This window comes from Corvus hawaiiensis, chromosome 6, assembly GCF_020740725.1.
Source record: "Corvus hawaiiensis isolate bCorHaw1 chromosome 6, bCorHaw1.pri.cur, whole genome shotgun sequence".
NCBI lineage: Eukaryota > Metazoa > Chordata > Aves > Passeriformes > Corvidae > Corvus > Corvus hawaiiensis.
The window spans coordinates 37,041,398-37,158,587 of NC_063218.1; the positions used below are offsets into that span (position 1 = coordinate 37,041,398).

Below are 117,190 nucleotides of genomic sequence, written 5' to 3' on the forward strand. Positions count from 1 at the left end.
AAATCCTACCTATGTCCTTTGGACTGTCAGAACCCAGATGAAGGTTTTGAAATTATGACAAAGAGAGATGGGTCAAGACACTACCAAGCATGAAACATCAGAAAAACAAGTTACCATTAAAACTAGCAATTGTTTCTTATCTGTATACTTACCTGTACAGACAAAGCCCACTTTGTGATTTGGCAGTAATTAGCATCAGAAGACATTAGTCTCATATGATGGCTTAGTGTCACCTGCAAAACTTTCTCACAAATATCCCTGCCCCAAGCTAATGCTCAGTCCATAAGGGATACATTGTGGGGTTTGTTTCTTTTTACAAAAGAGGACCTGCATGAATAAAAATTGCAAAAGCAGAATCAACTCAGAAGTGGATGGCATAGCTTGAGTTGGATGATAACTTGCTTTCCACAGCTATCTACCCTTTCTAATGTCTTCAGCCAACAGGGAGCTGAGCTGCTCACAAATCACCTTTAAATTGGCTCCACAGCACGGAATGTCACTCTGACATGAGGTCAGCTGAATAGCTCAGTTCAACCTCAGCAGCTGTCTCAAGCTAAAATTTTTCTATTCGTATATTGCATTGCTTTTGCTGATTCAAAGAGTCACTGCCAACAGCTGTAATGACCTAAGGTGTTACTGTCCTCTGCTGAAGCTACTGCATCCACAGCTTAGCTGCCAGAACAAATCATCTGCAAACTCCTAAAGTATTTCATGCAAACGTACGTGGATTAGCTCAAATTACACTCAACAGCACTTCATGCTGTTGGCTGACATTGCATTGTATGAACAAGGGAGGTTTCTCATTGTCTGGCCTCCAAGCTCAGCAACAAGTGCAAGAAACTTAACTGAAGACTAGTAAACGAATACTTTAGAAAACCAGAAACATCAAATATACCAGAGATGACTTTGCAATCATTTTTCTTGCTGCAACCTGAAACAGTGCTTTAGAATTTGTAGGATAAGCAAACCCAAGAGGGTTTTGTTACCCAAGAACACAGGGTTCACCAAGTTCTTCCACAAGGGCTCTTTATCAGCAGGTATTCTCAAGATACCTCACTTCTCTGAAGAATAGATTAAAAATGTTTCTCTAACTTTCTGTACCCTTAGAAAAATGCTTCCCCACAGCAGATGACACTTTACTTTCCTATCATATGAGAGACATTCTGCATCAAAAATAAAGATTTAAATTGTGCTGGATTTGAGTAATCTAACTGAGCATTTCTCTTCACAGATTCCATGAAGGATGTTTCTTGAGAGACCTCATAGACCACTTTGCTCCCTACACATTCAGGCTAAAGAGTCTGCCGTCACTTCAAGCTCATGCATACCCAGGGAGTTTTTATCGCCAAAACACACCTGCACTTCACTTACACAAGCAACATCTGTATTATTCATCTAGACAGATTTAAAGACTACTTATGATAGTGACATTAATTAAAAATAATAAAGAAAAGGCACATATCTGCCAAGAGTGAGCTACCCATGAATGTGGCAATGTGTAAAAGGTGAATTATTATGGCATACACTCATAAATATGACCCATGAGCCCAGAAAATCTTCGAATTTGGATTACTTTGTACTATAAAAACATCTTAGCTTCACAGTGTAGGCAGAATATGTAAGTTTGTTGCTTCTATATTAAGAGCAGGTAAACAGGAACAATAAGGTAATTTGAAGTCAGTTAGTCAGTTAATTTTAGAGGAAGGGGGAAAAAAAGAAAGTCTCCAGACTTTGATTTTTGAATTTTATTATAACTATTGTTTTTGGCTTCTCTGAAATTGATGGCAATATGATTTTAACCACTCTTGACATGACAGCTGTTTCGCTTTTACACGTTGTCCAAGCTTACACATGATTTTGGGAGCTAATGACTTTTTATCCACAAGCCTCTTTTTTGCTCCCTCTTTGTTTTAAGAGGATCAAATGGGAATTTTTTATCCCATCATGTGGTCAAGAAATGTTTTTGCTTTCTCAAATTTGCCTGAAGTTGGTCAGAGGATACCTTGAATATCTGTTCAGTGAAGTAAGGCTCCACAGAGTGACATTCCCTATTTGGGTAGGCAGCAATGGTTTGTTGTCCATGACCACAACCATCTTCCAGCTCAAACACATCCTCCATTTCATCTCTGCCCCATCTCTGACTGACTTTAAAATGATGACATGGATGTTGATTTAGACTTGTCTGTAAGTGGTAGCATAATATCTGCTCTGTAACAATTATTCCACAATGGCCTGCTTGTGTAGACAGTTTTATTTCACATGTGGGGTGACTTTGCAGTTCAGTGTGAGGTGAATCAAGGTAAATCACAAAAAAGCATTTTTAGAGTAGTAAAAGTATCCACAAGGCAAGTCAGTGCAGAATAGCTACTGCACTTTAAATTCACACCTGAGTTTATTTTACAACAGCTTCACTTAAAAAATACTTAACATAGGAGACAAGGCAGGGTGGGGGGGTGTGCATGACTGTAGAGGTTAAACAGCAAAATACAGATGATTGCTGCAACTATCTCCCAGGATAACCTTGTTTGCAGAGGAAACACAATCACCCTGCACCAGGCAAGAGAAAGTGGGGCTGTACAGAGATTCTGAAATACTATTTAATGTGTTTGGGTTAAGGGTCTGGGAGGTTTTTTGTAACTTTATCAAACACCAGAAGTTGTATAGTCATTATATTATATAATACAGGGGTAAAAAATATGTGTACACTTGCCAAAATACAACATATGTTTTCTCTTTCCCCACTTCTCTTTCAATTATTACTAGTCATTGAGATATACAACTTCTAAATTAACAGGAAGCTCTCCAGTAATACATTTCATCATATTTTCCTATTTGCTCATGTAGTGACCTGTGACATTGTTTTCTGAAATAGCTGTTTTTGTAATTGTGCTGCTCTTTTCTTGCACAAGTAGGAGGCGAGTCAGTGCTCATTCATTTGAACGCAGGACTCCTACACACAAGATGTGCCCATTTGAAACTGTCAAGATGATTTCAACCCTCAAGACCTGCTTTCAGTGCATTACACTTGCAATAAGTGCACCTGTCATGAGATCAGCTGATACAAGTTGGGGAAAAAAAACCATACAAAGTATAAATCCCATTATTAACATACTTCGTTTTTCCCCCTCTAGACCATTCTGGTTCCAATGATGTTATTTCAAATAATGTGAACTGCAAAGTTTTGTATATTATGGTGGCACAAATATAAGTCATTCACTTAAACCTATATTACAGTGCTATGTGTCAAGCTACAATAGAAAGGCTTTGCCTGCCTTTATGTGAGAGACAGAGTACAAAATCATCAGAATCATTACTCTAGAAGAGTTTTTCCAGGCTGAAGCAGTCATTTCAAGTTCCACAGTAGCTGTCACCAACTCAGTGGCCACTTCACAGACCTGTTTGTCCTTACAGCACAGTGAGTCACTACAACACAGGGTGAGTACACAGAGTAATCCTGTCAGGCAGTACCAAGACCTGAGCCTCATCCCAGGAAAGCTCTGGCTCTTGCTACATGTTTTTTAAGGAAAGAAACACCTTCATCTGTATTCAAGCACAGAAACAACATATATATAGTAAATACATTATATTGCACACAACAGCAACTTTACTGGAATTTTAGGAATGGCTATAAAATAGCCCTATATTGCAGCAATGAACAAAATCTCGTCCACTGGAACAAGCGAGGAGCAAATGTCTCCCAGTGTTACACAAAGAAACTGTGCCCTCATAAACTGTAAATGCCTTCTGTCAGTGCCTCAGTTTAATAAGGCCAAGTGCTGAATCCTGCACTTGGGTTACAGCGACTCCATGCAGCACTACAGGCCTGGGGAAGAGTGGCTGGAAAGCTGCCTGGAGGAAAAGGACCTGGGGATGCTGGTTGATAGCAAAACGAACATCAGCCAATGTATCCCCGGGTGGCCAGGGAGGCCAATGGCATCCTGGCCTGTGTCAGCAATAGCGTGGACAGCAGGAGCAGGGCAGTGATTGTCCCCCCGTACTCAGCCCTCTTGAGGCCACACCTTGAGTGCTGTGCCCGGTTTTGGGCCCATCGCAACAAAAAAAACATTGAGGTGCTGGAGTAGATCTAGAGAAGGGCAATGTAGGTGGTGAAGGGTCTGGAGCACAAATGTGATGAGTAGCTGAGGGAGCTGGGGGTGTTTATCCTGGAGAAAAGAAGACTTGGGGGCAGGGGGTAACCTTATTGCTCTCTACAATTGCCTGGAAGGAGGTTGTAGCCAGGTGAGGTTTGGTCTCTTCTCCCAGGCAGCCAGCAATAGGACAAGAGGAAATGGCCTCAAGCTGTGCCAGCGGAGGTTCAGGTTGGACATTATGAATAATTTCTTCACTGAGTGAGTTATTAAGCATTAACCGGAATCCAGCTGCCTAGGGAAGGTGTGGAGTTGCCATTCCCTGGAGGTGTTCAAGAAACCGTATGCGGCACTTAGTGCCATGTCTAGTTGACAACGTGGTGTTCAGTGAAAGGTTGGCTCGATGCTCTTGGAGGCCTTTTCCAACCGTAATTCCAACTCTGTGTGATTATGCGATTCAGGGACTGCTCCGCCATCGCCCCACCCGCGCTTCGCCTCAGACCACCGCGGCCGGGCTCGGGGCATCGCCGCTTTAAGGGCGGGGCTCCCCAGCGTTTCCCTGTTTAAGATCCGCGCGCGTGCGCGCGGGGCCGGGGCGGGGCTGAGTGTTCTCTGGGGAGTGCGGGGCTGGCTCAAGGTGAGCGGGGGCTTCGCGGTCTGAGGGGACGCAGCGGTGCCGGGGGGCAGCCGGGGCTCGGCCTGGGCCGGGGGGTGCTTGGTAGAGCCGGTACTCTCCTTCCCAGGAGTCGTATCCTCAGGGATTAGCGCTTCCTCGCTGCAGGGCAGGCGGGGGCACAGGTGCGGAAGGGGTTGGAAGAGGCTGTTGCCATTGCCCGATCCCTGGAACGGGAGCTCGAATTGAGCTTTACTGAGCCCTCGATCGAAACGCGTCGCGGGGCGGTGGAGGCATCCCGGAGGAGAGGAGCGGAGCCCACTGCAGCCCCGGACTAGCCTGTAGCACTGAACGCCCTGCGCTGCCTCTGCCTCTCTGGGGTTCTCTCTCCTGGGCTGTTCTGTCTGCGGCTTCCGAAACTGCTAACGACCCGTCTGCAAGGCTCTCCCCAGAGGCTCTTCCACCTTTGGCAGCACTGCTTTCTAACTTGGTCTTTGGGCATACCTGGGAAAGTGGGTAGTCAGTAGGCTCTCTGAGATGGGTCTCACGTGGGAGCCTGCAAACTGCATCATAGGCTTCTCAAAAACCCCATCGGGTGATGCTCCTGCCCTCCTGGGAGCAATCTGTACTCCTTATGTGAAATTATGCTAAGAAGAAGTAGTCCTTAAAATACAAATACGGTATTTTAAACAATTTCCATCAATGCAACTATTTATTAAAAAAAGATAAAAAGTCCAAGATGTGGTACTTGAAAGTTTTTAGATAATTTTTTGGCACCTAAATCTGAAAAAGTAACATTTATACAGTTCTATTGTATGTAGATACGAATGTGTTTACCAACTGGAACTTTTGCTCCATAGGTCAGGAAAATCTGATAAAAAGCTGAAAGATACTAGGCTTCTTAGGAATATAAAGAAAGAGATGGCTGGATCAAGATCCTACAACTATTGTCACTGTCTTTTTCATCTGCTTCTGCTTTGGAGGAAAGACTGAAGCCTTCCTTCGACTCTTATAGTGTGTCAGAAAATCCACATGAAGAAAATGCTATGGGAGGAACTTCTCATCAGAGAATTCAGTGATGAGACATGGAACATTAAGAAATCTAAATTTATTGGTTCCGTTCATGAAAGTGCTTAGCTTTTTATGGCATGTGTTTTTCTCCATTCATGACAGTCAATATTGATTCTGGCTTGCCATTAACTAATATTAATCAAATGTAGAGCTCCTTAGTAGAGCTGGTGGAAACTTTGGTGCTTAATCCCTTACATTTGCTTTTCCATTTCCATCACCTTGCCAGTTACAGTTGTTTCTTCTTTCTTTTTTTCACCAGTTATTCCCATCTCAGTTTGCTTGTTTGTCTTATTCATTGTTCCCAGTTTCTTCAGTTCTCTTTCCCCATTTTGTTTCACTCTCCCCTGCTTTACTGGCCATTAAGTTGCTATTCTTGCCATGTTTCTCTGTTCTTACTGATTCCTAGTCCCAGTTCTTCCCATCTTTCTTTCCTGCATGTTCCTCGTTCAGAGTCAGTCTTGAAGTTTCTTTCCTTGAGTTTCCTTTGAGGATCCTTGCTCCAGCCATTTTGACATCACAGTTTCAGAAGGCTCCCAAATCTTGTTCTCTGTTTAGATTGCCTACTTCTTCCTCCTTGCTGCCTGGGCCTGATACAGTACTACCTGCTGTTCCTTTTTTTTTTTAACTAGACTGCATCTGGCATGGGCTTTAATGACTTGAAAGCAGGTGACTCATTTTGGCAAGAGTGTATGCAACTGAAAACCGCCTTACGGGCAGTCTCAGAAACAAGAAGTTCTGGGACCAAGCCCAGGGCAAACAAACTGGAGCATTTTAGCACTGAGGAATTTATTTAACGTTTTTAAAAAGAGTTGTCATGTGTCTCTGAAAAAATGGGGGAAGAAAGGCAAGGGGAGAAAGAGGTAAAACTGGGCTAAAACATACTTGAGACTCCCTAAGATGCTGCTGTTGTGCTGCCTAATCCTCCTGATGTACTCATAGGGTAGATAAGGTGATTGGCATAGAACAATGATGTTAAAACTTGGAATTTTTACTCTATTTGATTTAAAGAGTAAAACCAACTCAGATTATTTTTGTTTGGAAAAGCTAAAAAGTAACAATATGTGTTGCTTTGTGTTGTCTTTAAAAAAAAATAGTCCAAAACATCCTGCACACTGGCTCTATGCACGTATTGAAAGGAATTGCTTATATGATACAAATCCCCTTTCTTTCACTTAAAAAAAAAAAATCGCTTCTCTTTTCCCAAAAGCTTTCCTCGCTTTACAGTGCTAAAATATGGTGCCTCTACTTATTTTCTTTAGTCAGTTCTGTTTGTTTGTAATGTGAGGAAAGTTTGATTCTTAATGTTGGTATGGTGTTACTGTGACCCCATTTGCTTGTGTAATGGTGTTGCTGACTTCCACTGTAGGTGCAGTCCTATTTAGAAGTAAATGTCCATCTGCAGTGTTGTATTTGTTGTCGCAGCTGTCATAGAATGAGTGACAATTCAGTTGCCAGTTTCACTTTTTGTCCACCCACTGACAGTATTTGGAAGATCTTCAAATTGAATCAGTACACAGGCTCCTCAAACAAAAGCTGTGAAAGCAAACTGGGAAATAAACAGTGGTTTTGTTCCTTCAAAATGTCAGGCATTCAAAGAAGTAGTCTAAACTTACACTGGATAATTTTTCTACTCACATCTTTCCATGCTGCTCTGTGTTGCTTTGTCTTCCTTTTAGTATGTTAATAACTTTGATTTTTTTTTTCTTTATAAAACTGGGGGTTTTTTCCTCTGTACAATCATAGAAAGCAGATATTTCAGGAGTATGTTAGTCACAATAAAAATTATCTTCATCCTCTCTTGTTCAGATTGGGTTTTTGTGTTTGCATAATACACATATTTAGTTTCAGGCTAACAAAAATTGAGTCAGCAGTTTTGACTGTACAGCAATTCTGCCTGCTCTGTGTTGTTTGTAAACAGAGGATCAAACCCTCAGCCATGGATATGGATAGTACATATTGAGGAGTGATTTGCCCAGATTTCATGTGAGCTGCCAGATGCTGTTGGTTTATATTCACTGCATTCTTAACTCATTATTTCTGCACAGAGCAGTTTGATTCGTGGTTATAAATTTCGACCAAGTTGTGTGTGCAAATCATTTACTAGAGTAGGCTTGTCCTTTTAAACTGCACTGGACACATCTGACAGTTTATAAAATGCTCATTGTATTAGCAGAAATTCTCAGATGCTAAAACAATTGCTCTGGGGATAACAACTGTACTACTTGGATGTAATTTTATTGGGCAGATGTTATCAGGAAGAATTTGGAGTTTTGTTCTGAAAAATATTCTGTAAAACAAATACAGAGTGATGTGCCCATGATCACACAGGAAGTCTATAGCTGAGTACGGTGTTGAACCTAACATCTGCCAAAGTTTATTTTAGGCTATCCTTCCTGTTAGGATTTTACATTATTTATGTTCTAGAGATCGTATCAGCTGTGTGGGTATAAAGATGGATTCTTGTTTTGATTTTTAATTGTAAAGTCCTTAATTTTCAATGCTCATTTTTGTTTATAAACAGTAACTAGTAATTTCATCGAAGTGTGGGGTTTTTTTTTCCTTTTTCCAGTTTTAGACTGTTGTTCTTTTGTCCAAAGAACTCTACAGGTCACTTATTTTTCAATTATGTGATGCTGTAAAGACACATTTGAGATTCATTCCTTGTAGCTTATCTTGTAGCATCCTTAGGTGTTGAAATACTGGAAAGAAAATAACTTTTGAATAACTTTTTGCAAGTAAGTAGCTTTTCAAGTGCAAACATAATAAAATGTTAAACCTTGATGTGTTTCTTTAACAAGTGACTTGTGTTTTGAATCAGCTGTGTGTCTTAGAGGGGAGGGATGGCAAGGGATGTGCACCTTTTCTCCTAATAACTTTTAAATTATGTTTTTCAGCATTCCAGGCTATAGTTCTTGATGGTTTGTGAGTGCTGTTACGTAAGCACTGTAGCAGTACAGACAAGGTTCTGTATTTTGCAGTGTTCAAAGAATAAAGATGTTGGATAAGTGGTGATGATGTACTCTTTCTAGGCTCATCTTTTAGATTTGCTCCAATTTGCTGTTCTTGTCAAAGCTGTTTCTTATGGCAAAGATGTCAGCTATCATGTTTCATTCCTTAATGTCCTTTGTTCATGTGGAGGTTGGTTATTTATGGCTGTCCGCTGAAAACAGTAGTAACATCTTTATTTTGTATTAGATCTGAAAGCATGTAAGATCATGGGGCTTTTTTATCAGGTTAACTTCCTCTTAATAAGTTTGAGTCTCACAGGTGCAAAATCACAGTTTTACAATCCTCTTTTAAAATGTTGAAATTCAATGAGAAATTTTTATGTAGAAGAGATTAAGTGGTGATCTCATTCTTTCTCATCTCTAATAGAGAGGCTAATGGAAAGAATTGCTTTTTCTTACCAAACATCTTACACAGCAATGTCTTTTTTCATGTACCTGCACACTGCTATTCTGGTGTGCCTGGCTGCCTTTTATTGAGTGGCACCTGACTTCGTGTGGATAATTGCCTCTGTGTCTTTTAGGTGGGAACAGGGTGTTCTCAGCGCAGGAAAGCAAATCAAACACGTCTCCCGCTGCCTGGTAGCAGATGGTGATGGTCTTAGAGGGAGCATGGTACATTACAATTTTCCATCTTTCCAGTAGGTGCAGCTGTGACATTGTATAAAATCAGGGCTTCAATAAGATAAACAGGGAAACTCCTTGTTCACACATTTGTTTATTTTATGCTTGAGGTTGGTTTATATGATCCTTTATATCTTCCTTGGGCATGGACACTGAAGTTGGTGAGGTCCGTATTCCATCCCCAGTTTCCAGATTACTGAGTACTTTGCCCCATATTCTTTTTTCAAGAACATTTATGTTTCGGGCCTTCAAACAACATTTTCTTTTGTAGAAATCCAGTGTGAAATTGCTGCAAAAGCAGAGATGATTATACAAAGAGTAGTGCTGAATTCACGGCCTGGTATGTATTTCTCTCCACTAAAGAAACAAGGTGTTTGTTCTGATTGCCTAATGCTCCAAAATGCTGAGGGTAGAAACAGAAACTAACTTGAGATACTGACTTTTATGTATCTTAATATTGCATGCAGCAATAAAGTTTATTTAAAGTGCATTTATTTATATATATATATGTATTCATTTCCATTAACATAAATACATTTATATTAAATTTGTTTACGTTTATTAATATAAGTAAACTTTATTATTATAAATACCTTTCTATTATTAAATAACATATATTCAAACTGCATTTGTTTAGTCTGTATATACAGATTTCTAAACTGTTGGGTGAGAAAAAAGGATTAACACATAATATATGAGAAAACTCTAGGGGATGAAAGTGAAGAAAGATTATTGAACATGACTTTTTAGTTCTCACATTTATTCTTTTTGCATTATAAGAGATGTCTACAATATTTTGTTACTATTAATTTTTGTTTCTTTGTAGTAAATATTGAATCTTTTATTCCTCTCATGTTTCAAAGGGTTTGTTTTTTAAATTTACGCTGTTGAGCTTTTGTTTACTTTCTTGCTTACACATTTGCCTTGTTATGGATATCAGCACAGTATTTTGAGTAGTGAGTTCATAAATCTTCTGGTATAGAAGACTTTAAGTTTTGGAGGAAGTATTGTATGCTGCTTAATGCTAAAACAGTTTTAAGAGTTAAGAACTATTGTGTGACCTGCAATTAAGTCTTTCAAATGTTACAGCAGGAGCCTGCTGTAGTTGTGCAGTCACTCTGCAGTTAAAATATGCAAGGCTGTCTGGCTGTCTCAGTGTTAGTGGTTCCAGTTGTCTGATTGATCTGCTGCATGTGGTACCAACCTGAGGATGAAGCCTCCAGTTCTGGGGTTCTTACCACAGTTTTACGGGTCTTTTTGGGAAGCTTTAATGTTAGGAAGTCTCTGTGAAGGGATGCCCTTGCAGCAGGTGCATGTGCAGTGGCTCTGGTCTGTATTCCCTCAGTCTCACTTGAGTCAGAAGAGGCAGAAAAGTGAGAGTAGTTGGTTGGTAGTTTTATACCTGAGTAAACATATAACCTAATTTATTCTAAAAAGGACTACCTTAAAAAAAGGCCTTCCCTCACTGATTAAGGGAAGCTCTATATTGATTCATTTATTTGTTTAATTTTAAAATAACTCTAGGTAAGAATGGAGTGCCAGTGGCTGAAAACTTCCGACTGGAGCAAAGTACAATAGCAGATACAGTCCAAGCAGGACAAGTGCGTGTTAAAACTCTCTACCTCTCAGTGGACCCCTACATGGTAGGTGCTGAACTTAGAGCTAAGCCAGAATTTGTTTTTTAAAGTACCTTCAATTCTGTACCTGTCATGATGTTTAACACCAAAGCTACCAATTACAGAACAAATATGTCTAGTATAACTTAGTAATTGTATTCATTCTGATGGAGTTATACTGGGAAAGAATTTGGCATTAATATGCCTGGGATATATGTAGGAATATGACTTTATAGGACCAGGAAAAGACCATGAGCTCTGGTCTGCCATTACAGATTTGTTTGTATCAGCTTTTTCTGAACTTGGCCTTTTTTATATTTTTTTTTCCCCCAGTCATGCACAATTACAGAAATCATGTGGTTGGAAGAATTGTGGGTTGAAATGGAAGTGAAAGTAGAAGAACCAGACAGAGTCTGTAAAAGTTTGTTATAAAGAGAATTCCAATCATTTATTCCTTCCATAGATGGCGATAGCAGAAAAGAAACAGTCTACATTTCAGGAAAGTACATTTAGTTTGGTAATTAAGGAAAAGCTTAAGAATCCTGAAATACTAGCTGTAGCTACAGGAGAAGCTGCAAAGAAAATACATCACATTTCAAGATGTTTCATTAAACAGATGTCTGTCAGGGATGGTCTGCATATATTTGACTGCTCTTCAGTGCACAGGCATGGACTAAATGACTTTTGGGTGGTTTTTTTATCCTGCATTTCTAGGATTCCTTCAGTTAAGGAATGGCATTTGTAGGATTCTCATCAGACCCAAGCTTGCCATTATCAATTGCACTGGTGCCTTTGAGCCAACTTCTGTAGAATGTGTTGGCTTTGGTAACAGTGCTGGAGGAGATCAGAATGGTCCATTCTCCTTCTGTACTGAGCAAACAAGGGGAAAGAAGGATCTAAGAAAAGATTATGAACACTTGGGGCTTATTCAGAGATTTTTGAGTAGCCCTTTGTGTTTGCAGTTTTAAACACATCTCATCCCTCACTCAATTTGAATTGATAAACAAGTGGCGTTCCACCAGAGCCTTTCAATAAAGCCTTGTTTTTCAGCGCTGCCGAATGAACGAGGACACGGGCTCAGATTACCTGCAGCCCTGGCAGCTGTCTGAAGTTGCTGATGGTGGGGGCATCGGGGTTGTGGAGGAGAGCAAGCACGATAACCTTGCTAAAGGAGACTTTGTAACTTCCTTCACTTGGCCCTGGCAGACAGTGGCAATTCTGGATGGAAGCTTGCTACAAAAGGTAATACAAATGCAAATCCCAGGTTGTGACTGTTTTTTCCCCGAAACCTTTTTTCCCCCCCTAAATAGCTTGTTCCACAACTTGTAAATAGCAGCTAATGACAATATTTTTAGTGAAAAACAAGCATACCTATTGAAACAATCAGTTCTCAAAAAGCAGAGCAACCCATAGGTGCCAAAATTTATATCAATTTTTTTTTCCATAACAAAAATGTAAATGCTTTTGCTGGTTAACAGACAGGCCAGTATTATTTAAATTGTTGCTTTTATCAATAAATTGCCCTGAAGCTGCTTCAGTTAGTTAATTCTCTTAATTATTTTAATTCTAATAGAACTCCTTCTTCATGAGAGTGTAATTGTAAGATATAAAAGGTTTTAGGTATATTTATTTTACTAACTTATGTTAGTAAAAGCTTCTATGTGAGGTTTTACATCCACATAAGAAAGGGTATTCAATATTAAGTTGAAAGTGGAGAGGTTTCAGTGCATTGGGGATACGATGTTGATTGTTCTCTTGTAACAGAAATTTACTGTAGTTTGAGAATTTATACTTCCCAATAAACTCCTTCCTTTAGGACTCTCTGCTACTAATCTGCAATCACTATATTTGGTAAAATGATGCATTTATATCCTTTATGCTAGCATAGGAATAGTTCACCATTGCTGGAAACTTCTTATCTCCCAACTGCTTTTTAACGCTTCCATAATTTAAGTTTTTGTGAGTTACTTTGTTTGAAAACATTTTCTAAAACCACAGAGACTTAACATTTTTGTACAAACTTGTTATTAGACTGGAGCTAGAGATAGCCCATCCCTACCAATTGTACCTTACCTGGTAAATATCCTGAATTAGTCTTCTGCCTTCAGGCAATCAAAGAGCAAAATGTTAGAAACAAATGACCTCCACCACGCGTTTCTGTTCCGTAGCTTGTTCCACAACTTGTAAATGGACGCCTTTCCTACTTTCTGGGTGCAGCTGGCATCACGGGACTGACGGCCCTGTTGGGAATCAGGGAGAAAGGACATGTGACTGCAGGTGCAAATCAGACCATGGTGGTGAGTGGAGCAGCCGGTGCCTGTGGCTCTTTGGCCGGCCAGGTAGGTGTAGGCTTAGGACATACTGTGTTACCAAGTTTTGTCTTCTGAAACATGCTGGTTATTAAACATACAGATAAAATCATTGTAAACATGAGCAGGTATAACGCCATGGGAAGGGCTAGTTTCACAGGTTTGGCACACACTCTAACTGTGAAAGACTTTACATATGAAACTCAAGTTTCATGAGGTAGGGAGAGGAGAAAACTGATGGTGGTGATTACTTGTTGCTAGCACAAGTAAAATAGATGGTATATATGCATGTATTTATTATACATTTATATGGTAGCCTACCATTCCAACACTCTATTGACTGGAGACTTTCTTTTTCTTCTCTATTAGAAAATAGTAAAAAAATATGGTAAACCCTTTGTGCTGTGCTCCATGACATCCTTTGTGTTTTGAGATTTACAGTCCTTTTATCCTCCTCCGCTTTGTGGAACCTGTTTGCAGTGTGTATGTGCTTATCTACAAATATCTCTCTAGATGTATTCATACATATACACAAGCAAACTTTAGACCTAATAAAGAGAAGCTATGAAGAAACAATGCATGAGCAAATCTATGAAGATTGTATTTAAATAAGTTATTGTCTCATTTTCTATTTGCCTTTTATTAGTTATGTTATGGTACTTGTGATGCCATGAAGATTTTTGCCTTTTCTTTTATACCCTTGTTATACCTTTTAACAACTTCTGTATTCTTAGTGTTACATTCTTGGACTTCTTTGTTCAGCTAGAATACTAAACATTTTAGAAACTTTGTAGTTAGGGGTTAGTGTGCCAAGAGAGACCAAGGTCCTTGCCAGAACACATTCTGTAAACTAAGATAGAACCATCCAGGGGAAGGTTCCTTGGGGAGGGGGGCTTATTCAAGCCTCTCATTGGGGAATTTTGGATAGATATGCTAATTAGTAAGACCTATAGTGTTATACCAGATCTTTTGGGGGTGTGCATTGTGGTGTGCATTTCAGTGCATTTGACCTGGACGTGTGCACCTAAGGATCCTTAAAATAAATACCAAGGTAAAATCCCTTTTCCCCTTCTAACCGTGTTTGACTCTTGATTTTAAGACCAGGAAAAGGCATTACTTGGCAGATGGTAGTTTTCTACTATATTTGGTTCTCCAGTACTGGCAGTCATTTGTGACTCTGCAAACATAGTCTCCTGCAGTCAGTGAGTTTCAAAAGATGGCAAATTTTGATTGTACCTGCCCCGTATGTGTATGTAGTTGTGAGGAGGGAGTGACGAGAGGCAGCTGTGTCACATGAGATGGGAGTTTTTGCTGCCTGGGGTTTAGGGGGATGGGGAATAACTGTAACACCCCTTAAGACTCCCTTTCTTCCACTGGTACTTTTATGCAGATGAATGATCTCTAACTTGTTTTTATTGTTTGGGGGTTTTGGTTGGTTGGTTTGTTTTGGTTTTTTAACTGTGTGCCTGCAGATTGGCCGTCTGGAGGGCTGCTCTAGAGTGGTGGGGATTGCTGGCACAGATGAGAAGTGCTCCATTTTGGTCCAAGAAATGGGGTTTGATGCTGCTATCAATTACAAGAAGGAGGATGTGGCAAAACAGCTACGTGAACTCTGCCCAGGTGGTGTGGATGTTTACTTTGACAATGTTGGTGGAGACATCAGTGATACAGTTATAAGTCAGGTGATTATTCCAGCTGTCAGGTTTATTCTAGTCATTCTCCAATGTCTGTATGCCCGGCTTTCAGTTAATTCATACTGGAGTCCAGCCTGTAATACAGCAGAGCAGGCTTTCCACTTCAGTGATTGACTTCAGGTGCTGATCCTGGGGGCCCACAGTAAGATAACAATTTCCTATATTCCTTCTATTTTGTGTCTTTTTAAATTACACTAGGCTGTATAGCATTTATTTTTCCACTATTGCCTTGCATTTATGTATTTGAATGTTGTCATAGATTGAAGTGCATGCAATTCTCCCACTCTTTCATAGGAAATGTGGCTAGTGAAAATTTTGCAGTATCATCTATTGCATCTTTGAAAAATTTAGTTTCTGAGACCGAGGAATGTAATTTTTCTCACTTTGTGCTGTCCCAAACAGATGAATCAGAACAGCCATATCATCCTGTGTGGACAGATTTCTCAGTATAACAAAGATGTGCCTTATCCCCCTCCACTGCCTCCTGACATAGAAAAAATACAGAAAGAAAGGAACATCACAAGGTACATTTCTCCTCCGGAACTTGTGACCAGGTTCTGGGTAGATTATGCACATGATGTTTGGAAGGTAGTCTGTAATCTGCAGTAGCTACTGATAATCAGAAGAGAGTGTTGCCGTGCCTAAAAAGGAAATTTATAATCATGATATCAGTAGATCCTTTCTCTTACATTTGTCTTTATCAGTTAAAAAATGGGAAAGGATGTTGTATGTTGTTGTATCGAATTGTAGATGACAGTTGTTACATTTTGATTGAGGTTGCTTTATTTAATCCTGGAATCCCTGAAAATTCTTAGTACAAGGGAAGGTGTTGCTATAGTTCTGTTCCTCAGGTATTTTGCAAAGTGCCTTCTCTCAAAATGTTGTCATTCAGGCGGAGAGAAAATCAATTCTTTTTAAAGTAAGGATGCAGCTGATGGCAGTGATTTTATTGAAATTACATTTTTAGTATTTGGGGAGTTATGAGATAATGGAACTGTAGGTGTGACAGATATATATGGATAAAACATTTGTATTATGTTCTGACTCTGGGAATTTCTGAATCTCCTCTTAGAATTCAGATGGAGCTAAGGCAGAGATTAGGAGGAGATTCTTAGGAGACTTTTCAGTCGTTGTATTGCAGGACATTTTGGAGACTTGATTTCTGTGCAAATAAATCGATCTCTTCTAATTAAAATCTTTCCTTGTCCCTGTTACTGTTGTCTGCCCTCTTAAAAATGGATAAAAATAGTAAAATACACCATGCTTAGTAGAACACAGTAGAGAATTTAGTCAGCATGTTCCTACAAGTAGCTATCATTTTTGATAATCATTTCAGTTTCTCAATTGCTATAGAAAGTCATGACATCAGGATATGCACAATTGTGGGGAGCCTGAAAATTAAGTTATTCTCATCATCTAGTTCCAGGTCCACTAATTTTTCTCCCTACCAATTAAAAAAAAAAAAAAAACAACGAACCAAAGGAATTTGCTCACATCTTATGGATATTTGCTTGTTCTGGTGATACTACTTGATTTTTATTACTCTCCTCTTTCTGATAATTGAACAGAATTACCTGTCTAAGACTGATGTTACTGTCAAGCTCCCACTGCAGGAAGCTGTCACAACAAGCTGGCAAAACCCTGAGCTACATTTCGTTGTAATTCATGCTCATAACCTTTCCATTTCAACAAGGTTGTTTCCTGAAAAGATTTGTAAAGATTTTCAAGTACGTTGACCAAGGTTTCTAAACTCAAAGCTCATTCTTTTTTTTCACAGGGAAAGATTCTTAGTGTTGAACTACATGGACAAACAAGAAGCTAGTGTATTACAACTCTGCCAGTGGATCCAAGAGGGTAAACTGAAGGTGAGAACTTTTAGGTTTTATCTATGGCCTTTAGTATTATCTCCTACTACAAGAGGACTAATTTCTTTGTCTCTGGCTCTCTTCTTGTGCCTCAGGATTGAAGAGACTTTTTAAAAAATGTGTAAATATAATTGAAAGCTTATTAGATAGCACTGTTTTAAAAGGTACCTGCTGAGGATGGTCTGACTGCAGTATGACAGACTTCTCTGATTACATGCTGCTGATATCTGTATTCTTTATTTCAGCATAGGGTGCAAGTGCTTTTTTACTTAAAGATTCAGACTTTCAAAAATATGTTCTTTCAAATACCTGATTAGTTAAATGTCCTGAATGCTTTTGAGGATCTTGTCTGAAATTTTGCTCCAAGCTTTAAAATCACAGTTTATTGCTTTGTGATGGGTATATGCTTAAACGTGCCTTGCCTGTGAGGTCTGTCTGAATTAGTTTTTGTTTCTTCAAGTAATCAGTAAATCTTCCTGGGAAAATACCAAGATACTAAATTTTGGCAGGGGCAGAGATCTGACTGAAGAATTAAATCACATGCAAATTTATCAGAAAATATTCACACCTCTCTTGATGAAAGAACCTGGTCCAAATAGAGCGCTGTCTATTGGAGCGAGAAGTCTTTAGATTTTGGTAGTTTCTATGGCAGTTTCTTACCGTGTTGCTAAGAATTGTGAAATGCTACTTTTGCTTGAGGAAAACTGAAAGGGCTTGTTTGCATTGACAGGTCAGAGAGACCGTGGTAGAAGGCTTAGCAAACATCGGTGGTAAGATCTTTACATCATTTTCTAAGAATAATAACCTGATAAAATACAATGACATTAGAGGTTAACTTCCTTCTTTGTTTCATTTGGCAACTTAGATTTTTCTATTTTATCAAAAATATTGTTTTTATGTTATAATAAAATATTTTTTTACAAATTGTTAGAATGTTCTGTAAGAAAATTATTGCATATTAAAAAAAATCATTGAATATAAATTTAGATTGTTGTTGTTGTTTTAGTACTGAGGGGAGTTTATTCTTAGACTGTTACCTTAGCAGCCAGTGATAGTCATCCTGATCCTAGAGGTTTAAAGTGCTGCCTATTTCTTAGAACTTGTGTGTAAGGAAATGCTTTTTTTGAAATCCTTGAACTTATACTTTAAAAAACTAGTATCTAACAGAGGTTGTTATTGGATTTGCTAACAAAAAAAAGTGAAAAGTACACACAAGAAAGGGCAAAGCATATTGCTAAAGAAAGTAAAAACTGATTTTTTTTTAACAGAACAGAATATCCTGTAGCCTGTTCAAAATATCTGTAACAAAGGAAATATAAAAATGAAGGGGGTCTGGTGACATGAGCCATGTGATCCAAGACGTGTTGTAAGAATGGTTCCCTTTCAAGTAAGAGGGAAGAGTATGATTTAGTCTTTAGTCCCACAAGACTGAAAACTAGTAGAACTAAGTGATAACTAAATCTTACAGATTTCAGTTTATTCTAGTCATTGCTAATTTCTCCTTACTGGTATACATATGTATTTTGAAGTAACTTGGTCAAATATCTCAGTCGTATATCATACTTATCATACTTTGTTTACTCAAAGGTATATTCTTTTGCACCAGCTTTTCACACTATTGTACAATATTTATAAACTTTTTTTCTTGAAAAAGTTTGTGAAACCCACAGCATTTGTGGGCTGTCCAATCATGCCTTGTCTCTCTTTGCTATATGTATTACAGATCATTAGCAGTTTTACAGGCTAGCTTTTTTTAATCCCCTTCTTAATTTAGCACATCATTAAGGATAAATATGTTTAGGTCCAAAGTAGTATCTCTCCTTTTTGGGGAGCTGCTTAATACATTTGCTTCTACCATTTTTGGTTTCTTTTTTAGAAGCTACTTGGCTTGTTTTGCTTGGCACTAACTTATTTCATTATTTCCCTTGAAGCTGCTTTCCAGTCCATGATGAATGGAGGCAATATTGGAAAACAGATCATCTCAGTTTCGAAGTAAAAGTCGCTGGTTTGAGAAAATAATTGCATTCTGTCTCTAATAGTGGTGAAGTTTTTACTTAATACTAATTTCCATTTCTTAAATAAACCATTAAGTTGTTCTGTGTGCAGAGATTTTGGGATGCTAATAAACTAAATTGAGCTGGAAACAGGAATGCAATCATTTATGCTCGAAATGAGTGATACGTTCTTGACGTGATTTTGACAGTCACCACCTACAGCACTTGCAAATATTTAATGGGTGTTGTCCCAAGCACAGGCTCATCACCTGGCTGGTGTGTGACAGCCCTTCACACACCACGGTGAAGCATTCCTATTTCTTTATTGTATTCTGTGCAAAGGAGGAAATTAGGGGGCAACCCACAAACGTCTGTCTCACCATCATCAAAACATTACGCTATTTACACATTTTAGCAAACAAAGGCATCAGCATTCATTGGTTACAGTTGACATAGTTTTTTCATTAATTAGTACTCAGAACCTTATTTGCCAGTTCTATCTCTTGCTTCTCAAGCTAATTATTCCACATGTGCAATACTTCCAGTCCGTTTGGGGATCTGTTTTGACTTGGTAGTCAGGGGGTTGGTGGTTGCAGTCTCCCCTGACAGGATTACCTTTCCCCCAGTTACTGCTCAGTCCTGAATTCAGTGCTGAATTCACTCCAGGGGCTCTCATCCAGACAGCCCATTTATTTTGGGGTTGTGTTTCCTTTTCCTTAAAACAAAGGATTAGCCATGACTACAAGTTTCACACTGCAGTTGCTTAATCATAACTGCCTAGCTATAGCTACTGATTGACAACAAAAAAACTGCAAAGTTTGATTCAAATCTTGAGGGACTAGATATCACCAGGAACAATTTCCAATAAGTCATTTGTATGCAGCCACACAGTTTTGGTCATTACTAGTATAGATGTGTACCATTCCCATGCTCGATTGTCTCAGTGCCCAGGAACTTCTCTAGGAATTTTTAACTTACTAGTGTAAGTTTTCCCTGACAGTCCTATCTGGCTAATAATTTTAGAATATACCTATTCTTTTTTTTCACAGATAATTGCAATAAAAATTCCATTTCTAGAATTCAAAGTCTCTAATAACAAAGGTATTTCCATTTTGCCATATAGAACATATTTCCACAGATCTGTCTTGTCTACTTCTCTGTATTGTATCATTATATCCCTTGTTTTCAGAGGTCTTGAAACCTAATTCCTTTACAATTCCATCAGCATGCAACCTGAGACTTCAATCAAAGTTAGTTCAGGTGCAGGGTGATCCTTTTTTACTCTTCTCAATCTTTGCATTCCAGACTTAAGTTTTCTTATTAGAATTCCTGTTCTAAATTCAGGTCTATCTTTATAATAATCTCCCAGATTTCATTAGTTTTACTGGTGTTTACACCTCTCCAAGATGACAGACAGAAAATCTCAAAACATGCTGCCTGATGACAGAAGTAGCTTTGCAGACAGTTGACCTTCTGTTCCCTCAGTAACTTCTCTTGGCTCTGAAGTTTTTGGCCTAACAATGCTCTTTTACCATCTCAAGAGGGAACTTTGTAGAAATGAATCACCATTACCAAGTTTGACTAGCAGAACCCAAGCCAAATGGGAGTGATGTGATTAAGTATGTCTTCAAAAGCAAGGAACAGAAAAGGGAACAGATAATTATCCTAAATATTTTAGGATCCCACTACTGCATTTAGACATTAACACATATTTATTTAGAGAATAGGATTGTTCATTGTACTTCTTCTGATTAATAGATGATTGGTTTTGGTTTTACTTTGTTTGCCTTTGAGAGAAATGTTTCCAAAAGGCCAGCTCAGCTGAACTGTCCACAGAACGGGTTATGAGTGAGTCACTACCTAGGCCAAACTGAATGGAATCCAACCACTAGGAAAGAAACACTATGCAAGAAAATTTTGTGTGCTGTGAAAAGTAAGACAGGTATCAAAATTGCTTAAATTTTTTGTGAGCAATATGAAAACCAATCCTTTCATTTCCTAGTGCTGGAACTGGCCCTGACTGAAGGAAGCATGCAGTGACAGATACCATAAACTTTGAAGGAAAGACACTTGCAGTATAGCATTGGATTGTCTAAAATAATAGTAAATACCTGTATATTTCAAAAGAGAGTTCAGCTATGAACTGTGGTGAATTTGTGTTGTATGAACATGAGAAGGCAATCATAAAAATAACCATTGTTGTCCATTTTTCAGCTGCAAAACTGGGGACTGGTTCACTTTCAGCTAGATTGTGAATCCAGCTGTTGTCCCTAAAAGTGGGATTTGTCACCCAATGTGCAGTAGGCCAATCTCACACACAGAGCTGAGGTATTTGTTTATTTCATATTTATGCAAAGATAGGTTCTGGGTGGTAAATCCACAGTTAGCGCAGCAGTTCTCAAAACTTCACGTGACTTACACTTTTTAGCAAACAAGGAAATCAATGGTCTTTTGGCTGCAAGTTACCTAATTCTTTTATTAATTAGTGTTCTACCATCTGTGGGTTCAATGCAAGAAGCCAATTCACACACAGAGTAGAGATACTTATTTCATGTCTGTGCAGAGAGGAGTGATGAGTGGTGGATCCTCAAAGCCAGCACACCCTTGGTATGCCAGGTGCTTGTTTTTATACGCTTGGAACATTAAAAAGTTGTCATTTCCCATATGGGTAGCTACCTAAAGCTGTAGTCAATGGCTTTGCTTTTTTTAAGTTCTTTTGCCTGTCCTGTACAATACTTAGTGAATTTTTAACCTTTTCTTGGTACTTTATTTCAGCACCACTGCAATAGAAGCCAAAATTTTTATGCAGTAAAATAAATTTGGTCATAGTTGGCAAATGAAGACAGAAAGCATCAGGTGAGCTAAATTCTATGAATTCCTGCATATTGACGTATTAGATAAATAACTGTTGTGAAAGTTGAGCAATGCAGGCTTGTAAGGCTTATTAATTGGTGTGTATATTAGAATGAGAGGCAGCAGGAAACACAATGATCCTAGGCACTACTGAAAAGGTGTTGAAATGTTACTTTCCTTTCCAAAGTAATGGGCAAAAGCCTCAGTCTAATATATTTATGTTTCCGGAGATACATGTGTTTGTCCAAAGTCCAAAGTTTATTCTTTTCATTAATATTTGCTGAAAAGCTACTCCAGAGCAAGCTCATCCCTGGCACCATGAGTTGACACACCTTCCAGGAGTAATTGTCCTCTAGAAAGTTATTTTTCACAGCTGGAACAAAATATGATAAAATAATATTCCCAGCACTATTATTTTTACAGGAATTGCTTAGTAATCCACACAAGTCAGGAGTCTATTAAGAGCTGTGATGTGAGGGGTGATTCAGAGTGAGATCATGCTGAGATACTGATTCCTTACCATAATAAAGGCAGCTTGATTGCAGTAGCATTCCTGTAGTTAGGTAAGCTATGGAGGGCAATACAAGTTCTAGCAGCATTAGTCAAATGGCTTTAAGAAAAAAAGATAGGGACAAAGTATGCCTCTACCCCATACCCCTGTGTGTGTTTAGTATTGTCACAGAAGTATTTCTTTACTTGTGAATCCTGGTTCATGTTACCTCTTAAGAATAAACAAAAGCTAAAGGGAGAAGATTCCTTAAATCAAGTACCATCAGTTACAAAAAACATAGATTTTTTTTTTTTCATCTTGTCCTAATTTCTTAATATATATAATGGTGTGGCTCTTCAGCTGTCATATATTTTGTACTGTGAGAGGTGTCATTTAACAAAGGCTGACAAATAAGTGGTAACAAAAGTCCAGTGTGCTTTGGATGTTGCTTCTCATGATAATTAGTCCATATGCTCAGTCCTTCTCTTCTTTTGGGTCAGTGGGTTTCCTGAGTTGGTGGTCACAATCTCCCCATGTCAGAATTACCTTTAGCCAGTCAGAGCCAATTTCAGTACAGTTGTTGATTTGTCTTTATTAGTTTCTTCCTTATCTTGGGAGTTCTGCCAGATGTTCTTGTGGCCTGTAAACTCTTCATTCTTTGTGTCCACTATCAGTAGTACATTCTCCCCAAGCTTTGCTAACTTCCCACTATGTCTGAGTTCAAGCACGTCAAGTCCTAAACTTTAAGGAGGCCAATAAGTACTTTGTCTTTCTAACCACCTGGGCATCACTTAGAGCTTGCTTGTTAGCTGCTGTTTTATGGATTAAATCTTCTTTTGTGTTGATTAGGCTTGAAAATATACAAATATCAAATATCAAAGAACATCCTTTCATAGAAAATTTTTACATATTTCACACTTTACAACAATAAGGCAGGACCTTGTTTCATAACCCCCTTCTGATTCCCACTAACTCTCTGGGCAAATTGTTAATTATTTCTGTCTCTTGAGATGTCAGCATCATAATCAGTCTCTTCCCTTTTATCTCATTGTTTTAGTTTCCCTTTATTGCATTCCACGTTCTTTAGGTTAAGCTGTTCTCTTTTTCCCAAAAACAGCCCCATACATCTGTTTCTTATCTCCATCAACACAGCTGGTGGTGTTCCTTAAACAGGGTTCTGTACCTGGTGTACAAAGCCAGTGTCATGCCCAGAGCCAAGGTATTTGGTCTATTTGCACAAATATGGGTGCTAGGCAGTAATTCCACAAAGCCGGCTTGGAACACATGCATATTTATACATTTCAGATTTGCCCCTCTTTCTCTCTAATACATACTCATTTTTATTCATAATTGACTGTCATCATCTTTGCGAACTAGTTCTGCATGTGCATAACTGCTCATCTTTTGAGTCAGTGGGTTTCTTGAGTCAGTGGGCCTTGAGTCCATGGTCATGATCTCCCACTGCCAGAACTACTTTTCCTCGGAGGACATCATTTCTGAGTCAAGGCAGTTCATCATCTTGTTTACCTTCTTGATTTAAGATGGGCCCCTTAGGACCTATTGGCTGGGGTCCTTGTTTTTTGTTCCTTTACTGATCTTTTCAGGTCATCTTGACTTTCTGGCATAAACCAGCAATTTTTCCATGTACACTGGACAGCAACTCTTGTAACTCATACAGCACTGGCACAACTTCTGGGAAACAAGTACAGTCTTTTATACAGAAAGGTTTCAAGGAAAGAGTCATACAAACACTGACAAATAGTCACTTGTGCTTAATTACTGATGACTATGACAAAATTCCTAATGCACATGTGCAAATCTTGGTCCAGTTCATTATATTATCATTTACACAGACAAATTTTCTGGGGAGGGTGTCTTTGTGTATTACAGTAATCTAACATAATTCTAAGTTATATTTTCATTCTATCAACTATCAAGTTACTATTTAAACTTATATTCTATTACAGCTTCTGCTTGAGCCTCTTTGAAAAATTGGTTGTCAACTAAATAAAGATTTATAGTATTCTGTTCCTGGGGCCTCTTCACATAGCATCCCGTTCCTGAGGACTCTTCACTGCTCCATTACTCCAGCCCCCATTGTTATGGTTTCAAAACTGACCTATAGCTTCTGGGGGCTTTTTGTGAACTTTTATGCATTTCTAGCTTCATGTGACATCATGACCACAGTAAGGAAGTTCAGCTACAATCTTTAACAATAAACATTTGTAAAGGGTAATAAAATGTAAACAGTATTAGGCAGAGACACCTTTTTTCCTTATTTTTGGTTAAGCCAATCTTCTGCTTTATATTTATTAGTCTTGTGCATTCCCATTTCCATCCCATCTCCCTTTGTACCTTGAAGTATTGCTGTTGTCTGCCCTATATTTAATTTTCTTCCCTTCTGTTTTCTTACCCTCCATTTTCATCCCTTTCCTGTTTTTTTTTCCTGTGTTTTTGTTTGTTTGTTTTTAGTTCATTTTAATTTTTGTCCTCCTTCTTTTTGGCTTCTTCATTGACAATGAGAAAAACATGGTGTTTTCATAAGAGCACCTATTAGTGTTTGGTGCTAAGCTGTGTAGTTTAGTGTCAGGATTTCATGCAAAATGTCAGCAACACCATGAAAAGACCTTGCCAGCCCAGACATAAATGTTACTTACTGCAGTTTATAGTAGCTGTTGTTACAAAAGCTAAGAGACCTGAGGCAGATGCCTTTCAAATAGCTAATCTCTTTATTCAATATTTTAATGCATTGATTGTAGAAGAAGAAAATGCAGGATTACTTAGTCCTGTTTCTAACATTGCTGTTCTCTTCTGCTATACTACCTTTCTCTTTACTGGCTTCTCTTCACAGTTTTGTATCATCTCTAAATAGATTGCCAGGGAAGAAAAGAAGATCACAGACAGATGGCATTATCCTGCAATAAGAAATGGTAGCAGCAGCTGGAATGAGCTTCAAACTAAGAAAATACTTTGTGAGACAACTCAGAACTCTTTAGGAAAAGCACAGAAAGAAGCAGAAATAAGACAAGATGTTTTGGCCACACCAACACAGAATTTTACAACCAGAAGTATAGATTCAAAGTAGGAAGATAAAAAGTAGTGAAATTTAGTTTTGCTACAGCACTCTGGTCTGGGTAGTGTAAGAGTGGTGTATGTGGTAAGAGTGTTGTATGTGCAACAGACCCTATTCTCTGCAAGACAGCCAGCAGGAACCAAGAAACAAAGCTCCAGTGAGAAGTGAGAAAAAGATGACTCCATAAATCTGCAAAGTGAGAAAAAGATGACTCCATAAATCTGCAAAATGAGTGCAAAGCAGAGGAGCATAGGTCTATAAATCCATTAAACAAGGAGATAACACAAACACCTGATAAAGCCAAAGAAGAAATTTGCTTGACTTTTGTGCGAACCTTTAGTCCTTAGCCTAGTAAAATACGATCCCATAAGCCAGTTGCCCCTAGAGCATGGGTGGCAAAATAAATGGGTACTGTGCCTTTAAATGAAGGCAAGAAAATCTAGAGCCAATGAATGCAGGGGAATGCTGCTGTTCCAGGGTTTGGGGTGCATGAAAGCAGGTACTGGCACTGCAGGTATGCCAGCTCTGTGGATCCAGCACCCACTCTGCACACACAGGAAATACTCCTCTTGACTCTGTGTCAGTCAGCTTCCTGCACACCTGGTGAAAGAACCCATAGCTGGGACAGCAGGAGTTTTGGTGATCCAGATGGAACAGCCGAAGAGCCAGATCGTCCTGCTGGTCTCCAGCACGCACCGACCCTTTGATCAGGGACCCCACCAAATCCTCTCCAGCGTCGGGATGCTGCAACGCCTGAGAGAGGTATTTGAGTAAGGCAAACGGGGGTGCGGGGGAAGTGTATCAGCTTTCCTGGACCCCCGGAATTTTCTAGTTTGGTAAGTGCACTTTTGTTCCTTTTTCTTCTTAATTAAAGAAAAAAAAAAAAATCAGCCTTCACATAAGCCACGCATGAATGCTCAGCGTGGGGGCTTAATCAATCAGTGGGTTCCAGTGGTGTGCAGTGCAGAGACTACTGGAAATCCCAACCTAAGGGTAAAAGCATATATTTAACAATGGGAACAAGTCAATCCACAATCCCCCCCACCCTGCAGCCCTCTAGGATGCATCCTGAAAAACTGGAAGAAGTTTGGGGGCGACACAATGACAAAAGACAGAAATATATTGTAATCAGTTGTGGCCAAATTAAAAATTGGACAATGGTAAAAGATGGCCACAACTCAGAAGCTTGAAGTATGATACCATAGTGCGACTGATGCTGTTTTGCCAATGGGATGGGACACTGACCTCATCATGCTACAAGGAGTAGATCAGGAATGAAGGACACCAGAGGAACCACAGGCCAACAGAGGAGCAAATCTAGTTTTCTATGAAGGATGGCTCCCAGATTTATCATAGTATCTTCATAGTCAGAGGTTTGTCCAGCTATCAGTGGTTCATTTTAGTGAGTGGTGATGTGTTCTGTGAGATGGCCTGCATTTTATGAACCCCATTTATTTTGTTTGAATTTGAAGGGAAATATGCTGTGTTGTGGGTTTTGTTACTTATAGTTAACTAACACAGCCATTTGCCTGTGTGACAGGGACAGCTAAATTAGAAGCGCAGACTAGGGTCTACTCTCTCAGAACTACTAAGATATGAAGAATTAAGGCATTTCAAAGCAGGTATTGGTAAATAAAATTCTCTTGTGTTAAAGTATATAGCTCAAGCAGGAAAGTTAGGATTTTCCTACTAAGATTGTAGAATACTGAAGAACTGTTTAAGAAGGGGAAATCTGAATTAACAAGAGACAAAGTAAGTTGTACTTGTCTTTTAGGCAACAAAATACTGCAATAGCAAAGTCAGTAGAGCATGAGGTCAGAGATGCTTCCTATGCAGGTTAGAGTTCTAAGCTTCTACAGTATTACAGTGCTCTTCACTGTGACAGCAGGCCAGTAGGATAGTCCCTTTCACTTAAAATTTACTATGTTATTCCTACATACATATAGAATTCACACCTTAACCAGGTTAGGGGCATGTGGTTCTTATTTGGCCTGTTGGAGCCAGGGATAATGCATCGACAAGAAAACATCTTCGCTTGCCACAGTAAGAATGGAATTGAGAGATTTTTAGCAGAATTCCATCCGTCTACCAAATGCATCCCATGGAGCCAAACAGTAAGTATTTGATGGACTGTAAGATTTTTAAGCCCACAGACGTGTGATTACATTGAAATTTGATTATGGCAATCAACTGTTAACACAATAAAAAAAAGTCTCCTTTCAGAACAGTCTTGTCATGGCGTATAGATATGAAATATTTTATTGCCACTTCTTATGCTCTCTAATCACATAGAGGTAATTTAATTGTGAAATGTCATTTTATTATCAGTTTTCCAGTAGTGTTTCTCATAAATAAATTTTGCACCCTGCCTCTAATTTTCTAACAGCTTTGCAAAACAAACTTATGTAGCAACAAATGACATTCAATATTCTCTTAACAGTGTATTTAACTTACGTAAATAGGAGCTCTTTCTCTCTTTTTCCTATTACATTATTAATCATTCAAGAACAGAAATTAAGGAATAGGAGAACTGTCACTTTTCAGAAATAACAAAAAGTCAATATTTTCTTCCAATTCATTTTCCTGTGTTCTACTGCAGTCACTACTGGTTTTTTCCGAAGGTGCCGTAAATAAGTTACCTCTCTTTTTTCTTGAGGAGCCATAAATAAATTACTGTAAAATTACCTAAAGTATTTTAAATGTTCCACTCACAGCAGGTCTTTTGTGAAGCAATGCAGTGTTCTTTACAGATCAAGGCACCTCAGCTCTCCTGGCTCTGGATCATTGCATTCTTCATTAATGTAACTAACTGTTTATCATTTTTGGACTTAGAAAAAAATGAAAACAAAGAAATTAGTTCTCTTTGGTGCATTTGGCTGAGACCCAGAAACACAGCCCTGACCAGCTCAATTACAGACTTTATAGGCATCAGACCATATTATTCCTTCAGCCTCTCCCATCCTGAGGACATTGTCTCCATTCTTTGCTTTGAAGCTGAAAACCCACTGATAATTCACTGTCCTTTCACTAGTCATGTGTGGGAGAACTGGCAGCCTCAGTAGTGGAAAACGAAACTCCTTCCTTCCAGAGAGCGAGCTTGTTAGTTAGCCAACACTCCAGGGCAAGAGCAATAGGGCGCAGCTCAGGTAAACGTGAACACAAATACATATATACACACCTAACAGCCTGTAAGCTGCTCGTATACAGCATTATGAACTAAGAAAGTGTATGGGCATAGGACTCTGGCTGTGAAGGCCACTACAGCACCTTTGCAATCACTTGTACTTCATAAAGACATCTGGTCTAGTCTTGTAAAAACATGTGTCAACCCTGAAATAAAAGTTAAGCACAAATCTCATCAAGTTCTATGCTCATTTTTCCCAGCATTATAAAAATCAGGAATTTAATTAATTAAAAGTATTTTTCCATTCACAGTTGTAATAGGCAAACATTTCCATTTGTGAGCCATATGGACATAGCCATCTCTGTGTCACTAGAATAACCTCATTGAAGAGATTATGACACAGTTTGCTGTATTGATGTATAATGTATGACTGTATTATATAACATGTATTAAACAGTATGTTGTATAATACAAGGAAGGTATATATAACATATTGTTGTACATGTACTATTTAATACAGTTCTGTAGCAGTGAAGGTGCAGCTTTGGGTCTTACCACCTAATGGTTGGGGTGTGTGTAATTCCAGCATCACAAAACAATAAGGTTGTACCTCAACAGTTTTTAAGACAGAATTTGGAGTAGTAATATTGTACTTCAGGAGCTCTGACAGTTTTTCATTTCTGTTATGTAAGTTCTGAGCTCTGATGATTTCAGTGTCCAGGTTTTATAAATCAGAGCTGAGGTCAGTGCCACCAGCCATGTTCTCATTGGGGAGAGGAAGAACGCCAAGGTGCCGTATGTTCGCTGCAGGAAATAGCAGGAATAGACCTGCCAGGCCAGGAGCAGTGCCATTGCCAGGTGAACAAGCACAGCCACGAGGCGCCGGACGTGACGGAGGTGGGAACGGAAGCTGTGGCCCTGGCACCGCAGCAACAGGCACCAGCACAGATAGGCCATCAATGGCAGGTTGAAAAACATCATCTGAAAGGAAGAGCAGAGAAAAACAAGACAGTGAGTAAGCCAAGGGTTCTGGGTAACATCTATGAAGGCTTGGAAAGATATGTGCACATAAAGCTGTTGCATTCTAAGGGGCTGAGTACAATTCCCAGAGATGGAATCTCAGGATGCACCTTTGAAGCTCTGCAGCTGATAGAGCTGCAACTGCCTGTGCCTCAGTCCCAGGCCAAGCATTCCTGCCCATTCCCTTCCAGTAAGAGGCACTAACATGCACCTGACATTTCCTGGAGCTGATTCAGGGAGCCAGACTTAGTAAAAAATCAGCATGGCAAAAACAGAAGGTCTGTATGTCTGACCCAGCTCACCGTGGTGTCACACTGGTACAAGGGAGACACCATGAAGAAGGAGACAACATGGGTTTGGTGGTTTGGTCCTTTAGCTTAAATGCCAAGGAATGACAACTTCTCTTTCAGATTAATGGGGAAACTACTCCTGGGAAAACTGGACTTACGTGTGCTTGGAGAGTGACACCTACTGATCTGAAGGGTTAAGGGTGCAAGGGCTGCCCTGGCCACTCAGTTTCTTTTGCTTAATCACTGTGTGTGAGCTGAGGGCAAAAATTTGTAGAAAATTTAGAGTTGTAAATATGTAGAGATGACCTCTAATCCAGATATCCAAGGAGTCCAAAGCAACATCATTTTATTAGAGAAAGAGAAGTTTGTGAAAATAATGCACAGCCTCCTTCCTTTCTGCCCTTTAAATCTGCAGAAAGGTAAGAAAGACCTCTTGTAGTCAGGCATGGTCACTAATCTCTCTACTTCCAAGACTCCTTTCTTTATAAAACTATTTTTAAAAATTGGAAAAAAGTCCCAGAGAAAAAAAAGCAGTTTTTCAGCCTTTATTTTATAAATACATACCTGTAAAATCCCAACCACAAATGTCATACTGCCCTGTAAGAAGGAGCCACCAACAAACACCCCGAAGGAAAAACAGGCCCCCATCTGGCCATCTATCAGTTCACCTACAAACCATGGTCCTGCAAGAGAGCAAACCAAACACCACTATCAGGAAACACAACAGAGACACAGCCCGTTCCCACATGGCCCTTTGTACCCTGAGACTTCTCTTTTGCTTGTCCCTAGTAATCAGCGTCGTGTTTTCATATTCAGCAAACAGCAGTCTGGTGTAAAAATACCACAGGTATGACAGGGGGTTGTGGCATGTAATGAAAATACTTTTAAGTTAGTTTCATCTCTCTGACAATTTTCAACATCATATATAACGTCTTCCTTATGAGAGAGGTGAAAAGGTGGATCCTTTCAAAGGGTAGCTTTTTCCCAGAATTACAGTAAGATATATGAAAAATGTGGCCACAAACAATTCCAGCCAGGCTCAGCACAGAAATTAAAATAGGCTGCTCTATGTTATGCATACTACACTGACTAACAAGAAAATAGCTATTTCAGTAACACGTTATCAGAGGAGAAGAAGCTCAGATTGTTAGCTCTGATGCTAACCATCAAAAAATAAGTGAAAACCAAACTAAAGTTAAAAATACTCATTTTGCTTTCAGAGTACATTACTTCAGGGGTTCTAAGTTAGGCTCTTACAAAGAAACCTTTAGTCTCTTTGTACATTAACTTTTAAAGTTCCACATAGATTTTATAATTTAAGTAGATTTTCCCCACTCTCCAAGATGTTAGAATTCTTAATTTTCATCGGGATCTGATGTGTAATTTCAAAACATTAATTTATGTCCTCCAGTACTCTAGGCTACTTACCCAGAATGGTGTATAAATTCAGAACCAGAACTGAGTAATAGAAGGTGTTTGTTTTACTGAAGACATGAAGGGAATATGAAGTCAGAGTAAGTAATCCTGGCTTTTCTAAACAGAGACAACATTTAAGAAAAATACACTTAATTTAGGTTGCAACACCTCCCCAGATATATATGTATGTAAAATACTGGTCTTTCTGAAACAAATCTGCACATTATTTACTCATTCTTTTATATAAGAAACATAAAAATATTATTTGGTATGTCTACAGAAAAATGCAAAAGAGTGCATTACTATTACTGTGATAACTGAAAGTAAAGAACCAATAAATATAACAATCTATATTAAAAACAGCAGAGGAACCTGCCATTCTAAAGGAATACACTTACTGTATGGACATAAAACTGAATGACCATTCTATACCCAGAAAATGAAGTTAGCTAGAATGAAAAGCATGGAGAAAGTATGTATTAAATGAAAACTAAGAGAATCAAAATAGTAACTCTGCAAACCCAGAAAGGCAGGTCACCATGGACTAGATTAATTGCATTTCTTTTGATTCAATCTACTTTAGTGAAATCTGATAGCAACTCAAAATTAAGGCTAGGCATTAAAATGACATTATTCTGACAAGTGTGTGGTGCTAACAGAAAAAAAGCAATATTAGCTCTCTAACTGAAGCAGACAATTCACATATCAAGAGAGCCTTCCTATCAAAGCTAGCTTGTAGAGTTACACCTGTTACGTGGCCTTCTCACAAAGAATTAACCTGCAGAGGGCAAGCTTCACCTCTGGAAATCAACAGCTGTAACAAACTTGTTCACTAATTTGTCAAACATTTGTCATGGTCCACATGGACCTAGCTGACCACAGAATCAGTTCTTTTAATATTTAGCTGCTGAGTTCCATAAAGGCAACTGAAAATCTGATCCTTTTCTATGTAAGCAGTTGCTGTAGTTACCTCAGGATGCTACACGGTTAGGAGTATAAAGGAAGGGACAAACGCTGACATGAATAGGAAGGGAGGTGGCTTCCAGAAAAATCTCATTAGTAAGGTGTGGTTCAAACAATTGTTTAAAGGATAAATGCCATGACCTTAATAGTAATAATTTTCATTTACTAAATCTATCACAAACAAAGTATCAAGTTATGACAGAAATGACCTTAATATTATTTTGAGAAAGACCCAATCCTGTTCATAATCTTTGCAAAAATTAACAAATATTATCTTTGCAGAAGGAAATCTGTTTCTTCACTCAGGCGAGAGAGAATTCTGTGACAACTGTAGTGAAGTAAACACACATACAGAACAAATACAAAACAAAACATTCCTTTCCCTATGCATTGGATTCTTCAATGAGAAAGTTAAAATAAAACCTTGGACTTCAGTCAACTGAATTTTTGTTTCAACAAAGATACCTGCTCAAGTTTCTAGTTTACTTTATTTGATATATTGGAGGTTTTCCAGGTTCCCTTAAAAGCACCACAGCAGCTTCTGAGAAACCAATCAAACCCCGCAGTAGCAGATGTGAAATGCATATGGTGATTAACAGCACAATTACTTACATGTTGTTAGCACACAGGTCAACAGTAAAAAGTTTAAGGGAAAACGGATCCACTAAAAACCACAGCAAACATTAGTTCATACCTTTGAGTACTGGCTTTTGGAGGTGTCTGAAAACAACAAGCAAGGTGATCTGAATCAGCACAATCAGTCCAAAGAGCACACGAGCCTGAAAAGACAGTTTTGACTGTAAGCCAGCCCTGGAGTAGTAGCAGCCTTGGAGCATGCCTCATGGACACTGATAGATTTCTATTTGAAACACATATTCAAAGCTTTTCGGTGTCATTGAAATGAAAAATAAAAAGGAAACCTAAGGGTTTCTAAGTTGTTGGATTTGTATTGTACTGACTTGAATTCTGCTGAATGGCTGAAATAATAGACCTGAATCTTTAAAAAACAGGGTCTGTAAACACATCTATTGAAAAAGTGTAATTACGCTTCCAAGGCAAAACACTGTCTGAGCACTGCACTGAGGAGAAATGCAGTTCATGACATTGTGTAGAAAGTGTGAGTGATTAACAAAGCTAAGATAATAATTTTGAGCCAATTACTACAATGAACCATAGCCATGTGGACTGTCTTATGTTGTTCTAGAAGTGCACCTAAACCATTATGATATGACATCCTTCTTTGCATGTACTGAGCTGTAACACATGTGGGTATGACCTGGAACTTCCTAAAGTTGATGGGGATTTTGCCCTCCACTTTGCTGGATCTAGTTATAATGTCAGCAGCTGACAGTGAGAATATTCGAGCATTCTTGCCAGAAAACATATTGCAACAGATCACAGTGAATTTCTCTTTGATTTAATATTTCCTTTTTCTACTATCTCCAGTAGCCCCTTTGCAATTTCTTGCTTGCACAAAATGTGCGTATACTTTTGGCCAAAAATGGATAATTGGGAAGTAGTCAACTGTTTGCATGGACCATTGCTGCACATTTGTGGTTGAAGTGGGAACTTGAGAAACTTCAAATGTTTTGGAATTCCAACAGAGTCATATCTGGAAAAGTAAAGTGCATTCAAGTCTACCAGGAATTAGGAAAATTCTTACTGCCACTTGGGAAACCAACATGGAATAACAGCTGTTTTGCTGAAAGTACTTACTAGAACATAGTGGTCACTGAGAAGAATAACAGACGGCCAAAAGTCAAATCTAAGAGAGAGATTTTCTTCCATACCAAATAAATGGCCCTGTGTGCCAATTCTTCCTGAAGCATCCTAGATTGATATAAAATGAGAGCAATTACATGCCAGTAATACAAAAAACTGTCTAGTTAAAGTTCCTAATTATCATTGCAGCTTTTCCTGTATTAAATTCTACCTTCAAAGGATTACTTACAGTCAATTCTGCAGTTTCAAGTAAATTGGTGATTATAAAATCAAAATCTGAAAGTTCTACATATGAAGAAGAGCTGGTCAGAGATTCAGCAACTTACAGAAGACTGTGACTGTTTACTGCCCCCCTGTCCAATTGTTTTCTGAAAGTTCAATTCTAGGTAATAGCCCATACTAAAATATTTTGAAGTTTTGTTGTGCTTCATTTCTGGTGTATTTGCCATAAACTCACATAGATATATGAGTATTTGTTTATTGTCATTTATTCAGCACTTTGAGCACAGTGTTCCAGGTGTGGCCTGACAAGCACTCAGTAGAGCAGGAAGCGACTTACCTTGGCTGGTGATGCCCTTGTGGATGCACCCCGGCATCCAGTTGGTTTTCTCTGCTGCACCATGCACTGCTCATTCACAGTGAGCTTGTGGGCCACCAAGACACTGAGGTCTCTTTTCACAGAGCTGCTCCCCAGCCAGACAGATCACAGCCTGTGCTGCACATTGGGATTATGTTTTCCTGGGTGCAAGTCCTTACACTTCTCCTTGATGAACTCCATAATGTTCTTCTTGGCCCACAATTTGCCCTCGGTCAATTTGTGTTGGCTCTTCCCAGTCATGTGCTTCATCTGACTTGCGATACAAGGATTTGTTTCCTAATTTTCCCCGGGACTGAACTAAGACTGATGGACCTGTAATTTCCTGGATCCTCCTTTAAGCCCTTCTTTGTAGACAGGAGTGTCATTAGCCTTCTGCTAGTTTTCTGGGATGCCCCCTGATCTCCACAACTTCTCCAAGACTATGGAGAGTTGCCTCACAATGATGTCAACCAGGTCTCCTAACACTCTGGGGTGGAAACTGTCAGGGGCCATTGATCTGTAGGATCAAGCTCCTGCGACAGGTCTCACACCAACTCTTCCTTCACTGACAGTGGGTCTCTGTATCAACCTTGATCCTTGTTCCCAAGGCCTGAGGCCCAACACTGCTGGTAAAGACAGAGGTGAAGAAAGTGTTGAGAACCTCTGCCTTTTCAGCATTGTTGGTGACTAATTCACCTCTGCTGTTTAACACCAGGCCAGTATTTTCCTTCTGTTTCTGCTTGTTGTTTATAAACTCTAAGAACCCTTTCTTGTAATTTTTGACATTTCTGGCCAATTTCAAGTCAAGTTTGCTCTTTTGTTATGTCTTATTTTATTTCTTATGAAAAATAATGTTTCTTTAGCCCAGCAGCTTTATGAATATTTTGGTGCTTAGCTGTCAGTGTTTAGTCCTTTATTAAATCCTTTGGTTTTGTAATCAGACAGATGTGAAACTAAGCCTGTTATCATGTATTTTGTTCCTAGTTATGTGAGGCAAGAGGGTGATGGAGAAGCCATGACAAGAAAATAAAATTCAATACAAAGAATGCCAACCAGTACCTTACCTGTACAGTGACATCTATGTGATGGAACCCTTCACTGTAGTTTTGTGGGCTCCACTTTAGCACATAGAGAGGGCCAGACACCTGATGTGCATTCCCCAGGTGAACTCCATCTATGAAGACTTTGACAGAAATAATGACAGAAGGAGAGAATGCCAGAATTCTAAGGAGTAAATAGAGAGCAAAATAAACAGATTTGTTACAGAACTTGCAGATATGTTATTACTTCCATAAAAGAAAGTCCCTAAAGGTTAAGCTACCTTGTAATAAAGAGTTCAAAAGATTTAGAAATTAAAACAGTGAAATATCTGTAGGCTAATGGTAACATGGTAGCTCTTTCCTACAGTTAAAAAAAAGTAGTTCTGTATAACACTACGCAAAAGAACAGGATAGAAAACTGGCTGTGGAACAGACAAAAAGATGGCAGAGATTTTAAGGTCCTGGCAGAAATAATTTTAGAACTCTTTCTTCAAAACATTTGCTAACACAAGTGGGATGCATCCTCCAGCACACATAGACACATAACCAAACACTTGTAGATGGCTTCATTAAAAATTGCCAGGGTCTCTCTCTCTAAAGTCCTTTGTTACTGGGAGTGGGTTTCTTTCGTTTTTTTTTTTTTTCTTTTTGCTAGTCAGAATATAACCTCTCCGAGTTTGTAACTGCATTTAGGAGAAACGGAGTAGAATGCAAGACTGATATTATAGATCTCAGATACCAACAAATGTACTGTCACTTGGCAGTGCTTATATTCATAGAAACAGTGATACTAATATACACTCAAAATACTGCACATATGATTCCTTTCATTTCTGGTAGTACAAAAGGCATTTCAGAGCATGTTTTAGTCAAATGAAGGAGTTTCATACAGCTATGGTGAACAATTCTACCAGTTCATATATGTAATATAATCATGAGAATGTTCAGGTAAGGTTCTGAATAGGAAACTGGAAAGTAATTAGGACACTTAGTAGGATACTGCTCCCTAACTGAAAAATTTGACAAACTTCTTTTGATTGTAACTCTATGTATGCAGTATTTCAAGCAGATTGGTCTAACAGCAAATATAAAATATTGAAAAGGGCCTAGAAATTTGAAATATAAATGTAAAAATTAAATGGATAAGGTAAAACTGGAAAGATAGATTTAAAACCAGTATGAAAATTGGCAGAGGCTTCTCTTTTTTTAATATATATAAAGCATGTAGAATTGACAAGACAAGAAGCTAAGAAGTCTAAAGTGAATAGAGAAAACATTTAGAAAAATAGACAAAATCCTGAAATCAGCAGAGTCGATGTGAACATGTGAGATGAATAACAGATTAATCTATGCATATTGATTAAATATTAATTCATTTTAATTATATATTAATCAATCAGCTTTGGTTACCTAAAGTTCAAACTGACTTAAGGGGAAATAGCTGAATAATTAAAACAAACATGAATTACTACTATACAATCTTTTTATCACAGGTATGATACAAAGAGAGCTCTCTGGAACAATTTTCCAGAGAAAAGTGAATTCTGAGAACAGTAGATGCATATTTAAAAAAAGGTTTTGTGTATATACATATAAATATAGTTAAATACTGTGAAATCGAGACATTACAGGGTACCTGATATGAGTGGAATAAAGAATTTTGACTAGTGGTTCATGAGTAGAACTGCTGTAAAGGAAGGATTTGGGATTGGTGATGAGAACCACAGGCCACTCTTCAAAGTTAAGATCTGCGAAGCTGAGGAGGTCGTGGTCAAACGCAAGGATCCGGTACCTATAATGAAAGGTAAAAGATTTTGTTAATACAAACTGATGTGTGAAGATTGATTCCCATGCTTCTCAAGTTCCCAAACAGAACCTGGCTTTATTTTCCATTTACTCTCTTCTGTAGTTGATCTTACATTTGCCAACTCTGCTGTATTAACTGTACAGTTGCTTACCTCTGATGAGGTTAATTTTTATAATAAATCATGGAAGCAGTACTCAAAGTTCCAAGTGTGAAGATCTATGGAATTTTGCACATGAATCAGATGGATGAACATTATATTAAAGAATTCAAATATAATGTACATTTCCACAGTGTCTGTGTGGGCACTCCAGTTAAGGACAAAGGCCCCAGTGTGCTCTTTCCCTGTATGCACACCAGTATCTTTCTTTGGATTACTGCAGAATAAAAGCTAAAATACTACTATACACTCCATATAGCATCAGACACTTTTTGATATGTTAGTAAAGTAACATTTCTCAGGTGGACTATTTCTGTGTCAAGAATTCTAACAGCTAGTGCAGAGCATGTGTATTTTGAAGTAGTGATGCTGAATTTTATTACAATTTCTTCGTCTGCATTTTAATACTAAACACATACTAAAGGCACATTTAGATGTCCCTATTTTAATTTCTACATATCAAGAATGAATAAAAAATTATTTAATTTATTATCACACTGTTGGTATGGGGGGAAAATCCCAAACATATACACAAAGCCTTTTTTAAAAAGCATTAATAGTAATAACCAGTCAGGCTGATCTCATGCTTCTTTCAAATTCACTGCACAGCATAAAAGGGAACCACAGTACAGCAAGGTAGGCTTCATATAATAATTTGCTCATATGGGCTTTACTTACCTCCTATTATCCATCCAGTCTCCCAATTCAAGTTCCAGAGTGCCACCACGGTGCCGACTGTGCAAGACTGGCATCAGCCCACCCATTGTATGGAGATGTCCACATAAATAGGCTGTGGCAGAACTAAAAAAAGAATGTAAGAATTGTGATTATTGGGGTGGGAAGGAAATATCACTGCAGAAAACCTGAAAGGTGATAGATAAGCATGTGAAGAGAGGCAGGAAATGTACTTCAGGCTGAAAACATACAGGATAAGAAGATCTTACCTCATTAATGTTCGTATTCCAGGGGATGGGGAGATGATTGTTGAGGTGGGATAATGGCCAAACCAGATAGTATGGTTGCTGTGTAGACTTTCTGTTCCCATCAAAGACAGCTCTGCCATTTGATTCTGAAACAGGCAGGTGACAAATCCATTTTGCTAAATAAATGTCTCATATGCATAATAACTGAAAAATGTAAACACTCTTTTAGATGAACACAAATCTTTCAAACAATTCTTCTACATAAAAAAACCCTCCAAACCTCCAAATAAACCACTACAGAAATAAAACAGCCAGCAAAATGGAATGCAAAGACTTATACAATACCATGTTTAAAATCCCAAAAAAATTATAGGGTCTCTTAGGGCCTGGGCTGAGTGTAGCATCCACGCAGATGAATGAATAGTTCCCAAAAGAGGTAGTGTGGATGTAATGGAAAGAGCCATCTTTACGCCAGGCAGAGTATTTCCTTACAAAATAAAATGGAAGTACTGACGTTAGGAAAGCTTGTAACCATGACAAACATACATTGCTTTCTCTCCTTCCATTAACAACAGGTAATTTCACTATTTCTGACTTATAAAATTGAAGTGCTTTTGATAGTTTATGCTAGATGGGAATTGTACATATCTTCCACTGGCAAAGACATAACATTTCAACTAACATTACCACCTAAATTGTTCTATTAAGGATTAAATTCTGTAACTAAAATGATTGTGAGTTAATCTGAGAATCACTAACATTCATTAAGTTTAATTTTTTTTTAAACTTTATTTTGGGGCTTTGGGTTGGGCTTTTGTGTGTGTATTTGGTTTTTTTGAGTTGTTCCAGTTTTGTTTCACTCCCTGCATGATATGTGGAAGCTGAAACATTCCTGAGTTCAGATGATGGGTATAGTTTGAACACAGTCATCCAGAAATCAGTTCATGTCCCTGTTCCTCCACCAATCAGAACAATAAAATTGCCAGAAAGGTTGACCTGAATAGAATACAAGCCAATATATTAAAAACAAGTTTCCAATACTTCTAATGCCATAAAAACCCTTTCACAATATTTTTTTTGAAGTTAACATTATCTGTATGAACATCATCAGCTTCAATGAAATTTCTTCCTTTAGTCCCACTTTGAGTATGTGTAACAGTTGACTAATCCTCTGCTAATGCTGTGAACATGTAAGAGGAACCTATGTTTTTGTGTAAAAATATTGCATTTCAATACAACCCACTCCATTCTTTAATTTTAATGCATGATGAAAAACAAAATGTGGTATTGAATAACTGTTTTCCCTAGCTTCTATTTTTATTTCTGCCAACAATTTTTATAATTTTAATATTTTTTATATTATTTATTTTTTTATATATTAAAAAATCAACTCCATTTCAGTCTTCCATCTTCTCTCTCCTAGAGTGTGACTAAAAAATTTGGAGACATGGACAGATTAACACACTCAATTACAAAACACAGAAGGATAAGAGATAAGAAAACTGCACAAAGAATTCTCTATTTTCTCAATTGATTCTGCTCCACTAACTGACAATGCAAAAGACAGAGGGAATAGTAGATATGATCCTGGGCTATAGGATAGTCAGTGAAAAAGTATATATGTGATAACTGAAAACAGAATATTGTTTAGTGAATTTGACCTTGAATATAGCAGCACCTGTATGGTAAATAAAAGTACCTGTAATAATTCTGAACACTATCCAGGCGTGGAATGTTGAATGAATCTGTAAGGGAGAAAAAAAGGAAATAAAGAAACTTTCAGATCAAATTGATCATTGGCCCTTGTATCTAACTAGGTAATGTTGAGATAAAGCAGTCTCAGCAGGTGCTCAAGAACTACTTTCTTTAAAATGTGTGATTGACAAGCAGACCGTCTAGCTGTGCAGAGGTGACATATACTCAATGAAGTTAAATGGCAATGATTTTCTCATTTAAGTTTCAATTCAAAGATAAAGGCATTGCAGGAATATAAATTGTTATTTAGTGGCTAAAAGCTAAATCTGTCTCCATTTTGACTACAGAGCTTTTCAGACGCTTTTTTGGACTGGGTGCATGCTCTGTAAGTAAGATTTAACTCATTTGCAGAAAATAAAGTTGCCATAGCATCAGAGAACAGTGTGTGTAGAACAGACATCAGCTGGGGGAGGTCTGTACTGCAACTCCATTAATGCTGGTAACAGAAGCCTAATAGGACATATGGTTATATATGACAAAGCATGCACTTTTTCCCCCCAGTGCTCGGCTTTCTAGTTCTGCCCTTCCTGTAACAGCCTGTTTATACAGCCTACAAGATTGTCAGCTTGTGTTTGAATGCTTAGAATGTGGCAACAACTGATGGATATAAACTCCCATGAGTCCCTTCTATTCAAAAGGGACCAAATTTCCTTTAGCTGCTGGACATTTGACACCTTTTAAACTTAAACCTGTGAGGGGGAAGTCTATGAAAAGTAAATGGAAACAATTTCTTCAGTATGGTAAGGTTACAGTTTGCCCCTCCATTAAATAATGTGGTATATAACATAATGATGTGGAAACTAACATCTGAAGTCATGTTCTACCACTTGCCAGGCAAGAGACTCTTAATTCTCTGGTACTAAAACTCCAGTAAGAGCTTGCAAACAAAGTGTGTCCTCAATAGACATGTGCATGGCAAGCCCTTCTCCTGATTCATGACTACTAACACACTAGTGAGTACTAACACTTTACTTCTATATTCTGTGATCTGCAATCACAGGAAAGACAGAAATGTTTCCTTTTCCTCTTACCATGATTCCCTTTGATGTCTATCCACTTGGTTTTTTCCATGACCCTTGATCTCTTCAGGATTGACTGGTAAGTTTTCCACTCATCTTCCACCTGCTCAGATCCCAGTTTATCTCTTGTCTTAGCATCTGTCAGATCACCTGAAAGTGTACAAAGGTGAGATATAACTAGAGGCCTACACAGCTTATACAAATACTGTAACTAGACAAGCATGCCATTCCTGCCTCCAAGTTTAAGTTGCCTGGGTGCATTCTGGATGTTCCTGTATCTGGTCCACAAGGTCAGGGTAAATGCCTTCTAATGCGGATGCAGCAGCCTCATCAGACATCCATCAACCACATCACTGCAGCACTTTTACTAATTAGATAAGTAACTCTCTGTAGAAACAAAACTTCAGGTCTAGCATTAAGATTCTAAAGCCTTGCATACAGTAATGGCTCAGTCTTTTTGATTTACTGGTCAAAACTTAATCCATTTCAATAGCAAGGTGTCAAATGAAGTGGCAAGGCTTATTTCACCTCTCTTGGTATGATATGTTCAAACGGAAACCAGCAATAAATCTTACATTACTTCAAAGGTGAATTGCATACAAATAAGCAGGGATTGTTCTGAGCGAGGGACTGTCTCCTAATGACTAACCACACACATTGCTCACTTCTGTAATTTCAAACACAAAGAACGTAGAATCATTACCAGGACAAGAGGGAAGGTAGCTGCTAGCAAGGACTAAGTTGCAGCAACACATATTGGGAAAAAAATAGCTATCTTACACAATTGCATCTGTTACATATAAAACACACTAAACTCACTGAAGAAACTGAATGCTGAAGAAAAAAGAATTCTCTTGTTGAGAAGTTATTCTTTTCAGCTTCTAGCAGTCTCACTTCAGCTGCAATTCCATTTCCATTGCTTAAAATACCTTAATGCTTTAAAATTTCTCTTGAGATCCTAGAATTTTGCCTATTTGCTGCTCCTTTGACAGTATACTCGTCAGGAAATTCACACCTTTCAATTGCTTACCTGTTGCTAGAACAAGTGCAGGCTGAATTACATCAATTGTTTCAGAACAGAACTTTTCAAAGTCAGGAGCTCGTTTGGGATCCCGAAATTTGCTGATATGAATATCTGACACCTGCAAAAGAGAAGAATGAAACACTGCCCCAAGTAGAGGGTTATTGCTACCCACATTGTTCTGCAAAGCCAATACACGTAAGAATGCAACGTAAGAGCAGTCACAGTGATTCATATCAGTATAAGGGATACAGGGAAAAACAAGAGTGGGTGACTGGGGAAAAACAAAAGCAGAACAAGAAAATGATATTGCAACTCTAACCCCTAAAATCACATTTACATCAAGAAAATTTCCTTACAGCTAAGGGCATACAATAATATGAGGAAAGACTTAGCTCTCCACAGTAAGTTGTGATGACTGCAAGTGGCCTGTTGCCTTTCAAATTCTTTGAGTTTCTGTGCAACACAGTGGTTTTGCTGCAAGTAAGAATACAAAGTAGTTCTGCAAAGCCATAGGTTAAAGCTACCTAGAACTTGAAATATACTGAAAATGTATTTTGTACCTGTGGTGACATTTCCAGTAGCTGAGTGAAAAGATTTTTAACATTCTATCCATGCACTTTAATGGAGCTAACGAGTGTTTTTAGATTCCATTGCACGTGCCTTCAAGAAGGTAAAGATTGCCCAAGAACTGATGATATGACTTGTATGTAACTGTAAAAGATGCTGTTCATTTCTGAATCAGTCAAAGCCCTCACATCAGAAGAGCCATTTGGGGAGAATAAGGAAAGTAAGATTTCTCTATTTTTTTACATTGCGGCTTTTCAGTACTGTACACAAAAAATCTTGGGTGAATGGTTTCAATTCCACTTCCCATTCCACTTCAGTCAATCAATTAATTAATTGTCCTCGTTGGTTTAAACAAATGGTATTTGATGCTCAAAAAACAGTAAGCACATGCTCATGGCCATCTGACAATATCACTTGGAAAGAAAAACACTGACTTTTACATTCAGTTTAATAAACCTGTTCTCGTAAAGCTTCTAGTTTTTTGGAAAATCCAGATAAAATATCTTGGAGAAAAATTATTTACTTCTACTTATTCAGTCATCTGTATAGAAAGAATTTATTACCTGAATACAGTATTTAATTCTGCTTAGGAAAATCCCCCATTTGGAATTACATGGAATTTTTGCCTGGATCAGAATTACATGCTAAAGAAGGCAAACACTTTTAGATACAACTTTATCTTCACTTTCATTGATGCATTCAAACTAGAGTGAAGCAAAGAACACAGCAAAACTACCTCAACACATCAAACCTCATTTAATCATTGACAAGGATACAACTTGTTTTGCTTCTTTTCAGCCTGTGGATTTCCAATTAATTTATCTCAGCAATCAGAGAAAATCAAAACTTCTACAATCTTCATTCTTGAGAAAAAACACTCTTACAAGAAAGCTTACTCCTGCTCTACCAATAACTACAGCAGATGTAAATTTCCAACCTTACAGCAGAAAGTGGTTGGGAAGCCTGATTTCCTACAATGACCTTCCCACTTTTCTTCCCCATATTATGATATGAGTTTAAGATTTCAAAAAGGTTTAACTTGTCATCTAAGAGTTACAGTGTCCAGGGACTTCTGAGAGCTGGGACTAAGTTTCTGTCATCATTAACAGCCATGACATATGAAGATCTCAGAAGTGGAGTTTTTTCCTTTTTTTTTTTTAAATTTTTAATTCACTTTAGATGATATCTCAATAAAAGGAAAGACATTGGGCAAGATGAGAAGCTTGTAATGCTCTTACTTAATTTCCAAAATATAGGTGAAAGCCAGCTTGCTGCTTTTTCCCCTCCCTCTGACTGATATGGATACTTGACCTCTCATTGCATCATCGGCAGTTACTTTCATTAAAATGGGTTGGAAGAGATTTAGGGGTGAGGAGAAATCCCCATTAACATTCTTTATCTAGCAAAGACGTGGTTCAGGACAGGCAGGCATTAACAAGGGAGAATTACAAGGTCTAGAGCAACAGTAGAATGCATCCAGCTGGCAGAAATGGGAGAAATAATTATAAGCTTGTGAAATATTGAACTAGAGTGTCTATTTGGCACTGGGTGAGAGAGGAAATTCTGCTACAATAAAGGTGAACGAGCCATTAATAGAAGATTGAAGTAAAAAGACTGTGATTTAGTTCAGTTTAAGGAGAGATAGTCCTGTGGATGGGAAGAAAAACAAGGCAGGAACTGTTGTGGGCAGAACTGACCATCTTGAGCTCTATCCAATGACCTAGGCTAGACCTATGGAGTCACCAGGGAGTCTGAAGCCTGTTTCCCACAACATCATCAGGCACAGGGCTGGATTTGGTGCTTGATTAGTTTCCAAGTTAGGTCAATGATAAAGCAGCTGTTAAAGAGCATGTCTGAAAGAGAACATAACCACTTGAAAGTAAAGCCAAGTCTCAAATTAGCTTTACTGTGACCTATCCTTGGGAGAACTCCACTTGAATTGACACAGCCAGAGAGAACACGGCAAGAGAAACACGGGCCTGTGCACGCTGCTTGTCAGTATAGCTCTGCAGCTGCAATATGCTGCTGTATCTGACTCTTCACAAGAGAGCTACTCAGGATGGGGGCTTTCCTTACATTAATTCACACATATCTCTCATCTTGAAATCTACTCTGCAGTAAAAATAAGCCTTAAGTCACTTAAGGAAAAAATACTGAAAAAAAACAACACCACAATTGGAGAGAACCACAGGACTAATATATGCCAGCTCATTCACTAAGAGCACTACCTGCAGCTAATAGTCAGGCAAAATGTTCTTGAGATTGAGAATGAAAACAAAACAGTAAAAGCAGCTGGTTTTTAGAAGGAAATGCACAGCAACCCCTGTGACATCTCAGCCACAGATGAACTACAAGTATGTAAACAGCTCTGTGGCTAGTTCTACAGTAAGTGCTTTCAGGAATGCTCTGGGGAGAAGAGTCAGAAGAGGCCACAGAAACACTAAGATGTCACAATTTGCTTCCAGGACTATGCCAGGTCAACCTGGATTTTATGTTTAACCTGAAAACAAAGCTGTGTACATTTAACTGTCTGAATACTGGCCCAGTACCTTCTGTTGCTATAAATCAGTAACGCTATTTTCTCAGCCACACAACTTTTCCGAGTTTTTGGATGGGGAAAGGGACAGGCAGAGCCTGCATTTCTCTCCAGGATATTAGATAATACCGCATCAGGTACTGATGCAATGTATAGGGTAGTGTAATAATTAGGTGATTTTTTAATTACCCACTTCCACTACACGCATCAGATCTGATAAGGAAACTTCTCTGTCCAACCATCCAGGAGCCACTCTGGCAGTCACACTCGCACCACCTGAGCTGGGACCGAGGTCCTTCGCAGCTACACCCCACACACTCACGGTCAGACCAGGTTTCCTTACCAGCTCAGCCCCAGGCTTCCCATAGCAGGGTCTAAGACTTCGGGATCCTTAAAATAATTTAATTTTGGTGCAATAACTAACAAAATAACAGTTCGAGTCGGGTACCTCTGAGAAGGGGTCCCAAAGAAAGGAATCCCCAGGCTTTTATACCCTCACAGGCTGAGAGGAGGAAAGTCTGGGGGCTGCGTGCTCCTGCTGTCTCTGAGTGTCCGGTCCCCTGGCTGGGCCACAGGTCCCCATGCCCCGTGCCCTTCACTGTGTAAAGGGTGACAGGTCACGGCCTTTCGCCTCCGGCTGCCGCCCCCCAGAGCTCAGCCTGCAGCTCGCACTGCAGCTGCACATCGAGCTGCCGGCACGGAACATACTCCCCAACGCGACCTTTCGGGCAGCCTGGCAAAACACCTGTAACCTGCGCTTGACTGCGCGCCCCCGCTGTGCCCGCGGCTCGGCCGCCCCTCGCCCGCCCGGCCCCGCTCACCTGCACGACCCACAGCAGGCTGGCGGCGGCCGCCCCGGGCGCGGGCTGCGGGGCCCAGCGGCGGCGCTGCCCCGGGCCCGGCGGCGCCCCCGGCGGCCCGTACCAGTCCAGCAGCAGCGCCACGGCGGCCGCCGCCAGCAGCCCCGCCGCCAGCCCCAGCATCCTGCGCCGCGCCGCCACCGCGCCCGCCCCGGGCGAGCCCTCCGCCGCCGGCCCCGGCACTTCCGCGTCCACCTCCCCGGCGGCCGGGCCGCCCCGCGCTCGGCCGCGGTTGGCTCGGAGGACGGATGCCAGCGGGGCCGGGGGTGGGCGCTCCCCTTCTGCTGGCGGATTTATCCGGCGAGGCCGGGGGATCCCGCCTCTCCCCCCGCTGCCTGGGCGCTGAGCGTTCCCGCTTTCCCCTCCAGCCGCAGGGGTACCTGGAAATGCCTAGGTTAGAACAAAACGAAATCCAGGCGTACGAAGAAATCAGTGTCTCATCCTGTTTCCTTACAGATACAGCATGTAAACTTTTGCTTTTTCTCCTGTCGGGATTGTAATTCTACCTGCTCGGAAATCTAGGCAATTGACCTTTTTTGCTCCCGACAGAAGTCTTTTTAATGGTATTTTGAATATTTTTTAATATATATGTACACACAGCATTTTAAACCTTGCTATAGCAACTGCACGGTTTCATAATTGCTAAGTTATTCTTTGCTATCCACTCAGTTTCCTAACTGCTGCCCATTTACTGCTGAGATTTCTTCTTACCATCTTAAGTATGAGTTTAGGTGAAAAAGCTTCTGTCACTTCGCATCACTGTATGATATTTAACATAGTATTCTCAAACAACTTCAGGTATCGGCAGTTACTAATTCAGTATTGTTCAATTTTTTCACATATAATTTGTCATAGGACAAAGATTTAGTTTTTAGCATTGATAATGACTAGCATTGATTGATCAAGAAAAAACATTTTTCAGATCAGTTAGACTGCATTAATATATTACACTTCTTTTCAGATAGTCTTCATAATTTATCTGCTCTTTTGCAGGACTTCATGTATGTTTGCTTTGGTTTTTTTCAGCTGCCTTCCATCTTGCTTGTCTACTCTTCCCCCCCGAAAAACACCCTGAAGAACTGTTTCTAAATCAACAACAGTCAGCAATCCTGGTAATCTTCAGGAGTAATCTTGAAAACCAGGGCTTGCTCACTTTCTTCCTGAAGCTCTACCATTTTATTTTAGCTCTAGCAAGGCTGCCACGCATTTTGTCTGTATTAAAATTGATCTGAATTCCTGTTTCATTCTTCTTCTTTCCTCTATTACTGTAGTATCCATGGAGATCTTGGTGGTTTGTGCCTTTTCTGCCTGGGCAGTGGTGCCAACTCGTTTTCTAAGAGGTTTGCTGACACTTTCTTTGCTGTCTCTCAGCACATGTGGGTTCCAAATTTTTTTAAAATTATAATTTTGTTAAATAAGTCTAACAGTAAGTCTTCAATTAAAGCAGTTGATTTACATTAGCATAACTTCTAAAAGTCCTACAGTAAAGCAAACCCACACTGATAGTTAGCTAAAAGACATGGCCACACAAGCTGCTTGTCTTGCAGCACGGGGTGCTGCAGGAAGCCCTCCTGCCACTTGTCTGGGTTTGTTGCTGTCCTGGAATTGTGCCTTGCTTCTCTTGCTCGACTACATTGGAAGCTGAATTATACAATTGCTAGTGTTGATGCCAAAACAGGTGGAGGACTCCAGTAATTATAGTCTAAACTTGGTTGTTGAGCAAACAAAACTTCTGGTTAGTGGTCAGCTGTGCTATCGAAAAGGATTGGGTACAGACCAGCAATATGGACAGACAGAACAAGATGAAATTGTTCAGTGTCTCATGGCAAAATTCACTTTGTATTTTTTACACCTCTTACCTAAACCTGTCTCACCCATGGTGATTTTAAGTGGCAGATTTCAATAATATAAACAAGTCTGCAGGACTTCTTAATATGAAGATGAGTGGTAGCTACGGCAGAGTAGCTACATTCAGGTGTTCTGAAGATGTAAGAGAAGACCTTTGAGAATACCTGTGGCTGGGTGCAGTACAAAAAATCATTGAATATACCTGAAAAGATGACCTGTAAACTTTATCCCATCCATACTGATAACCAAAGAACAAAGAAGCTGCTTGGAGGCTTGAAACAGGAAGGCTACAGTGGGAGGAGACAGTCTTCCCGATAAAGACATCAGGCATTTGATAATGAACACCAAGATCCAGTGCTATGGCTATTTGCCTATTTCCTCAGCTTAGGAAGGCACAAACACAGAGAATTGCGCACCTGGCCTGCAACAATCTGGAAAATTTCCAGCAATGCATAGGCCGTGTCTGTCGCCTATCAATCAAGTTCCTGAATGCCCTAATCTGCCACAGTAGCAAAGGCTAAGTACCCAGGACAGTTATGATATGCTGTTGGTTGGAGGTGTGGAGGAAAAAGTTCGATCTTGGAGACAGGCATTTGCCTAAAGCTACTATTGCCTCCTACACTAAGTTAATAAAATTTTGCCTTTGCTTAGCCCGCATGGGAGACGTGTGGGAGCCACACGGAAGTGGTGTAACTTTGCACCTGTGTATATGAAATTACTTATGCTATTAGCTTCCTAGCGACAGGATGAGGGGACATAGTCCCCTGCAGCAGGGGAGGTTTACGTTAGACATTGATTAAACATTGGAATGGGCTGCCCAGGGAGGTGGAGTCACTCTCCCTGGAAGTGGTTAAGGAAGACTGGACGTGACACCCAGTGCCGTTGTCTGGATGATATGGTGGTGCTCGGTAATAGCTTGGACTCGATGATTTCAGAGGTCTTTTCCAACCTAACTGATTCTGTGACTCTGTGATTCTGTAACGCAGGGCGCGAAGTGAACACCCACACGGTACAGTTTAAGTGCAGAGGAACTCCATCCACTCAGCAGACAGGATCATCACCAACTTCGCTTGCCGACCCGGCAGCTCCCGGGCCGGGCCTTGCTGCGGCCTGCGGCGGCGGCAGGAGGCGCTGCGGAGGTCCCGCGCGGCGGCGGCTGCGCGCGGAGCGGGGGCGGGCCCTGGGCTGCGGGCGCAGCGCCCGGTGACGGCGGCGGCTCCTTCCGGGCCGTGACGGCGCCGCCGGCCGCGTCCCTCGCTCTCAAAATGGCGGACGGAGCCGACCGAGGTCCCGGAGCGGGAGCGGCGGGCGGCCGGGCCGCCGCGCAGTCCCCGGAGCGAGCTATGGTGAGGCTGCAGCCCGGCGCGGCGCCGCGGTTCCCTTTGCCCGCCCTCGGGGGCAGCCTGTGCCCTGCCCGCGCTGCCGCCCCGCCGCTCGGCTGAGCAGGGCTGGCTCTCCGCGGCTGCCGAGCGGCGCCGTGGAGGGCCAGGACGCGCCGGTGTGCACCCGCTGTGGGCGGCGGCGGCACCTGCCGGGGCGCGGCCGGGGCGTTGGGGCCGGAGCGGGCGGCCCGGTGGCCCCGCGCCGGCGGGGCTTCGCACCCGCTCCCGGCGGCCTGCGCTGGCTGCGGCTCCAGGGCTCGCCGCCTCTGCCCCGGGAGCGGAGAGCTAGTCCTGCCCTGGGCCCGGCGAGCCTCTGTCAGGGGCGCATGGGGAAGCGGTTTGTCTCAGTTCCTCTCGCAGCATCTCTCAGCCCCTGTCCCCTGTCTTCAGTTGACGCTTAATGACGAAATTAAATGAGATCAAACTTAAGAAAGCTTCAGAGACTGTCCTTTAAACGTTGTAGTATATATGTGCATCTTTTATCCTAGTCCTTTACCGTTCTTTATTAAGGGTGACTTTACTTTGGACCAAAAAAGGCTGAGTAGCAAAATATTGTTCTGCAGGGTGTGTGGAGCAGCAAATAGTGTTATTTAGAAAGAACGTAGATGGAAACAGTTGTTTGTTGAACAGAAATACCATTCCTTTTTTCGTTCTGCAAAATAGTCGTCTATGGATTTAATATTCTGTCATTGAACACGATTTGGTGTTGACCCAGTCTAGTGGTAGCACATGTGTGCTTTCTGTGGTTTCCTTCACAACTTTGTGTAGTGATTTAACATGTTTGAAACACTTTAGAGGAGTTTAAAACCCAAAGGCTGAAAACTTAAGAAAGGAAGGCAGACGGATGTGTATCAGGAACCTACATTTTATGTTCTCTTTTCTGTAACAATCTGCACACATAGTATAGCTTTGAAACTGTTGACTATGGGTGTTTAAAAGTTGGGCGCTGGCAAGCCTCTATAATAGCTACATTTTAGGTGACGCTACACACCACTAATAAAAGTAGGAAGATGTTTACTTATGGCACTTGTCTTGTGCGTGGCAGCACTAAGCCGACAACCATTATTCCTTGTACCCGTCTTCCCAGAGTTGTAAGTATCTGCAAATCATTAGAAATGGCCCTTTAATTGCAGACTGTATTCTTAAGTGAAGTATACTTCTGTGATTGTAACAGGCCTATGTGTGGATTTTTTAAAATTAGAAACAATTTGTTTTTAAACTAGGAAAAATGTTACTTGATTGCATTATAGTGTCAAAAATTGCAGCCCAAGACAGGTGATTTCTTAAGCTTGTGAGCCATGCATATAGTTAGTGGTACTGAGGATAATAGTGACAGCAGCAAAACAAGGCAATCAATCTTTCATTAACTGGGGACGCAAGAGGCTGAGTTACCCCAAGCAATCAGTAAAACTGGTAATAGTGGTATTGTGGAAAACTAAGAGATGTTGAAGAAATCCTCAGCTGCTCAAAGGTGATGCTGCTCCACTCAGTTGTCTTATTTTTTATGTGATTTCAGCCAACTGAAAGTGTCTGGGCCAGAATTATCATTATTCCAAGGAAGGTGGTTGGCCATCCAGACTGTGTTGCCTGCCATACACCCAAGCAAACTGCAGGGATTTTGTCAGGGAGTAGGGGGTGAGGATATGTTACAATAAGGAGGAAGAGGAGCCTGGGATATGTACTTAGGTTGTGTCTGACAGCATTTGTGATGTTAGATAGCAAACCTGGCTATAGTGATGCCAGAGACAGCTGTAATCTGGAAGCAGTACACTGCATTTACTGCTGTCCTAAAGATGGTACTAGGTAGGTGGAACCAGTGTATGCTGCCTGACTTGTGCTTTCATGATGCACAGCTGTTCTGAAAGTCACTGTGGTGCTAGAATTGGAAAATTGAGTGGAGCAGAAAGAATGATTAAATAGGGTGAGCTTTGGCATCACTGAACTTGTCAAATCCATCTCAATATCAGTGCAGTCAGACAGACTCTTGCTCCCCTTGGTCAGACAGACTCTTGCTCCCCTGTTCATCTCTGGCTTTGAGTGCCATTGGTTGCAGTGCAGCACCACATTTGACTGCAAAACTTCCCAGAGCACGGGGTGCATGATGCAGGATTACCTGAAAGATTCTGCAGGTGCCAGCCTGATTCTGGAATGGATGGTGATGACTCAGGTAATAAACTCTTCTGCACCCAGCCCAAGTCAGTGGTGTCTTCTCTGCATTTATCTCCAGCTCTTTGGGTTGGATGGCTGTGGTTAGAAATACTTGACTTAGTGTTTCACTGCATTAGCTGAAGTCAGGTCCTGTCTCTGCCTCTGCTTCTCCGTAGTGGCTGTATTGCTTCTTGAGCTGCCCTGGAAGAGAGTGGGCTGAATTTGGGTGCTGATTGAGTAGTAAACCCTGTCTACCAGACTTGAGTTTACTTTCTTTGCTTTCCCAACAGCATCCACAGTTTACTTGGCTGACTCGTGGGCTGGACTTGGCTTGTGTAGTAGTTGGCTAGCAGGCACTGCTGGTGGCATGACAAAGGCTGTTTTGCAGGCTGGATCCAGCCCTTGGTTGTTTTGTCCATTTGTATTCTAATCAAATTCCAGTTTGACTCCTGCCTGCTTTTGTGTCTGCTACCTGGAATATATGAGCAGGGCTTAGATATTAAGCTATTTCAAGGATTTTAAATTTACACTAAATCTTCAAATTTTGATGTATGTGTACCTTCTCAGTAATATTTGTCAAGAAAAGGGATTTTTCTTTTTAAAGTTCTGTCTTTTGCCATCAGTACTCCTAAGAAAAGATGAGATGTAAGTGGAGTAGCGGTGTACAAGAATGGAAAAGCTTATATTATTAGGATATTTCCTTTAAAGACAGGAAAATTCTAAATTTTAGTTTCATAATGTAAAACACAATACAGGCACTTGTGCATTTTAAGGTATTTCAGATCTTTTGTGTCATTCAGTGCTGTTACATAGTTGAAAAAATGCATATGAGGAGTCCTGCTACCGTAGATGTGTTGTAATCAAGTAATAGTATGGAGAGGATATTCATACTCATGTGCAGGTTATTTCTTGAAATTAGTGAAATCTGAGTCAGGCATCTTATTTGGAGTTGCAGTGTCTTCTAAACTGAATTGACTTGCTTAGACCAGATAACATGTCCATATAATTTTACTTGTTAAGCTAAATTTGTTTAAAACTTCATTTTAGGTAAGCCCTCACATCCTTTAGTGTAACTAAGTCCTGAAATGTGTATGGTCAAAGCCACTCTATTTAGAACAGTGCAGCTTATTGGCAGAACTGTTTTCACTGTACACTTACGTCAGAGACCAAGAATGGAACTGTGAAAGTTGCAACAGGTAACTGGAGCATGGCCCAGGTCTTGTTTGCATCCGTATATATTTAGCAGTCTGTTGAAGAGCTTTCACTTTGTTATGGCATCGAGTAGTGCTGTGGTTTTTTCTTTCCTGTCAGCTTTAATGTTTACTCATACTTATTGGTAATTTTTGTGGCTTTTCTTAGTGCAGGGGTGAACTGATAGTAAAGGTATCTCTTATCTTTGCTCGAGTCCACATAAAGGGTACAATATATGGTTGCTGTAATCCTATTACAATATTACCATTATAAGAGTTATGTGGTTCCAGGAGAAAGTAGTGGATATTCCTGATAGCATGTAACTGTTCCAGTGTCTCCTAGATGCTACAGCAGTAGAGAAGTTAGGGATAAACAGGTTGGGTTTGGTGTATAAGGGAAAGTGTTTGAGCGATGCTGAATGAGTGCTAAATATGGATAGAGTCGCCTGAATTTTTTTGCACATTCATTTGCTGCAAAATTAGACTGTATACAGTGGATCTTAAAATTAATGATAATTAGAAAATTAGGTAAGAGTGAGTACACAGGAAATTTTAAAAAATAACGGTGGTGTTGTTTTCTCCCCCCCCGCACCCTGCACACTTCCATTAATGACTTACTTCTTTGTAAATACTCACTGTAGTTCTGTGTTTTGAAGTGCAACCTGGTGCTTGCTAAGACATTTCATAGATGTCCTGTTCCTTCAAATGTAGGAGACCACAGCATGGATGTTAAGGATCAAAGAAAGAATCAAAGTATTTCCTTTGTTTCTCTAGAAACAAAATAAAAATGATCTGTTAAATGAGTAGTCAGAACTTAAAATTCAATTTCAAAGTGTCAGAATATTAGAAGTAGCTCTGCAAAGATTATTTTGCTATTTTTATACGGAGAATAACTTTTCATCCCAAACTACATATTTGGACGTTGTTTTGCTTTACTATGTGATACTGAATTCCTGCTTCCTCTAGCGTTAGTTGTATGTTGCTATCTACTGAATGCAGGTTTCACAAAAAATTTGGAACATGAAAAGGTGATGAGATTGCATGCCTCAAAGACTTCAAAATCAGTTCTAGAATTCCTGACTGTTTTGCCCGTTGAACCTCCTTAGCAGTGGTATCCTGCTAATTTTGCAGCATATTTAGGCTGGAGTACCCACTTGGTAGGGAGGTACAATAGAGATACTGCCAGCATGGCAGAGAGAACTACAGGCCATGATTTAACTGCAGTTGTCTCCTTGGGCACTAGTTCACTTTCAGGTGCTTACTCCCATGAGCTGCGACTGTGCTCTTGTGGTTTTGGAGGTGCCTGTGATTTAAAAGTGACCTGCAGTTTCCAAGAGGTTGAGCAGCTTGGGTCTGTGCATTGTTTACCCTGAAAAAGACATTAGTTTTAGCTGTCCAGCAGCTGAAACTGTAACAGATGGTGCTGGTGGTTACTTGTCCTTCTCTGATGGTCACCGATTTGCTCTGGTTCAGCTAAACTGGTAGTCGTTGGCGACTGCTGGAATCGAGGTAGATTGTACTGTAGACAAAGCTTTAGTAGTCTGTGCTGTTTCTGAGTCTCGTTCCCAGTGGGCAAACACCTGCATCATTAAAGCATCTTTTGACATGAATTGGCACCCTGCTTTGGCTCAGGGGCCAAAGTTAAATGACTGTAGAGATCAAAAAGTTCTTTTATGTCTTCAGGTCAAAGTTGATGTTTTGTTAGGACAGTGTTAGAGTCTTGAATAATACCTATGTTGTGCCAAGAGAAAATAACTTTTGAAACCTAACTTGCTTGTTTTAGTGTAATTACCCATAATCAGAGCAGACTGGATACTAAAGTTCAGTACTGTGGTTTGGTTTTTTTAGCCATGTTATGTAAAGGAGCTGACTGATGCATCAAAAACCAAATATTTTGTATTTGAGTTCTAAACAGTCATTTTAAAGCTTAGAGTCTCTACTAAAACATTGGCTATGCTTTGTTTTGTCACATTCATAATTCCTGTTACGAATGTGACGAAAGAGCAAGTTTCCGTTTTAACTCTCTGAACTGTGCCCTTCTAGAGAAAGAATTTATGCTCCAAGGGAAATAAAAGTTCAGTTTGATTTAAAGCAGGGAAGAAGAAATATGTTAATTAATTTCTAGTGTTTATTTTTAAAGCCTCTTCTTTGTGGAATATATATATTTGAGGCTGAAATAGATTGCCTTGTCTCCTTGTTGTTTTTACTGAAAATAATGCCTAGGTGTTCTGTACTCTAATTGAATCTTACTTGCAGTGCATTAGAAAACCGATAATTTTAAACCAAAATAATAAGAAGTAAAAATGGAACTAAAATTTTGAAAGCAGAACTTTATATGAAAATGTTAGTTCAAGAATCTTTTGAACTTCCCTTTCCAAAGAAAATTTAAGTATTCTGCATACTTATGAAAGAACTTGTGCATATTTATCCTTTCAAAATGTCTTACGTTTCCTCAATTGGTTAGACAATGTCAGAATAAAAGTTTTCTGAGCTGTTGTCCTGCTAATCTCTGTTTAACTTGTAACAACTGTTCTGTGCGTTAAAGTAAAGCTGCCTTTTGCATTTGGTATTTATGTTGAATGGCATCTGCTTGAAATCAGTATGCCCCCAGCATTTTAATTATTTACTTTTAAAATCGTCCTTCTTCTAGCTGCTTTGACAGGCTGGTATTGTCGTCTCATGCCTGACAGGTCTTTGCTATGCATAACAAAGTATTTTACTGTTCCTTTTAGCTGGAATCTGGATCAGGTGCAGGTTTTAGTTCATGCTACTGGTAGTGTCTGTTCCTTCATAATTTGTTGTTTAATGTTCGTAAATATTAATATTCCTTCTTTTCACTGATTAGATTAATGTATAGATCTTAAAATAATCTTGAAATTTAGGCAATCACTTTTCCATTAAAAGACCAGCTTGTCAATCAGTGCAGTTCAAGTAGAGCTGCATTTTATAATACTGCCTCGTGCAAGCTGTTAGTTTGAAAAGACTTCAGAATTCCAAGAGAACTGTGCTTAGAAGGTAGATCAAAAATTGTCATGGAAGCAACAGCTACTGAATTAATGTACATAATAAACCTCTGCAATGATAAAGAAATTGTGTCATAGTGGCGAGAAATCTCATTTGCTATTTGGTCTGCATGTGAAAAGTGGATTGAGAGTGTTGTTAACTTTTTTCTCTTTTTTTCTTATATGCTTCCTTATCTCTCATTCCTGTTGTTATTTGTAGTATTCAGAAATCGAATATGTTTGTGAAAGACAAAATTGGAGATGGATATATTTGCTATATCAATGACAGATATTTTGCATATTTTGTAGCAGTATTTGTAGGCAAATATAATTTCTCAACCTCTGACCTTTGGCATGATGCTTATTTAAAAGGTTTAGAAAAAAGCTACAAACTGTCCTTTTACATGTATGATAGATCTGCGTGTTTGGTTGAAATTGACATTTGGGAAAATCTGTGTGGTTACACATGGGAAGTAGTCTGATCCCACAGAGAAGGATATGTTTCCCATGCAAGATAAGAAATCGTTTCTTAATGGTTTGCTCTCAAGTGGTATTGCCAGGTAGTGCTTCTGTCACAGTTTTCTTCTGAAGAGTCAGTAAAGATTACAAATTACTGCTTTTGTTATACAGCACAAATCAAGGGTGTTGGACAAAATGGTTTCTGTGTCTGCTCTTCTGACAAAACTGCTAACACTTGAGAAACACAGCTTTGCAACTCCTTCTGCCTCCCTTTTTCTTCCTCTTTCATGCAGTTTGGGAATTATCCTCATCTTAAAAAAGGTGAATGGGACAGGAATGTGTGATTGAAGTAGGAAAAGAGATGGGTCTGGAGAAGGTTAGAGATATGAAATCTAAAAGAAGAGATAGGCGACTGTGTATCTTTGACATACACTCTCCACTAGTGACAGGTTCTTGAGTGCCACCTTTGCCAGCTGTTTCCAATACCTGTGAATGCCCGCCAACACGGTGTGGATGTTATTCTCCCTCTGCAGGAAAAGCTGTGGTGTGCTGCTGCAATGAGAACTCCCTTAGCTCATTCTGGTCACTGTTTGTGGGGGTTTTATTTCAGGGCCACGTGTATGGCATGGCTGTTTCTTTGGCAAATTTTAATTAAAAGTGAGAAAATGACCAAGAAACCCATTGAAAGAACTCTACTAAGGTTACTAGTACAAATATTTAAAAGCTGAGCAATTTCAGAATTCAGATTTGAGATGAAGCTGTAATTTGCTCCAAATGTGAAGGCAGTTCTTTTTCCTAAATTCAGTAATTTTAGATTGCAGTCCAAAAATATTTTCCAGTGGGATAGTGTCAGTTGGAGTAGAGTGCATTCAAGCCTGCTTCCTCTGGGCTTTCCTCTGTTAGCTACAGCATGTGGGCCCCTGTGAGTAGGGTGTGAGTGCCTGGGGGGATGGGGAGAGCTGAGTGATAGTAGCATTTTGGTTACATGGTAATGTTCATTCCTTAGTTGTGTTATCTCGTGGCCTCTGCCTCTTTCAGTACTGTATTTCAAATTTACTTTTGAGTGGAATCAAATCTGGGAAATTACTTTTCTGTAGATCTTACTAGTAGCAGAAATTAGACGATAAATAGAGATTGACAAAGAAATAAGATTTCTCCTTATGAAGAATTTGAATCGCACAATGATTGAGGCACCTCTGCAGGTCATACTGTTCAAACTTTCTTCTCAAGCAGGGTCACCTAGAATAGATTCCTTGGGGCCGTGCCCAGCTGGCTTTGGAATATGTCAAAGGATGGCAACTCCACAGCCTCTCAGGGCTGCCTGTGCCAGGGCTGGGCAGAAAGCTGCAGTGTGAGCCCCATCTCGACTTGCAACTGTCTTGCACAGCTATTTGGCTTTTCTGGGCTTCCATCTCATCCTGTTAGTAAAAACAAAAAGCCTGTCAATTTATCCACTGATATGGGTTTTTTTTATCTGTAGCAACTGAGCACTTGACAGGTATGAGCTCAGGTAAGGGAGTGAGTGAACAGAGGGAAAGTGGGACTTCTCAAACTGTTGAGGTATTCAAACCTGAATTTCAATATGTGTGCACAAGGGGACCAAGCTAGCATTGGACAGTCAATTTTAACCTAGAGGGTGCTTTATTTGGCAGATTTTGTGTTGTTGATAGTTTTGTGTGTAATTTTATACTTTTGAACATAATCTATTAAAACAATTTTGATGAAAGGAATAAATTACTTCTCATAGGAGGCACAGAGGGCATGGGATAGGTCTGAAGTTTAGCCTGGTGCAGCTTTTAGAAATAAGAAAAATAATGTTCTTGTTTGTATTGTGAGTGTAATGGGTATTTCATGGGTGATATACAGGCTGAGGATATATTTTAGTGTGGTTACCAGAAGGCAGACAGCCTGCTTGAGAGAGTTCTCTCGCTCCCCTTGTTCCCTCTCTTTCCCTACTTCCTGTCCTCTCTTCTCAGAACAACATCTAAATAGAATTAAAAGCTTTGCACAAGAATACTTGAAATGCTTGTGAGTTTGACTGTGTGAGAACCCATTTTACACTTCTGGCAGATTTTCAGGGAAGCTTAGCCCTGTGTTTCTTGAAGCTATGACGTGCTCTGGACCAACAATGCAGAAGCTAAACTTGCACTGTCTCCTGGGAACGCGGGTTATTAAGATGGAAGGGTACAGACTGGGATTCTCTTGTGCTTTGCAGAGAGAGCCTGCCAAGGGGCCACATCCCACCCTCCTGCATTTAAAAAATACAGTAACCAAATTGGGAGGGGAATTTGATGAAGCCATAGTGCAGTATAGGTAAGATAAAACAAAAACAAGTTACAGGAGAAAACATGTTTAAGCAGAAACACTAAATTATGACGTTTAATTATGATAAGAATAATTCACTTCCCCTCATCTTAAATCAGATGCATAAAAAAATAAACACATGATCAAGCAATTCAGTTTCCAGCTACATTTTACAATTGAATATCTTTCTCAGAACCATCAGCTATGTGTGATATTTTTCTTTTTTCAGTGTTGATATGTAAGTATCTGATAAATTTGGATTTCATGTTCAGTTCTTTTTTATAATTTAGTGTCTTTATGCCCTGGGTAAGCATCACTTTTATTTAACAAAAATGGTGCTAGGTAGTTGAAAAATTTGAACAAGTTAATGAAAATTAAAAGGCAGCCATTTAATTAGTTTCCTTTTCTTTTTGTTTATTAGATCTGAATATGTGAAAATAAATATGTACCTATATATTTGAGTGCATCTATGTATATGTATAGAGATTGCATATATATTATGTATGTGTGTATGCTACAGCTTAGGACCAATACAGTAATTGCAGTGGTGCTTACTGCTCAAGTAAAATTCTGGAACAAAACCAGATCTTTTTGTTAGCTTTGGAATTTAAATAAGTGGTTCCTTTCACTTCATGGATGGGTCTTCATTTTCAGATAATCATGGATAGGTTTGAATGCTTTGTGATTCAAGTAATCTGATTAGACTGATCAAGCTGCTGCACTTACAAAATAAGAATATTCTAATATGATTGTGGACAAACCTGCTCTCCTGCTTGACCACATCATCCATGGCTTATCTTTTCCATCAGCTTCTGCCATGCATTTTCACCATGACAAACAAAGTAATGGACTACCTAAGGGTAATGCTGAAGAAGATTGATGGCCAAAATACCAGTAGAAGCCTCAGGCTAAAGCTAAATCTATTAGAAATGTAGTATGTTTATTAAAGCCATAAAGAAAGTGTTTTAAGTGACTACAATGTGAAAGCAGCCTCATTTAACAGATTAGTTTGCGGTGATGGATATTATTATTAATCTAGGCTTTTTCTAAATGGCATTTCATTTCTGTTCCTTCCCTTTAGATTTTCTTTGTAGACAGTTTTTGTACTTTTTTGTAAGGTAAACATACAGTTTTTCAGAAAACAAAGATGAAACTTATACATGATGTTTACAGATCTGGTTTTCGGAGTACTGGGGTTTCAGCAGTTCTGACTGCATGTGTGCTTGGATTCATTTCTTCTTTTGGAGAACTCTTCTAATGTAGGTTACTGTGGTGGAAAATAGCAGAGAAATTATTGGGAATCCATAGTTTCTTGGATTTTATTGCACAGAGAACTGACTTCTGATGTAGGAAAGATTTCTGAATTCACAGTAGAAGTGTGTAATCCTATTTTCTTTATATTTACTTACTTGTTTATCTGTGGGTGTACTTTTTGTTGCAGTGGTGTGATGAAAGATTCGACTTCCAAGCTATGTTTTTAGAGTGCTTGGCAAAACATGTGCCAAATATTTACTCAGCTGAAATGGACCCCTTGCTGGAGAAACAAGAAGAAATGGTCCAGGCAGCAATATTATACCCCCTGGAATGCTATTTGTTTGGGGAGGACCCAGATATATTCCTGGAGAAACTACAACAGAGTGGAACCTCCCAGCTCTGTGGAAAGGTGTTCAAAGGAGGTGAGACAACATACTCTTGCAGGTAAGAATGCAGGTGTGTTCTCATCAATGTTCCCATCTATAGTAACTGAGCAAAGTGTTTTAATAAAATCAGTTGTGCTGCTAACTAGTCATTGCTTGTGTCATGGTACTTCTTTGCTTAACTGATGCTGGCATTTGTTTCCAATTTCAAACCACTTTAGAGTGAGGAAGATTGCATATGAAAAGAAGGCTCTGGCAGAGAAATGGGGAAAGAAATGGAAAGGATACTAAAAGTGCCAAAAGCCATTGGTTAAAAATGTTGGATGATAGGGTATGAATATGGGGTCTGTACCTGAACTGAGGAATACAGTACTCACCCTTTCAAAGTCTGAAACAGAAACCAGCGTTTTTGAGCATCATCAGTCCTTTGCTTAGGCAACAGCTGTGTGACCAATGGTAATTTTTTCACCTTTTTTTTCTCATCCTGGAGTATATTAAAAGTGACAGCTCATTGATTTGATAAAATTAATTTTACTAATTCCTCTTAATACAAATACATTAGTGAGTATCATGAATAAAAATATATTCATTTAAAAAAGCCAGCAGTCTTTGTGGTGAATGTAAAGATTGCAACTGTTCCGGCAATTCATGAGCATTAATATGATGCTATTGCCATAGTTTATTCTATTTTTCAGTTTATTTCAAAAGCCTAGAAAATTTAATTAGAAATACTGAAAGAATATTATTAAGGATGAAAAGCACTATGAGTAAAAAATCCATCCCTTAGAATTTAGGAAATGTCAAAATGAAAGCTCTCTATAAACTTCCTTTATGAATTACACTGTAAAGTTTTAATCAATCACATACTCTTCAGCCTTTTCTAGGAATCAGTTAGTGTTGTGTATGAAAGGAGAATGGTCTTTGAAGAAGTCTTGCTGGGTGTACTTGAAAGTATATACTGTGGGACAATTGTACGAAGGAAAAAGGTGGACAAGACAGTTTAGTGCTACTGGAATGGGAATAATTCTCTTCCTACCTCTACAGAGTTCATGGACAGTAGCAGGCAAAAAGACAAAGCTAAATATCTCAGAGTTGGTCTCTTTCTTATTTTTTTGAGTTCCAGTCTTGCAAAAATGTGGTAGTATTTATATGAGATACTGTACATACTACTGCAACTGAAGCTAGATGTCTGTTTGCTTTAGGCTTCTAAAATGCTAAAAATGAAAGATACTCTGAAGTTTTAAAATCTGAATGTCTTGAATTGGGTAATCAAATCTAGCAGCCACTTCTGGCTTCATTTTTCTTTAATTCCCCTTTTAGTAGACTTATGATAATAAATGAATGTTACTGAAGTATTAAATTATTGTAATGATTATTACAATCTGAAGGTTTGAAAGGAAGTTATTTCTGTAATCAGAATTACCATGGTATTTTAGTTGTAAAAGAGGCTTGAACTAAATGTTGAACAATGGTATAAAGTAAAAAATTCGATATGTTGTCATTTAGCACCTGTCATTCACATTTTGCATAGAATAAAACATCATTTAAAGAAAAAGTGACCATGTTTTAAGAAAAAAGGCTATATAGGAAAGTATGTATGTGGAACATAGGAAGAAATGAAATTAGATTGCCCATGAGTATAATTCCATATTTTCAGGTATTTAAGTGCATGAGTGAAACTGTAGAAGTTAAATTTCAAAGTATGTATTCCTAGCTCATCTAGAAAGGAATTCTTTTCAGATTTTAACTTCTAACTGTTTTAAAAGTTAGAAACATAACCTAGTAGAAGTGTAGCAAAAGTTGAATTGGTAAACTGACTGCAGATGTTGGAAACAATAATAAAAGTTAATTCAGAGTCCTCACTGGTTTTAATATCTGCTTATTCTTAGCAAAACCAGAAAAAGTTAGCAGCAAGTTTTGAAACTGGAAATTGAGCGTGTTTTTGACAGAATTTGTATAACAGGTTTGAGTACATGCTTCAAACCTTACAAGACTGGCTACTCCATGTCACAGAAAGATGATAAAAGTCAATGTTTTTATACTTTGACTCTGTTGTTAATCTCAGTTGGTTTTTTTTTCAGAGCAACACTTTCTTTTGTGCATGAAAATTTCAGGTGTTTGTTTTAGAAAGTTTTCCACTTACCATTTTTGTTGCAGAGACTGTGCAGTTGATCCAACTTGTGTGCTCTGTATTGACTGCTTCCAGAATAGCATTCACAAGAACCACCGGTACAAGGTAAGAAAATCTTATTTTAAGAAATGGTATTTGCAGCTTTAGAGAAGTTCTTTTGAGGCTATAATAAACTGCATCTAAACCATTAGTAATTTTATTATTAAAAAAAAAATTCTGGGATTTATGAATTAATCTCTCATCTTGTGTTTCTAACTATGTAAAGCTGCTTCTAAGAACAGCAACTTGCTAATTGAGGAACCAAAAGATAAAGGAGTGTTTATGAATGCATATAGTGTATTCTCTTTGACAATCTCATGGGAGTGCAGGTCTGAGCAAAGAGCTGTGACTGAAAATGACAGTTGCATCCTAAGTCCCAGTCAGATCTGTTGGCAAGTAAGTAAGGTGAAAACCCAGGGAAAACAGACAGTAATGATTACAGAGCAGTTTGGAGCCACAGCTGGGCTGAGAAGCTGTTGTCATTTCCCCTTTTTTCAGTAAATTCTTCAGGCAAAGCATCAGCTATGGAAATAGGTAATCAGATGGGAGCAGATTTGCAGCATTTTCATCTCAAGAATACAGAGATTCGTAGAATAATTTATGTTGGAAGGGACCTAAGGAGGTCACCTAGTCCAGCCTCCTGCTCAAAGCACGTCTAATTAGATCAGGTTATTTTAAAATGTTTCAGGTAAATAACAGATTTTTTAATGTCTTTTTATTGGGTCATTGAGTTTTTTTAGAAATATTTCAAGATTGGAGATTTGGAGGAAGCTAAGGATAATTGGTTTTGCCTGAGTTTTGTCTGAACTTTTTGCCAAAATGGAGGGTCAGAATTTGTACTCTTCTGAAAGTACAATGCAAAGTTAAAGTTATAAAAATTTATTTAGATGCTGATCATGTAATCTTTTCTTTGGTTAGAAGTGCTGTTTAATATGCACATATTTTTAATCTAATTTTCTAACTTTATGAAGTAATTTTAAAGAAGGCATTCAACAGCTTTGCTATAATTTTGTGAATAAACCCAGAAATATATATTTTGCCATTTATGAAACACTCATCAGTCATAGGCTTTTTCACTTACTTTCAAGTTAAATTTATTTAGGACTTGCATACCTTTCTGTAGTGGCAACTCTATTTCCTCCTTTATTTTCTGCTCAAAAAGTTTACCTTTTACTTCCCTTCTCCACTGGTAAGTCTCCTTTTGTCTAAATAAAGAAAAGAAAGTTGTGGTAAGTCCATTGGTTATGCAGTGACTCTTCTATTTTTAAGTAGGTGTTTATACTTGTGTTTGATTTTGAATAATGGACATTGTTATTTTCCTCTTGCTTTTTATATGCATATTTCATGACTGAAATACATGGTTTTTCCAGATGCATAGCTCCACTGGAGGTGGATTTTGTGACTGTGGGGATACAGAGGCATGGAAGGCTGGACCGCTGTGTACTAAACATGAGCCTGGAGCATCAGGTTCTCCAAAAGAAGTAAGAATATTGCTTAAAGTGAAATTAGTAACTATTGTAAATGTTACCTTCTTATTTTAAAAAGTGCTTATTCCTGTACATGAATGTATTGTATAACTCATGTAACAGGTTCAGTCAACTTGAATCAGGATTTCCTTGGTCAATGTGTTTGGGATCAAACGTATATTGGACATCCTTTGGTTTTTTTGCTTTTTGTTTGGAGACAGTTTCATCCGCCTGTCTTATGCACTTGAGTCTTTCATTTGGAATTAAAATTGCAGTCTCTTGTTCTTTTCTTAGCTAAGTGTGTTACTCAGTTCTTATTTACAAATAATTAGTTTCCCAGTGGTTAGCAAATGTTTAGAAGTAGTACTTGATTTTAATATTTTTTCTACATTACTGAACATTTGCTTTTGCCAGTTACTTCTGGTATGTGAACTGTCACTATGACTAAAAAAAATTCTCTGTGGCTTGGAACTAACCTCTTAAGCTAGGATGTCTTATGGTCATTGTATCTTGTAAATGAGCATAATAACAAGAAATACACCATCTTACAAGAAATTCTTGAGGAGAATGCAGGCAAATCAGTTGCTTCAGGTAAAATTTGGGTTTTTTTCAGAGTCCTGCATTCTGAGATAATCTGAAAAACCTTAGCATTTGTCATTGCAAATAGACCCCTAATTACTGGTGTTTTTGTAGCAACTGGACTGTTATTTATGATCTGGCAAAAAAGTCAGATGGAAGAGGAATAAAGAGCACTGGTCTTACAGAAATAGGAGACAAAGTTTTCTTTCACGTTTTCATCCTTCAAAAAAAAAAAAAAAGAAGAAAGTTAATGGATTTCAGAGATAAAAATGTTTGAAGCTGCAATAAGGAGTAATCTGTTTACCACTTGGAGCTTGTTGCTTACCTACTTCTACTTCAGTAAAGTGTACTCTGCTGTGCAATGCCTATCCCTGAGTACTGAGCTATCTGGTGTCTGTGGCTGATACCTATGTATTACTCATGAAAACCTGTAATCAAAAGAGCTCAAATGGTTTCCTCAGTGTTTGACTGAGGAAAAAATAGCTATGGCATGGTTAATTTTGCTGCTGTCACCACGACTACATATGTGTTTAATACTTCTTCCAGCACATTCTGCAGGTGTTACCAGGATAAGAAACTTGCACGGTTCCTCTTCGGGAAGGATTAATTTTTGTCCTTGTGCTCTGAAGGAAAATAGGATTATTTTTTTTCAATGCTAGGTTGCTGGTAGTGTTGATAAAGGCATATGGAAAAGTAGAGAACTCACGTGTCTACCAGCATCAAAACCACTTTTGGAAGTACGGAAAATTTGTGCTACAAGATGCTCAGTATCAGATTTCTAGAGGCCCTTATCATATCACAAAGAGAATTTAGTAGTAGTCTTAAGACAAAATGTTCATGTTTCAGTTGAGAATTAACTGTTGTTCTGCTGGGATCTAAGTGTTTCCAGCTAAAGGATCTCCACTGCTCCTAGAGATAAGTGATACTGCTTATTCCTCAGGTGACCACTTTCTTACACACAGGAGCCAGCAAACATTGTGGACTTAACTGTGATGGCTCACCAAAAAAAATTGCACAGATACCTGGATGAACATGGACCTATGAGGCACATCAAGAAATACAACTAAGAGATTGTAAACAAAATGGATTGTATCACCTACCTTTAAAACTTAGGTCTGCATGAGATCTTCTAATAGTTGTTTCAACAGTTCAGTTGTTCTGAGAATAATAGTACTTTTTGCTTCCAAAACCCCTGATGAGTCCCTTTTACATCCTGCTGGGGAGCCTGTTTTTCTGCAAGGTACAGATTTTGATCTCACAGATCTGTGACAGCATATTCTGCTTTTTACCTCCCTTTCCTTTAGAACAGCTTTTTCATCATAATGAAATAAAACCAAATGTTAGGAAAAAACCACTGAAACCTTTATGAATTTTACCTAGAAGGCTGCTTCACTCTTGTTTAAAATCACATGGTCCAAATTTTGTGGATTTGTTTTCCAAACAACATTCAAGCAAAGCTTGAGGGGAAACTGCTTGCATTCAGGAGTCCTCAGCATTTTGTTTGTTTGTATGAAGATGAGCTGGTCAGAATATTCTTCAAGGCATTTGCATACAATGGAGATAACGGTTAGATCATATCAATAGTGACTGCACTTGGTTTTCAACTGGAGTGAAAACTATAGTTATGCCTGTGATCATAAGGAAACAGGGAGCTTCCCATGCTTCTTCAAGTAGTATTTCTCATCCAATCTCTGATAAGGTCTTTGGCTGGCTTGCAGTGAATTTGTTTGATCATCACTTCCGTCATGGAGCTGTTTAAGTCCAAAGCTGTGTTACAACTGCCTGTCAAATAAACTGGAGCATACTCCTACAATAGGTGCTACTGGAGAGTTGTGACTGATAGAAAACCTATAATTAGACAATTACTTGAATTTGAAGAAGTAGAAGGCTGCTTATTAGTTCTTTGTTGTCAATATGTGTAGCTATTATGCAGTCAGTATATGCAGACTCTCTAAGAGGGTAGAAGTACAGCCACATCAATAATGCAGTGCATCAGCATATTAATATAAACTATATGTAGCTGTTTGAAAGATTACATTGCATGTCCATCTTTCTTTTTTAATAAAGGACTTGTCTGTCATGGATTCTTTATGATGATGGTGAATGTTTGGATTACCTCATGGTTTGTTCTCTGTTTTGAGAATCAAGGGCATTCAAAATGTAGGAATTTTCTCAGCATACAGTGAGGAAAAGAAATGAGTGACAAAGCACCTTTGGTACAGATATCTTGTGTATTTCTTTTCCAGCATGTTTTCTGATAGGGCAGAAGTTTATCCTGTGCTTGTCAAACAGACAGAAAGCATTCTTGTCTGGATAATCCTGACCAGTATTCCTTTAATTACTCTACATGCAGAGAATATATAATTTTAGAATCCCCACTCAGGGCTTTCAGGAGTTATCCATTTTCTATTGATTCCAAAATAATGTCTTCCATGTGCCAGAAATACAAAACTCTTTTTGCCTAAATATATCCTTAAAACCAGTTAACTTTAAGAAGTCGTGTTTGAGGTAAGAAAGCAATACTTGCCAGGCCCTTTTTTTTTTTTTTTTTTTAAAGGTTGTTACTTATTTCCAGACTTCAGTACCTAAAGATACTTTGTTTGTTCTTCCACAATTTTGGATTTTTAAACTTTGCCTTGAAGCTTAAATAATTATGCACTTTTGGGCATAGTTCTGAGACAATTTTCTTTTTACCCTTTCACTTCACATTAGATGTATCTTAATTTCATTTTACTGTGACTTCTATTAAAATGGATATTATATATAAATATATATAAAACTAAAATTGGAGGTGGCATTGCATCATTTAACATTTCACTACTTGTATGAGTGCAATTGCCATTTTTAATAGTTTATAAATCCTTTGATGTGATTTCCTCTGATTTTTTTTTTTTTCCTACAGACTGAAGGGAAGCAGCATGTCTTATTACAGGATTATCTCTGCACACAATACTGAATTTTTCTCCAGCTCTATTGTTTTTTTTCTTAACATACATTAGTGCTTAAAAAGCCAAACTGTTAAGAAAAATGGGGAAAAAAATTAGTATGTTTACAGCTCAGGTCAATTAGATTATTCCTAGCACTGTATTTTTTTTCATTCTGCTCCAAACATTAAGATGATGAAAGTTTTGTCAGTCTGGGGAAAAGAATAATTACCCCAGATATGTACATTCTTAATTTTTGAGATATAAAAGCATATCCAGAATTTAGTATGTACACTTTGTGATGTTTATGGACCATGGTTTCACTGATACGCATTTTTAGATTGCATGTTTGACTCTAAATTACTGTTCTGATGCTTATCAGGTCAGAAAACTGTTGTTCATGTTAACATATTTTTACTTCTATTTTGCTACAGTTTTAGCTTTTCCATCTTACCTAATGCATTATTCAACAGAATTTTGCTTTTTTAAAAAAACCTTTCTGCTTCGTAAATCAACTACAGTCATATTTATCCATTTAAGAATTTCTGAAAATATGGTTCTTAGCTGTATTAAACACATCGCTCTGTTCTTTGATATTTAATGTGTGTCAGATTATGTATTGCAGAAGTGAGTGCCCTTAATACTTTGGGATTCAAAGTCACACATGAAAAGCTTTATCCCTGGAAAATACCTGTTTGTCATCTTTTTTTCATTCTAGCAAAAACATACCTATTCAGATTTTTTTTTTTGGCAGTTTGAGTGAACCTAAAGTTATAGGAAACTTTGTGCAAATACAGCTTCTGTTTCAGTGTCATGTTTATATATGAAACTACTGGATTTGGTTGTGTTACCATTAATAACGTTATATACATTTCTGTACGCATATGCTAAAAGGAAGGTGGGGTGTGGTAAAGGTCATCAGGGTCCTGGGATTAAAGCCCTCCTTCTATACAGCCTCATTGCAGTGTACCTGTGTCTTATACCTGAACATTGATTGCTTCATTTGTAGGTGCAGATTTGGTAATGATTTTCTTAACTTAAAAGCTTAATATATCTCCTGCTTAAATGCCTATAGAAATGATTAATCATGTTATATGGTGTAGACAATTCACTTGATATGGATGGGAAATATGTCAGTTCACAGGGATATTTTGAATGATTTCTGAAATGATCTCTGAAAAGAACAGAGTTAGGATTCCTTGAATGTTTGTTTGATTGTCATAATTTTTTGACAGAATACCCTCACGAAAAAAGAAAAGCAATGCAGGGGAAGAATCTTGGTCTGCACTGCAAACTTTTAATATCTATGGGTATGCAGAAAGCTGCTAAACAGCTTTTTTGAATGCAAGTTTTAAAAAAAAGTGAAGTTAACACATTTGATGAGGCCTTTCATAGTCTAGTCCTAGATAAAACATGGATGCATAAAGAAAGGTGGGTGAAACTGTTGTAATACTACTGAGAGACCTTGGGATGAAATGACTTTGAAAATAAGAAATTCCGTGAGGTTAATTTGCTTGAAAAAATCATGAAAAGGATAATTTCCTGATTATAGTATAAGTATGTATAGATATTATAATTTCCTGTTATAGTATAAGGTATTCTACCAACCCCCTTTTAATTTTCTTTTCAGGTTCTTTTCTGTAGTAATATTATCTCATGTTTTACAGAATTCTGAATGTCAGTTGAACGAAGAAATAATGGAGCATTCTAGGAGGGTGTTTCCCTCAGTGATAAAATACATTGTAGATATGCTTATCTGGGAGGAAGAGAAGGAACTGCCTCTGGAGCTCACTGTTAGGTAGGGAGTATTTCCAACTTTCTCTTCAAGGCATTAGCAACTTGGATTATAATTTTGCCTGGGATATTCTCATACTCATGCAGACATTAGTCCTGAAATCACTGTAAACAGCACTGTGGTATTTTTGACCTAGAGTTAGAGAAAAGCTTTTCATACTTTGTGGGGAAAGTAGTGTGTGACTGTCCTCCATCAATCACTGAAGGGAAGTGCTCCTGAGCCAGCCTGATCCATAGTGAAGCGGCAGATCTTAATGCACAGGGGAGGAAATGTCAGGAGAGTGGAGAGACCCATCAGGTGCCATTGGCTCTTGTGGGAGACACTGATGGGACACTAAGGTACAGGGGAGCAGGACAGAGCTGGCAGATTTTCAAGGATGCTTTCCACAGAGCTTGAGAGAAAGATGTGGACAAACCTTTTAGCGAGGTCTGTTGCAATAGGACAAGGGCTAATGGTTTTAAACTAGAGGAGGGTAGATTTAGAATAAGTACAAGAAGGAATCTTTTACAATGAAGGTGGTGAAAATGTTGGAACTGATTGCCCATAGGGTCGGTGGATGCACCATCCCTGGAAACATTCAAGGTCAGGTTGGATGGGGCTCTGAGCAACCTGATCTAGTTGAAGATGTCCCTGGTCATTGCAGGGGGGCTGGACTAGATGATCTTTAAAAGTCCCCTCTAACTCAAACCATTCCATGATTCTATGAAAATGGAAAATGCCTGTCTATCACATTACAAAACAAATGGGTTCATAAAACAGCAGAGAAAGGAAATAATAAGAGAATATCAAATAACTTCAAAACTTCTCTTTTGTATTTGATACATAGTTTCTGTGACTTTTTTCTGGCATAGGTGGTGGTAGGGGATGTCATTAGCATGAAGAATTAGCATTAGCATGCTTGATTTACTTGAATAACTTTTTTTTTGTATTTGACATTCTTCTCAAGCTATCAAATAAGCTGTTGCTTGTATTTGATAGGACACTATTTACAATTTTACTTTTATTTGTGCGAAATGTTATCTTTTTCCCAGCAGAGAGAAGGTAGACAGCTACTACTGTGTCCTTTTCAATGATGAGCACCATTCTTATGATCATGTAATCTATAGCCTGCAAAGGGCACTTGGCTGTGAACTTGGTGAAGCCCAGTTGCATACGACTGCCATAGATAAAGAGGTTAGTGCATTTGGGATATCTGAGAGAGTCACCTTTTAATCATTGAGTGTTACTACTACAGTCACTTGGTTATAGAATCTTTGTTTGCTGGAGCTTGAGGAGAGAAAGGCATATTGCTGAGCAACTCTTAGTCAACACTTGTGTCTCAGGTGTGGAGAACTTGTTTAGGAAGCACATACCTCTGGTTATACCCTGCTATTTCATGTACTGTGTGCTAGGAGAAAAGTTGATATGGTTTGTATTTGAAGTATTCTGCAGAAATCTTTCATCTATTTTAATGTGTGAATGAATTTTCCTTATTTAATAATAAGATACCCAGACTTTACTTAGTTGTTGTGTTGTTAATTTAGATAGCTTTTTATTCTACAGAAAATTATGTTAATTTTTATTTGCTTTTAGATGTCTATTGTGAGTGGTGTTGGGCCCTGTTTTTCTATTACATATGAAAAATATAGCAAGGATCAGACTTGTGACATTTTGGGTTTGCTTTATATTGGTCTCATGCTCAATATTTTCTTAAACAGGGTCGTAGAGCTGTTAAGGCAGGACATTATGCCTCTTGTCAGGAAGCAAAAGAAGAAATTAAGGTAACTTCCCAAAGTATTTTTCGCAAAAACCACCCCATACCAACCTAATTAGTATTACTACTGAGCACTTACTTGTCTGCTGTACAGTCTTTATCTTAGTACTTCCGTGGTTTTATAACTTGCCTGTGAACTTTTTGAAATTGAATTTACACCACCACATTTGAGATAGATAGATACCTTTATGTTGCTGTTGTACCAGGGATGGCAAGAAAAATGACATAGACCTCGGGTCCAGGAACAAATGGAATTATTTAATAATTTACAGACTCATTTATATAACTGGGTTCACTTGAATGGCATAAGGTTATTGGTCCCTTGACCATCCACCTCCCAGAATGATTGGTTAAACTCTACGACACCCATTTCAAAATATTTTCTCCAGTCAGTATCATAACAAGGTGCAAAACAAGCAACACCTGCAAGATAAAGGCTTGGTTTACAAAAACCTCAAACTGTTTTCAGCTAGCCTGTGTGTGAAAGCAGAACTTTCACAGGATGCTGACAGAAAGCTGGAAAATTTCTCTGCTTCAAGCTTTTCAGCATCCACACCTTTAGAAATAAAACATCGAACTGTTTTCTTTGTTTTGCTTGGGAGAGATGGTGGGTGGTGAAAATAAATAATGAAATTAATGTTATTTTATTTTATGTGTACTAATATTTACCTGACTCCTAGAGGCATTCTGAAAATGTTTCTCAACGACCCCTCCACGTGGAGGTTCTGCATGCTGATGTTATGGCACACCAGAAGTTTGCCTTGCGCCTTGGTTCTTGGCTAAACAAACTCATGAGCTATTCAAGTAAGCATTGCTGGGTTTTGTTACAATAATGCCATGTCAGTATTTCAATGAATTTAGCAGCATTATATATGATATTCCCTTAATTAAAATACTTTAATGTTCTTCCTAATTAGAAAATAAATAATGCAGTAGCATGGGTGCTGATATCCATTAGTGAGGTTATGAATAGCAGTACTTTTCTGTTCCTTCTTGTTGAAATAAATGTATTTGTTTCCCTGTTTGAGCACTGTCTCTAAGTTTTATTATTCTCGCTTTCAGCGTCGCTCACACATGGTGTGTGACTCCTTTACTTAAAAGCTGCCCTCCTCAGTGCTGGTGGAAGGCCACAGAGCATCTCTATCAGTGAAAACATACATTCTCTGCTTTTGTTAATTCCTGCTTCAGATTTGATAGCTGTGATTTATTAGAAAGTGTCAATAAAGCAAGCAAATTAAAACCTTCATTTAAAAAGAATTCCAGTGGTGGAAAGTCTATTTGAAGCTTTCAAACATTGTTCTGGTGTTTGATGATGCATATGGTTTTAAAGAAGATTTCTGAATCAATGTACTTTTGATTTGGTTTTTTTTTCCATACCTGTGTCTTGCCACACTAAAGCCATTATAAAATTTCTCCACACAGTAAAAGTATGCATAGATTAAGCTCTACTCACTCCTTATCATCCTTCTTGATAGGTAGATCTGGTGGTCTGCTTTAGCCCCTTTGTGTGCTTTGCTACTAGAGTGTATTTCTTCTAATTTTTTCTAAAGACTTGCTGATCTTTCACTTGAAATACATAGATCAAAATTGTACCTTTTTGTAATTCTTTACAGTGTTTTACAAATTTTAGTGTTCACTTCTTTTCAAGTTTGTATTTATTTTGCCAATGGTATTTTCCTGCTGTTCTGAATTCCTCAGACAGTTCTGATTGGTACAGATTTTTGAGTGTTGTTTATTTCAAAGTTTCTAGTGAAAGTTTGGTTTTTATCCAGGTAAGTTAACAGATATTTTTATATGTTTTAGAAGAGCCTTCAAATTCAAAAATTGAAGTCAAACATTCCTATCCTTCTTCTGGATTATATACATTGAGGCTTTATGAGCCTGATGTTCTGTACTCAGCTGGAACTTTTGTGTGGTCTTGTGGTTCCTGTTCTTTTCACGATTTTGTTTCAAGTGGTAGAACATGAATCAAGAAACATTTAATAATGTGTATTTCCAGGTTGTCAGGAATTTGATTCATGACTCTTCACTTTTTGTTTTCAAATTAGTAACGTAAGGCCTCATTTTTGAATGTTAAAAAGCCATGGGTGACTGCGATATGTTGATCTCCAAAACTGCTTCAATTACTGTGTTTACTGATAGGTGCAAGAAAATATAAAAGAATTTCTGAAATTCTCCAAAAGGCTGACTTTCAAGGCCTGAGGCAGTGACTTGCCTAGCCCTGTGCATTTCTGTGCTGATATGGTAAAGCCTTCTTATGGATCTGCTTTGCAAAGCTCTCTAAATTATTTTAATTTTAAAATACTCTTCTGCATCATGGGATTTATTAAATTAAGTAGGCAAGAATAATAGGAAGAAATTAGTAAGGCAAAGGGTATGTGGGAGTATGGTCATTGAGGAAAAAATGTTAAAAGTAATTCTTACTTAAGTGGCTCCTTTTTTTCTTCTTTTAAAAGGGAGCAGAATTCTGTAATTCTAATTTTCTTGTGTCATATAATTTAATTTAATATTTAATTTAATATAATTTAATTACTGAAGCATTCTTGTACAAATGAGTAGTTTCATCCCTACAGGTGACTTTCGCCAGATCTTTTGTCAAGTATGTCTCAAAGAAGAAGCTGGATCTGAAAAGCCCTGCTTTATAAGCAAGTTGATGCTATGGGATGCAAAACTTCATAAAGGTTTGTGTATCCATGTTGCTATAAACTGAAGAGGCAAATTAATTTTTCATGTGTGTAACATATAGATAAAAGTATGTGCTAAGTAGGTAGAATTACATTTCTTTGTGGTTTTTATATTATGGTTTTTATACAGCTGAGCTAATTTATGTTTGGGGTATGAATCTGCCACCTCAATTTCTCCTGCTTTATGTATCTTGAAGAATCTTTTTATAAAATGCAACCTGACAGTGAGTGACTTGATGCTTATCCTGTGTTTTAAATACATACCAATAAATGTCAAAACCAAAAGAAAAATTTATTAACTAAGTTCATATGCTTCATAACCATTTCAAGGCTTTTAATGAATTTTATTTATAGTTTAGTAATTGGTTCCTTTTTTTCACAAAAATCTGCATCTTAGTACAACAAAGTGACATGCATGGTATTGGCTCTTTGCAGGGGCAAGGAAGGTTCTTCATGAACTTATCTTCAGTAGTTTTTTCATGGAAATGGAATACAAAAAGCTTTTTGCTGTGGAATTTGTGAAGGTAAATGGTTTCGTTTTGATGCTATGAATTTGTACTGGCTTTATAAAATTTCCCCCGAAACTGAAAATTGTTTCAATATAAATAATAAATTTTAATCAAGCAGAGCTTCAATGACTAGCTCAGCCTTTATATAGTGCAGTTAATTAATTGCCATGTCACTCGTTTGTTCCTTAGAATCATGTAGGGATATTTGAATGCTATATCATTAGTATTCTGTGTATCTTTTGAAATGCTGGTTGAACTGCAACTGAAATTGGCCTTTCTTTTTGAAAATTAAATACAATAATTAAGAAATATACAAAACATAAGACAAAGTGCTTTTTGTTTTAGGGTGGGACTTTTTAATTCTGATCAAGATAATTGATACTTCATGATTTTCTGTGGACTCAAACAAAGCAATGACTTGCATTACTCATTGTACATGTCTTTTACAGACAGTTTTGAATAACTATCCATGCAGTTCACTGCAGAAGGAAGACTTGTTTTAAGAGAAGTTAATGTCTTTTTTTTTTTTTTTTCTCCATATATTCGATTAAATTTTTTTTTCAGATACTTAAAATTTTTTCAGGGAGTATTGGTTGTAGGAGAAAAAAATTTTAGTTCCAGCCTGGCAAGTCAGTTAAATTTGTGCTTATCTTCAGTGTTCAGGCAGTGGGGGCTGTATTGAATTGCTTTGGTACATTGAGGACATTGTGCTGTTTTTCTTGGAACTGCCTCTATTAGGTGGGAGAAACACATTGAGATGTAATTCTTGTAACTAAAAAAGTAAACATTTTTATTAACATTTGTTTAATGTCCCCAATATTCTCTTTTTCTAGTATTACAAGGCATTGCAAAAAGAATACATCAGTGATGATCATGACAGAGTTCTCTCTGTGACAGCACTCTCAGTTCAGATGTTCACTGTACCTACTCTGGTACGTACAGCCTGTCTCTGCTAGAGGTGTAAAATAAGTTTGAGAATTGCTAGCAGTGCCACCTTTGCAGATTGTTGTATTTGGCAGGGAGTCTTTATGCATTGCTGAGTTGAATATGAATGATTTTGAGATTTTTTAAGGCTGATATGAAAGCAGGAGCTTGAGTTGATGTGAAAATTCATTACAGACTGTAGAGGGAATGCAAATAAGTCTAAGTTCTTGGCATGTTGTACTCTGCATTAACTTTGTGTATTTATTTACTGCTCACATTTACCTTCCTATGTGACTTTGAAAACAGGGCAAGGGGTTAAAAAATGGTTAAATGTATTTTTGTGGGGGTGAAATATGTTACATCTTAAGGGGGGGAAATATATCTCTAAATTTTAAAGGTTATATGTTTCTTGGCTGAAGTACTAATGTAAAAATTCTTTTCTATGTGGTCTTTCTAGAAAAACCCCAGCATATCTATTATATAGATGCTGTCAGAATTGAACAAACATACAAAGTTGATACCAGTTGTGTTCCTATGCAATAAATACTGTGGGAGGTTTTTTATCTTGGGCTCTTTGCAAATGCTTAAAATAATTTTTAATCAGAAAGATTGGATTTGAAGGAAAAAATATTTTGACCAAAACATTTAACAAAAATAGGAAGAAAAAATTTTCACTTTGTTCTTGCAGGCCCGACATCTTATTGAGGAGCAAAATGTAATCACCACCATTACAGAGACACTCCTAGAAGTGCTTCCAGAGTACCTAGACAAAAATGACAAGTTCAACTTCCAAGGCTACAGTCAGGACAAGCTGAACCGGGTGTATGCAGTAATATATGACCTCAGGTAAGTGTAAGGCTGAGAAGCTAGAACAGCTCTAAAAATACTGGTAGTACGATGAGGTGTTTCAATTCAGAGTTGGATGATAAAATTGCTAAAACCAAACCCAAGCCCCTCAAAAAACTCACATGGAATCTTAATATTTTCTTTTTCAGTGGAAACGTAAAATTTTAAAATATCAAAGTTATATTCTATAAAAACATTTTTCAATTTTAAATTATCTAATTGCATATAATATTTAAATTAATAAATATATCTGCTGTAAGACAGTATGGGAAATTTGTCTCCTACTTGCTGTCATTCTGGGAAAGCTATAATCCTCACTTGCATAGGGTTTTCCACTGTTAATGGTACCAAATTGCTCTGATAAACTGAGTAATGTAAAACCAAACCATCCCACATACCTTGGAATTTGAAAAAAAGTCTGTTAATTTCCAATGATGGATTCCCACCAAGCTACTAGTAGTTCTAGTATTTGGGGAAATTTTGAGTACTTTGGGATGGGAAGGGTGATGTAATTTGATGATGTAATTGATGATATTAAAACAATTGGAAACAATTGTATTTCAAGAACACTTGAAATATAAGTGCAAAAGAAGTCTGAGCAAAGGGTGATAATATTTTCTTTGGGGACAGGTATGTCTTAGTCAGCAAGCCTACGGTGTGGACAGACCGTCTGAGGGAGCGCTTTTTAGAAGGATTTGTTTCTTTTCTAAGGATTCTAACTTGCATGCAGGTACAATACATTTAAATAATTTCTTTCTAATATTCTGTTGTAAAGAGATTACAGCTCCTCTTTTTTCCCCGTAATAATATTGTGGATGTAAACATGCAATTACAATGTTAAATTCTTCAGTCCCTGTTTTGGTGGGTGAAAAAGTCATGTTTATAGAAGTAATACTCATCAGATTTACCTGCATGTATTTTACATTTTGATTGTGGAATTTTGTGTTGTGTTAAGCCTGTGATCACTGATTTAGACAGAGTATTTTGTGGGATTTCCATTTCAGGGAATGGAGGAGATAAAAAGACAGGTTGGTCAGCACATTGAGGTGGACCCTGACTGGGAAGCAGCTATTGCCATACAGATGCAGCTCAAGAACATTCTTTTAATGTTCCAAGAGTGGTGTGCCTGTGATGTAAGTATATCAGTTGTTTGGGATTCTTGCATGCATGCCTTTTGTGAATCTTCCTGAAGGCTTTTGAAATAGCAGATTCTATAAAAGCTCACTATTGTTCAGTATAGTTCTCCACAAAAAAATTGTCTGAAATAATTATTCTGCAGCATGACGAAGAGAGAAAGGATGGACTGCATGATTTTTAAATATAACCTATGCATGTATTTTAAATCCTAGGAAGAGCTGCTGCTCAGGTCCTACAGAGAATGCCATAAAGCTGTGATGAGGTGCAGCACAAATGGCCGCTCTCGGGAGAAGACAGTATTTCACTTATGTGGCCATACCCTGGAGAGCAGACCTTACAGAGTGTCTGCAGATCCTGTCAGCATACATTTGCCACTGTCTAGGACTCTTGCTGGTAAGTGATGTGTTTTGATTGCTGTTTAAACCATGGTTATCATCCATCTCTATTTCTTTACTCCAGAAAACATTTGGATTAAGTGCTTCACAGATCAGTTGCTCTCTGCCTTTCTGACATTCTCATGGTCAGGAAGATATGCTCCCCATATGTTCCACTAAGGGAAAGTTTTTCACAAAACATTTTCCATGCAGGTTGGAGGATGTCTTTTTAAATGGGAGAGAGAGAAGTCAGTCAAGAAGGAAAAAATTTCCTTTTTAATGAGGTCCTCAGTTTTCTCTGAAGTATTTCTGGTTCTGTTTCTATCTGCTTTGTTTAAACGAATGTCAGTTATTACTGTATCTTGAATTTATTTTCCAGCCACAGTATCTTAGTACTGTTAAAATGCACCTCCTAAAAGACATGTTTGCACTATGCCAGGACAGGTTTCTAGTCAGAATACAAAGGACCACAGCAGTGGGGGATTGCTACTTTCTGTAGAACACAAATGAAATCATATGCTATTATTAAACTGTAGATTCTTTATCACATCATTCGATACCAGGATACCATCTGTTAAGCCTTGTAGTCTTGAAATTAATTTACTACTGATGTATGATTTAAATGCGAAATAAAAATTTTGCTAATATTATATAGCATCTCAATTTAGATGGTGTTAATTAATTCATTCTTTGTAAATTTATTCATAAAATAATGGATTGTAAGACTGGTAAGAACTGTTGTGATAATGTAATAGATCTTCTGCCTTAAAAAAAGGAAAGTATGAAGTCTTTCCTAAACAAACCTAGCCTTTTCTTCTGTAATTGTATGAATTGTGGATTGTTTAGGTGACATTTAGAAGGGGTTGGAGAGCCTTTACTGATTTTGATTTATTTTCTGATTTTTCTTCCTTGGTTTTGTAGGTCTTCATGTGCGATTAAGCAAGACTGGAGCCATCTCAAGATTGCATGAGTTTGTTTCGCCTGTAAGAGACTTTTATTTTTTTCCCAAATGCTTCTTGTGATTTATACTCTGGGAAGAAAAAAGCCTGAAGCTATATCCTCTAACCTTCATGGCACACATACAAGCTATTTTTCAGCTGTCAATATATTTTTGTTCGTTAGGACTTACACTTTTAAAACCACTGGCAGATTTATTCTTATGTGGGTTTTTTGTTTTTTGTTTTTTCCCTTTTTTAAATTCTAGGAAGAATTTCAAGTGGAGCTGCTTGTAGAATATCCTTTGCGATGTCTTGTCCTGGTTGCGCAGGTTGCTGCAGAGATGTGGAGAAGGAATGGGCTCTCCCTGATAAGCCAGGTACTCCCTTACAGTGTTCAGTGGTGAGCTGATCCTAATAGTGTTTGCCAGGGTTTTTCAGTAATGCTGCCAGGGGTTCATCCAGTGCGGAGAGAGGTCATGGGGTCACTCCCACAGTAAATAGAAAGGTTTCTAGGTGGAAATTTATGTTACTTGGTTTTATTTCTAACTTCAGCAATGGCTTACCTCCCTGTCTTAGGTGAGTGTTTTCATCTCCATTATGACTGTTTCTTACTCTGTGAAATAGTAATAATGTTACTGATGTCTACTTGTAAGCTGCTTTCAGATCTCATAATCACTGCATAAGTACTTGTTAGTATTCCTGCTTATAACATAAAATGTTAGAAGTTCTTCTTGTTGTATGGAAATTATTATAGGCAAAAGTTTAAACTATATTTGTCTCATACTAAACTTTTGAGAACCCTATAGCTAGGCATACAAACATTTTCTAATACTTGCGACTTCTGTTGCAAGAGTAAAGGTAAAGGGAAGAGTCTACCCTTGCATTTGCCTGCTTTGGCTTCACTTTGGGGTGTTTTTTTGTTTGGTTTTCTTTTTTCTTCCTTTAATGGCAGAAATTCTCTTCTAACCTTGCACAGGACCCTTTGGTGAAATCAAAGTAAATATTGGTAAACCCCTGTAGAATTGTCTTTCTGAAAACTAGGGTAGGAGAAGCAGGACGTTTGGACTTAATTCAGTAGCAGACATGGGAATTAAGCCCTCTTGGAAGGGCGTCTGAAGTATGGCATAGACTTTTTCTGGATAGGTAAAAAACCATTTTTCATTTCCATCAAAGTACTTTTTTTTTTTTTTGAAAGAAATCTGGACTTTCCTTTACTCAGTAAAGGTGTGGTACAGTTTAAAAAAGCCTCAGAGATTAACTGATGCACATTTGGTAGTATATTACTTTATATCTCTATTTTGTTTTCCTGTTTCCTAGGTATTCTATTATCAAGACGTTAAATGCAGAGAGGAGATGTACGATAAAGACATCATCATGCTCCAGGTATAATGTTCTGAGTCATTGTGTACTTGTCATTTTAAAAAAATTCAGTTAAATTTGCATGATTTTGAAATAGTAAGTGATGTTCATATTAATTTGGGTTTTTTGATAGATAGGTGCATCTCTTATGGATCCAAACCAGTTCCTCCTGCTGATACTGCAGAGATACGAGCTTGCCGATGCTTTCAAAAAGATCAAACCCACCAAAGATCAGGTAAGTAGCAAATCTTTCTGCTGTTTAATTTGTCAGCTTTGAGTATATGAAACAGCAATAAGAAAAACTCGCTACTGTTGATAACTGCATTTTCAAGGCTGCACTAGAAGTCAGTAAACACAGGAGCTGGTGGTTAGGTAAGTATTTTGTATTTGGAATTTGTAGAGGCTTCCTCAAAAATAGCAAGCAAGTTTTGCCCCTTTTGATCTTTATTTCATAGGGCATCTGCCAAAATCCATGTAAGTCAATTCACTACAGCACTTCACATGTCTTTTAGGCCATGTTACATGCTTTTATTTTGGTTGGAAGTTTCTTGGGTTGTTATGCTACTTCTTGTGGCTTGACCTTTGATAAAACCCTTCATTTGGGATACTTTTTTTAGCTGATGTTTCTTTTCTTGCATATGAATCTTGAACTTTAGTTGTTGTATATCTCCTCTACAGGAGCAGGCACTTTTTCCAGCTTGTTAGAATGGAATTTCTTCTTAGAGTCCAGTGCTTCAGCAAAGTAGTAGATAAGAGGGCTGAGCTCAGTGTCATTTAAAGGATGAATTTTTGTACACCTTTGTTTTTGGTATTTTTAACCTTATTTTGGTCATTCTTGCAGGATTTGATTAAGCAATATAATGTTTTAATAGAAGAGATGCTACAGATTCTCATCTATGTTGTGGGTAAGATTCATTTCTCTCTGTTGTTGTAGTACTGCATTATTGCTTAGAGCAGGCTTGATGATTTTCTTTAATACAGATAGTATAGAGAAGATACTGGAGAGTGCATCTTTTAAATAGATGATTCAGTAACACAAGTATTTCTCCGCTGGAAGCAATAGGAGTTGCACAGTGAAAAGAGCTGTTAGATAATTTCATAATTGACATTAAAATAGAATATAAAGAGAGTCCATCTTGACCCATTTTGTTAGGAAGCTAGGCTAAGAAACATTTTTACTCAGATACTTGGGAGGCTTCTGACAAATGCAAGCTTATACAATGAAACATCCCAACAGTACCATTATCATGGTGCAAAGTTCAAATATGCTTTATACTCATCATATTTGCCATTCTTCTTCTTTTGGTTCTCTCTGATAGGGGAAAGATATGTGCCTGGAATCAGTAATGTGACAAAAGAAGATGTTATAATGAGAGAAATCATCCATCTGTTATGTATTGAACCAATGGCTCACAGTGCAATTACCAAGTCCTTACCTGAAAACGTGAGTCCTGATTTATTTACCTCTTTCCTTCATTTACTTTTTCTTGTTTTATGTCTTTCTTCTTTAGCTTTCATATCTTTATATTGGAAGCATTCCTAATACAAAGCTTAACTGTTGGTGTGAGAATTACAAAATGGTGTGACAAAGGGGCTAACACACCTTACTGATGTAAAGGTAAATGTCATAGATTCAAGTATGGACTGATCTGAAAAGACTTGTATGGAAATTATGCTTTTTGATTAAGAGGTGCATTTTTTTTTTTTTAGAATATTCAGCTGTAGTTCTCTTAGATTGGAAAAGAAAAGTTGTGACATTTTCTGGTTTGGCCCTGTAGGATGATGCAACTGGATTCCATTCTGCCCTGTGTACCATTAATAAATTTGAGCCTGTAATTTTGATCACTTAAACCTGGGCAGATCCATTTGGAGTCGTGTTGTACAGGTCTATTCGAAAACAGAGAATTCCTTGTCATTCCATTACAGTTGTTGAAGATTCAAGCAAAGGCGAGAGATGTGGATTAGATTTTATAGTCTGTGCAAGTGTTCAGGGCCACCAATCAATGCAAAAACCCCTAAATGTTTATTGTAAATGAAATAGCCTGAAATATTATCATAGTATCCACATTCACTGTTTTAAAATATGTAAACCTCTTTTTTTTCCCTCCATTAAGCTTGGGTAAGCATTGACCTATTTCTAGAGATCAGCTCTGTTATTAATGAAGTTCTACAGTATTAAGTGAGAGTATTATGTATCTTTGATGCTTCCTTGAAACTTGCCAATTATGAATATCTGCTTTCTGTTTAACAGTGGGCAAAATATAATAGTTCGTGAGTTAGGGCATTATCTAAATCTGTTTGTCTATTTTTGTTACTCATAGCATAATACTGAAGATATTTGAATCATTATATGTTTATCCCAAACTAAATTTTTTACCAGGAGAACAATGAAACTGGCTTGGAGAATGTAATTGATAAAGTGGCTACATTTAAGTAAGTTTTTAATGTTGTTTAATAAGTAGCTTGAATGTAAAATAAGATTTCTTAGATTATTTGGGTTAAAGAAGCTGAACTGCGTGGTCTCTGTTAGCTAGTATTTTGCTGTCTTGAAATAATTATGTTTGCAAATATGCATAGGAAAGAAAAAGTGTGTGGAATATCCTGTGCTGCTGCTGCTCCTCTCCCTTTGCCACGCTCTTTCCTCAAATTCAGTTTGAGGAGTCTCAGGAGTTTAGTAATCTCAAGTCCTAGTGGGAGAATCTTCAAAAGTTCATTTTTTTTCAAAGATGGTTAGGAAAGTTAACAAGTCATTGTACCTTTGGCAGTCACCATCTAGTAGCTGGTGTAAATGTTGCGTAGTTGCTGATTTTCTGGAACTTTCCCTCTTTTTTTCTGGGAGTTAATTTTATGTATAAATATATATGTGTGTGTATGCAAATATAGAACAATAAATTGTAGTTGAAGAAAAACTAGTTCAAATGTCTGCTATTTTTGTGAAAAAAAGAGTCTTAGTTATTTTAGTATACCTTACTTTAAATTTCATGTGGCTTGCTTTAATTAAGAGCAACTGTAGGTGTACCTAGGAATTTTATTTTGGAAATTATATGAACAGTTCAAAAAAATCTCACTGGCTAGAAGTAGCAAGTATTACTTGTTTTATACTTTGGTTAAAGAAAGGATTGAATTTTATACGATAACATCCAATGTCTAAAATTCTAAGCCATACAGTTAAAAAGAATTTTCAGAGGCTGTATGGCATGCTCTAGGTGGTATAGACTAGAAATATTTTACTGTTGGATTGTTTACTCCTGTACATCCTGTCTTGAAAATTTAAGACTCATAACTATACTCACTCTCTGCTTTTAATAAGTTAGTGAGTAACTGTTACAATTCCTCCTTCCTTAGAAAACAAATTGTGTTTGTTTACATTCGAAGATGTGCTGAATGTACATTACTAATCTGTGTGTTGTGAAATATTTCTCTGTAAGGAAACCGGGTGTCTCTGGCCATGGAGTTTATGAACTGAAAGATGAATGCTTGAAGGAATTCAATATGTTCTTTTATCACTACACTAAGACCCAGCACAGCAAGGTAAGCAGTGTAAGATTCACTCTCAAAGGTTAAAAAAATAGTACATACTTATCAATGTTTAAAGAGTTTTGCTGAATAAATGCAATCTAAAGAAATTGATCCAGTAAAGGGTATATGCAGCTGCCTTCAGAACTAAATGTTCCATGAAGATTGTCAATACAAATTGACCATGGTAGGGTTTGCATTAGTGTTTCATGTGTGACAACTTGTGTATTAACTCTGTTAACTCTTGATGCTGAGAACAAAATGTGATATGAATTATTTTTGCATTGGGAAACCCCAAACTTTGCTTTTGTAACTCTTACTGAGGAAGCAAATATGTCCAATTATTTATCTTTACTACAAATTTGAATGCAAAATGTAATGTTGTTAAACTTGTTTCAGACAAAATTCTAGTACACAACCAGGCATTCCCTATGTATCTTGCCGTATTTCTAGTGTAGGATTTCTCATTATTTCATTAATCTCATTATTGTGTACTTCTGTAGAGGTGCTGATACAACAACACTCCTTTTTCTGTAGGCTGAACATACACAAAAGAAAAGAAGAAAACAAGAAAACAGAGATGAAGGTAAATTCTAAAGTTAATGATTCAACAAATGGGATAATTTGGTAGTATATGCAGTTGTGTATATATACGAGCTTTGGGAGATGTCTTGTGACTTAATAGTGGGTAGTTGAGTTTATATTAAATTTGTTTTGTTTTGTAGTAATTGTCTGTAATTGACACCTAGCATTTGTTTTGTCTTTTTTCTTTATCATGGATAGGAATTCTGGAACTTTTAGTTTAGTTTACAGGTAGGGAAATAAACATGACACAGTACCTGTTGACAAACCCATGAACAACTCAGAGATTTTATGGTGGAGTAACCAAGATTTGGGGTTTTTTTTTGAGCAGTTTCTTTAGCACAGTGTTGAAACATCATAATGCCATGTAGAGAAGGTTGCCACAGGAACTAATGCTCATATCCATTCAGTAATACAAGAATGAGACTTAAGTTTTAGAAATAACTTTTTATAAGGTATGAACACATAAAACAATAAACCCCCATGTATCTATTGTAACACAAATGTTATTTCCCTTTTGGGTTTACTTTTACCCATTCAAGTCAAAAGCATTTAATTGAGTTGATTTGAGGTAACTTGGTAAGCTGAACAAATAAGTAAAATGAACAATTTAGTAAACTCAACTTTGCCCCTTCCCCTTTCACTCTGGCAATTTAAAATGATGTCAGAGGAATTAATTTTGTAGAAATTTTTAAAAATGCGGTTATTTAGATGTAATTTTCAAAGACTCCCATTCATATAATTGGACCAAAATAGGGTTCCAAAATATGAAGGTATGTTGACACTGATGTGTGTTCCCCTGAAACTATATGTTTTGTTGCAGGTACTTCCTGCATATTCTTTTATGTGGCTGTATTGTCTTTGTCAGTAACTTCATTCAGCCTAAATTGTCCAAGGAATGATGGTTTCAGAAACGCTTCATTCATAGAGGTCCTCTGAAAAGAGGCAATCTGAAAATAGGCATCCAAGTACCAAAAGAGGACTGAAGTCAGTGGTTCCTGGTAGGGAGAAGCTGGAAGCTGTGGTGTTAAATGAGGTGCTGTTAGTTGATTCCAAGATTCCACATCAGAGTTCCAGTATTAACTCAGAAAATGTACATAACTAGAAATTACTGGAATGCCAGTAGCAAAAAAAATTTAGACGTGTGATGTGTCTATCCAGACATGTGACACTGTAGTGTAGGACACTACAGTCTGGAAGCTCCACTCCTCATTTTTGTTTAACTACTTGAAAACTTTGTATTTGCTGCAAAGCACAAACTGTGTGTTTTATAGTGATACATAAATGATAAGGCAGTATGAAGTGTTAAAAATTTGCATTTACAGATACAACTAATACTTGTGATTGATTGTTTAACTTAGCTTGCATGTGTTTTATATAAGAACTTACTAAAAGTACTTAGGTTTGCCAAAGATGAAAGTTGACTTAGGCAAACAATTGTGTTTGAACATGGTTTTATTTATTTATATGTCCAGTTTTTCTTTCACTGAAATTAGTATGTTTGTGCTCTCTACTTTTGCCTGTAATCTTGGGTGGGATGTCAGTTCATTGATATCTTTGCACATCTGTTTTCTAGCATTGCCACCACCTCCTCCTCCAGACTTCAGTCCTGCATTCAGCAACGTGGTGAGGATTCTGAACTGCGATGTTATGATGCACATCCTGCGGACCCTTCTGCAGAGGGCAGTGGAGCTGGAAACCCACTTGTGGACTGAGGCTATGATCCAAATGGTATGGTCAGCCTTGGTCATCTTCTGATGGCCATTCCATCAGAATGGAATGAGATCATATTTTGATCTTATGATACATGGTGTTGACTGCATAGTATAAGGTCAAAATATGTAATGATAAACTTTAACTTGGAATGCTTTTGTCCCCAAACCTATTTTTATGAATCTTACTGACAAAAAGTATTTTTAATCATCTAATTATCTATCTCTGTTGTAAAATAGAAACATGATACACAATAGTACTGAAGTTCTCTATTTTGCTTTCCTCCTTGTGTTGACTCATCATTCAAGTTGTTTCAATATGTAATTCCCCTTATCTCATCTTTTTCTTGAAACTTCACAATTAAGTAACCCTTTGATAATTGGAATTTTTTGAGCTGCACAGTCTCCAAATACATAATGTCTTTGGGGCCTCAGTCCTGAAATAATATAATTTTTGTAAGTATTTAAACATTTAATTTTACTGCAGTGACTTTAGTCTTTTAAAACATTGTTGAAATGTTTTTAGGATGTGTTTTTTTGTTTGTTTGTTTTTGCAGGGTTGTTATTTTAATACTTACAGAATTAGAACCTGAAATTAAAGACTACTTGAATTAATCAGTTTTGTTAGAGGGTATAGATTGCCTTGCCAATCCTGCTAATCTTTGGATTATGGAATTGCCAAATACAGATTTTATATCAGCAAAATGACAAGATTTCACATATTAGTAATATAAAGCATGTGCAAGTTGATGAATTTTAGTGGAATTAATATGCAAAAAATTTATATTGTGCTTTTTTTATTTCACCTTCCATGTATGATCTCTGCACTATCATGTGTTCTATCATTCATATAATCAACATAATACAGAACTGTATTAAAAATCCTTATTTTATGTGCCAGTTTTCCATATCTTAAACACTGAGTGAGACCTATTATTTTTCTCTTTTTTTTTTAGGTGCTTCATCTCCTTTCTTTAGGGTTACTAGAAGAGAAGCAGCAGTTACAGAAGTCTCCTGAAGAAGAAGTGGTCTTTGATTTTTATCACAAAGCAACACGTATGTTTCATTTTCCTTAAAAGCACAGAATAAACTAGGCTAACTTGATTTTGTAAGGACTAAAATAAGCTAGAAGAAATTATTCAGTGGTTTTAGTCAGAAAGGCTTTACTTTATGCTATATAATTAAAACCTGATAATTTAAAATTTTTAAAAATAATTAAGAAATCAGTTTTGGACTAGCTTCCTTTGTTCCCAGTTTCCAGGTACGTTGAAGAGGATATGTGCTTCTCTTCCTGGGACAGAAATGAAAAGTAGTACTAGTGTTACATAATTGAAAATGGTTTTTCCTTCACAAGAACAGCATTGAAATGGGAACTAAGAACTCTTTGAAAAATGTCAGTGGATTTAAGTGAACTGTGTCCATCTTTGGTTCTCTTGAGCTGTACAATTATTGATTTACCTGCAAGTTAGTCTTTCACTATGGTAGTGAAAACCAAAAGAGAACTTAATGGCTGTGGCTTGTACTTTTTTCTTTTTCAAATCTTTATTGAACATTTCCTAATATTACATTCAGGACTATTGCGTGGGAGTTGGAATCTGCGTTTTCTAAATAATCTTCCGTCTTATCTAGAGTTTCTGCTTCACTGTGTAAGGATAAACAAAAAATTCTATTATCAAGCTAAACATCACTGTCACTTGTGAGATGCAACAGAGATAAGAATTGTGAAGTAAAATCATAGAATCATAGAATTGTTTGTATTTGAAAAGACCTCTGAGATCATTAAGTCTGAATTTTAACTCAGCACTGCCAAGCGCACGACTAAACCGTGTTCCTAAACATCATATCTATGTGTCTTTCAAATACCTTCTACAAGAATAAATATATAAAACTACTGAAGTCCCTTTATTCAGTTTTTAAAAAATGCTGTGTTTGAAAAGCACTTCCAAATGCACTTTTTTTTAAAATTTTTTCTTATTGTTGAGGAAGAAGCATCATCATCACACTGAAAGTAGTTCCATTTAAGAAGTTTCTTGTCAACTATAGGAATACAATAAAAGTAGCAATTATAACTGAGATGCTAGAGAATGCCTTGCTAGCTTTAGTTTTGCATAACCAGAAAAACCAAAGCCCCGCTTACATGTAAGGGATGCAAAAATAATCAGTATTTTTGTAAGAAAGCTCTTATTGAGAAGCAATTTATTAAAAGAAAGTTCTTTTTGCAATGTATTTGTCTTCCTACTAAAAAAGTAAAATGAATTCTGTGTGGAAAGTGCTGCAAAACAAATATAATTGAAGAGAATGGTCTCCATTTTAAAGCATTTTTGTGTTAGAGAAGGGCCTAGAATGCTATGAACTCTCACCAAGTTGTGAGGAAGGAAATAATTACTGTAATTACAGTAGCTTTTGTGATTAGAAATAAACAAGTACACAATAAGCTGTTAGCAAACATAGGTAAAGCTCTAAAGAGCTTTACTGCTTCCCCCGAAAGGAAAGGCCATTCTTTTCTAAGCAGACATTATTAAGCAAAAATTAAGAAATAGTTGATCTACAAAGGGTAAGTTATACTCTATAGAACTGGAATAAGCAGATGAAATGTAACTACACAGTTTGTGTTCATGCATGTGTGTTACATAATCAGCAATATTTTAAGGCTTCTCCATGGTTGTAAATACATTAAAATGTTAGGGGTTTTTTTTCCCTGAAGGCCCTTTTCTATTTTTCACTTTGTAAAGGAATGGGAAGCTCAGCCTTGAATGCTGTGAATGTGTTAATGCTTCTGGAGAAATTGAAGAGAGTTCCCCAGTTAGAGGCGCAAAAGGACACAGTCAATTGGATACTGCAGGTACACAAAGGAGAGATAAGTATGATCTGATTTCAGTAATGTAGAAAGCTTTTCTGGAAGATGTTATGACTCCTACATATAGTCCAGTGTTTACATCTGCAGTGATTCCTTCAGAAGTTTAATCTGTTGCAGCATTGTACTTGCTACTTGTACTTTCAAGTATTGGGTCAATTTTTGCTTGGGTAACTCATTCCAGTAATGACATTTGTATGCATATCTTCATATCTGTTGCAAAAGAACAGCAAATAATGAGTAAAGTAGTGTTCTGGGAGTGCACATACAGTCTTGGGTGTTTCTGTTATTTAGGAGTATTGAGTGGTTTAATCCATTTGAAAATCTGAAAATAACATGAAATGAAATACCAAGAGTTTTAATCCTGTCTATCATAGAACAGATTGGGTTGGAAGGGACCTTAAAAATTATCTAGCTCCAAGCCCCTGCCATGGGTAGGGACACCTTCCAATAGACCAGATTGCCTACAGCCTCATCCAGCCTGGACTTGAACACTTCCAGCGTTCACAAATTCTCTGGGCAGCCTGTTCAATGCTTATATATTGTAGTATTGGAAATGTATTAATCTATATTATTCCAAGTTGCATATTTTCTTTTTAACATCTAAGTCTCTATTTTCAGATGTTTGACACGGTGAAGAGATTGAGAGAAAAATCTAGTTTGCCAACAGTAGGAGCTACGTCAGGCTCAGAAGCTATAAGAGGTGATGAGGTAATGATAAAATAAAAGTCCAGGGAAGCTCTGTATTTAATGTTTTGAGTGGCTATTTTCAATAATTTGCCTAAATTTATTGTTGCCTAAAATGATGATTTTTCAAAACTAATTTCTGGTATCTTGTCTACAACTAGGATTTAGGTTCCAAGAATAATATTTTTAGTAAGTGAAATTTGTGCTAAACATGTTTCATGGAATTATCAGCAGCTAATGTGAGCTTTGGTCGTACTCTCAAGTGAAGCAACTGAGGGGGCTGAAGGAAGTAATTTGTGCTCATCTTTCCATTTCTTGTCTTTGTGATTTGACCACCTTTTCTATTATACTGTCATTGTACAGTAATTAGAAATACAAGTCCACTTTAAATCACGTCTTATAATTTACGATATCTATCAAGAGATTAATCTGCTTTGCCCTGGTTGTATAAAGACATGAGCCTTAAGTAATTTTTCTTATTGTCAGTCTCTTTGCCCTTCCCTTAAAATAACTTCTGAATCTGTGGTCAAATGACACAGTGAAATGGAGATTTCAAAGGTGACTTCAGTCCTGTGGAGTGGTTGTGTTTTCAATTGGCATTTGAACAGAAAAGAAGAATCTAATTACCCTTATCCAGTAAGCAAAGGCAGACCAGTTTGCTCTTACACGTTTGGTTTGGCAACTGCTTGCTGCCAAGCAATCTCTTGGCTGGTCATTGCATGCCTAGTTCTAAACTTACCACACAGCATATGCCATGTTTCTTTTTTGAGGTAGATGTCGTATGAGATCTGCTAAGGGATCAAACAAAATACAGAAGTCAGTAAGAAATTAGTCTCTTACAGTTCTACTTGTGGAGCAATTTGTTGTTTGATTTCCTGGAAAAGTGATGGTACTGTGAATGGAAACCTTGTGTATAATGTTGTATTTGTCCCTCAAATAATTGAGTGGGAAGAGTTAGGGTCTATATATTTTAATAAAGTCTATCTGTGTTTTTTGAATTCTGTGTTTCTAAAGCATAGAAATACTTCGTTTATGGTTTTTGAAAACATGATACAAGAGTAAATGTTGGAAGAATAATGGTTTTCCAGTGTACCATAATGAAAATACAATACACAGATGCATAAAATGCTGACACATTTGTTGTGTCATGGATAGGCACTTCAAGATAAAATTTTCTTCAATTTCCGTAAGGGAGATGCTGAATACTCAGTAGGGTTTTGCTTATGTGGAGAATAACAGAACACTGGAGAAAGCTTTGACGTTCACCTCGCTAAAATTTCTTAAGAACAGACAAGTACCTAATTAAAATGACTCAAGTATTATTGATCATGTCTTTGGGCTAGGAATTGTACTAGGGACCTTTTGTAGACCACAAAAGTCCAGTGTTAGTTAATGAACCTAGTCAACATGTAAAGATTTGAGTTTTATTTATTTTTATTTTAGATAGCAGTTAGCTTTTTTCCTCATTAAGGTGTCGTCAGTTAAGGAATTTTATGTCAGTGGTTAGAATGCCTATAATGAGGAGAGAGTCTCCTCATTTCTTGATATTCTCAGCTGCCTGAGATTTCTTTATTCTCTTACTGTAAGACACAGAGCACTCAGGATAAAGAGAAAGCTGAGCGGAAGAGAAAGGCGGAAGCAGCAAGGTTGCACCGTCAGAAGATAATGGCCCAGATGTCTGCCCTGCAGAGGAATTTCATTGAAACCCACAAGCTCCTGTATGAAAACACACTGGAGGCCCAGGGGAAAGAAGATGCTATTATGGAAGAAGAAAGGTAAGAAAAAACAGACATTCAGAGTTCTGGTGGGAAGAGTTTGTTACCTGCTACGTGAGTTCATTATGCAACCTAAAGTACATAAGTAGGTTCAAGGGATAGATTGTGTCATTCCAGTCAACAAACTTGTATCTCTATTTCCTTTTAAGTCATCTTCTGTTGTAGAATTATATGTAAAATAGCATGTGTGTGCTGATGTAAAAACAGTGGATCACTTTGTAGAGCAGCATAAAATAAACTATAAAAAGAAAATTTCTTCAGATGGTGAACACTTATATTGTTTAATGTTTGAGAAAATGTCATTTGGAAGCTGTCAAGTTGACCACACTGTAATTTTGGAGGTGACTGTCTATCTTGTATGAAAATTTAAGTGTTTTATTTGGAAAGAATCTGAAAGCCAATGTGCCTTAAGTTTAGGTTGCAATGAAGAAAGTATGCTTCTTGTAGCTCAAATCACTTGAGATTTTTTGTTAGGTTTTTAGCATCTTATTTCATACTGAAGATGTTTGATTTATATTGGTTATAATTTTGTTGGTATGCATTGCTCCTGGTCTAGAGATACTTCAGCAGTATAGTACACCTAATACAGCTCACAATTTCTGTTTAATTGGGACTGTACAAAACTAATCTGGAAAACAGAGCTACCTGCTGGAAGAAAAGTACAGATCACTTCCTTATGCTTTGGTCTTTAATAAAGCATGTTCTGTAAATCATTGTTGAACTCTGAAATAGTGAATATTTAAAAAATATGTGGAAGCTTGTTGTATCATGAAGCATTGGATTAAGGTAGTGGCATTTATTTTTGGTAGTGGCATTCATTTGTTTGCTTCAAGAATGGGAAACATTTTTAATGTTTAAAGTATGTTTAATCTACATTGAATACAGTTTCTTGAATTTCTTGCTGTCTGAATCTACTTTACTGTTATTCTATGCTAGCTCGCTTCCTCTTTCTATTTTTAAAGAATGCTGCATTTTAGTGAGGATTGAGCAATTTCTTTATTATTTGGTTTTGTAAAGTAATTTGGTATAAATCCAGAAATACTAGCAGTGTATGACCTTGTTAGATGTCTGGAAGAATCCAGATGGTTATTTTATATCTGTGTCACTTCTGGTCTTACAGCATCTCTTCAGCAGTTGATTACTCCAGAATTGTTTTGGGTCCCAAACGAGGTCCATCTGTCATTGAGAAAGAAGTTTTGACCTGTATTCTTTGTCAGGAGGAGCAGGAAGTAAAGTTGGAAAGTGCTGCCATGGTATTATCTGCCTGTGTGCAGAAGTCGACTGCCTTAACTCAGGATAGGAGCAGAATTCTTGAACTCTCAGGAGGTACGTGATTTTTCTTCTCTAAGACTACAAGCAGTTCTGTACCTGGAGATGAAACTCTTTGAACCAACTAAACTTTTTTGTTTGGTCCGATTGCTAAATGGCTTACCTTACTTAAGAAAAAAACGGTGAAAACTTTTAAACTGTTTTAAAATCCATGCTTTAAAACTTAAAGGAGAAGTATATGAAGATTTAGATTTGTTGCTGGGGGAAATTAGAAAAAGGTTTAATCTCACAAGACTTAATAAAATACGTAGATTTGGTGGCAGTAGTTGCTTTGGATAAAAACAAGACTGTTCACAGTTCCTGTTTATTCAGGTACAGCTGCAAATTTTCCCAATATGGAGGAAATAAATGAACATTATCAGAGACCAATATGGCAACCTGAAAATGGTTAGGGTGTTCATTTTGGTTTGGGTTTTTTTCCCCCCTTACATGTCCAGGAAGTAATAAAAACAACAATATAAAAAATTAAAAATTCTAAGCGAGGATCATATGGTAGCATCTGATGAGTGAACAAAACATTGAATACAAGAAAGTTACATGGTCACAATAGTTACATTTGTGTAATTGCATGTTGGTAGCAGGGAACACAAAACCCAGCAGAAGTTCTTTTGTAAGTAGCAGTTGACTAAACATGATGGAAATTTTGGTCTGTTACTTAAGGGAAAGAAGAAAATAAATACAATCATAAGGGAGGACTTAAGTACTTACATTTTTCTCCTTTTTGAAAAAGGAAGTTAGTAATGTTTCAAGATAGATGCTGTTACAACTTGTAGTTTAAATTCCTTCTTATTTTCAGATGTGGGGGTGTTCTTTTGTGGTTTGTGGTCAGCTCATAGAGCAAAATGGATGCTATGTCCTATTTTTTTATTAACAGTACTATGTAGAAAATAGCTTTAAATTCTGTTTGTGTGGTTCATTATTCCTGCTTTAGTTTAGAAGTAAACTCTTGATTGTTATCAGAGGAAAGTTCATAGTTTTTTCATATTTCCCCATGGTATTACACTACTTTTTATCATGCTTACAAACCTTTACCAGGTTGTTTCACTAATAAGATATTGCATGTTTTCTCTTCTGAATAATTTTAAGTACTGAATAGTCCTAGGGCTAGGAAAAACTCCTACAGAATCCTGCTTGATCCATTTTTCTTTTTATCAGCAAACTACTGGTAATGGCATTTTAAAGCCAGTTTTATAGAATTTTTGTCTAGGTCATATACTAATAGCATTTTTTTTTCCTTTTTTCTGTGGTACCCTGAAGTACAGATTAAGTCCTGTGCTCTTGTAGTCAGATACACCTGTAAATTTTCTGTAGTGAGATGCTGGGCTGTTGGAATAATTTTAAAGAGAAGAGAATGGAGTTTCTTTCTCTAAAGCTATTTCTGGGCATTATTTATAGTAGTTATATCCTGCTGCATGGTCCCCTGCTGCTCCTACAGGAGGCCTGTAAGAACTTTTTTCTTTCAAAATCTAAAAAAATTGAAAAATGCTTGTTCCCCCAGCAGAAGTGCAGATAGTAGCAATTCAGTGTTGTACCAAGTTTACTTTCTATTTCATTCTCCATTTGGCTTTAGGCAGCTTCAGCTGCAGTCAAACAGAATTATTTTCAGTGCAATTTAGGTTCTATTTTTTTCTTTCATTTTGTCAGATTCAAGTGTATTTGTTCAAAATCACGAACAGTCCCCCAGATGAGGCATGGAGGACTGCTGCTGTTCAGTATTATTTAGATATCTTTAAAGTGAAAGTGGGATCTCACTTTGGCTGCATGTACAACACAAAGACATCAGTACATTCTCATAATGTTTCTGTTGTTTAGAATTGTGCAAGATTAGTAAAAGACAGACTTGATTTTTGTTATTCAGCAGTGCTTTTGGTGTCAGTGGTTTGAAAATTATATGGGATTAGTTGGAGAAATTATTCATCCTACTTGTCCTTAGTAGTTTCATTTTCATGTAAAAATAAAGTAAGAAAGACATTAAAAGCTTCAGTGATAGTGAATCCAACAACAGATCTGTTCCAGTACAGAAGCACGTTTTTTTCTTTTTAACCAATTTGCTTTTGAATTTTGGCATCTTTTTCTTTATAATTAGTGGAAAACCTTCAGTAGTTTAAATGGGTTCTGCTTGTCATTACTCTGCTGGATGATTGGTCTGGAAAAATTAGCCAAATGAAGTTGTAATGTGACTGTGCAAACTGTAGGAAAATAAGGTCTGAAGGTTCATGTTCTGTTTATATTGCTGCTCATTTCTGTTCATACTGATGGGAAGTTCCGTTACTGTTCATTCAATAATTTTTCTGTGTGTTTCTAGATACACTAGATCCTCTCTTCATGCACCCTGACTTACCTTGTGGGACCCACACAGGGAGCTGTGGTCATGTGATGCATGCAGCCTGCTGGCAGAAGTAAGGATGTGTCTTTGCTGCCTTTTAATGATTTTTAATTAATCTATTTTCCAAATCATCTAAGAGTACGCTGAAAACACAGTACAGTAAGTGGATATTTAATTAAGGGATGAAAACTATTTCTACTTATCTAGAAATGGCCCAAAAGATGTTTTGACTTGATGATGATGATCAAAAGTTTTTAGGGCCTTCTATGACCCAGATAAGAATCTCTAAGGAGTTACTAATTTATGCAAATATAAACAATGGAGTAAAACTGGTCAAGAATAAGAAACTGTATTGAGTAGGTTTACTTTTAGCAGTCCAGTGAGACCCAGTAGTGAGCATTCAGTAGCAACAATACTCTGAAAGTCTGTCACCAGGTCAGTACTTAAAGGGTGAAACTGGTTTATTCCAGTGAGTCTTTAGAAGAGATTCTTGCATTTAGGATAGAAGTGGTTAAATCAACGAATATTTATTTGTGACCCCTCCCATATCATTGAAGGTACCCTTAATGAAAATTAAGGGTGAAGAATTGATGCAGTTGCTATAAATTTTACTGGATTTCTATTGTTTGGGGGACCCACAACTGAGACCAAGTGTTCTGGATTTGAATGCAACCTGAACATTAAAAGGCCCAAGTTTTCTAGCTTGCAGAATAGAATCGTCCTACATTTCACTCCATGTAGGTCTGGCAAGTCTAAACTATATGAACAGTGTGAAATAATAAAGAAATAATTCCACCACTGGATAGAGTTTGGTCATGCAATTACAAGCGACTATTTATATGATATATGTTATAAAAAATCTCTTGAGGTTTGTTGTTTGTACTTGTGCCATTTTACTTTAAAGAGTCTTACTAAACTTCTAGTGCTTATCATTCACTTTTCTACGTGTATATATACGTTGTTTTTTACAATAAAACATCAGTACAAAATAAATAGGTGCACACACTTAAAATGATACAGAAGTCTGTTCCTTGAGTATAATACATCTGCTCTTGGCAGATCCCTCTACATCTGCGTAGATCTAAGTAGTGCAACATTGGAGCTCAGTTCCCTTGCTCTTTTTAAGAAAAGATGACTTGCTGTATGGGTTAATGGGATTAAAGTGGACAACAGGCTCTTCTCATACGGGATGGCACAGAAGGTTTGAGTATAGTCTTTTATTTATTACGTAACAGACATTCTAACTTACTAATATTCCTCCAAACGATGCCTGCCATACCTTTCTATGTACAGCCTCAAAGTACTTCAAATCCTCTAAAACAGAGCAAGTTGAAATGAGTGGAGTATCCTTGTAGTTGCCATGTATAAGGAAGAGGAGTTGCTTGCAAAAACACAGTTGTGTGAATGTGGGGAAAATAAATGTATGGGTTTTAGTTCATAACAAAATACTTTCCTCAATATTCTGTATTCATTAGAACTTCTGCACTTGCCTCTGCACATCCACTTTCTCTTCTCACAGAAATGGGATTTTATTTTATTTTTTTAAGATGTATGATTTAAAGCAAAAAAAAAAAAAATCTAGTTATTAACCTTGGTGTGGAAGTTAGATTAATTTCATCTCTCTCTCTAAGATCCTACATACTCCGCCTGAACATTAGGACTGAATTTGTATCCAGAGAAGAGGATTTAAATGTTTGATCTTTTTAATTCCTATAAATACCAATGAGACATTAATGAAATTTGAAGGCTTACTGCATCCACTAAGAAGGGGGCAAAAATTATAATGAAACATGTAAAAAGATCATAATTGTTTCTTATTTCCTTTTCAGTTAAGTAGTTGAAGTGTGATATTCTAATATATATTATTCTCGCTTCCTGTTAAAAGAAGGCTACAATTCCACTGTCTAGTCATGAGGCTCAGTAATTGCAATCAATAGGTGATTAACCATTTGTGAAATGTTACCAGTAGTGTTTCCTAAAATTAAATAACAGTATGTTCAATACCTGTTTCAAATTCACTATAGTGAATTGCATAGGAGAGTTATTAGATACAGTGTTTCATTATGTTGAAGATGGAAAAGTAGAAAATATAAGGACTGCTTGTCTGCAAAATCTTAATGAAATTTATAAGGATATTATCAGCAAGGAAAACTTGCCATCATTTTCCCGTAAGTGATATACCATGCATTTTTGCATGACTTCATCTGTGTGCTCAAAGGTTTTGTATTTTCACATCCAAGCATGTAAAAGAGTTATAAGTCAAAGGAAAATACTTGTTGGCTTGGATAAGTGTTTGCTGTATAATTATGCTTTGAACCTTTGTGCTCATGTTGCATTTGAGCCATTCCACTTTCCAGTAATTTCCTTTTTAATGTTGTAGATACTTCGAAGCAATGCAGCTGAACTTCCGACAACGTCTGCATGTTGAACAGATATTTGACTTGGAGAACGGAGAGTATCTTTGTCCACTTTGCAAATCTCTGTGCAATACTGTGATTCCTATCATCCCATTGCAGGCTCAAAAAATAAACAGGTGAAATATCAGATTGCATAACTTCTAATTAAAAATAAAAAGGAAAAATTACTTTGAGGCTGGTCAGCTTTTCAAATTTTTGGAAGGAGAACTTGGGTTTGAGCTTCCTCATCTGTATAAAATACTGCATATCTCATTATTTAGCCAAATATACGTCTTTTAGCAGTAAATTTTTTACTTTTTATAAAACATTTTTGGATTGTCTGTTCTTTAGAGCTGAAATCAAATGAGAAAGTACCTAGAACTAGTATTTAGCCTTACACTTCATTTTGTACTGTTCGCTCAAATTTTCTGAAGCCGGTAAAACTGAGCAAATACTGAGTTAATGTGTTTGGATCTAGCTGTGTCTGCTGTTTTAAGTTAAGGTGGTTCTTTGAGTAAAACCTGCTTTCTATTTTTGTTTTCAGCGAGGATGCAGAGGCAGTAGCTCAAATTCTGTCCCTAGCTAGGTGGCTGGAGATTGTCACAGTCAGGATATCAGGCTACAGTGTGAAAAATGCTAAAGGTTTGTTATCTTAATTTTTAAGCTATTCTGTGGGATATATGTCAGTACATGTTTTAACTAGTACCAGCAGAAAGCTTCAAATAAAGAATACATTTTGCTGTCAATCAAGACAGTAGCAAATAAAGCTGGGGATAAAGGCATTGCTCTTTCTGAGCTGATATCTTGATTTCAGTGTCCTCACCAATTTTCTGGCTTCTGTTAAATTATTTCCATCTTTCTTGTAGGAAAAAAATTATGTGCACTTGGAGAGGATGTCAACAGACTAATTCTCATGGTCAATTAAACTTCTGTATTGACTGAGAGGTAGTAAAAAAGAGGAAAAACTAAATTAAAGAGGACAAAATGAAAACAGGCATGAGTGTTTAGAAAATGGAAGACACAGAGAATCTACTATTTTGGGGAATAGAGGCAAATGTTACTTAAAAGAGGAATCATGGAATATAGTCTGGCTGGTGAGGTGTGTTTGCAATTGTTTTCAAATCAGTTTCAAATAAAAAGAAGACTCCCTCTTGTTAAACTGCTGTAAAAACTGTAACAGCTTCTTTGGTTTTTAGTGTGGATGTATTTTTTTTTTCCTGGAAGGAGAGAAACAAAATCTTCCAGCTTTCAGCAACAAGGGAACAGGGAACTCAGCTTTGGAATTCCATTCCATCCTTAGTTTCGGAGTTCAGTCCTCGTAAGTGTTACTGCCTGTTTTCCCTCCATTATATTAATTTTCCATTCAGTATCCTAGGTATACTTCAGAATTTGTATTGAAGGAAAGACATATGATTTGTTTGATCTGACTGGGGGCTTACTTATTGTTTTCCATGAGCATTCACTGAATATTGGATCTGTGAGGAGTTAGGTAGACCTTTTGGTCAAATCCAGTCTGGTACTTTTTATGTTCTTTGTACAAAGCTAGAAGTCTGGAATCTTCCAGTCCACAATTCCAGTGATTTGGGTTACTTGCTGTGCCTCTAGGCAAGTTATTTATTGTCTATCTGCCTTAATTTTCCTGCCACACATCTGTTTCAGGCATAGATTTCAGGTGGGTTTGGACACGAGGGTGGAATGTGGATCACTTAGGGGAATAGGGCTGTGTTGTCTGTTTCTATTTCTGTTCTATTCTGAATTAAACTCAATAACAACACTGAGCTTAATTTGAGACAGAAGTTAGTGGTCATGTTCCACATTACCAGTTGTAACATTAAGCGTGTTAATTCCAGTGGCCAAAAGCCCTTGCCCACTAAAACACAATGAATGGGTAGATACTTTTCTTTCTTTTTAGATCATGCTGTAAGTACTCTACTTCTGCTACTTCAGACTGACATCAATACCCACATGTATGTTTTATTTGTAAAATAATAAAAAATGTTCTGTTGTCAGCTGAATCAAAATTTTTCTTGATAACTGATCTTCATAGGAAAAATTCTGTAGTTAAAGTGGTGTTTAAGTGTGAGCCTGGCTAACCCCAGACTTTGTGGTACAATTGTTTTGTCCATAGAGATATGGAGATTTAATACAAATGTCATGTATTTCTGTTAGAAAGTTCTGTGTGTGACTTAGAAAAAAACCCACAAGCCATTAAAACTGCTAAATGCTTTTTTACATATAACTACATTTACATAAACTAGCCTAGTGTCATTTGAAGAGAGCTTAAATGCTAAAACATATGTTTAAAAACACGCTTGAAATGTCTTCCATTTTTAGCATCTTATTGTTTTCACTTCAGGATTTATAATTACAATTTCTTACAATGTTACTTTCATTGTATTTTACTTCAAAATATTTGCATTTTTCTAGTCTGAATTATAGTGTAGTACACAGGAATAATATTTTCCATCCTGGCAGCTCTTAATCTCTCAATTTGTAGAGTCCTTTTATGTCAAGGTATTTGTTTACTACTGAAAGCTAGGGATTTTTTTCACCTCTGTCCAGACAAAAAGTCTTTGTATTCAGTATTTCTTTCATAAATAACTGTCCTGGATTGAACTTACTTTGTTAGTGATTGATTAACCAGTAAGTAATAAATACTATTAATAATTGAGACTGAAATTATCTTGTCTTGGTTTTGCAGAGCCAAGTACTCAAGCAGTATCAAGGAGATGCTTATTCTCTTTGCCACCACCATTTACAGAGTTGGGCTAAAAGTGGCTCCAAATGAAGCTGATTCCCGGATTCCTATGATGACCTGGAGCACATGTGCTTTTACCATCCAGTGTATAGGTAAAGCATAATTTCAGTTTAGTCTGTCTCGTAATTGAAAATGTTACAGTTGCTTGATTGTATCATTTCATACAATATGATTGTGTAAATAATACTTTTACATAAGTACGAGCCATATGTAAGAGTATAGCAAAGTAAATTATATGTAATTGCATATATAAGAATAGAATTATTATCTATAAACCAATATAAATAGTAGGATGTTTTTCTTAGATCATGAAATGAGATATGGAATGCCAACATTGAGTTTAATTTGAGACAGCAGTTAGTGATCATGTTCCACATTACTGATTGTAACCTTAAGTGTGTTCAATTAATATCTTCAGGCTGCCAAAGATCACTGACCTGCAGGGATCTCCTATGCTAAATATCTAATAGCTGTGAGATAGTACTCCCTGTCTCATTATTTGTTTTTGTCTGTATCCTTAAAGAATCTTTGTGGAATTTGTAGAGGAAAGTCTCTTGTACTCTGAGATTGCTAAGTAGGTACCTGATAGAAAAAGAAACAAACCAAAAACCCGCCAAAAAACCTAACCCAAACATTCTCTACCATGAATCTCTGAAGGCAAAAAAATTACCAGAAAAGTGATCTCATTTTTTGGGATAATGTACCTGTTTATCCAATTTCATTTCTGGATTACATACACAAATAAGTTTGTGTAATAAACATGAAGCTGTAGATAAATCTGTAGAGGCTTCCAGGCAGGGAGAAAGGCAAGAGCTAAGTCTGACATGTAGGATGAAGGAATTGAGAATGTAATTGTGTATGTCCATAAATGTGATTTGCCAGTTATACCAACTGTTTCTTGATGAAACTGTTGAAGTACAAGTTTAGTCTACCTTAAATCTCTAATGGACAAGACTGAACTGAAGTATCACGAGTTTAGAAGGTTTTTAGGCGGATTGGGAATATTCTGATAAGGCAGAAATAGTCACAAAACTGATTGCATCTTTCGATGGATTCTATTAAGAGTTTTCAAAAAGGTTGAGAAAAGACTGGAAACCACCCACCTTATTAACATTACTATACTTAATGATGTGCAGGTTGGTTTTGTTTGGTATATGAAAAAAGATACTGGTGGCTGTCAGGGAGGAGCTTGCCAGCAAGGATGTAAATGCAACTGTTACCACAGGTGTGATATTGAAGGCCTGTGTTAGTCATAGAAAATCCAAGTACTCTGGAGGACAAGAGTATAAAGCCAGAGGGACTACTGTGACAGTTTGATTGGATTCATTCACCACTTCCTTGGATTCATTTTTGTTTGCAAATAGAGCAGACTTTTGTGAAATTGTAAAGCAAAACTGCTTGCATAGCTTCAGTATGCTGGTCTGGAGTCTACTCATAGTGCATTATTAAAACCATTCAGTGGGCATGTAGCCAAGCTGCCTAGGCAAGGAACTTTAGAGAAACCTAGAGGAGGTTCAAAGCATCGTTGACCCAAGGGATCTGAATTAGTATTATTGCCAAAAGCCAGATCCTTGAAAAAAGAAACAAACTCAAAAAAAAAAAAAAAATTAAAACAAAAAACCTCCAAACCAAAATCTCCCAATTAGATCAAATTTTAAAAATTCCAAGTGTACTGTTTCATATCCAAAAAGCGACTAAAGTGCAAAAAAATTATATTCTCACCATACTTTTTTACTCAACTGAGTGAATTTGATTTCTTATTTTTATTGGCTTGTTTTTTATTATTCCTTCAGAACCAGTGCACTCAGGGAGGAAAGCTAAATTGTATTCCAGCTTGGGAATTTTGTTTTCAAAATATTTCTATTAAACTGCAGTCAAATGCAGTAGTGCAAATTTTGCCAGGTTGCCCAGAGAAGTTGTGGTTGCCCGAACCCTGACGGTGTTCAAGGCCAGGTTGGATGAGGCCTTGAGCAACCTGGTCTAGTGAGGGGTGTCCCTGCCCATGGCTGGGGGGTGGGAATTAGATGATCTTTAGGGTCCGTTTCAACCCCTTAACATTCTATGATTCTATGATAAACATGAGGGTAAGATGGCTGTATAGCATCTCTGTAAATGAAACTTGGTGGTCTGGAGCGTTGCATAAGGGTACCTGAAAATAAATCTGAATCCATAGAATGAATGTGTTATCATCATTCATATGAAACAATGTTCCTTTAAATCCTTAGTTAGCAAGGTCTGAAAGCTGAAAATTTTTATGAAGCTTACTAAAATAATTTATCTGGGAAATGTTCAGTGCTATTTAAGACCAATTTTTTTTTTTTCCAAGAGAATTCTCTTTATAAGAATGAAATTGAGCTTTAAAAATGAGTATCTATACTAAGAATAAATTTGTATTAGGTTGTGTAGAACAAAGCAACTTAATTTTTTCTCTGTTTAATTTTAAGAAAACCTCTTGGAAACAGAGGGCAAGCCTTTATTTGGATCTCTACAAAATAGACAGGTATGGATGAGTAAGATATGCAATATATTTTAAACAAAAAAATTTATTTATGATATACATGCATCTATAAACCTGTTGAAACTGCTAACATCAAGATCATTCTCTGTCAAGGGATATCTCTCAATGTGTGGATCCATAGTATAAAGAGCGCTTTGAAAGAATAATATGTCTGCTTATATATGGATGTTCATATTAAATTAATTAATAAATGTGGTTTATGTTTGTAGACGTAAATATGTTTTTACAATTCTGTATCACTATTATATTTAGCCTTTTTTCCTGTTCAACCATTTTCTCTTGCGCTCTAGCACAGTGGCCTTAAAGCATTAGTGCAGTTTGCAGCTGCTCAGAGAACAACATCCCCCCAGGTCCTGATTCAGAAACACCTGATTCGTCTTCTAGGAGGTACTGTATTTCTTTTCTGTGCTACCTTTTGTGTCACAGAAGTTTCTGTTCCAAAATGGCACACAGGTTAATACAGCGTGGAAACAAGGGTCGGAGTACTTGTCAACAGTGCTCGCTTCAGTTGCCTGAAATTACGGGGTGTGGATTGAACTCACCCCAGATTACCCAGACTTACAGGTACTCAAGTCTGGAACAGATGGGTACCACATATTTCTGGCAGTGTTCGAAATTGCTCAAATTCTCTTCTAAACAGGTGAATAAAGCCACAAAATAGGTATTTCTTTCTTAATTGTGAGACCTCATCTTCTCAGCATGGAGAAGAGAAGGCTCTGGGGAGGCTTCATTGCAGCCTTCCAGTATGTTAAGAAGGAAGGAGAGGGACTTTTTATCGAGGTAGATAGGGACAGGACAAAGGGGAATGGTTTTAAACTGAAAAAGACAAGGTTTAGATTAATTATTAGACAGAAATTCTTTATTGTGAGAGTGATGAGGCACTGAAACAGGCTGCTCAGAGAAGCTGTGGATGATCCATCCCTGGAAGTGTTAAAGGCCCGACTGGATGGAGCTCTGAGCAACCTGATGAAGTGAGTGTCATCCCTGCCCATGGCAGGGGGATTGAAACTGGGTGATCTTTAAGCTCCCTTCTGATGCAAACCATTCTATGATTCTGTGATTTGCAGTACTTTCAAAAGGCTGCTTGAAGCCTAGCTTAAGATATTTCGGTCTCAGGGAGAGCTAGTTTGGGGCATGTAACTTCCCCCATGTTTCTTATTGATTAGGTTAGTATGGTGGCCTTTGTGAATCCCACACTCTCATTTGCTTTCTACTTGATAAGACTCTTAGGTGTAGTTCTTAGGCTTTTGGATTGGTGAGGTTGTGAGGCATCTAGTGTTGAGGTGCCTAAGGACCATCACCCTTAACACTGTGTGGGATTTATTAGAGCCAGAGAAATAAAGACCAGAATTTTGAAGATATATTAATTAAAATTGTCAGCTGTTTGGGCATGTGGAAATAGCTAAACATGCACAATCAATTAAATCAGGCATAAGCAGTTAATTAAATAGATCCTCAATTTAGAGACCTTTGATGAAAACACTGAAATGATAGAGGCTCTAAACTCAGATTCTGATACTACAGTACTACAGTTCAATCCAAAAGAAGAAAATATGTGTTAAATGTATAACTGATACTTTATTTTGTAGTTCTCCTGCCAAACTTTAAAGGGGAGGACACTCCATCACTCTTAGAAGTAGATATGTTCCACATTTTGGTAAGCAGGTTCATTTTATTCTTCATTTTAATACTTTTTTTTGAGCATAAATTTTTGTGTTCTGTACTCTGTAAATAGTCCTGCACTATCTGTTCACTTGCATCAGTCAAATGATTATACAAGAACAACAATCAAATGATTACATATGACTGCTATGTATGTTTACTTTTAGTTCTGCTAACTTTCAAGTCTTTGCTGTCCTGTTCTTATTAAATTTCATGCTTGCAATCTCAATCTTCTTTTTAACACTTCCATTGTTATTAAGCATAAAAAAAATAAACTTAAGAAATATACTCAGTTTCTTTCCCTCACTTTCCCTTTGTCTCAGTCAGTATCTCATACGTTCTGATTCCTTGACGTTCACTCTCATTACCTTCTGGTATTTTTCTTAGCCTCTTCTTTCTGTTCTTAATACAAATCTGTATTATTGGTTTTTCTGCTGTTAAAAAAACCCCAAGCAAGTATAAAACAGCCAACAAAACCAAACTCACCAAATAAAATCTGTTTTACCGTGGCTGCTTTTCTATCTAATGCTCGGTCTCACTTCTCACTTATTGCAGTGTGTTTTGTCTTATGTCAAAGAACAGAAATTAAGCTTTTTAGAACTGGACAACCTGTCCTGGTGTATCTCTAAACTGGCAATTACCACGTAACTCAGAGTTTCCTATGTACCATGCTGCACAAATGGTTAATATTTTCCAGTGGGTTTTTCCTACACTTTGAATTAAAACCAGCAAGATAGATTAACAGACTACAGAAATAAAATACAAATGTATGGTGAGAATATAATTGTTACCCTTGTATCTATCACCAAATTTTTGTCACTTTAATATTTGCCTATTCCTTTTCACTGTAGGTGGGAGCTGTGTTATCCTTTCCATCTTTATACTGGGAAGATGCTGTAGACTTGCAACCTTCCTCAGTTAGTTCAGCCTATAACCACCTCTACCTCTTCCATCTGACAACACTGGCACACATAGTGCAAATTGTCATCTCTTCAGCAACAGGTAGATGTGTATTTATGTCGCAATTTTTGGACATTTTTGCACAATTTCTTAAGAATAATGTATTGACACCATTAGTGTCTTCCAGGTATAAACTTCCTCATAATAAAGTGACACTTAGGGCTAGGTAGTAATAACTGTTTTCTGGTAAAAATGAAATAGCACTACATCAAGTTCAGAGCATTTTATTATATCACTTCTGTGTACTTAAGCTTTAAGAAAACAAAGTAGTTATTGATATACCAGTACTTGCTCCAGTCAGTCATTTCAGAGGGGTAACTTTCCCTTTTTCACTCCTTGTAGGAGAATCAAAGTTCTGCCAAGCAGTGTCACTGAGCTGTACAGTGACAATCATTATGGATTTGGGAAATAAAATTTTCTGCACCCTTCAACTTAGGAAATACCCAGATCCGAAATACAGAATCCTGTAAACTGATAGAAGAGACTTTCACTTTCCTCTCTATTTCATAACATTGTTAAAAATTACCAGTAGCCTATAGGCTTACTAGCTACTAGTTTTCTTTTTCTTCAGTATGATAGGAATTAAAAAAAACCTAAACATTTTTAAAAATTTCTGTAGCTTAAGCTATGTAGGACAACTTCAAAAGTTCAAGGGAAGGAAGCAGTTCTTTACATGAGGATAAGCAATGAGGGAGTAATCCTGATTGTTCCTTACAGCATTCAGTCTTAGGAGAACATTTTTAAGGCAGAAAATAGCAAATAGAAAAGAATTAAGCAAAGTAAAGTGGAAATAATTCTGTAATGCAATTAAATAATAAAAAAAAAAAAAGGTTTTAGTATTTGTAAAAGAGAAGTATGTCAGGATGGAGTGCATTTACAGTGGATTCATCTTTTTGTGTGCAGAATCCCCCACTGCTCACTCATCTGACAACAGTGAGGAGGCACAGTCTGCACAGTCCTTCTGTAGAGAGGTTTGCCAGTACACCAGTGGGTAAGTGCAATTCAGATGCAGCATTACATTTTCCTGGAAAGATAGCATTCCACAGGATTGACCAGCACAACACAGAAAACAGGAAAAAAATTACCCATTTTGTATGGGGAGTTAGCAAAGTGCCTTGTGCTTTCTTCCCATGCTCCTGAACACTGAAACTGGTGAAAGGAATGCTTTTAGTTAAAGTGCTGCATTTTGTGGACAGCAGAGTAAATCATTTGTCTGAGAATAAAAAAAATACCTGTATCCATTCTGGAGAGAAATACATCTATTTACAGTATTTATTTTTTGTTTGCTTTGATTATTTTGGTTTAGATCTCTTGTGTTATGAATGGAATCCAGAAAGAAGGAAATGGCCCTACTACAAAAGGGGGATAAAGTGTAAATGATGAGTGTTAGTGTTGTGACTTCCATAATGAAGTATGAATTAGTAATTTTTTTATTCTATTCATTTTATTGTTTCTGAAGAGTACTTACGCTGGTCTAAGTGGATTTTTCTCTTTCATAAACTACATTCAAAACACCAACTGAATCAAAAATTTTCACCATTTCAAAAATTGACTGGCTTTTAGTAATTAAATACAACCAGTGTAAGAATCAATTGCTCTGTGTGATGTGTTGCACTATTTATATCAGATTATTTTGAATAACCTAGAGCTGTGTATTGGCTGTTTATTTTTTGTAATTCTGAGAAAAATAGAAGTTGACCTAATTTGAAGATTTAGTACAGGTATGGAGCATAAATTCAGTACTCATTCCTTAGGAAGAAGGGAAGCTGGAAGTTAAGTGTTGGCGGCTGTGTTTCACAGATTTTGGGGTACGTGAGTGTTGCTTCTACACAGCTACCATTCTACCAAGGCTAGCCAAAATGTGAAAGTGCTAGAAGGATTTGCACTGTGAACTACTGCAGCTATTTCTCATTTGTGTTTTACAGTTGCTTTAGTCAGGATATTCCAGGCTGGCTTGTGTGGGATTGTGTTAAAACAGGCATCATGCCTTACCTTCGTTGTGCTGCTTTATTTTTTCATTATTTGCTGGGAGTTTCTCCACCTGAGGAACTACTACAAGGTAATTGTGAGAAAACAAATGTATGACCTTTTTCATCTTGAAAGAATTTTTAAATGTTCCCAATAACTTAACAATACTCAATACATTAAAGTAAGACTTGGGAAGTAAAGGACTTACTAATTTGTAAAGGAAGGGACAGGCATGAGAAGCTGCATTGTCTTGGGTTTCTTTGCATAGAAGAGCATTACTTTTGAGGTTCTGAGTATATGCAAATATGTGAATTATCAATGATTTATTGATAGTAAGTAGTTGTTGATAAAGATTCAGTGGTTTAAGCATAATTTCAGGAATTTAGATTACAACACCTGAGAAATTGCCTGGAGTATATTTTAAAAAAACAATCTTTTTGTGTAGTGCTAATGTTGGTAAATGCTAAAGGTACAGGGATTGAGCAAAACAAAGTCAAATAGATATAAAGCACATTATAAAAATTAAGCCTCTTCCTTGAAGAAACCTAATGCGTTGCAGATACTAACCCCAAAAACAAAGTTTGACATCTGTCAAAATGCAGTGAAACACAGAATCATCAACTATTTGGAAAGAAGGACCATAATTTCTATGAATAACTGAAACAAAATATAACATGTGTAACATATAACAACAAAAATATAAAATTGGTTTATATAAACTGTGAACTAAGTTTGAGTTTTTATTAGAATATACAAGTCAAAATCTCTGCACTTCAGGATATGCTTATCCTTACCAGGAGTCTGGATCTTTGATGCTGTAGGGAAGAGTCTTACTGGTGAACCAAAAATGTCATTTTCTGTAGCAGAGACAATAAATGACCACCCAGCAAACTATTAAATTAGCCCAACTTTATGTAATCTGTTAGCACTGACTTTATTACAGCAAAATTTAATATCGAGGACTGTCATAAGGATAGTGAAAAACAAAAATGCGAGTACAGAAACCTACTGCACTGTGTTACATATTATGCAGTAATTTAAGCAAGGAATTCTGTTATTGCAGTAACTTACACATTAAAAAATACTTAATAGTAATTAATCAAATTTGTTTAAACAGATCCTCAGCTAATCCAAGTTACTATAGCTCTGATTAAGTTGGTGGAATAATATCCAATTGTACTATGTAGGAGCTATGCTGAAGATGTAGGATACAGACTGTTCAATGGAAAAGGGATCAGGAGATTTCTAGTTTTGAGTGAATTATTCAGCAGTGGTGAAATGATTAAGCAGTTGTTCATGTTTTCTTTTGCAGTTTCTGAAGAAGGGCAATTCAAGGCACTTTGTAGTTACCTCTCTCTACCTACAAATTTGTTCCTGCTCTTTCATGAATATTGGGACACAGTAAATCCACTGCTTCAAAGGTACTAACTGGGACTGGACAGGCCATGTTTTTCTGTTGTGGTGGCCCTGTGGGAATTCTAGATCAAGTTTGGTAATAAATGATTGAGCTCAAATTCATACTGAAGTTCTAAACATTTTGCACAGGTACACTGAATCTCTTAAAGCACTTCAAAAACATAAAGCATTCTCTATTTTATGGTAATTCCAATATTAAGTAATTATAGTTTACGGGACTAGTGCTTGCAGACCTATATGAAACCATACAGGCAGAAGTTATTTTAAACCTTTGCTTGCTTGATATGCCACTTAATGTTCATTTGCCTATTTTTAATCTGTCTACAGAAAAAATGCTGATTACATGAGCTATAAAATGAGATTGTAGAAAATCCCGTAGCTGACAGGGTGAGGCTTTGTATTATTTCTTCTCAGCATTTGCAAAATAGACTGGTGGATGTGTAAAGTGGCTTAATGTTTAAAAGGTACAGTTTGAGCATTACCATCTGCAGTCATGAAATCATAAAATGTTAGAGGGTTGGGAGGGACCTTAAAGATCATCTGGTTCCAACCCCACTGCCATGAGCAGGGACACCTTCTACTAAACCAGGTTGCTCCAAGCCTTATTCAACCTGGCCTTGAACACTGCCATGGCTGGGGCATCCACACCTTCTCTGGGCAGCCTGTTCCAGTATCTTACCATCCTCAAAAGAAAGAATTTCCTTCCTAGTTTTTGACCTAAATTTCCCCTCTTTTAGTTTGTGGAAGTAGCGGTAAATAAAGAATTGGTTAAATTCTGCATTCAAAACCTCAAATTGAATAAACAGACATACCACCCCCCACCCCAATTAAGAATTATCCAGCTATATTGTGTTGGAGAATGTGTATTTAATGTGACCATTTGAGCACCTGGTTGCATTAATGATTATTCCTGGTTCTTGGCAGAATTCTCTGACTCACATTAACTTTTACTGCATTGTTGTTTGGTTGGGTTTTCTAACCTCTTGTTGTTTTAATCTTTATTGTCCAGACTTCTTCCATGTAGGGATGTTTTGAACTGTTGATTTCCAACTTATAGTCCATATAGCTGACCTAGACAGTTCTCTACATACAGTTTTATTATGATCAATTCCATGTGTAGTATATATTATTACTTATAAATTAATACATTAATTTTTACAAGTAAATTATTAAGTAAGTTTGTCTTACTTGTTCCTTGATATTGGCTCAAAGACATAACAGTGCTTCTAAGAGAACACAGAAGATGATGCTTGTGAACATTGGGAAAGATCACTAGAATCAGGATTAACAAATAGTTACAGTGCTCCCAGTCAGAAAAAGAGGTTTCAAGCAGGAGGCTGCATATTTAACGTAATAGTAACAGTTGCCAAATCATCATGCAGGTTCCCATATGTTTTTTCACAGAATCTTATTTCAGAAGACTAAATTTGATGATTGTTGAGAAATGCGTTAAATGAAGCATGCTAGATTGACCATCTGGTGTAGTTCTTTCTCCCTTCTCCTCCTTTTTGTAGAAATAACTTAAAAAACGTCTTAAACATACCAGTTCCTCTGTTCAATAACTGGCCAATACCTGCCATTGTTTCAATAGGCACATTTGGCCATTCTAAGCAAGCACACATCATGCAATAAACAACTGTAAAATAACCACTAGGTGATGATTATTTAATAAAAACAGCAAATGTTTTTCTATTAGACTGTACAATATTTTTTTATTTATGCTGTGTCTTTTAGTGCATGTATTCCAAAAGGTGCTGTGTATTGTACCCCACTTTGAGAAACTGAGTATGTCTGAAGATTGCATGCATTTTTTAACTGTGTTAATCTTGTGTTTTCATGTGCATGATGATAATTTTAAGCATTTTTTCACATAGGTTTTTCCTCCTGTATGCAAACTTAAAATGTTCTCCTTAAGAAAAGTATAAAAAAACATCCATTTTTTTCCTTGCAAAGTTTTAGGTAGAAATATCAATGCTTTTATCAGTGTTGTGTTTGCTTATCATTTCCTAGTTTAGTTTAATGAACCTAAATGTGTATTTTTACCAAAATGCTGTCATCTGCAAATGTTTGTTTGAAATAGGTGGTGTTCTGACCCAGTGGTGTTAAGTTGTTTGAAAGGGAAAAGCATTGCAATAAGGTAAGCTTACTGTTACTGTTTTCTTCTGGTTTTGATTTAAAATGCTTGAGAGAATGAAGTGCTTGTTGTGGGCAAGTTAGAGACTGCGTGTTTTATTCCTTGTGCTCTACTACTAGAAGTACATTTGTCTTTAAATGTCTTGTTTATTATTCCTTATGGAGTGACTCTTCATTGAGATTGTACAACATTGTTAGACAAGTAATCTGTCCTGCTCTAGGAAAGAACAAAAGCTAACTGAAATATGAAATGTCTTCATACATGTAGGTTATATATGAAATTTAAGTTCAACACTTTGCTGGAATATAGAAAATATTCAAGCTCCCATGTGAAGCGTCTCACTTGGGATTCCAGGACTGAAGAATTGCTCTGGAATTGTAGACACTTGCAGAAGTGACCAAAAGCTTAGCAGGGATTCATAGTTATTTATTCTGTTAATTGCTTTGATCTTTATTATTCTCATAATAGTTCTTTTCCACTTACCCAGGTATCCTAGGAAAAGAAATCGTTTAATAGAGCTTCCTGAAGACTATAGTTGCCTTCTGAACCAAGCCTCTCAGTTTAAGTAAGATGTGGCATATTTAGTTGTCTTCTGGGATGTTTTGTCACTTCTAGTGAATTTTATATTCTTGCAGTTACTGTAACTGGTGTTGAAACCAAACAAAAATTATTTTGTAGAAGTGAAGGCATTGTTATGTTTATACTGGCCAATGCTAGCACATGTTCATTTTTAAATGTGAAACACAACTTGCTAACTGAAGTAATATTTTTTTTTATAAGACAATATGTAAAATTTTTATAGCTTAATCTGCTGGTCATTTTTCTCCAGTGCAATGTGCATTCAGTTTGGCTGTAAGTCTGAAAATTATTTTTGCACTGGACACAACAAGCCCAGATGATGGCACTGTTTTATGCTGAGAAGAGTGAATCATAGGATAATTCAGGTCAGAAGGGACTTCTGCTGATCATCTGGTTCAACCTCCTCCTCAAAGCAGATATCTTGCAGATAAAATATTTCAAGCAGTGTGAAAACACAACCTAAGGCAGATATGTGAAATGATTATGACATAATATTTCTTAGGTTTTTGTTTGATTGTGATTTGGGGTTTTTAGTTGGTTGGATGATCTTTTTGGGGTTTTTTAAGGAACATTAACTTCAGTTAACATTTCTTTTAAAGTTTTCATTCCTACTGTGACATGCTGGTTACACTTCTTTTAGATGCCCACGGTCTTCTGATGATGAACAAAAACACCCAGTATTGTGTTTATTCTGTGGGGCAATGTTGTGTTCCCAGAATACTTGCTGTCAGGAGCTGGTGAATGGGGAGGAGTTGGGAGCCTGTACTTCTCATGCTCTTCAATGTGGAGCTGGAGTCTGCGTGTTTCTCAAGTAAGTAGCCAGAATTTAATGTGTTAAAGAATAAAGGGAAATATTTGAAGGACAGAATTCACAACATTGTCAAAGCATTTGATTCTTTTTGTCTGAGATAAAGAAACATTACTTCGACATAAGTTAAGCTCACCAAAAAGGGAAGAGCCTCCTTGGAGTTGTATTTTAAATGCAGCTATTCTTTTCTTTAAGAATCAGGGAGTGCAAAGTTGTCCTCATTGAAGGTAAAACCAGGGGCTGCTTATACCCTGCGCCCTACTTGGATGAATATGGAGAAACAGATCCAGGTCTAAAGTAAGTAAATGTTTGACTTCCTACATTTTCATTTTTGTATCTCTTTCTTTCTTACACTTACTGGACAACATGTTCTTCTGTCCAGTGTGTACAGCACTGTAGGTAATGCGTGTCTTGGCCTGGGGAACTGATGGCAGTTTCCAGTCAGGAATGGGTAGTTTATGAGGAAATACAGTTTTTAGGTACTGTTAAACTGCCTTATTTTTCTCAAGAATGTTTTGTATGCATTTCATCAGAAACATATGACAACTGCCACTGCTGAAATATCGTAATAGAAATGGCAGTCATTGCTTGTCACAAGTAGAAATTTTTTTACGTTTCAAATAGACTTGTTGGGATTGGTGTTCCTACAAGTATCTAATTAGTCTAGTGTTAATGTTAGACTATTAATTGGACAGTTTATCAGTTGCTGTTCTGATAATGCTAATTCTCTTCTTTTCTTCTCTGAAGAAGAGGCAATCCCCTGCACTTATGTTGGGAGCGTTACCGGAAGCTCCATCTGCTGTGGCAGCAGCACTGCATCATAGAGGAGATTGCGAGGAGCCAAGAAACGAATCAGATCTTCTTTGGATTCAACTGGCAGCTGCTCTGAGTCTCTTGATTTTAGTGAAAACCTTTACCTTTGGCAGTGCTTTGGAAAAGAAAAGGAGGGTGGCAGTAAAAAATCTACTCAAGTGGTTTCTGTAGTTCAGACAATTAATTGATGGATTCTCTAGGTTGGATGTATAACTGATACATTGAAACAGAAACTCATATAATATATTTTCCTCTTTTTTCTTTCAAAAAAAAAAAAAAAAAAGAAAACCACATTCTGTAATTATTACTGAACATCCAGGTCCAGAAATATTTCCATTTTTTTCAGAAGTTTGAATTGTTTCACATGTTTTCATGAGGACAGCTTCAAAGCACACACCACACTTGTCTCTTCCATGCCTTGAGAACATATCTAAATGATGTTGCCAAGGAAAAGCCTCCTTTACTTTCTTCCTGGGTTCTTTTCCCAAGCTTAGTGAAGCTTTAAATATGTTGAGATAATATTGGAGTGGAAGTGGTGCCAGGTCTTTAGTCATCTGCAGAAACAGTTACAATAAAGAATATGTTTTACTGATAAAGCTTACATTCAGCTATACTTTGGGATTTAATGAAGAGTTTTCATTAATGAATTCTTTAAATGAGAGGTGTGGTATAGAAAGTGCATGGGGAGAATTACCATCCTGCTTGTTGTCAAAAACCTAAGTCTGTGCTTTTTGTGTTGCCAGAACTGCACTTTATCTAATGAATTTATCCTCCATTCATGTATATCATAAGACGTCTAGGGCTTCACCACTTGGCTAGGTTGTGGTTAGTTTTACATCCTTTACAGTTTGTCTTCTGAGATTTTCCCCAAGAATCAAAAGTGAAAATTCTGCAGGTAAGTAGTTGTAGTGTAGCTCTGCAAGCTGTATGAGAGCCAGAGACTGCAGTAAAGTAAGCAGCCTTCAAAGCTATCACTGAACTAAAATCAAGGCCCAAAAGCAGCAAGTTTTGGAATCAGAAATAAATTTGCCCATATTTGAGGGATTTTCCACTCATCGTCCTCTACCACTATTGTTTGGAGCATGTTTTGGAGTCTGCATAAATGAAATGGTGTGTTTTGGGAGGCGTGTTCAGTGGTTCAATGCCAGGTAGAGCAGAAAAGGGAAAAAAGGTGGCTCAGTCTGTCTCTTTGCCCTTCAGTAGTTAATAGCACATTGTGATTAAACTCTCTCTCAATGATATGTGATTGTGGTTCAGTTCTAAATGTTTGTTCTTCTGTTTTCTGAATTTCAGTCATAATACACATGAGAGAATTTGTAATGTGACAGGTAAAAACTCTTTCCCAGGAAATTACCATTTCCATGTGAAAGTTTGAAGTCGTCACTACCCTCAATTTCCCTGCCCCTTTGCTATTTGGATTCTTTCGTGCCATCTTAATAAGGCTTTCAAGGAGAGGTTTTCAAATAAATGTCTGAGTGTGTTTTTGTATGATGTATTTTTTTTGTTTTGTTACAATTATATGAGAGACAGTAGAATCACAATTAATGGTTTAGATTTAAATACCATTCTTCTGGGGTTTTTTAATGTTTTTTGAGTTTGTATGTATGAGTGCATTTAACAGCACCATAACTAATTTAAAGATGGAATACCAATGACGTTAAATACTGTTCTGGTTTCAAATAGTTTTTAAAAACTTCTGCTGTAATCCTTCCCCAGTGATATAAAAAGTTGGCTTTGGTCTATTTTCCAGGTATTCTGTTTCTTGCAATTAAGACCATTCTCCTTATTTTGATTCTGTCAGATTTTAAACCTGCATATTAAACTCTTTGAAGACAAACATTAATTCTGTTAGTCTTCTCTAAAACATGTTTGAAACACATACTGAATTTAGAACAGCTGTCATGAAAACTTGCATGCACTGGTGATTTTTATGTCATCAAAACACTGCTTGCCAACAAAAATATTGAATTAAGACTGGCAAATTGATACCAAACCTGTATTTTCTTACTGTTTCCCTCTGATATTTACCTATTCAGTTATCAAAAACTTTCAGTTATCTTGCACTTCACTGATACAAAATTTCCATTATCCAATATGCAGTGAGATCACTTCATTTTGTTTTCTGTCTGAACTGTAGTATGTAAGGACAGGAGTAAGAGCAGATGAGCTTGTTTAAAGCTCTGGAAATCTCTTTGTAGCTGAAGAAGTGGGAGGGGAAAGTTGCATCTTTCTGTACGTTTGCACATACTAATTTAGCAAATGGGCTCCCATATCATTCACTGACTAGCGTGGTCATCTTTCATTTCATAAATTACTATGCAGTTTTGTTCACTGTGAGTATAATCTGTATTTAGTGACTGCAAGATGCTTATGCCACTTATTTCTGTTCCATCCAAGCTGACAGAAGTTATTTGATAATGCACATACTGGTATCTTAAATTGCAAAAATGTAAATTTGAAACTTGTATAATGTTCTTGTGCTTTTGAAATAAAATATCTTGTATATGTATATTTAAAAAAAGGAAATAAAGTAACTTCTCGTAGATTATTCAGTTTTTATTTGAAGGCATTTTGACACCTCACAGTTCATTTTACAAGAGCGCTGTAATGGTGTCTGTCAGTATGGGAAAGGAGAAGAGCTGGTAAATGGTTGGTAAACTACCAGTTATCCCTGTAGGCTGTATCATCATTATACTGTAAGGAATGGTAGCATGCTTTTTCTTATGTAAAGATACACTCCACTCAAAACTTATCCTAGTATTTTACAGATGCAAATTCCTGCAGTGTCTACCTACATTTCTAAGAGAAATCTTAAGTACAGAGTTTAATTTTTACATGCCCTAAAACTGATCTAGTTGAGTGATTCTGGTTTTGTATCTTCTCAAAGTACTGGTTGTGCTGTTTGGCAGATACTTAACCTCTGGAAAGGGAAACTTTGTGGTGTTGGTCTAATGTGCTGTGTGATACATACTTTTAAAAAAGTGTTCTGTTATACAGCTAATCAAACAGTCAAGACATCTACACAGAAATGGCCAGTACTTCTTGCACATTTTTATGTTGCAGCTTGTCATCATGTCCTCACTGCTTTGCTGTAGCTTTGAGCACCATTTGGGTGTTAATGGTGTTGCTCTTTGTTTGTTCTTAGTAAATGGTTTTTAAGAACCAATTCCTGAAAAGGTAAAAGGTAGAGGTAGATAGATTGAAGTCTACTAGCAAAATTGTTCTGAAGAAAATTACAATAAGGATCCTGTTAATTAAGGCAGAAAAGAAAAAAGCCGCATCACTGTTTCTTGCATAGTAAAAATCTCAATGTCCAAAGTTATTTAGAGGAGAATTTTGGCCATTATGTACTTGCATTATGGTTGAAATCCACTTTATTTTCTAGACAACAACCTTGAATAATCTCCGATGTAAACTACTGAGATTCATAATACAACATTTAAGTTGTTACTTAGATTCTTCTAACCTATTGACAAGGTGTTCAAAGATGCTTTATCAAAAATAGAAGTTGTTTCATTTCTGTGGCACAATCTCATTTCTTTGTTTTTATCAGTATTTTGCAGGTAGGCTAAATTTGAAGGTTGATACAGAAAAAAAATGGCTAATGATGAAAATCCACTTCCTTACATGTGTCTCAAATCTAGTTATTTCTAATCCTAGCTACATTTCTCTGAAGTTACATTCAGTACAGTCGAAAGCATACATGAAAATGAAGTTATGTAAAGGAAATTTGCATTGAAGGAGAGCAAGCTGAAATTCTGAGAGATTATATACGTGATTTTGTGTAATGGTGAGTAAGAGACCAGGTACAGAGTTAAACGATAGACATTAAAATGGGACCTGACTTCTTATTTCTGTGTAACTATTGTTCATGAGATCAGTGTCAAAAAAAGGCGTATGGTTTGTGCTGTATACGTGCAGGTTGTCAAACAACTCACAGTCCATCAGACAGTTTTAGGAGGTTTCCAGGCTTCATGCTTGAGTGAATGAGCTACAGCGAAATGTTTTGAAGCACAAAGTGGGGGCTGTGGATTTCATGATCATTTGAAGTCCTTGCTATGTTTGTGAAGATGTGTGGTTAGTCTTGTCAGCAGATGCAGAACCTTACTTCTCCTCCTTAATTGTGCTCGAAATGTAACACTGGCCTCGTTGGGTACAAGTATTGAGATGCTCATCCCAAGGTACCAGAGTTCCTGCTTGAGCTATGTTCCTTTTAACAAAATCCTGAATGTGCTGCATGTTTAAATTTCTTACTGTGTTTTCTCTGTGATCAACGTAGAGCAAGTGTTTTCAGTGGCACTCAGAAAGCTTTAAAGGAGAGCATTGTATGTGCAATTTCTAAAGAAACTCTCATAGTGCCTTCACCAGAAACTCAACATTACAGTGCTTGTTTTATTTTTTAAATTAAGACCTTGATAAAGAAGATCGTTTTGTGCATAGGTGAGTTCCTTACTCTGGAATTTGCTGTATTGTTATGAATTGTGACTGGATTAGGCATTAATAACAAACAGGATAAGTGTCCCTCAAATCGTATTTATTTCTGTATCTGAGCAGATGCCCTGGCTTAAAGGCCTGGCTCACTAATGCTGTCTCTGTCTTTATAAATTATGGAGAATTAAAGATGCAGTCTGTGCTGCTGCCTGAGTTTGTTTCCTTGATCCAGTGCCTCTGGTGTTAAATACTGCAGGAAACCAAAACTATTCTGACAGGTGCTGTAAAGGAAGCTGGATATGTAGGGTGTAGCACTTCCATGTTGTGAGGAAATCAATAAATACAAAGCAAAGAAGAAAGCATTTATTAACAAAAGTACATTTTATCCTGATACTGTGAAACGAGCTATCATCTTTTTGTAATGCATCTGTATTGGTGGAGAC

At 37.4% G+C, this 117,190-nt stretch overlaps 3 protein-coding genes and 1 long non-coding RNA gene across 11 annotated transcripts; 3 read left to right on the forward strand and 1 right to left on the reverse strand.

Annotated features, from left to right (window-relative positions):
* Positions 1–4,706: 4,706 nt before the first annotated feature.
* Positions 4,707–19,029, forward strand: PTGR2 (prostaglandin reductase 2). Of its 6 annotated transcripts, none has more exons than XM_048305620.1 (10): positions 4,707–4,725; positions 9,673–9,741; positions 10,926–11,044; positions 12,068–12,259; positions 13,186–13,356; positions 14,799–15,008; positions 15,423–15,544; positions 16,798–16,885; positions 17,616–17,655; positions 18,817–19,029. In XM_048305620.1, exons 2-10 carry the CDS (start codon positions 9,705–9,707, stop codon positions 18,879–18,881), a joined length of 1,044 nt encoding a protein of 347 aa, XP_048161577.1. In that variant the 5' UTR covers positions 4,707–4,725; positions 9,673–9,704; the 3' UTR covers positions 18,882–19,029. The 6 variants fall into 6 exon arrangements, 5 of the variants coding, with proteins under 5 accessions (XP_048161577.1, XP_048161578.1, XP_048161581.1 ...); XM_048305621.1 differs by lacking the exon at positions 4,707–4,725 and adding an exon at positions 4,813–6,632; XR_007204075.1 differs by lacking the exon at positions 4,707–4,725 and adding an exon at positions 16,981–17,006 and having other exon boundaries at positions 6,646–9,741; positions 18,817–18,856.
* An 8,496-nt stretch (positions 19,030–27,525) lies between these two features.
* On the reverse strand, positions 27,526–46,147 carry TMEM62 (transmembrane protein 62). Its single transcript, XM_048305619.1, has 14 exons — positions 46,057–46,147; positions 42,139–42,250; positions 41,121–41,258; positions 40,034–40,079; positions 38,680–38,821; positions 38,356–38,480; positions 38,090–38,212; positions 37,084–37,239; positions 35,472–35,631; positions 33,825–33,938; positions 32,803–32,887; positions 31,158–31,262; positions 30,294–30,412; positions 27,526–29,400 (listed from the first exon to the last, which is right to left on the reverse strand). The coding sequence occupies exons 3-14, from the start codon at positions 41,158–41,160 to the stop codon at positions 29,074–29,076; spliced, it is 1,542 nt and encodes a 513-aa protein (XP_048161576.1). The 5' UTR covers positions 41,161–41,258; positions 42,139–42,250; positions 46,057–46,147; the 3' UTR covers positions 27,526–29,073.
* Positions 46,148–46,277: 130 nt separating this feature from the next.
* LOC125326936 lies at positions 46,278–47,334 on the forward strand. Of its 2 annotated transcripts, none has more exons than XR_007204077.1 (2): positions 46,278–46,658; positions 47,122–47,334. It is a non-coding gene; the product is annotated as an uncharacterized LOC125326936 (long non-coding RNA). The 2 variants fall into 2 exon arrangements; XR_007204076.1 differs by having other exon boundaries at positions 46,278–46,489.
* A 1,825-nt stretch (positions 47,335–49,159) lies between these two features.
* On the forward strand, positions 49,160–114,859 carry UBR1 (ubiquitin protein ligase E3 component n-recognin 1). 2 transcript variants are annotated; one of them, XM_048306151.1, is made up of 47 exons: positions 49,160–49,289; positions 59,870–60,126; positions 62,223–62,301; positions 63,606–63,716; positions 68,872–69,002; positions 70,031–70,172; positions 70,697–70,759; positions 71,433–71,556; positions 73,326–73,433; positions 73,872–73,960; positions 74,779–74,877; positions 75,558–75,715; positions 76,346–76,445; positions 76,720–76,848; positions 77,065–77,245; positions 78,148–78,209; positions 78,431–78,541; positions 79,482–79,547; positions 79,657–79,758; positions 80,365–80,428; positions 80,843–80,967; positions 81,904–81,956; positions 82,952–83,054; positions 83,577–83,625; positions 85,198–85,352; positions 86,290–86,389; positions 88,066–88,175; positions 88,809–88,898; positions 90,462–90,649; positions 91,770–91,975; positions 94,284–94,377; positions 96,685–96,837; positions 97,245–97,342; positions 97,925–98,018; positions 99,402–99,550; positions 101,903–101,958; positions 102,267–102,363; positions 103,566–103,633; positions 104,490–104,640; positions 105,502–105,589; positions 106,524–106,657; positions 107,879–107,987; positions 110,063–110,119; positions 110,604–110,681; positions 111,336–111,506; positions 111,699–111,800; positions 112,251–114,859. In XM_048306151.1, exons 1-47 carry the CDS (start codon positions 49,209–49,211, stop codon positions 112,390–112,392), a joined length of 5,277 nt encoding a protein of 1,758 aa, XP_048162108.1. In that variant the 5' UTR covers positions 49,160–49,208; the 3' UTR covers positions 112,393–114,859. The 2 variants fall into 2 exon arrangements, with proteins under 2 accessions (XP_048162108.1, XP_048162109.1); XM_048306152.1 differs by having other exon boundaries at positions 70,034–70,172.
* Positions 114,860–117,190: the final 2,331 nt, after the last annotated feature.

Coding starts and splice junctions, on each gene's coding strand:
- PTGR2 (XM_048305620.1), top strand. CDS start 9,705: ATGATTATACAAAGAGTAGTGCTGAATTCACGGCCTG. Junction 12,260..13,185: donor ATGGAAGCTTGCTACAAAAG/GTAATACAAATG, acceptor TCTGTTCCGTAG/CTTGTTCCACAACTTGTAAA. Junction 17,656..18,816: donor AGGCTTAGCAAACATCGGTG/GTAAGATCTTTA, acceptor TTTCCCTTGAAG/CTGCTTTCCAGTCCATGATG.
- TMEM62 (XM_048305619.1), bottom strand. CDS start 41,160: ATGGAAAAAACCAAGTGGATAGACATCAAAGGGAATCATG. Junction 38,213..38,355: donor GGAATACGAACATTAATGAG/GTAAGATCTTCT, acceptor TTCTTTTTTTAG/TTCTGCCACAGCCTATTTAT. Junction 37,240..38,089: donor GACTGGATGGATAATAGGAG/GTAAGTAAAGCC, acceptor CTTTCATTATAG/GTACCGGATCCTTGCGTTTG.
- UBR1 (XM_048306151.1), top strand. CDS start 49,209: ATGGCGGACGGAGCCGACCGAGGTCCCGGAGCGGGAGCGGCGGGCGGC. Junction 78,210..78,430: donor TGCATGAGTTTGTTTCGCCT/GTAAGAGACTTT, acceptor TTTAAATTCTAG/GAAGAATTTCAAGTGGAGCT. Junction 83,626..85,197: donor ACAAGAAAACAGAGATGAAG/GTAAATTCTAAA, acceptor TCTGTTTTCTAG/CATTGCCACCACCTCCTCCT.